Genomic DNA, 111,234 nt, shown 5'->3' on the forward strand with positions numbered 1-111,234 from the left:
CCATTCAGTTTTTCTTTCCCTTTCCATGCCACGCTCAGGTGAGTCTTTCCTTCCAAGCCCTGCCCTATATGCCATTTTCACTGAATATGGCTAAATATCTGAATTAAGACACTGCACTAGGAAATACATTTATTAAAATATTTTCGTTTATTTTTTAACTGGAAAAAAAGCTCACCAGGATTACTCCAGCTTCTCTGATTTCCGATTGAAGTCCTAAAAAAATAGATACAAGACAATAATTTTTGAATGTGAACTAGGGTTTACAATCTTGTAAAGGGGAGGGGAGAAAACAAACAATGAAAACAAAAAATCCACCACCAGCTTTGATAGGAGTTACTCTGTGAAGAAAGCTACATTTAAGCGCAAAGTGCAAGTTCAGCGTCCAAGAAACAAAAAAAAGTATCAGGCATGAAGAAAAGAAAACAAAAAGCATATTTATACAGTTATATCTCTGGAGCTGAGGAACAAACATCAGTATCTTAGAAGCAGTCTGAAATCAACTTAGCATTCTCTGTCACAGCAGTAAGCAACATTCTTACAGAAATGCCCTCCTGTATTACCTTTAGGATAAAAGATTCCACCAAAAGTACTCATTTTAGTTCCAGTAGTTTCCCCTCCTGAACTTCATTAAACCAGTGTTTCATGGTTGCAAAACCATGTCCAATGAACTATGGGAACCATGGGATATTGGCAAAATAACTATCTTTGCTTCTGTAGATCTCCTCTATAATGGGATGGCAGAAGGGGTAATAGAAAGAGCAGTGCTCCTGGGGTGAGAGTGAATTGGCAAGGGCAGCTGTAAGAAAAAAGAGAAACTGTTTCGCTTAGTCAGAAGAGGAGAGAGAAATGGATATTTTGGAAAAGGGGGGGGGGCGGGTTCTCAGAGTACAATTAACCTGTTCTCAATAATTTGGCCTAATTTGTTGATTTAGTCAGAGTCCCCATATTTCTTTGTGATTTAACTTTTCCTGGTCTAAGCCGTGAACAGACCAGACTTATAATAATGAGAATGATAGTGAATTGTTCATTTTATTCTAGGAAATGTAGAATGCCAGGCAAGAGGTAAAAGTAGAAAATAAATGCAGTTAATCCCCAAGCAGCTGAACTAAAGCAACCGTGGTACCTGGGTGGGGCATTCCTGTATCCTCTCCTGTGCATCCTTCCCTGTGAAGCCATAGTTCTGCTCTTATGCTGCCCACGTGCCACCCCAAGACCCTATGACTATGAAAGGCAGGTATCATGATAAACTTGGAGATGCATGTGCTGATCACCTGGCCACAGCAAATGCAATTGATAGCTTGAGGTTTTGCTTCAGTCTTTCCTTGCACAGCGATTCTAATTTGGATCTTTTTCCTTTATACATTGACTGATTTTCACAAAGTTTATGAGCCGTCTAGACTTTGATCAGATTTGGTTGGAATTGACTCAGAAATCGCAACAGGTTCAAAATTTACTGAAGAGGTTTGGCTTACAGTGTAATTTCCTAAACTGTGTTTCCTTAAGAAACTTGCAGTTTTAAAGAAGAGAGAGAAATAAATAATAGATTTTTAAAAAGGGGAAGAAAAAAAGGAAAAAAAAAAAAGAGGAAAAAAAAAAAAAAAAGCCTTTCCTGGCATTAAGAGTTGTCATGTTTCTTTTGGCATTCAGATACAGCCAGATTTCACCCACTTTTTTTGAACTTTTTGAAGGAAAAAATCCTTTCTAACCACTGCAGATTTAGTATTTTAATTTTCCAGATAATTCTTCCCCCCCCCCCCCTTGTGAGTTGACCTAGGGCCACATAGGAACAAAAAAAAAGACAGCTAGAAATAGTGGATGGCAAGGGATAGGTCATTGAGCAGGTGAACTTCGGAAGAAAAAATACCACATTTAGCTTAGGCTGCACAGCATTTATTATATTCTTTCTCTGTTAGCAATGTGATATTTTAATGCTAAATAGTTGTCACAGTTCAGCTCCCAGTATGGATGAAGTAAGAGAAGCATCTAGATACACCATACCATACATTCTGCACATATTTTTATTGGCATAACTGCATCCATCCGTCCATGCTTTAATAAGTGGGGAAGTCCATGAATAGTAATTCTTGATTATTCTTGCTTTATTTGGTGTCCTTTAATTTAGGTTCCCATTGTTTACTCAGGATCACTGGCTGGTTTGGTAGTCTATTTTTGACAAGTCACTGTAGGGAAAGAATACCTCATTCCTCTCCCTAACAATAGTTCTCAGCAAGTTCTGCGATGTAGATGGGTTCAAGAAGGGACACCAATGTCTTTCATCCCTAATTACTAGACAGAAATCTGTAAAGTATCAAAGGCAGGCTGACACTAAATACCTGGGATGGAATATTCATTCCCCTGGATTCCAGGGAAAGGAGGTTCCGAATTGCCTGTAGGGTAGTGAATTCTGCTTGTGTGGTGAGAGACCTACATTAATTTCTATAGGTGGAAATAACTCTTAGTAATAATTAAAATGAGCTGTACAGTGGGAACCTACTCTTTGTAATTTGTAGTTTGGTTTGTGATGTACTACAGGTGTAACATTCTTAATTTTGATAGTACTATATTTAGTGGATCATAGTCAAATCATACATCAAGATATGAAGATAACGATGATGATGATATAATTTACTCTCTATACATGTTATTATTACCAGGAAGAATAATTACTAGCCAAAAAAACAGGTATTGTTCAAATGCCTCGGAGGTCCTGTTTATTTTAATCTTTGGTGTCATAATGATCACATCCTTCACATCTCCATCACATGATGGAGAAAAATGAAAGAAGGCTTTTCTTCATTGCAGCTGAAACTGAAAAAGTCGCCTTGTAGACGTGCATCTACATAAACAGACCACTCCTTGCATTGTGAAATATGCCTTTTTCCCAAAAATCCAAAAACATTTCTGGCTACTGATTAGACCCTCAAACTTCCTGGAGCTCTTGTTTTGACTGACACTAACTCTGTGCATCTGAGCTTACTGTTCTGTAAAAACGGGTATAGCATCTCACAGCAGGCCTGGAATGCCAATTGAACGGATCTTCAGCCTGGCCCCATCATCTGAACAGAGGAAAAAGAATGTATTTTTTTGCTATGTTAGTTGGTGGAATAAAAAAATCCTGAATTGTCTTACTCTGCTGGCTAAATTTCCTAGAAACTTCTTAACTGGCTATAATCTTGTCTTTGCTGCAAAAAGCGTGCTTTATACATGGAGATAGTTAGCTTGGCATCAAATCTTAGAAAAAAGCCTGAGACCTTTCTATACAGTATTTCTCAAGGAAATAACTTTGTAATTTCTCTGTCTTCCATCCTAGATATTTCTAGTGTCACCATGGTATCTAAGCTCATCAAAGAAACTGTATGAGGTTGTCACTAACTTGTGTAAGTGGCTTATCTAGTCAAAAGCAACAATGAGCTGTATGTTCTCAAAGTTATACAAACACCTTCCTTGGGATTAGGGAGCAGGGGCAGATGAACAACAGCAACCGCTGTTCTTCCTGTGTAGGTGAGGACAGTTAATGCCTATAGGCATCTGACCAGAAATTAATGCCTTGATAATCATAATCCTGCTGGTCAGTTTGGTCTTTGTGATCCTTGTCCACGCTTCAGAGGTAAAATGAAAATACTGTTCTTGGCTCTGTGATGTATTTGAGTTATTTTTTCCCTAATTCCTGCTTTGGAGCCCTTAAAACTCTCTGTCTTGTTTCTCTTTCTTCTCTGCTCTGGAATGAAGAATAGCCTTTCTTTTCTTGTAATAATTTGTCTATTCAGCTACTGAGGCTAATGAGGCAGTTTCTAGCCCAGAAGGTGATCTGATTAGTGTAACAATGTTGCTGCTAGTAATTGACAACAGAAACCTACAATCAAGGAAATGCTGGAAAAACAAAGCATAAGCAAAGTGGAGATATTTGATATAGAAAATAGAAGTCTTGGAGCATCAACTGCCTTATTGATATTCATTCCGTTCAGGGATTTACATATCAGATTTAAGGATGGTTGATGTTTTTGCAAGTTGCCATTTTTGCTTATTCAGGCTTTATCCTGTAATTTCCTCTGAACACTTTCTAAAGCATGTTGTATATATTCTGCAGCTAACTTATATACTTCTTTCATCCTTTTGGGTTCCCATCCAAGAATGGGTGGGCTGGAATAGGTGCAAAGCTACAAGAGTGTAATGAGTTCACTTGGGCAACAGTGAAGATGTGTAAAGTTGCACAAAAATCTCTGTGCAAGTAATGTAAAGCAGAGGGTTACCGTAACTAGATATAATGCAAGAAATGGGAGAGGGAGTCAGTTTAAGCTAAATTGAAATAAATCATTACTTTAAACTTACAAACTGAGTTAAATTGATATAGGAACCGATGAGCCTCACGACAAGGGTATCTTGCAATGCCATCTCTACTGCAATGTAAAATTGCTTCACAAATTTTGCTGCCATTTTGTTAATCATCTTCCCAGCAGTGTCCACTTCTTTGGAGTTCTCTGGGCAGAAGACAAGAAGCGTCACGTACACGAAAGATGTATGCAAATCATAGTTTATGCACTTCTGACAATTTGTTACTGAAATACTTTCACTGTCTGATGCTCTGAGATAACTTAATTGAAAAAAACCTGTTCAAATAGGCAGCATAAGAAGGGATTTGTGTTCTGTTCCAGTCTATTTTTTGTTTCGTATAAGTTTGCTGAGAATCAGGAAGAATTATGTTCAGGAGCAAGAATCTAAAGGACACAGACTGAACAAATTCAAGTTCTGGAACAAGAAGTTGCATTAATTGGTACTGATGTCAAAATATTTCAGTAGAAGTCACATGTCTGTTAGTCTCCTCCTGCTGTATTTGCACCACTCAGCTGCATTCCTAGGCATCTGCCTGTTAACAATATAATTTTGTTTTTCTTATGCATCACTCTGAGTCCTCTTTAATGAGCAGTCTGTCTGCAGAAACAAGTAGTTATGGTGAGGTCCAGCCCAGGAGAAGCTTGAGGTATTGACTCATTCTGAAACACTGAGGGAAAGGTTTGCTTGCAGGTATATTTAGACTATATCTACACAAGGACACTAAGCTATGAGAAACCCCTAAAAATTAGGTGGCCATAGTTTTAATGAGGATTTGATTATGGGTGTCTTAGTTTGACATTGTTTTATATTGCATGATGATAAATGTGTTTCAAAGAATGTTTGCCCAGCATGTCTCAGAAAGTCTAGTGTCAGTTTTGAGGTGAGATCCAAAGAGCATTAGAGGGCAGATTGATGCCTCCCTTTCACTGGGAGGGTTCAGATTACTTGTTCAGGTTGTGAGAGGCTTGCTAAATTTTTCCCTCCCAGCTTAATATACAACTGCTACCTCCCATGAATTTTGGAGGGGTATTTTGCATTCTACATTCTCAGGTTCTCAGTCTCTTGTTAGTGACACTTAATTTTGTGAAAACTTCCACCAGATATGCAAGTGGAACCTGCCAGGGAATGGGGGAGAGAAAATCCCACCATTCAAAAAGCTAATGTGACCACCAGGTGAAGAGTATTTCTCTCGTGACTTGTCTCAGTGATCAAGTCTTTTTGACAATCACATCAGCATGTGTTTGACTCAAATACTAATTCACTTTCTTTTCACAAAAAAAATATAAGTTATATGTTAACTACTTTGGAGAGTTCTTGAAAGCCTGAGCTATATGTTAAAGTGAACTACTAGCTCTGTCAACCTAACCAGCTATAACCCTTTTCTTTTACAGATATTTGAAACCTAGGCAATCTGTATTTATAGAGTAGATTTTTTTCCTGATCTCAGCAAGGACAAAATCATGCTTTTATTTTCATTGATCACAGCTATTATTTCAATACTTTCTATTTTGTTTGCCTACTCAGATAAATCAGTGAGTCATATAGTCCCAGTGCTCTCAGTAAACTGATTTCTTGCTTGAAAGTTGTGTCTTTTCTCTCTACTCATGGCTCCATGAAATAATGATCCAACTTTAAGTCTTGTCTCACACGAACTTTCATGCATAAAACAAGAAAATAACTTTCTGAGGAGCTAGTATCCCTCTAGAATTAGCAGCCTACTTCATTTATAGGAATCTCCATCTGTAAGCAACTTACTTCCTCTTTAAATACTGTGCAAACACTAACTTGGACAAAGTTAAGGGGATAGTTACTAGTTGCTGGTATTTAAAATCAAGGGGAACAATACAAAGCAGTACAGTAAGTGCACACTCAGCTACAGTATCACCCAGGGCAGTGTGTGTTATTCTCACAATGATGCTCTGCCCACATCCCACATTTTCTCATCCAAATCATGGCTGGAGGCAGCCACAGATAGCTTAATAAAAGTTCTTCAGTTTAAGCATGGCTGCCATTCCTAGAACCAATTGACACAAGGACTGCTGTGGTAGGACAGGAGTAATCACCTCTTTGGTAACATTTTGTCACATGCTGTGACATGACTAAACTGCTGAAGCTCAGCCTTTTCCCAGTAGGGCACACCTTGCAGGTAATTGTGTTGTCAGTCTGTTCCATGAGACTTGTCAGACCTCTGCAGACTGAGACATGCAGACCTCCTGAAGGAGGACATTTGATGGTCTAAACTTTAAAACTCTATATAAGATGAAGAGGAGCCATGAAAAACTAATTTGACCGTATTTATCATCTTAATTCCACACTTACCTGAGAGGAAAGCTACCTACTAAAGGTGAATGTGATGAATGATCTAAGGTGAATGATCTAAGTTTTCTTAAGGAAGTACACTGCTCAGAATATTAGACAAGCACCTTTTACAGCTTTGATCATGTTAACAATTAGAAAGCAATGCCTAATAAAACTTGATTAGGCCACCTGGTCCTGCTTCTTACAGGAGTGCAACAGAACCATCATTCTTTCAGCAGTTTGCATGTTTTGAGGCCTGAGCTTTTTTATTTTTGGGGGGGGGGCATGAAAGTAGACGTACCTCAAAAAATAGATACTTTACCTTTTTAACTATTTTAAAATAAAATCCTTAGTGGCATTTTCACTTAAATTATTAAATTTAAATAAACCTGAATTTTAATGAGATCTTGAAGATGAAAAATTAACTCCCTTGTCTTTACTAAGATCTCTGCTGACATAACTCTGTCCTGAGGTGCTAGTCCATGACTTCACTCTAGTAGGAAAGGTCTGAGAGTGTTCCCTCTGATTTCTGTGTCTTTGAAGTAGTCCTGAGATGAGTCAAAGTATATACTGCCCAGAAGAATGAGGAAAGGTATACATTACACACACGGAAGGAAGTCCAGTGTCTAGGTTCCTATCTGCAAAGAGGAGGAGTGAAGAAGCAAGCAACCAGCGACTCACTTCTCTCTTGTCCCTGATTTTGGCCAAGTCTTTTTACACAAACGGGAAGCAGCTGGCTACCCACCTAATCTTAATGCTCATAATATTGTACATAGTGTTTTCTACATAGTAGGTTTAATATTTAACACAGAAATCCTGTGTAGAAACTTGCAGAACGGAACTGTCTTTCAGGGAAGATAAGTTTTCATTGGCCTCAGGAGAAGTTGCAAATGCTCAGTTGCTTTGGAAATCAGGCTACTTTCATGGCATCCCGCGCAAATATAAACACCCAGAAGTTTCAAAGTTTATGGCTTCTAGACATTACACTGGTCTGTGTACTTGTCAGGAGAAATACTGCTAGGCATGGACCAAAACTATACAAAACACTGAACATATCCTACTTTCTTCTCATGACAATCTGACAACTGCACAGTACATTTCAAGGCCCAGCTACAGTTTGCATAAAACAAATTATAAACACTTCAGGCAAGCATGACACAATACACTATCAGTGGAAATGTTTGGGGCATATCTGTTCTGAAGCTTTCCACACAAAAACTAATTTTGGGTTCCCAAGTATGGTAGCAACATAAAGTAAGTAAACAGGAGAAAACAAAATTAAAGTAGGCTAAGATAAGAATCAGCACCTAATTTATTTTCTTTAGCAAAATATGGCATCTACCAGAGGTTGGCTGGCTACACTTTAAAATAACCTATTTAAGAAGAGGTAATTAAAACCCCACAAATGCTGGATTATTAGGAGTAAAACAAACTGGGCCTACCCAGGGTTTTAATTCCATGTCTGGCCTGTTAGCAGGAAATTCAGATATTCATACACTGATGTACTAATAATTTTAAAATGTTACTGAGGAAAACATAGTACAGTTTCAAAATGTATATGGAAGAATAAAAAATGTATATTAAAATAGAAAAGTATCTTCCATGCTTTGGGTGTCTTGGTCAATCTATAAAATATGGCCAGGATACCAACTTGGTTTCTGCTCCCCCTGAGTATGTTCCTGACCAATAGTGGCTCTTGGCGAGGTCCAGTCATGGTGCAGAGTGCCAGAGGAAAGATGGAACAGAAGGGGAGAGAGGGCAGAGCAGCACAAGGCACACAGCACAACCTTCCCTCTGTTGGCATGTCAAGCACAGACTAAGAAGCAGAAATGTTCTCTATCAGAATATAAGAGCCAAATTTCTCTGTACAATAAGCAGATCTATGTCATACAGAGTCTCAGTTACAGTGCTGCTTATATGCAAAACTGATCTAACTATTCTGGGATCTCTCATTTGTCATCATTACAGCTGGCTTCCTGCAGTTCCTTAAGGAACATTTTCATCTTTCTGATTAATAAATGCTTTGACTTTTCTACTTGATCTATTATTTTGTCTATCTAACCTATCTAATCTCGGGCTTGTCTCTCTATCAGCATTATTTATATAGCATAAAATTAGCGGTAGTAGCTCACATTCCTTTTGGCAAAAGGAAATATATCTGTCTGGAAAATTGCAAGGTTGCAGCTGGAGCTTGGCTGGTGCAGTACATATACAAACATCAAAGTTCATGCCAACCCTTTAATGTAACTTGTCATACTTTCTTGACAGGTGAGCTGCTGTCACACCTGGCTTATGCAGAACATGAGTTCCAACACAAAAAAAGGCAGTGGAAGTTCTTGTAATGGGCAGTTCCTGTTTATACAGCAGCCATGGAATCAATATGCAGGATGAAGTATTGCATTTTCTCAAGTCATGCACTTTTTGTTTCATCTCAGCAAATCCCATATGGCTGAGGCATTTTTATAAGAATGTGAGCAATTTTGAACTCTGTGGAAAATGCTGAATGCTGTTGGATAAGGGCAGAGAAGGGCAGAAGAGGAGAAATACATTCGTTTGAATGCACTAATATGGAGGGCAATTAAGGAATATGACAATAACGAGCAAGCATTCTGCATCATAATGTATGTTTTGCTTTAAAGAGCAGGTGATGACTCCCTGAAAACAATAATAAGTAACATAATGAAGCCCTGTCTACACGGGCATGTTACTCCAAATATTTCAGATGAGTTGGCTTGACCATATTTGTAATGATTGTTTTAAAGTGGCTGGACTTTCTTTTTTTGCATAAATGAAACCCAGACTCACCAGCCCTCAGCAGCAAGCTGTATCCAGTTTATGAGAAGATTCTGCCCATTTTTTAATATTTTTCCCTCATTGTATAAAGTGATATGGTTTATTTGCTGTCTGGCCCCTGAGTGCTTTCTTCTATTACAAGATCACCTGGATCAAGTATGTTAATCTCTCCTGCTGAATGCTGATGGCTTCCACTGCAATTCCAGTATGTGTGTGTTCCTCCTTTTTTTTGAGGACCACCTCTTTCCTTCCCCAATATTGTCTCATGGGTTATGTGTATCAGCACATCCAGCCCCAGCTTTATGGCACTGCCTCAAATATTATTATTTGTGACTGTTGGTCAACCTGAATGCAAGAGAGGGACATTCCTGAGAAATGGACCAGTGCTGCCATAAAGCAAAATAACAGTGGCATTTCTACGAGAACTGAAGGGATGTGAACAGGACCTGTAGAACTTCCAGCGGGAAAGAATAAGATAAGCTGTGAAAGATTTATCCATGGGAAGTCAACTGCTGAACCCTTCTATTGTAATGGAAGGTCACTTAGCGCAGCTGTCAAATGATGTCACTTCAAATACAGACTGTATAGCTAGTATTTTTTTCAAACCACTGAACTGAAATGCAAAGACTGAGGTTACGAAAAAGCTGTTTGAAATCCAGAAAGGTGGTTAGACTGAAAATGCTGAGGGAAGTATTCCTATCACATTCTATATTATGTCATAACTCTGCAACTGTAAGCCAGGTGGTATCCGGATGCCATCACTGCAGGGGAAAATGAGCTGTATGAACCATGAGCCTCTTTACATCTGTTTAGTGCCACCTTCTCTACTGTGGCCATCGTGGTACTCCACAAACAAGAATCCAATCTTGTCTTCCCACCTTGCACTGCTTGCTATGCATCTGGGTTCACTGCTGCTCTTCCTGCCACTCACATAACATGGCAGCATCCCATGAGTTAAAAGGAGTGCAGATTGCAGGGCAGGCCATATTTATTGCAACAGCAAATGCAGAAAAACAAAAGCAATAGCAAACATACTTTGGCTTGTAATTTGTTCAGCATTCTTTAGCTTCCTTCTGCATTTTATGAGATGAATTACCAAAATTAAACATTTCAAAATGCCGAGATTATAAAACACTTGTAATCAAACCTTTAGCAATATAAAATTCTTGAATTCAGGCCAATTGCTCTACAATCTGTTCCCTTTTAGTGCATATGCTGCTGACCTGCATGTATTACAAGACATCTTAGGGCAAAGGCTGTGCTCCATTTTTATGCACAGGGCAAAGCAGTGCAGCCCGCTTGGTTTCTTATCTGTGTGGTTTCTCTCACTCCTGCAATTGAATATACTTCAGTACCCTTCTATGAAATGCTGTACATCCTTCTGATTTATCCATTGCCTTTTCCTGTAAGACTTTTTCTCAGCTCCTGGAAACATACTTAAAGGTAATGTTGCTACAGAGGTGTACATAAAACTGCAAACTCAAGTCCTGTTACTAGTCAATAGCAGGATAATATCTCCCTCATTAGCCTAGCATCTTCTTTCCTCCTTCCTATTTCAAGACCAGCCCATGATTTCTATAGAAAAGAGATGTAAAGAGAGAGGCTTCTTATTTTTTACATTTCTTATTTTTTACCCCACACTGTGGGGTTACCTGAGAACAGCCGATTCCTAGGAAAGCTCAGACTGGAAAAACAAATGGGAGTGACATTCCAAAATCGATTAAAAAAAATGAAACCTATGACCATTAGCACCGCATTCAATGCAGAAATAACAAATAATTGCAATTTATCTCTGACAACAAAGGCCCCATTATGATGAGGAACTTTAGCCAAACAGATTGCTTAATGAATAAAAAATACGTCAAAAAGGAAAAGGAGGATAGGAAAGAGAAGTTTAAGGATTCTGTGAATGGATTTCGGCTCAGTAGCCAAAAGGCAAAAAAAGAGCTGGAAGGATGTTTATAACAACCTATGTTAACTTGGACATGAGTGTCTAGATTCAGAGGAGTTTAGGACAAAGAAAAAAAAACACCCAGGAGGATTTACTGTAAATTATGAAAAAACCCACAGTCTTCTGAAGAATATTAGGAAGCTATGCCACTACTTCAAGTGCACTCTGAGGTTAACAAATAGTAGGAGCTTCCTGGAGGTCCCCACAACACCCTTCCCAAAACCAGGAGCAATTTCTGCTCTCATTTGCAAAGATAGGTGCACTTAGCAGTTAATGTGTGCTGTGCCAGAGTCATGTTGAATAAAGAAGGTTGTAATGAAAAAAAATGGCTGAAGCATCCCATTGAAGTCGTCATTTTCCCCTTATAATTCAAAAACATAACAAAGATGTATCTCATATCTTTGGCTATAATGCACTAATTCTGTCACCACTCTATTCTTTCATTTAAGACAGAGCAGGATAATTCACTCATCCTGTTTCCCCAAGCAGCATGGAGATCTCATTCTCCTCACGTGGATTTCCAACAAGAGATAGCAAACATCTACCACTCGCAGCAAGTACTGATCAGAGTGTTTGTAAGGCTCCTCCACCTGCCCTTAATTTACCAACAAAGCCCTTCATTATTATTCTACAGTTAGTCAGAACAGTCATGCATTTTCTTTCTCTAGTGCCAAGTAAAAGGCATCATTAGTCAGATAAGCAGAGAGATGTTTGGACCTCCAAGAGTGAGAAAAGGAGTGGACACATCAATAATACCCATTGCAGTCTGCAGAGCAATTCTTATTTCTGTTTCAGTAAATAAAGCTGAATTTCTAAAAAACCTGTTATTAACCCTTGTATACCATTCTGTAATAATATCTGTGAACTTTGCGTAGCGATCCATGAAGCTTTGCAGAAGCCTGAGAAAAATAATTTTTTTCTATTTATGAGATCCAACTTTCAGTCTGAAATATAGGCACATACATTCAGCCTCTGCTACTAGCAGAGCTTGGGGTCATGATATTTATAAAACTGCAAGTATTTTCTCACTACCAGCACAGTGAAATATACATGTGATAAATATTTCTAGCACATATTGATAGACCATTATCAATCCCAGTGAGCAGAAAGTCCACACGTACATGTGCCTCGGTATTATTTCTATGTTGATGAATATTCAGACTGCAGTTGTACAGATGCTTTGCAACTTTTGCCATCCTAAAGTCCCAGCATAATTACTCCCTATCCCAACCAGGCATGGAATTACTGGATCTCCACCTCCTCCTTTTCTGCCAGTATCAGTACACCGCCATCATGTCTTTCTCTAGTCCTTTCTCTGGACCCTCCACTGTTTTCTCCTGACAGGTTGGCAGCCATTTGAAATGGTGGTGGCTTAACACTGGAGGGAGGAATCCTGAAAATAGCTTAGCTTCACATCAAACTGCAGAATCCTAGTAGGTTCCTATATCTGTTCCACAAGACAGTGACTGTGGATCATTGCCCGGGAGAGCAATTTCCCAGTACATGGTGTGAATCAACGCATGACAGCGCGTATGCCACAAATGTCAGGGAACTGGGGATTGAATCACAACACATAAATCATATGAATAGACATTTTTACTCTAGCTAGTACATATTGGCTACTTCCAAGAAAATGTATTGCAAAAGCTTTTCTTTATAAACACGGAAATGATTTCTTAGAAACAGTCTTGCTGAGTTATCAGGCCCATTCAAAGCAAACAAAACCCAAACATTTCCAAAAGTAAATAAGCTGCCAAAATGCAATTAAGTAACCTGATAAAAGCAATTACAATTACTTAAAAATAATAAAATAATGAATTTAAGGGCATCTTAAAATTTTAAAATGGCAACATGATGGCCAAGTGAATTATTCTTACCAGATTAAAGAAGAGGTGGAAGCAGGGCTATGGATAACTTTTGGTAACATCAGCCAAAGCAGTCTTCGGCCATGTAGATTTTTTTCCTACATTAATATTATATGCTGCTGATATCTGTCCATGCAGGTCTCAGCAAAGTGATTTGAACAGATTTTTACTAAGAGAAAAACTCCTTAATTCTGAATGAAAAGAAACCACAGAATTCACTTAATATTAACAGCCTAAATTCTGACTCAAAATTGCAGCTTTTAGTTTTATTATTTTAAACGTCTCTTTCCAAGTCAGAGTACTTGCTTTTATTCAATAGGAAACATTGGTGGGTATTAGGTGTACCAGCAACTAATTACATTACTTATATAAGTTACTTACATAATGGGTACTCCTGGAACCTAATGGTTTATATATCAGTTGATATAAATGTAAAACTAATAAAGTTTTTGAGAAATACATTGTTATATACATACATTCACCTGAATTTGATTAATATATACTAACTAGTTACTTTTACATTAATACATTAGTACATGTTACAGTCTAAGACATATGCAGAGAAACACAGAATTTCTCACTTACATAGGTGTTCACATTCCACTTTATGTTTTGTCCTCTGAATAATGTTGCATTTGAGTTCACATGTGAAGACTACTGCTGAGAACAGCATATCTTTTTATGCAGACTTTGGTCTTCCCTACAGCAAGAAACAGTAAAGTTAATTTATAGAACTTTCCTGTGGGGGATATACACGTATCAGTCTGTAATTTAATATGCATAAGTTAACATTAACTTGTTTTAGGAAGGAGATAAGCTATGTCAACACAAGTTCCACTGTTAGTAGAACAGGCATACTGTACAAAGCTGTACTAGTATAATACTTCAAACTAAGAAACAAAAGTAAAGAAGAAAAAATCCATGCCATTAAATGTAATTGTTGTGCCAGTGCATTCGGTGATGAACACCTCTTTGTCCTATCAATTGCTGAAATAAGTAAAATTCTCAGGTGAATATTGTCATGGCAAAAGCAGTAATAGTTTGCACACTGAAGGAGATAACTGATAATTAAACACTCAGGATGAGGCTGGCTGTCTGGAGAGCTAAGGATGCCAGGGCAGGAAAGCCACAAGAGAGCTATAAAGGCGATGAATAAAACACTATTTGTTAGCTGAGGTGATGAGGTCTTGGCGCAGCATCGGGATCATCGGTAAAAGAGAGGGATATGGGTGCAATTTGAACAAGTCCATGACCCGGGGCGTCTGTGGTATAAAGAGAGGATGGAGGCAATATAGTTTCTCTGAGTTTCTACGAGATAAGAAGTGCGAATAAAGCGAAAGAAGCGAAGGGTGAGGCGGCAGGCGGGGTCCCCGGCGGGGAGCGCGGCTGGCAGCGGCGCCGGGGCGCAGTGCCGCTCTGCCGGCGGCCGAGGCGCTGGACGCGCCGTGAGGCAGGGCTGCCCGAGGCGGCCTTCGGCAAACTCGGCCGGCCCCGCCGAGCCGCCGACAGCCGCGTCAGGGGCTCCCGGGAGAGCACGGCGCACCACGTCCCCTGGCGCTGCAGCCAACAGCCGGCAAAATCCGACGGGGAGCTACACGGGATCTCTTCGACACGGCAAGGGAAAAGAACTCCAGAGCAACACCAATGACAGGGGGAAAAAAAAATCAACCCAGTGCTTGCAAACCGTGCAGTTTAATGTCCAGCAACAGGTGGCTGAAGTTGCAGGGCGTTTACGGACGGAGACTCCCGGGAACAGAGCGGTGGGACGGCCCTACCCGGCGGAGAGCTTCGGATCCCCGGCCTGGCGAAAGAAGACCGTGGTCCGGCTCGGATGGCGTGGCCACCGCCTCCGGCTCCGGCTCCTCCGGCGCTACCGGAGCCGCCGCCACTGCCGCCGCCACTGCCGCCGCCTACAACTCCCTTCATGCCCCGCGCCGTCGCGGCCGCTGCCGTCGCGCCCCGTTTCACCTCCCGCGCCGCTCCCCGCCCACTGCCGGCAGCGCACGCGCAGCGGGGGCGGTGTCTGGGGCAAGTCTCCCCAATGTAAGATGGTGGCTGGGCTGGCAGCGGAGCGCCCCGAGCTCGGAGATCGCCCGTCCCTCGCGTAAAGGTCGTCGGAGCAGCTGCCCGAGCGCCCGACCGGCCGCCGCCGCACGTCCCTCTCCAGGAGCGCCGCTGCGGGTTTCTCCCCTCCGCTTCTCTCTTTCCTCGCCGCCTCTCTCCTTCCCTCCCCACCCTTCTCCTCCTTTTCCCCTCGCCTCCTTTCCCACACGCTCACTCAGTCACCCATTCGCCCGCCCGGCCGCCCCCGCCGCGCCGGGCAGCCTGAGAGGGAGAGCCGCGCACACGCACCGCGGGCCGGGCAGGCAGGAGGAAGGCGGGTGAGTGCGAGCTGAAGGCCGGGCCGGGAAGGAGGGAGGGAAGGAGAGACGAGGAGGAGGCGGGGGGGAGCCGGGCCGCTCTGACTACGAGAGCGCCGAGGCTTCGCTGGGACGGCGCAGGCCGCAGCCCACCCGCCGGTGCAGCCCCGGCGACGGGAGGACGCGCCGGGCCGCTGCCGGGCGCCGGGGGCGCCGGGCCGTGAGGGGAGGGCGCGGGGGAGAGCGGGCAGCTCCTCCTCCCCGGGGGCGCTGGGGAAAGGGCTTCCTCCGTGTCGCTGCCCGGAGGAGGCTGTATTTATTTCCTCCTCGCTCTCCCACCCCCCTCCGGCGCGGGGAAGCCCTTGGGCCGGGCCGGGCCACTGGCCGGGGTGGCGGAGGGACGGTGGCCCCGGAACCGCTCTCATTTGCCAGGGCAGGCCGGCGCGGGCATCGCGGCGTGATTCACTTAGAATTTGCGTGGAAATTTCCTCTCTCCCCTTCTTCCTCTTCCCTGGAGCCTGGCTCCATTTCTTCTTGTGATATGCAGTTTTTTTCCTGAGGGAAAGGCAAACAGATGGTGAATGGCAGCCTCTTAATTTTGGTGTTATTTTGGACAGTCCGTGCAACCTCCTGAGATTTATCAGTCAGTAAAATAACCGGTATGTAACTTTCTGTCTCCTGCTTGCAAAATCCACGAAGCTCTTTTCATTTTGTGCATTAGCAGAAGTAAAATGACAAGGCTGTATATGGGTGCTCATCTGCTTCTAGCTACGGTCCTACAGCTCTACCTGCCAGTTTAAAACTGAGCAGCCGGTACCTTTGTATGTACAGTAAAGGGGAGGGAAAATACACTAGATAATTATGTTAAAATGCTTTATTACCATACAAGAGAGGAGTTAATTGTCCATGGCTTGTATGCTTCTGTCAGTGTGGTAATACCAAGTATGCTGTTCATAGGGGAAACAATTCTCTCCAGAGCATTTAATGTAAGCAAAACCTATCAGCTGGTTAAAGCTGTGGAAATTCTAGACCTGCAGATGTTGGCTTACTCCTGTCCAAAAGTTTTAGAAGTTAGTGTTGGCCAGTCACATGTGTACTGAGCCTGTACGCATTTCTAACTCACTGTGTTTTAATTGTCTGTATTTTGTTTTAGTTTTGAAATGTCTTGACCTGAACATCCCTGGACTTTGACTTCATATTCATGTAAACATGGTGTCTGGCACTAATAGAAAAGCACATATGCTGAAAGATGAATATGTAGAAGAGTGATTTTTTTTCTAGCCCCTTTCACTGCTTAAAAAGGAAAGGCAAAAAATGAAATACAGGCTTATGAAGGGCAGGGAGTAAAACAGCTGTTTGACTTGAGAGAGTGAATTAGTTTTAGATGGCCTATTTGTAGGCCTATTTGATGGCCTATTTGATTATTATTACAAATAAACAACTATACTACTAGTTTCTTAGCATCTCTTTAATAATGTAGTGATCTAACTCATGGTCTAGGATTCAGCTGTGCTGCATCTTAGGCTTTTGGAATTCTGTGATAGGGTTTCTATTCCATAAACAAGATGAACACATGCAAATGTTTAGAAATGCTTGGCAGTTGAACTTGGCTGAATTACAAACTAAGTTCATTTTAGGGGAAAAGATTGTTTTGGGAAGGGAGAATACAGTGATAAAATTAGGTCTTCTTTTGACTTGCATGTTTCTTCAGGTGCCTCTTTGTTAGCTTTTAAAATTAGGAGGGTTGGAGTATTCTAACAGTTTTTCTCTTTGCAGAGAAAAGGTAGTGAGTGTCATTGTCAGGAATAGTGCTCTGCTAGTTTCTTGGTACCTCAGAAAGTTTAAGAATGTCCTTAGAGTGCCCACTAAATAAAAAACTTGGGTTAGAAAGGCTGGTGAGAGAGTATACACAAATATGTGACTTTTTTATTTAATTAAAAATAGTCTGTATGTAGAAATACATGTTTTCCTTCATGGCTGTTGTTCATAGAAATTAGGATGTTCTTTGTGAGTTAAATGGTTTTGAAATAGCTCTGACCGAGATCCTAAGTATGAGCCCTGAAGGCTTAACTCTGGCAACTATTTCTCAAAATCTCATCTGCCTCTTTGAAATAAATGAGATTATTTCAAATAGACCTCTCTGTAAGCACAGGTAACTCTGAAGTTTGCATCTTGGGCCTTGCTTGCTCTGGTAAGATGAGGCTGATCTATAGGCCTTAACACATGCAGAAAGAAAATTACTTGCTCAGCAAGACTGCTAGGGTCAAGGGTTCCTAGACTTTCACACGGTGAATAGTGCCTTAGGTTGTACAAACCACCTCTTGTCCCACTTGCAGTTATGCTGTATTGCTGAGATAACTTCAGTAAGTGCATATGTGAAAGACTGCTTAACTTACCTGGCTTCAGTGTCCTGAATGCTTTGTCTCTTTAAAGATGTTCAAGCTTTCTCTTTTATTTTTTTCCTGTGTATCTTTCTACCTGCTTAGCCCCCTTTTTATTGGATGGTAACAGTGTGAGGAGCTAGAGCTTTATGGATAAATAGAGTCCTCATCCCTCTGGGCCACCCTCTCATTCCTTTCAGAAGGTTGGTTAACATTTGTTAACATTTTAACAACTGTAAACACTTTCCAGACTTGGAAAATTAGGTATAGCAGCAAATGATTTGACATGGCTTGAGCTGCTGCTCAGACCTGCTTCTTCCTGTAAATAAATTGGGAGGGCAGTGCAAGTGTCTAGCAGGAAATATGAATATAACATCTCTAAGTAAAAGCATGTCTGCGATTTTGCATTAGACTGTTAGGATCAGTTCTGTGCATTTTTTTTACTACAGTGGAGTTTTTTCTGTCACACCAGAAACTTTGATGTGCTTGGTTATATCAGCTAGCATTTTTCTTGTATGAGTTTGAAAAATGAATCTTCATAATTTCCTTGTTTCAAAATTATATTCCAGATTATACAAGTTTAGTTAGTATTCAGAATATATGGTTTTGGCATCTGGTTAGCTGTTATTAGACTGGCTGCATCAGCTCAGAGGGAAGGGTTAGTGTTTAAACTAGTGATTTCCACATATTACTAAGATCAAGTAGGTTTTGTGGTGGTATGTTTCCTTTCCTTTCCTTCCTTGGATGTTCTGGGAGCTTGACAACTCCAAGGTACTTCTGGTAGGAATCCATCATCTTTTAAGTGGAGCTTGCAAGTGTTTTCTAAACACATATGTACAAATTAAGATATTTATAAATATCATGCATGTCCTTTAACAACATGAGGCAGCCTGCGTCCAAAGCTATGATGCCAATCACAAGCCAAGGGAATGAAACTTCTCATCCTTTTCTGTGTATCCTGAAAGCTATGTACTGTGTTTTTATTCTGGGGCAGAATATGTTAGTGTTGATTTTATAATGATTAATCTGTTGTCAGTGTATTTTTATTAAGTTATTTAATCTGTTGCTGGCTTTCAAATTGGGGCAAAATAGGTTTGGATCAGCGTAAAGGGTGTTTTTTTTATCTTTTAGTCATTGAGTGTTAAAAATAAAGGTGGGTGTAGAGACCAAGCAAACATTGAACTTGATGGGGAGGGAGCTTGGATCTTTGGTAAGGCTCGTTCTCTTATCAGTGCTGTCTGGTTTTGATCCAGTTGTGTTCTGTTGCAAGGGAAGAAGGGAAAACTTCATCTGTGAGTTGCTTTCTAACATACTGTGGTCCTGGCATCTGTTTCTTCTATTTCACTGTTGTCTTGATAGCAATAGATGCCTAATATGAAGTGGGTTTCAACTGATTACAAAATCTGACATAAAGTTATTGTACTTCTGTGTATCTTGGCTGTAAGATGGAGGGTCTCTTGTTGTAGTGCAGGTTCTTGTAGTCTCTTTCTGCACTTTGAGTATTTTGCTTCTCTCAGCTTAGCAGTCTTTCATTGCTGGAAGGTGATATTGCAGTATTTTGAATTTGATTGCAAGTATCAATTATTAGAACTACAAATTTGGAGTGGTGTTTTTGTGTTGCCAGGGTTTGGTTTTTCTCTTTTCTTTTTTCAAAGAAATTAAGTGAAAGTGCAAAAATGGCAGCACACTTGTGTCTTCACTTCTAATGAGTTCTTCAAATTCGGAACAGAATCACATGAACTTTGTAGGGATGGCCAAAAAAATGTGATAGGCATGTGTACTGTGATTTTCAATTAGTGCTTCATCCCAGGTTTTACTATGGCCCATATTTAGGCCTTTTTTGTGGTTGAGTGCTTATGTTTCAGACTGCTGAAGCCTAATCTTTTCCTTGCTTAACAGAAGAGGCCTTTATTTTTTCCCCAGTGTGGATGTTCTTAAACATTTTCTTCCATATAAGAATCCGTACCCAAAAGTAGCAATGAAAAGGTTAGCAATCTTACTCTTTGTAGGATCAAATACACAGCATAGGAAGACTTACTAACAGTCTTTAAGGTTAATTTGTTTCAGGAACACTGAATTCAACAGATGAGATTTATTTGAAAGCAGGCTTGGTGTTGTATTTTAGTTTAAAGTTTCTTTCACCACTATGGATTTAATGTGGATCCTATTTGAATAGTGTATATTAATTTTAATTGCAAGATACGTGAGCTAAGACACCTCAGGTGTGAAATACTGTATTTGCAGGTAGAATAGTTTTGTTATTTCTAAACTTGTCTCTTATTGCATGTTAGAGTTAGTTACCATCTTAAAAAAACAACCTGAATTTGAGTGCAGGACTGGGAGGAAGTAGTTATATTTGTATGTGCTTTGGAACTGCCTACCTGAGGAAGTTTGTGATAGAAGTTTTGATGAATGTTATGTCCCAGATAGGTGAGCATATGGTGGCTGTTGTTCAGAGTTTGTTTTCTACTACAGCCTAGAATTACAGAAAAAAAGGATAAGGAAGAAGCATGTAGGAATAATCACTAGATATGTGGAGAAAGTATCCAGCTACTTTTTTGTCTTTTTCTGTCTTCTCTCCAGATATGATGAATGAAGATCGGTACGTGTAGCTATAGCTGTGCCTCTCAGTTAAAGACCTAAAGCTCTGTGATCTGTAGATATTACCTTGGGCTGTTGGACATTGCAAAAATAGAAACTATTCCCTGTCTTTGAATAGCTCCTGCTTCATGATGTGACTTTTTTTTTTTTATTGAATGTAATCTAGAATTAGTCTTCAGTATCTCATTCATAAAATGTGTCTGTCCTGAGAGCTCTTAAACTAGCATAAAATAAAAGGTCAAAATTTGCTGGGTCAAAATTAGTGTTTATAGGTCAGCATGCCCAGTAGTTAATTTGAATGCATTTCCTTCAATCAATATGAACTGTAGGGGTCCCTAAACTCCTGAAGTTATGTTAAACACACTAGTCTAAATGAGAGCGGCCCAGTAGCATTAATCCAATTTGTCTAGTGACTTAATCTTACTGCCATTTATCATGTAACTGCTGCTCCTCTGAACAAGCCTTCTTGCATGTGTTTCTGTTGATCATTTAGCATGTTGAATCGCTTTTCCTAAGAAGGTAATCTTCCCTTTTATGAAACTTCATCCTAGGTTAAGGGTCAAGTAATTTATAACTGAGGAACCGTGTCAGAGAAGTTAGTGCTTCCTCCCATCCTTGAAAGCTCCTTTGCTAATCCTTTCATTTAGTAAAGCATATATTTAACATATTCATGTAGTTTCACGGTTACTGGCAAACTGGTTCTGGAACATAGGTGGTAAGTCTGAAACCAGAAGATGATTGCTGGTTTTCCTTTACATAACTGTTAGTGTACATTGAAAATATGGAAGAACAGCTGGGAAGTTTAAGGAAATAGCAGATCTTATATCAGGCTGTCTTCTGCATATGGGTAGTGTTATCATCTGACTGGATTACGTTTCATTTGAATGAAACTACTCATTTATTCTTGAATATTAGTTATAATTGTAAGCATACTTCAAGGTATGTCCATTCTCATGTTTTCACCAGTGTAATGGCTTCCTTCTCTCATTGAGCCATTTTAGAGACATTCATTTCTTAAAACTTTTTGTGCATGGTCTCATTCTGATATAACTTGAGGCTTGTGATTCTCTGGGGGTGGGGCAGGGGCATACCTTGTCTGAAACTATTCCTCTGGTTACTATGGGATAAATACATAGCACAATGAAACTTGGTGAGAGCCATCTGTGTTGTGTGACCATGACTGACAGTCTGAAGAAAACACCATACCTTGGGCAGAAACTGCTTCAGATTGGTTCTGTAATATCTTTTCCTAGGAAACCACCTATTTGCTTTTGTCTAAAAAGTCAGTGTCCAAAAAGAGAACACTATACAGCCATCTTTATAAGGAAGCCTGCAGTGGCACATGGCATTTATTCTTTGAGCATAGTTGTATAGAGTAAAAGTAAAGTGAAGAGTCAGAAAACAGGCAGATTTGGAGTAAATTGCTTATACTGTCTCCACTCATAATTAATACCAGTTACCATGAGTTCTTTGCATGTATGTATTAAACCATTGTCAGAGGTGAAGGAAAATTTGTTTTCAAACATACGTAATTTGGTGTAATGAGGTGAGAGGGAGTCAAGTTCCTTTTGGCATTTGCAGTGCTGTAGTCATCCACTCTTAACAAATGAGCCACTTAGTACCAGCTGCTCTTTCTGCTGTATTCAGTGTGTGCCACCTCTGAAAACAAGGTGAAGGCAACTTCTACAGAGGTGCAGTGTAGCATCTTTTGACTGTACTGTTTTTTCCTGAGACTTGTGATGGACTTAGAAAATACCATAGTATATGAAAGTATAAGGAATGAGATGGAATCAGTGTAATTTTGTGTTTTATTTGGGTTTTTGTTTTGCTTTCTTATTTACGAAATACAAAATAAGATATTGAAGAGCATTTTCTCAAAGCTGACATCGGTATGAATGTTTCTGAGGCATTCTTAATTCCTCATTTTGTATTTTGTTTCTTCTGGTTTTAAAGGAACTTAAATCTATCATCCAGTTCTTTATTCTCTTAAGGCAGTTGTTTGGTTTTCTTAGGGGTTTTGGTTAATTTACATCTCTTATAGGCTTAGGCTTCTCCAAAGGAACTGCATTCAGCTGCTCTTGGTTGGTGAAACCTCAAGTCTATTCCTTAGTATTTAAAAAATCACATCATTTAGAGGATATGTTGGGCAAGTGTATTTGCTGTCAGCTTGAACTTTTGTGCTTTTTATAACATATATTTGTCACCAAAACAGTCTGACAAAATGTTTGGGATTTCATTCAGCACTTCCTATGTACCAAATGACTCCTTAACCTAACCTGCCTGAGTTAATGCAGCTCCAGGTATTGGAGGCAGCAGAAGGAATTTATATAAATCCAGTGCTACGCATCCTGGTTAAATTTGTGCAAGCTGATGCTGTTACTTCTCATTGTTCTCCCTTTTTTTCTTCTAAGAAATTGCTTTTTATGTGTTTGTGTCTAAAATTTGTTTACTACAGCATATTGATTATCTTCAAGCAGTTCCTTATGTTCTGTTGCTCACTGGGATAAAGGTGCTTCCATCAATGCAGGTCTTGATCTTTCTCAACTTGTGTTTTTTAGTAACAAGTATGTATTTCCCTGAAAAGCAGAAGGTGGCAATTGTAGCTTGTGTACCAGATCTGTGGAAATGAGTATTTATGATGTGGGTGAATATTGTAAAAGGAACTACCTTTTTTGGGTTTCTAGCAGGTACATGGAGTATGAGTGATAAGAAGGTTCTTCCACTTTCCAAACTTTTTTGTGCATCTCATTAAATGAATTGTTTGCTTTTTGAAATAAATTTCATTTTTTAAGTTACGGAATGGAAAGTAAAGTAAATTTCTAAGTATTCTCTGTGGAAGCCAAACCGGCTCCAGACTGGGATTGAGTATGACTGTGACATGGTAGATGCTTTTACCATTTCTGTTGACTCAGATGTCAGTACATGGTATTGAACCAGCATCCTGCTCTTGTCTGAAGCAGATGATGTCTTAAGCATAGTATTTTTATTTTCCATACTGAACTTCAAATTGATATCTTTCTTCAGCTAATAGAACTGATAGCTCACTGGATTTATTTGCTCTTGCATTTTAATTAGATGTACCTTTTATATTATCTAACTGATTTATAAATTACTAAAAGAGACACTTTATTGCCTTGAATTGTGTGCTAGAGGATTTCAGATTTTAGAGAAGCTTCATCCTTTGTCATTTTCAGCATGAAACAAGAAATAAGCCATAGGCCTCATTTCCACCTACTTTCAGATAGTGCCACAAATTTGAGCACAGGACGTGTGCTATATTTGGAATTGGCTTTACCTCCCAGATACACATCAAGAAAAAGCTGAAGTGGTTCACTCATTTGTTTTTCCATCAGGCTTTGTAATTACTAGCTACAGGGGCTAATGCTTTACTGACTTTTTTGCTCTTGAAAAGTTTTAAGTTTAGGTACTTCGGTGTAACTGTAGTCTTCTTAAAGTGGAAGTGGGTTTGTATGTGTTAATCTTCTATTGTATCTTTACAGGTCCACTGTGCCTTGTGTATTTACATATTAAGAATTTTATATTGTGTAACAGCAGTGGTCTTGGTAGGGAATTGTTATCACTTGTATTTTTGGAGCTAATATCGTGAATGTAGGCAGTGTTTCTCTATTTTGAACATATTCTCTAGCTACATTATCATCATCTATTGCATTGGGTAAAGTTTGCTACTTAAACGTTTGTAGGATCACAGCCTTGATTTGTAGTATTTTGGTTTTCTGCCTTGAACACCGCCTAAATCTAATTAAGTTCAGATGTATTTCTTTGTTGACTTAGGTTTAAAGTGGAAAGTATAGACAAGTTCATAGAATCACAGAATAGTTTAGTTTGGAAAGGACCTTAAAAGATCATCTTACTCCAGCACTCCTGCTATGGACACCTTGCACTCACCCAGGTTGCTCAAAGCCCTATCCAGCCTGGCCTTGAACACTTCCGGGGATGGTACATCCACAGCATCTTTGGATGTTTTTTGGATGTTTGGATCTTTGGTTCCAGTGCCTCACCACCCTTGTAGTGAAGATTTTCTTCCTAACATCTAACTTAAATCTACCCTCTTTAAGTTCAAAGCTTTTACCCCTTGTCCAGTCACTTCAGTTCCTGTTATACTCCCTCTCCATACTACTTCTAGGCCCCCCGTTAGGCACTGGAAGGCTGCTATCCAGATCTCCCTGGAGCCTTCTCTTCTGCAGGCTGAAAAACCTCAACCTCATGGGAAAGATACTGCAGCCCTCTGCTTATCTGTGGCCCTTGTCTGCACCTGCTGAAGTTTCCTCTTTATTGTACTGGGGACTCCAGTTAGTTATTCAGCTAATACTGTTCTGTTTCCAGTTGTCCAGTGTTCATTTAAACCTGTGGCTTAAACTGACTTGCCTCTCCTGACTTTGTAGCGAGGGGCAAGCATTGTCACCTTTTGCAAAAGTCAAGTCTGCTTTTTTCTACTTGCTGCTAAAGATACTGAGTGTGAATGGCTGAGAGTGAATCTGAGGGCAGAGGCTGATGTCTCACAAGTTTTAGGGTGAGTTTGAAGAGGCTGACCAAATCCTCCTTGTTCCCTGTATTTCTTGGTAGTTTCTCAAGGATTCTGAAGAATGATTTTAAGCCTATGCAAGGGTTTATTTTAATTGTATGGGGTTTTTTTAATAGGCTAGATGAGGAGTGCAGACTTTTTTCTGGCATATTTACTCCCCTTCAGCTGTGAGTGAAATACACAATGTGAGTTCTCCAGAGAAATATGGAACTCTGTGGAGAAGATTGCTTTTTTTTCTGTTAAGGAAACATCACTGCTTCTTCCTGTATCTGTACCCCAGCCTTTTCTTTTGAGAAGTGCTGGAACACATCTCACTTACTAACAAGAGGTGTATAAACCTTTGGAATACATTTCTTCTTCTTCACTCCTTCCCCTGCCTCTGGAATTTCTTGACTGACCAGTCATGCTGTGAATTTTCCAGTGGTTAATAATTCTTGATCTTATTTGCTTTGTCAAAGAGTGTGTGACTTTTTCTGTAGAGCTGTTACTGTCCTTATTGTTATTCTGATAAGTCAGTTTGGAGGATTTGGGGGAAGATTGATACAGGAACTCCTGCTTGTAGTTGTTGGTAGGGTAGCATACTTGCCAGGAATTTGCTCCAGGTTCTGGAATGCTTGTGGTGTCTTTGTTAATGTTTTTACTTTTTTTGTTGTTAGTTTCTGCCTAAACCAACAATTGTTTAGATATCAGCCCTAATAATATACTCTTATTGTCCTCCCTGATATATTCGTGATCTTGGAGGCTTGGTTGTTGGTTTGGTCTTTTCTTTCCCCTTCAGTTCAGGGCATCTTATTTTCTCTGTAAGTATCTGTGTATGTGTATAAATATGAGCTTCATTCAACTGTAGGATTTTTTTTTTTAGAAGTTCATCCATAACTTTTAATTCTAGTTTAGAAACAGGTTTGCGGGTTGAACAGGCGATGCTCTCTTTAGAATTGATGTACATCATAGAGAGAGGTTATAGTGGGCCCAGAAAGGTAGAGTATGACTCGTTGTGGCTTGTACTAGAGCTGATTTTAGTATGAGGTCTTGGTTCCTGCTGTTGTATCTGGGCAAGTGCAGGGATAAAGGTAACAGCTGCTTTGCATCAAAACTTTATATTTGTGTTAGAACACTTTAAATCTAGCAGGTGTGTGTAAGAAGTAACAGTTTGCTAAAATTCTGTCTGCTGTTAGGGAAATGCATCCTTAGGCTCCAGAAAAGACTTTGGAAAGCAGGAGGCAACTAACTAACTCCAACTAATTGTTGGAGTACCTATGGGAATGCATTTGAGAATACTGAGCCAAGCTTGCTAGAGCAGTGTGGAAGGCAGGCAAGAGACAGCAGGCATGCATTAAAATAACTTCATTTAAGATTAACATGTTTCTTTATGGAGTGTTCAGGACAATTATTGGGACAAGTGAAAGAGGTTCTGCAGTCTTCAGCGTTGAATATTTGATGCCCAGCTTGATAAAGCACAGTGTAATATAGACTTATTTTGCTGATTTTAATTCGAGAAGGAGGTTGAATAGAGAACCACAGAGATCTTTCCAGTTGGAATTATTCTGTGAATCTCTAGTAAAAACTGTAACCATCCTCTACTTCATGAGTATAAAATTGTCCGTGTTAGAGCTTGAAACTAAAAATCAGTGATGAGCCTGTAAACTCACATGAGGTTTAACAAGACCAAGTGCAAGGTGCCTGTACCTGGGTCGGGACAACTCTGGGTGTCAGCACTTGCTGAGGGATGCACAGATCAAGAGCAGCCCCGCTGAGAAGGATTTGGGGGTACTGGTGGATGAGGGGCTGGGCATGACCCAGCAATGTGCACTCAGGCCAGAAAGCGAAAGCCAGTTGTATCCTGGGCTGTATCCAAAGCAGTGTGGGCAGCACGGTGAGGGAGGGGATTCTGCCCCTCTGCTCTGGTGAGACCTGTGAGACCCCACCCGCAGTGCTGCACCCAGCTCTGGAGTCCCTAAAGTAAGAAAGACATGGACTGCAAGGGCATGTCCAGAGGAGGCCATCAAAAGATTCAGAGGGGTGAAGCACCTCCTCTCTAAGTGAAGGCTGAAAGAACTTGGATTATTCAGCCCAGGAAAGAGGCAGCTTTGGGGTGACCTGATTGCAGCCTTACGGTACCTGAAGCGAGCCTGGAAAACCTGAATGGAGATGGAGAGGGATGTTTTACAGCATCGTGTAGCAACAATCAAACTGAGAGTAGGTATAGCTTAGATATTAGAAAAAATTCTTTACTGGGAGGGTAGTAAGGCATTGGCACAGGTTGCCCGGGGAAGCTGTGGATGCCCCATCCCTAGAAATACTCAAAGACAGGAGGGATGGAGCTCTGAGCAACTTGATCTATTGCAAAAGGTGTCGCTGCTCATGGCAGGGGTATTGGAACTAGATGATTTTTAAGGTCGCTTCCAATCCAGGCCATTCTGTGATTCTATGCTAATAGGCTTAAAGCAGATAGTGTGGCTTCAGTGGAAATGCAGGAAAGTTTATTTAAACTTAAAAGGTACTCCTTGATGTAAATACTGGAGCTTTTGGATGTAATACAGAATCTCTGAATCTCCTGCACTGACACAGAGTGTTTATCTTTCTAAAGTTCAAGGTGATTGCTTAAAAACTTGGTGATGAAATGCTCAAAAGGGAATGGGAAAATACCAGGCTTACTGGTGATGAGCAGTGGAATGGTGTGCCAAAACTTGAGGAAATGGGTGCTGATGGGATCCTTGTATGTGCTTCAGGAGGTGTTTGGCTACAAGATACCACACCTAAAATGTTTCTACACCAGTGCGGGCAGCATGAGAAACAAGCAAGCCTAGCTCCAAGCTTTGCCCCAGTCCCAGAAGTTTGGTATTGGCATAAGTGAAACTTGGTGGGATGAGTCCTGTGATTGGAGTGCCCTCTTGGAGGGTTGCAGGCTCTTAAGGAGGGGTAGGCAGGGCAGAAGAGGTGTGTGTGTGTGGGGGGGTGAGGGTGGTATTTTTTTAATGGAAGGGATAGAATCTGTGGAATGTGCAGTTGTCAGTGGCACATTCAAGAAGCATTTGGACAATGGTCTCAGGCCCGTGGTGTGACTCTTGAGGAGTTGGACTAGGAGCTGGACTCAGTGATTCTGATGGGTCCCTTCCAACTCAGCTTGTTGTATGATTCTATCTACTTTTCCATACACTGTCCATGGTACTGCAGTTGCAGACATTTCCCTTCCACGGCTGTAGTCAGGCTGAGAGTGTGTTGGACTAAAAGTGATGTAGTACTGAAGTTGGGCTGGATCATATGTATGTGGGGTGATTGTGGGTATTTTTATTCCAGTTTCCCTTGTAAGGTTTTTCTTGTTTGTCCTTCATATTAGGTACTTCTGTCTGAAGTCTCAGGAATAGCAGCAACACTGTATTTAGTTAAATGTTTGCTTACGTAGTTGTGTCTATGTAGAAAGCAGGAGAAACATACTTTACTTCTGTTGGCTAAAAAGCACAATTTTGATAATCCAGAGTAATTTCTCCAATATGTAACTGCAAGTATGATCTAAGACCTTTAGGTAGCTTCAGTGTGATGATCAGCACTATGAATAGAGCCCCTAATGAAAGATAAAATTAAGTGTTGAACATTGTAATGGTGTTTCATATCTTCTGCAGAGTCTCTTGGGAGAGTGAAGGAAGATGTGGTCCTAGCAGTTATCTTCATCTTTGCATTGTACAAATAGATAATGTCCTTTACACTAGTTATTCTAGATTCTGCAGGTATTCTTTCTCAGGCTTGGGAATTTTATTTGAGTAGTTAGAAAAAGTGGTTTTAAACTAATCCATTGTTGTGTTAGAATTGCTCTTAGATGAAGTATGAAGGACATGTAATTTTTCAGCACATTAGGGCTTGTATTTCCTTTAAAAACAAAGCGCTGTGCAGTGATTATCACTCTTTTGACTCTTAAGACTTGTGGGGGTTTAATGGCACTTGCAAAGTAGAAGTAATTAGGGATTGATAAATGAATACACTGTTTGTAAACCTCTATAGAATGCCGTAAAGGAAGTGTTTGAGTGAGCTTTTTGTGTGTTTAGTGCTATTCTTCGGTTCTTTTTATCCTTTTTTTTTTCTTGGAACTGTTGAACATAAAATGGTGTTTTCTGTTGTGAGTTGTTTGTTTCTCTCCTATATAATTTATCAGTGAATTACATCTGTAATAACATTGTCTTTATCTAAAAATGCAGTTGTAACATTTATAACAAGTGTAAGCTTTTTTAAAAGGTGGGGGAAGGCTAATGATATCTGTTCAATTCTACATCATAGTATTTTTATAGATAATTAGTATAAGAAAACTATTCCAAAAGACAAAATGGCTTTTAAAGGTTGATGGAAGTTGAGAAGCAGATCCTATATGTTTTGTGGAGAGCAGTAAATTTTTCAGTTTAAGCCATTCTAAGTTAATATTTTTTCTGTGTGAAGTGCACAGTGATAAGGAATTCTAACTGTACACCACTGCAGTTCTGCCTGAAATACTTGGCATTATTTACATACCTGTATGTAATGAATTTTGCCACCTATACCCCAAATTTGTGTTGATCTGTGAGAAAATAGCATATGTGAGAGTTGTAAACACATTTAAATAGGAAGCAGATGTAGTTGAGATGTTCAGCAATGATAAGGCTGCCTATTACAGACCCTGTGTAATGACTGTATAATAGATACTTGAGGGATTTTTTCATCCCATTTAAACTGATGCAAGATGCTTATTTTACTGCTCAGTTATAATATGCTGAAGGCTCTGGGTTTTTTTTTTTCTTTAACCTCCTCTGAAAAGACTTTACTGTAGTGCAAAACTTACTATATGTATATTCCAAGATTATCCTAAAGATGTCTTTTACCCCCTCACCCCTTCAGTGTAGCTGTTGGCTTTCTCCGCTGTGATGTAGTCAGTTTCAATCTATTTTCTTTCCAAACAACGTTTTTCTTTTGCTGTTCACTTCAACAAGGTAACAAGGTAAATTACTAAAGTAATTGTAATTTTAGGCACACTCTAAGGTCAAGATAAATTTAATGGTGATAAAAAATTTGGGACAGTAGTTTTGTATCAAGTGCTGAATATAAGTTGTAAATAGGACTTTTAGTATATCTGTGAGTAATTACTGAATTTTTAAAGTGTCAGACTTCGTTATCCTGTTCCCCTGTCCAAGATGAGGGCTTCAGAAGTAGCATCTCATTGGGTGCAGAGATAGTACCATGTGTTAGACCAACATACTAGTTCATTATATGTGTTTGTTTAATAAAAGATGCAATCTTAACCTACAAACTCTGTGGCTTTTTTAGAGTAGAATGAATGTGGGTGTGTATGCAAGGCACAAGGGTGTAGCTTCTTCATCTTTGGCAGTCTCAGGACTCTGCAGAGGTGTGCAGTGCTAGGAGGAGGCAAGTTTTCTTTCCCTTCATGTTCGTGCTCAACTTCTCATGTGGCTGTCCTTGATCCGTGTCCTGCTGAAGGAAAATTGCTGTGGGTGCATCCTTTGTTTTGGTACCTCTTGCTCAGGTGTATCAAAGTGACTTGTGACTTCATGTCAAAAACTTTAATTCTGCATAGTCATGTGCTATTTTATATGCTGTCTGTGAATTTAATCTAGAGGGAATATTCTGTGTGCTCTAACATTCTTAGTCCTGTGCATAGCCACATTTTTCAAGGACTTAAAAACCCCTGTGACTATTAATGCCCTTTTAAAAGTGTTCAGAATGATTTTTAGTCTTTCATAGAAACTATTTTTATGTGAAAGTCGAAAAACTAAACTGTGGAGTTTTCATTGAAAGATGATTACTGGAAACGGAGTTCTTTACCTTGAGATTCCTTGTGGAGGAGAAATAATGTAAATTCTGGGTGTGGTTGATTTGGAGCTCTTGCCTTACAGAGAAACCAGCTAACCTGGCAGCTGTTGCAGTCTGTTACCCTAAGGAATTGGGCAGTGGGAAGCATGTCCTTGCCACTGACTGATGTCAGCATGCTTTCCTTCTCCTGGGAGAGGATTTTACTTAGCTATTACTCTATAACTGGATTTCTTCTCTGTACTACTTACTCCACCCAATGAGTGTTTCCTTCCACAAGGTCAGGGAATTGAGTTCCTGATGTTCCAGCAGTAGCAAGAATACTTCATCCCTTTGCAAAGGTTTGCTGTTTGTATCAGAGGTGGGATTTTATCTGACTAACATTCTACTATAAATTTGGGAACAGTGATGTAGCTGAAACCTGCATACGTAACCAGCTATTAATGAACAGAATGGAGACAAAATGGCCGGAGAACACCACAAAACTGAAGGTGCCTCTACTCACCCTGACTATTCATTGACTGTCTGCAGCCATAGTAATGCTTTATAGGCAGTCTGAGCAACAAGCATCTTTCCATGTGTGTTATGTTATCAACATAAACTCTTGATAGCATCTGGTTTACCTATCTGTATGCACACTACTGATCACAAGCCTTTTCTGTTACAGTAAGTAAGGATAAAACACTAACTTCTTCCAAAGACAAGTGTCCAATCGTAAAAAACAGATAAAAATCTGTAATTTTATTAAGTCAGAGGAGCAAAAGATACTGTATGTGGCCTTACAGTCTGTACAGATTATCCTCTCTCCATTACTGTATGGATCTGGCCCTTATGCAGATGGGTTTTAAAAGAACCTGGAATGTGTAAACTGTTCCTTTGCAGGAAGCAGATAACCTGGGTGCCATATCCCTGAATAATAGGATATTCCTCTGCTGTCTCTCCCAAGGCCTCAGAAAAAATGTTGGGAAATATCTTTGTATAACTCAGGGAGTAAATCTAATGCTAAGGAAATCTAATGCTTTTGTTTTGAAAGTGGACCATTCTATTAGGGACGGCAGCAGCCACTCCATTCAGATGTAGGAATGAACAGTAATATGAGGTTTCAGGTTGTTCTTTAAAACACTTATTTACTATTCTGCACCTTGCAGTTGAAGACTAAACCATACTGTAAAGTTTCTATTATACATTCAGAATCACACACAAGCTCACGCAAAAGTAGCAGGGCAATATGACCTAATGTTTTATTTTCTTATTTCTGCACATACATTTCTGATGGAGCATTTGTGTCTTTAAGACTAATTTTGAAAGACCTCTCATCAAATTAGGCTCTGTTCTTAAGTGCTTTCCTAAAGTATATTGCATGTCAGATACTACCAGTGCTCTCTGTCCTGTAGTAAGTAGCCATAGTAAGCATAAATGTAAAAAGCACACATTTGTATTTCATTCTGGTTCATTATTACTTGGCCTCCTGATGCCAAGACTCTAGAAATTCTTGTAGAATGCAACTGCTGGGATGATTTAGGTTTATTTGCATATTAATTTCCCAAATATCTTGATTAGCAGGGGTTTATGGCTGTTTATAACAGCTATATAGATTAGCCATTTTCCCTTTTAAAATTAGATTTGCAAATTATTTTCCTCCAGACTAAGTGTTGGTTGGTTTTTTTTTTTTTTTAGAGAACCAGTTTTTAGGGTATGTGTGCATAATGCTGTAGTTATGTCCAGGACTCAAATATCATAAATCTTACCAAGTAGAATAATAAACAGTAAAGTTTTAATAAAAAGATATTGCCATTGTCAGAAGAGTAATCAGAAATTGTTGAGCTTCGAAAACCAAAGCACCAAAGTAAATTAGAACACATATCAAACGTGGTCATAGCAAGGGAGAACAATGTTGTTATGGCTTTTGTCCTCAGGGGTCTTGTACGCCAATGTGGACACACTGAACAAATCTGCCCTGAGTAGCTGTTGTACCTGGCACAGGTTGCTGGAAGAATAAGGAGAAGTATGGGTGCAGACATCTCTTGGTTCTGATTTGTCTCATTTTAGGAATTACTGATCCTCAATTGATGTGTGTGATTGACTATATGGCTGCTTTTAGTGTTAGGCTTCTTTGGAATCTGTTACTCTTTCAAATTGCTGTTTGGTACTAATGACTTTCTGAATAAAACACCAGGTACTTTTTGTTTTTTTAAAGAAGTCCCTGCAGCTTGTAACTTTATTTCGTACTGGCGTGCTTTGATACATTTTTGTATAGGTCAGGCTCTCTGTAGAAAACGCTAGGGAAGCCTCTGTGAACCTGTAGAGACCTCTCTCATGACCACTCTCCTGAAAGAGAAAGGATTGTTCTGCTGAAAGACTTAGAATGGATTGCAATACTGATCAAGAAATAAAGATGTTCTTTCTGTATTTAATATTCTAGACCTACTACTTTGAGATTTGTCTAGAATTTCTTTTCCTGATGTTTTATCGAGAGAAGACTGACACTTTTGGCACTCTTCAGCCATGAGAACTTTTGGTGATTATCACAGTGCTGGCCATGCAGAGTATGGCACTGTAATAGACCACAATAAACAGAGCTTTTTAGTTGTCTGAGAATAATGTGTAGCCAATAGAGGTGTATGGTCCAAAAAATTCTCTTCCTGACGCTCACATTTCTGGCCCCGAACAAAAAATGCTTGTGCTGTTTCTGATGCAAGACAACTTTCTAGTTGTATTTCTCCCCAGAGTGGGGAAAAAGGGCAGTGACAATCAAGCCAAGGATTTTTCAGAGAAAGCTACAGCTTTTCAGGAAGTCATGATGGCATACTAAGGTTTTTTTTTTCCCCACTTGCTTTTTTTGGTGCTTCCACAATCTTTTAACCATACTTGGTTGGATGGTGTGAAGCCTAAATGTGGTAAGCTATCTATCACAAAGGCAAGGATCTCAACTGCTGTGGAAGGCTGCAACACAAACTCACTCAGCTTGTTTTGTAGAAACGTAAGAAATATTTTACAAGTGCTTTCAGATTTTACTGAGATCTAAACTTTCAGGTTCCTAAGTCTATTTTCATTGGTCTCTAATACAATAAAGGAATGAGTTGTAGATTGTCCAGGAATGGAGCATACTTGCCAATATATTCTGAAAGCTGATCCTGAATGTAAGGGATGTGCCACTTAACAGTGGTACGAGTTTTCTGTTGCAGTCTCAAACATTGATTGTTTCAATAGCAGCCTAATCCATAGATAATACTGTGTTCTTGCAAGTTCTCCTTAGCTCTTGAAATCTTGTGTAGTCCTATTTCAGGGAAAATCTGGGTGTTTTCTTGTGAGGTGGTGTTACTACAGTCATCTCAGCTTTGTTAGCGCCAGCCTCTGAATTCCAGTTTTGCAAGACAGGTTCTGTACGCATAATGTATGATGTCTCCTTTATGTCTAGTGCAATGGTTGAGTATGATGGGCCTTGTTTAGAAATGAGGGATTCTTTTGTAAAATGAACTGTGCAAAGAAGCTTGCAGCTTGGGGCAATATCCCAGACTTTCAAGGTTTAATGTTGCTATTTCACAATATAGGTGCCTTGTGGGAGGACAAGGAAAAGACCTCGCCTTGATTCAAGATACCAATTATCTGGAGGGGCTAACAGTAGCCTTTTCAAACAAAATTCTTGTATATTGACCTCCTTTGTTGTGATTCTTTGATAGTTGTCAGTGGGATTATCTTGTAAATCAAAAGTTTTGGAACACATTGAATTAATTCCTAGAACCATGGCTGTGGGTTGTGATTGGTTTGGAGTTTTTTCTTCCCCAGGAAGTGATTTAGGCTTTTCCTTTGATAAGGCCAGATTTAGGAAGATGAGTAGATGTTTGTGTGCTGGTTGTATGCATGCGTATCTAGGGACTTGCATCTCATTCCTGTTTGTTGGTGTTGTAGGTTTGATCATCACCAGAAAAAGTAAAGAGCAACTTGACTGTGGTACTGACCTCTCTGGGGTGCTTGCCCTTGCCAAGGAGACTTGGGTTTTCTCTGAACCTGCCCAGGGTACATGTGATAATTTGTTTGTGTTTACTGATGCTGGTTGTAGGATGGTCTCTGTATTCCTGCCATCCTCCTCTGGCTTTTTGTCCATTGTGGAGTCATCTTCATGCCTTGGATCCTAGAGATTTGGATAGACTGTTGGGTTCTATGACAGCCTGCTTCCTCTGTTTTATACCTATGAAGGCAGAATAAAATGAGAACAAGTTTATTTTGGCAACTAACTTGAAGGACCACTGGGATGCAGACTCATGTGACTTGGCTTTGATTTGCCTTATCATAAATACGGCGTTAATATAAAGTTTGGCCCTAAATTATTGGCAGAAGTGGGCTCAAACTCTTAATCTGAACAAATAAATGATTAACTAATTTTTTCCCCAGAAACTATCCAAGGCAAAGTAAAATTGCATAGATTGAAACTCTTGATTAGACTGTCCAGCTAAGAGTATTCAAGGAGACAATGATTGAAGATGATCTTTCTCCACCTAGAGGGAATCTTGGCATGATAAGCTTTTCTACCAGGTGATAAATATGGACCCTCCATGGACACTGCTCACACTGGGCTTGTATAGCCTTTCTATGGGTTTGTGGGGTTTTTTTGGTTTTGGGGGGGTTTTTTGTCCCTGCACATTTTACATGTAGCAGTACCTGTAGTTCTTCACAGCTCTGTGTATTTTGATGCTGCTCTTTTCCAGAATTTGTTTCTTTTGCTCTTTAGACTGAAATTGCCCTCTTGGCTGTTGAAAGCCATTTGCTAATGAAAATCAACAGTACCTGTATGAAAAGCATTAGAGGAGGGTCCTTCTAATTCGACAGTTTGAGGCTGTGCAATTTACTGACTGTAGACATGCTGCTTATTTTTTCTTCAGATGTTTAAGATTTCAGTTGTGGTTGGCTGTACAGATTATGTATGAAGTTGCAGTGTATTAGGAGGTGCTTAGATCTAGTTATTTGAGGTACTGCTGTGCTAAGAAGTTTTATTTATAATAACAAGCAAACCAACAAAGAATAGTATGGTCACAAGCACTTGTTCCAGGTGATACTAGCAGTAGGGAGGTTAGTCTCTTCTGTGAATGCTAAAGTTTTGGAGCCGAGTTATAACTGTGTTTTTGGTGTAATGATGTTCAAATAATACTACAGAAACATCTGTCCTCCCAGTTTACGAGTAGATCAAACCAATCGTGGTGTAAGTAATGTCTACCTCAAATTTTTATCAGTTCATAGTGATTAGAAGAGCATGCCTATGGACACTATCTCAGTGGGTAAATGTTTCTCCATTATATCATCTGGTATTGCTGGACACAGAAATGCTTTTTGCTGTAGATTTGCTTATGGTGTCTTTTAAAGTCTTCTAAATGAAAAGCACTGCAATACAACAGTGAATTGTGGGAATGTCAGGTAGTAGCTGTTAGCATGAAAATAAAAGTGATGCAGCTGCAAATCTTTGCATGTTGTGTGAGTGTGGTTACCTGGCTGATTCAGCAGTTTGTAACTGCTGAAATTAGCATCTCATAGATTAATTGATCAGAAACATAATTCATAACATTCAACATAATTTCCTGATGTATTTCTACAAAGAGCTGTGAAATTCCATGGAGTGTGTATCTATTGCTTGACTAACTCTGGTAACCATCTTCAGGACATCTAATGAAGTTATGGTGGGAGAGCTTTTCTCGATTTAAGTTAAACATTAAAATCTTTATACTTTTCTGTGTGCAATACAGGCTCAGCAGGTAAGAACTTGGTTTATCCTCAGTTGCCTGATCAACATGTGTCACTGACAAGACTTTCTGAAAGTAGGCTTGGAAATAAGTTATAAACTTGTAGAGGCAAACCCAGTTAAACTCTTAAGTAAAATGACTTTAAAAATAAATGTGAGATAGAATTTATAGCCCTTTTGCATAAAAAGTTTGTGATGAGATTTGTTCTTCACCTCATTGAAGTTTGTTTCAAAATAGATCACACATTAGTTATGTTTGATTTTATAAATTTTCACTCCTTATTAGTAACAAGTAGAACTTGTATTGAAAAATTATTGGGTAAAGAATGAATGTGCACATATGGAGGGAGACGCTTCTGACAGCTTTTCAGGCCATGGTTATTAACACATTGGAGCTTCTGCAGTAATCAGTGGAGGCAAGAAATCTGAGTTCTAGACTATGGGGTAAATATATTCAAGATCTTTGTAATATTTGGTAATTGGGAATGTCAACTCTTGTCAGCATTCTGTAACTGCTGGTTGTCATTCTCTTTTCCAAACTGTATTTTTCTTGAAATTCAAAATGCAACTTCATTAACTTTGGCTTGATGCTCCTAAAGAGAAAATTCTGGCATTGTTCTTCGTGTGCTGAATCAGGAACACAGTCAGGAGATCTGTTTGATTTTTTTTTTTTTTTTTTTTATCCTTTTCTTTCTTTCTTTTCTGAGTGAGTTGTAGACCACAGCATATTCAAAAAATGTGAGTTACATGAAGAGAAATTACTGCTAAGTTACCTGATTAAAAAAATACTCCAAACTTTTCATCTTGGTTTGACCATATGTAATCAGTCACTAAAAGGCAAAATACTTGATTCAGACTTGGAAATACTTTAAATGGTATAGTTATAAAAAGTTGGTAGTCTCTTAGAAGCTATTATTGCTCTAGCAGCTTTCCTTGAGCTCTGTCTTACATAGAGGAATGACAGCAGCTGACTATTGCTCCTACACCATATCTCTAGATCCAAAATTATAAAGTGTTTAATACTTTTTAAGTAAATAATTTTACTGTCTCTGCTTAATCGTGGCCTTTTCAAGAATGGCTCGTACGATGATTACTGGATGAGGGTTTGATCAGTATGACTACTCTCTTGTGGTCTTCAGTTAAAGCCAAGAGGTCAAGTTAGTAGCCTTCTGCTGATGCTGCTATTCCTAGGGCTGACCTAGGTGTGGAAGCATTGCCTTGAGACAAAAAAGTGTGGCTCCTATTAGCTTGCCATGGGAGCAGTTGCAGTCTTGGAGGAGAGGGATCTCTGGAGTTTCCTCCATTGTTTTTTGACTTCAATTAAAATATGTGGATTTTATTATATACATGTAAGCTGTTTTTCCGCTCTTTTTTTTTTTTTCTTTTTTTTTTTTTTTTTTTCTTTTGAGGTTTTTTAGAAACTCTCAGCAGTGAGACATGCTTCTGGCTAATACTGTATCTGTACTATTCAAACTGTTCTGATTATCACAGTTCATACTTGAAAACACCTGTGAAGGCTTCATTGCTTCATGTCATTCGGTAGGACACTGAGTTGTGAGGAATAAAGCTACAGTCTGGAGAATCAGATGTTGATTTGGATTCTTCCACATAATTTCAGAGTGAAATGAATTTTTTTTTCCTAAGTTAATGTTAGATATAAAGTAAAAACTGCTAGAGGAGGTATTGACATAGGTGCTTCACAGTTTGTAACCAGGGAAACGATGCAGTAATAGATTTTTTTTTTTACTAGTATATGACAGCATTTCCAGTGTAGTACTCTTTGTGGCTTGGCTGTTGACTTGTCAATCAGTGTGTCATACAGCATACTTTATGCCTATCTTCTAATTTCTGGCATCAGGTGCCAGTGAATTTCAGGATGGAACTGTGGGCACTGAGAACTGCATGGACTTTTACGAAGAGTTTTTCTTCTTCTGATCTCAATGCTTTGCATTATTACTTGATTAGCAGAAGCACTCAAGCTGGAATCACTACTCATCCAGAACCTATAGATGAACTGTATAAGGCTTTCTTACTCTATCTTAAACTTGTTTTGGTGCTTTCCCCCCTTCCAACCCAACTTTTGATTTTGTGGACTATGGGAAACATGAGACTTATTACTGTTGTTGCTTAGAAATCAGTAATTAGGCTGATATTATGTTCATGTTTGCTGTTTAAAATGACTTGAAAGTTGCATAATAACTCTGTTGCTCTGTACGGGTCAAGTTAATTGAAAATATTGGACAATTGCATGAGTTGAAGCCTAATAAAAGCATTTCACTTGAGAAGGCTTGAGGAAACAAATAAACATTAAGTACTCTTTACCTGGTTTTTGAAGGTTATTTTAAATAAAATTTTAACATGTACATAAAAAATTTTGAGAATTACTTAAATTTTCTTCTGTCTTAGATTTTCTGGCATCATAGTTTGCTTTCCTGATTTCAAAGATGATATGAAAGGGAACTGAGAAGTAGTTACTAACTCCGGCTTGATCTTCCATACCCTAGATCTGAAGTGTATTCAGCTGTGTTATTGTAATGTGAGGGGTCGTGGGTAGGGAGACAGAAATCATGACTCGAGTCCTCTTGATCATGAGACAAACAGCAGCATTTTACTGTTCAAAACTCGCTTATCTAGGGAGTTGAAAACTGCTGGCTCTAGACACTGATTTGTCTGAGTCTTAGCCCTGCCCAGCTCCTTGAGCAGTGATATGTCTGCTCTCTGGACTGGCTGTGACTGGCTGAGGTGTCTGCTGGAGCTCTCTTCTTCACCTAGGGACTTCAGGAACAAGCCAGGTCAGCCGGACTGGACTTGTTATGACCAGATTTATTTTGTCTAGCTAAAGACTAGCTGTGACGTGTTAGTAAGCTTCAGAGTGAATAATTTTTAGTTTTATTCATGTCTCATTAATAAGAAAAAAAAGGTTATCTTATACATTGATTTATACTCTTTCTAGTCAAGAAAAGCATCTCAAACAGTCTGTGAAATCATGAACAATGTTCAAGGGGGCTCTTGACTAGAGACAAGGCGTGTGGGGTGGTCAAACCCTCCACTTATGCATAAACAGAAAATTTACTACTTGGTGTGTGTCTTGTGTGAGAGTTTTTTTGATAATACTAGTATATGGCTACTGCACTTCCCTGGTTTGTTATCACTTAATGTTGTTGTGACAACTTGGCAATTCATAAGGAGAGTTGAAGAATTTGGAAGACTCCTGATATACTTAGCAGGTTGAGAAAAGAAGTCATAAGCGGTGATCATGCTGATTTGGGTTTTATAGCTAATTTTCTACAAGCCATTTTGGTAATTCTTAGTGGCTAAAGGAATATATGTGTCTTTATAATGCATGGTGCTACAAATAAGAGTGCATATCTCTTCGGTGTAATCAGCTTCTATGCCCCTTTTCTCTGCTGCTTGCCCCCTGCTCTTAAGGAGCTCTAACTTTCCAAGTATTATTTCCAAGATAATTTCAGAAGTGTGTGTATTTGCTACTGGATATTACTCTCCCAAGAGCAAAAGTGCTGCCTGTTAACAATTAAAGATCTTAGAATTTTTGTAAAAAATCCCAAGAAGAATTTAATGTTTCTTGTGCTTTTGCTGTGATGATAAGTTAGTTTCTTTAATTATGCTTTGTTTGGTATTGTTTCTGTTGGTGCTTCATATTTCATATGTTAGGGCAATAAGAGATAATTATTCTGCTATAGAGAGAGGCAGTTTTCTAATAGATACTTAAATCTCTGGAGATCTGTTTGCAGGACGTTTAACTGAATATTCTTTTTCCTTTATTTGGATTACATAAATATCCAGGAATTAATAAGAAAACTGCTTACAGGTTTTTTGCACTGGACAGTAGAACTGATATAGTTTTAGAGAGTACAGCTGGATAGACAGGCTAGGACTTCTAAAGATGCTGCAGTGGTCTTGTTCATGCTGCACTGTAAAAATGTAAATCAGGAGTTTTTTTAATAATGTAAAAGCTGGGCTGTCCTTGAATGCAAGTTAAAAAAAAAAATCATATGCTTCATTCTGAGCATACTGTATTGATGGTGTTGTGTGCCAGATTGTTCTTCAGTGATGGTATGCCTTTCAGATCAGACCAGTTGGGATATTAAGTCTGTGCAAACTAATGCAGCTAGAGCAACAGGTCAAAAGTAAATCCTTCTGGAAAATTATCCAGAAGGTGATGGCTGCAGGCAGAGTTATGCAAATGGGTTATATTCAAATGAGTCTTACAGCCTCAAGTGGTCTGATTTTTCTTCCTATGTGTGTAAGAATTTCTGGGTCATTGCTCCTTAAAGGATGTGGAGCTCTTCAGACCTGAGCTGTTCTTTCTAATTGGATCTGAGAATATATGCCATTATTATTAAGTGTGCAGTCTAATACAAGCTAACATAAGAAACTTTTATTATAGAATTGCTCATTCTCACCTCGTGTGTGAAGAAAGAAATGGACTGATAAAAACTCTGATACTTGGAAGCCTGGAACAAATGCTGGTGTTTTTCATCTTTTGGGTGAAGGCATCCTACAGAAATGTGAATAGCCTGAGTGGCACCAGGAGATCAAATGAAAATATATAGTGGTGCTGCAAGTACAAAAAGAAATTGGGGTGTGCAGAAAGTGGGGAAAAAAGGAATTGCAGGACTGAATGTGAATGAATGTGGGCAATTAATTTTTTACGAGCAGGGAAAAATATTATGATTTTAATTTCACTGAGTGAGATGACCTACATGCTGGGATAGTGTTGTCTTGTATAGTTATGTCCAGACCTTTATGAGCTTGTGGATGAATTCATCAAAATCTAATTTGGTCTTTTTTCTTTCTGATTAAAATATAACGTCTTGATTCTGTTCATGATTGTAAGAAAGTAAGTTATCTGAGTAAACAGTATTTTATTTGGCATTCATGTGTCACTGACAGCATGTAGCCCTTTATGCAGTGTTCTGGGTGCTGTAACAATAAACCAATGATGATCAATTCTTGGTTCAGTTTAAATGAGACAAAATGATCTTTTTGTGGTCCATAACTACCTTCTCTTTGCCACTTAACTGTCTCAAAATAGTTTGTGTTCATATTGGGTTTATAAAGAATGGTTAGTTCCCTTTCCATTTAGCAGGTGTCATCTGACTGTTTTTATTAGCTGCTGTCCTGATTTAGGGCAGATTTGTGAGAAAACTTCCAAAGAGGTCCCTCTAGAAAGCAGGTTCAAGAGGCCCCTCCCCCACTGCTATTATTATTGAATAATATTCAGTTGTTTTATGCTCGTGAATACTTGTTTAATATACAGTTTTTTCTACTTTTCTCCAAGGAAATATTTTCCTGAACCAATAGGGAGAGAGGCTACTTGAACCTACTTTCTAGAGGGACCTCTTTGGAAGTTTCCTCACAAATTTGCCCTAAACCAGGACAAATACAATTTTTTGAAGGCGTTAGCCAAAGAATTCATCTGAGACGCTTCTATCTGAGTTTGGCATTGTTGCTGAATATGCTGCTTGAGCAGTTGCTACCTCTAGATGCTTGTTGCTGTGTTTTCACAATACTTGAGCAAGCTTCTGTGTGGCTGCGTGATGAAGGAGATGGAGGATTGATTTAGTTAAGTATGACCATGCAGAGATAGTTATGTTTTGCTCTTTTGGTTCAAGTGATGGTACAACTGATTACAGAATTCAAAGTCTGAGACCAGGAGGGTGAGCTCCCTAGGCACCTGTAGGTAGATATAAAGCAGAGGAGTGTCTAGAGGCTTCAGTTTTGACCTCTGAGCTAAATAACGTGGGGATAATCCTAGCCAGCCTAACAGTGTTTTTAGAAATATTGAGATTACCGCCTGATCCCTGGTCATACTTTCCAAACATTTGGGACTTTGTCAACGTCTTTACTTTTCTTAGATGTTGTTTGTACTGTGATTAAAAGGTAGTTGCAGATCACAGACAGAGTAATAAATATCCCAGAAAGAACACGTGGGGAAAAATGGACTTTGTAATTACTGGGCATGATTTTACAATCACTAGTACATTTTGTTTTAAATATTCAGCACAGTCAGGAAATAGAAGTAGGAAGTGAACTTTTCATTGGTCTCAGATGAAAATTAACTTGGATGAATTCAGGAGCCTGCTTGCTTGCTACTGAAGTGTCTTTGTTCCTAGTCTGTAACAGAGCCATAAAACTCAGAAAAGCATATCCCCTTTTCATATCCCTGAAAATTTCAGCTGTCTCATATGTCAGTGTTGCTAACCAGGTGATGGTAAAATATTACTGTACTTTGGTGTGAGTGAACGGCTGGTGGGAGAAAGGAACCCTTCTTCAGCAGAGCTCAAAAAAATGACAGGCAAATACAGGGTGGCATATCAAAGAAAAGGAAAATTCTGTGGCAGTTTCACAGATTTCTTCTGAATTGTGTGGATGGTTTCATGAAAACATCTAGTCTTGTGTCTGTTACAAAAACTTGGGATGTGCATTCGTGAACTTTCTGGAGTATGGGTTATCAAGTAACTCACCAAATCTCCCTCAATTCTGTGTGTTTAGATCAGTAAAAATGGGCTTTTCTTTGTAGAGTGCCTAAGAAAGGTTTCAGTGTAAGGCTTCAAATGGTCACTGCAATGCAATGAAGTGATAGCCTTCCTTACCTGCAGTCTGAAGAAGGTGGGTGTTGTTTTCTTTTCAGCAGTCACTAGTGGGAGCAGGTAGTCTTGAATGTGCCTCAGCCACTGTTGCCCCCCATGCTGGCCAGGAAGAGAGCGCTGTGCTGACAGAGCTGCAGATTCTCCCCTATTCAAGGAAGGGATAACCCATTATACCTGCTGTCTGTAGTCTGCTTGTCTTTCTCCCTCGGGCTTGTATGCGGATCAACACAGAGGTGAAGTGTAGAAACGGAAGTGATCCTTCAGCAGAGAGGAGGCAGGGGTCTTGGCTGGGGGAGCTGCCTTCCCAGTGGCATTCTACAGGCAAGCATCTACATACACTGAGGTTTTGAGACTTCACATGGCTGATGAGTTTCAAGAGATACAAGGCCATGAAAAAAAAACAAGGGTTTATGTTTGCATAAGTTTAATGAGTCCTTCTAAAGGTTCAGTGTATAGACTCCGACCTGTTTCACTTCAAGTGTCAGGTATGTTTGAACTTTGAGTGAAACATTAGCTAACACGTGTCTGGATTTTTTCATTCAAGTGGCCTTAAGTCTCCAAATACCTTCTGGGATGTGAGTCTTTACTGAGGTTTTTCATTACTAGATTTTGAGAACTTTTGTCTGTGACACCTGTATTTTCTTAAAGCAAGTAGCAAGGCTGAATTCAGTCCATTGTGTGAGAAGAAGAATATGTCTATATTCCTTGGAGCTAGCTGCCCTCCTGCAGGAGAACTTAAACTTTGAAGGGTTGTGTTTACTAAAATGAACTGCTAGCAAATGGAGATGATCTAGTTCTGCTTTGGAGAGATGAGGATTGTGTGCCAAGTCTCAAACTGTTGAGGAAAAAGAATGTCTAACAAGCTAATTTATCCCCTGCCGCCTCCCCTCCTTTTTTTTATGACTCCTTTTAAAATTAAATAGGGAAGACAAATTGCTGGAATTTGAACTTGCTCACTTCAAATGCAAAAGGGAAAGGAAACAAGCATCTGCATCCTAAATGGACTGAAATCACTTGCTGTATTAGAAATTAAGTTGTGTTTAGGTGAGTACCCTCAAATAGTAGGATCACTTTTTTCTCAACTGCAAAATCCAGAGGATTTTATCAGGAATAACAATTGTTTGGTGAAGCTGATTAGACACAGCTGTCATCTGCTAAGTAAGCACTTAAAAAAATGTCTTTTTTTGCCATTCTGTATGTGTTTGGGACAAAGCACACAACTTAATATTTCTGTAGTTTGGGTATTACCTTTTGCAAAATCACTACACCTAAAGCATGCTGCTGGACATTGTCCACTTCTGCTCCATCCCTGTGTGAATGTTTTGACATAGTATCCTGCAAACGGGATGTGGAACTGTTGGAGCCATGTTTAATTCAGTTATTGGAGTTTTGGAAATGTACGTACAAATTCTAGCTGCTTGTAAAGCATCTGTACATGTGAACAATCTTCCTCCTTTTCTACTCCTGAGACGCAATTTAAATTAATCTCTTTGAACTTGATCCCAAAGACCAAATACTCTGGATTAAGCGCAACATGTGCCTTTTGGGTTTTGCTACTGCTGCAGTACTTTTCCCATGCTGTTAATCTGGAATTGTCAGGAATAGTCTTAGAGCTAAGTAGTTACTCTGTGTTTCTTGGTAGTGCATGAACTATATGCAGAATGCATTTTTGATGCCTTACTATGTGTGTTATTCCAGTTTTGAAAAAAAACAAGCACTGTTCTGATGCAGATTTCAGACACAAATCCTGGTATATCAACCTTTCTGAAATGGAGACACACTTCAGTGGAGAATCTCTAAATGGGGTGCTTGAATGGTCTGTGGCCAAGTCAATAAATATTTCCTCAGCTTCAAGAAACATGGCACACAGCTGCTCCTTGCTACTTGTAAAATAACGGGCCATTTGCTGACTGAAACAAGCTATTGACATTATTGTTAGCAGCTGCTGAACTCTTAGTGTTAACTTAAAGGGCTCATAAATGTTAATTATGTTGCAGTTTTGTTACAGCTCATCTGCATGTCCCAGAGGCACTAGCTAATATGTCATGCTTTTTTTCCACATGAAAAAATATGATGATTTTTCTTAGTGGAGATTCCAAATAATAACTTCCTAAGTAACTTCAGTAATTTTCCTGTAGCAGTGAAAAGTTCTTCAAAACTGCTCTTTTAACTACGGTTTCACTAGTACTAGTGTAGCTTTACTTAAACGTGTTTCAGTAGGCTCAGAGTTGCTGAGCATGTGGTGGAATGAGTATGCAGTAGAAGGCAGTATGCTGGGTGCTTACTGACCTGTTGGGAGATCTGTCACAAAGTTAAATCCAAACCGAACAAAACCTATTGAGTTTATTCCATGCTTTGGTTTAAAGTCACTTTGATATTGTTATGGTTTTGCTGCTATACAAGTGTGAAAAGTTTACATGGAAATGTTTACAGGCTGCTGAAAAAATGTGTGTTATCTGCATAAGAGCCACCTGAACAGTGTTTTAGGGCCTTTTAACAGTAGTCCCTCCCACTCTTCAGCCAGTGGGGATGTGTTCTTAAAAACAAAGCTCCCGAGCAAACTAATCCTTTTTTTTCCCTTCAGGTCAGATTCTGCTACTGTTTTTTGTAGAAAACACTGGTCAACTTCCAAAACTTGGTTTTGAGACTATCAAAATGATTGTGAATATAGCATGAATGAAAGCATAGATAACTAAATAAAAGCTGCTGTATTGTCATTGAAGTTTAACTCTTTGATTTTAGTCATTGTGACTGTCAGAAAGAGAACAGTGTTGTTGCTAGTGCATACTATATAGACAAGTTATGCTTATAGCATCTAAAAGTTTTTCTCCCGTCCTGACTTTTTTGTGGTCATCCAGCGGAACTTTTCCCCTCAAGAGCAGTGGTATATGTTTACCAGAACTACACTTTGTGCTTGCTCCTTACCAAACTAGTTGGAATTGCAGGTAGTCTGGGCCTCCGGTGTCAGCCTGTGATTACAGGTTAACCTGGTGACAATGCAGCCATTCCCATACAAAGCTATATGCTCTCTGCAGTGTATTTGGATGGTGGTTTATTGTATGCATATGTTTTTTCAGGGTTTTTCCTTGCTAATTGTAGAGGAATTTCTGTCCCTAAAGTGGTGTGCAGACAGGGACAAGTATTGCAGACTGGTGCTAAATGGATCTGATCCTGTATGGTGGGGGAATTCCAACTGGAATCTCTTGGTCTTTTTAAGGTAGACTTCATGCAAGGAAGTACAGTATGGGGGAAGGGAGATGAAAATGCGACCAGTCGTTTGGTTTTTCTTTTTTTGGGGGGGCAGTGAAAGTATCAAATCAGTGCTATGTAAGGCCAATGTCAGACCATAGTGAATTCTGTGAGCAAAGGTTTGATCTCACAACATTCAGTCATCTTATATCCAGGGACAGAATTAAATGTCACTCTTCTTCAGATAGATGGTTGTGAGAATTGGTTTCTGGATTTGCTCCTAAAAGCCTGGAGAAATATTGGATAGTACACAATCTAGTAGCTCCTGGTTGGAAATGAAACAGAAAAACTTTTGGGGAAAGTAGAGGAGGACTCCAGATTCTGTGTATGGTTCAATTATAATTTAATTGCTGATGTTTTGGGAAAAACATGATTGCAAAAAGAATTCTGGATTTAAAAAAAAAAACAACTTTAGAGTTCACTTATTTCTAAAGAAGTGGTGCTAGAAGCTCTAGTTCACTAGAGCTAATATGGCTATCCAATTATCAGTTCTGGTCACATCTTTTTTAGTATTTTTCAATGGATTTTTAGTTTTTGTTCATTTTTTCCTTTTATTTTTCTTCCAAAGGTCCACCTAAAAAAATCTACTGTTGCCCTTAATTTCTGCCCTATGTGCGTGTCTCATGGAGCAGATGGAGACAGCTTGTTGAGATTAGATACAATTTCACATCTCCAGGGTGGTACTTAGAAGAAATAAGAAAGAAGAAAAGGCCCAAATTAATTATCTGAGTGGTGACTCCAGGTGTCTTGTTTTGAGTCTGAAAGTAAATTTCCTGTGCTGCAAACTGAGAATAGAAGCGTACTCAAATGACTGAATGGCAGGAAATTAAGAAAATGGTGATTTGGATATTAGCCTTCTTCAAAATTCTGTTCCAGAAATACCTTCTTGTGGCTGCACTCTGAATTACAGCTTGCGTTTTTTTCAGTTACATGGCATGTATTTTGGCTTTGCTGTGAATTGGGTGCTGAAAAGCATAACTGACTTGGATGAAAGCTTGACACATGTAGAAAGATGCGTACCTGGAAAATCATGGCTAATGAAAAATCATGGCTGATCTCAGATCAGTCTCTGGACCAAAACAATGAGGTAGACAAAAGAAACAAGTTCTCCTGAGTAAGAAGCTTTCCTTGTTTCTGTTTGTTAATTCTGTAACATACTCAAAAGTCTGAATGGGTGACCTAAACGTTACTGCAAATCTCATTGTTCTAAGTCTCTGAGGGAAGGAATAAATCGATCTTAAACATTAAGTCCTGCATTCAAGGATTTGACTTTGGATTTGTAAAGGATTTCCAGAAAGCAATAGTTAAAGGATGTTAACATACACAGCATACAACAGTGTATGGTGTACACTGATTGCCTTGCAATCTACACCTTGAAAGCCGAACAGGCTAGTGAACTGCCAGAGTGCTTGTCTGTCCAGGTGGGCAGGGTGCATCACCAGTACCAACTTTCGTATTATTTGTGAGGCTCATAAGTAGGAAAAAAACAATCAACTGATTTGGCAGAAACTCGTGCTTTAGTAGGTAACTTCTGTGGGAGAAGAAAAGTGATGAAAACCTGAAATGTTTAAAAAGTACAAAAGAAGAGTTGTCAACAGTTTTAATAATATTTTCTCCTGTTTTTTTTTTTCCCTCTTTGCAGATCTTCAAGTGCTGACCTTCTTGGTCTATTAAGTTATTATAAACTTTTGCTGCTCTGCGAACATATAAAGATGTCTCGCAGCCCTGACGCTAAGGAAGACCCTGTGGAATGCCCTCTTTGCATGGAGCCCCTGGAAATTGATGACATCAATTTCTTCCCTTGCACCTGTGGCTACCAAATCTGTCGTTTCTGTTGGCATCGTATTCGCACTGATGAGAATGGACTTTGTCCTGCTTGCAGAAAGGTAAATCCCTGGAACAGCGGCTTGTCTTGCATATTGCACAAGGCTCTTGCATTGTGTTGGTACCAAAGGCATCCTTTTTCCTTGAAGGAAACAATCATCTAGTCATGGCCTAGGTCAAGGGTGAGGTGTTGGATCTTTGAAATTCTGTCTGCATATGTATTGAAGGTGTTACAAAGCAGCTGGCCTTGGTTTAATAAATTCAGAAGTGGATTGATAGGGGAAGCTGTGGATCAGAACCAAAGCATACTGATGCTGAGAGAAGTGCCAAAAATTAAAATCTTTTGAGTTGGGGTGCTCATGCATTAACAAAGTCTTTTTAGGAAAAACAGTGAGATTCCAGCATCAGGGGTTTGCTGAGAAATAATATTCAGCTAAACTGACAGAGCTGACTGAGAGGCAAGTTTATAAAGCATCTGCTTGTTCTGTTTGTGGCACTGGAGCTTTTCGTCCATATTTTAGTGGGTACTAAAGGTGTAAAGCTTTAGGAAAAATATCCAGTGGTGTTAAACCTTGAAGCATTTCAGAGATCGAGACTGTCTGTTTGTTTAGTATTCTGATCTTTTTGCCAAATGCTTAAAGGTAGTACTTGATATCTCCCTGTGTTGTGATGTCTGGCTGATTTGGTTGGCCACAGCTGAAAACCTCAGCTTCACTAAGTTGCCTGTTACTTCCTTTGAATTACTTTTTCTCCTTCTAGTGTTTGGCTTAAACTCATTATTTCTTTGTCTTCAGTGTTTAATAAAGTTCTTTTTCAGTATCTTCCTGGCTTTAATGACTTCCCTTGACTGTAACTTTCTTGCCTGGCCTTTCTCTTCTTGTAGTTGCAATTGCTTATGTCTTCTTGTTCTCCTACTATTTAATCATGATCCTCTCCCTAGTTTATTCCTCTCTTGTCTTCCTGTCTCATGTTACAGCTTTCTTTTCAGACCCCAAGTAATCTTACTTGGTCTCATTATCTTTATTCACTGCCACAGTATTTTATAAGCATTTCCAGTCATATTTTCTTTGGGCTTTGGCTGCACTAGAGCTGTTACTGTTCACCTGTGTTTGGATGCCTCTGCAAGCTGGAAGGCTCTCCCACAGCAACGTGTTTGTTTAAAAATTCTGCAAATTTGCTGCAGTATTTGAGCTCCATGTTCTACAAGGAAGATCCATATGTCATCAGCCAAATTATTCTCCACTTGGGATACCTGCTGTAGACAACACATGCTGTACAGTAATTTCCCATAGTAAAGAAAATTTCTACTCTTCTGATAGAACATGAGATTTCTGGGATTTCCTTGTCTCTGTAAGTCGCTTCGTTTTCCTGGATTTGTTACACTACTTTTCACCTGTTTGTTATTTGAAGTTTGTGAAATATATTTGAAGAATCACAGAAGCAGTGTGCTATTCACTGTCTTTGGGTATCTGAATTCTTTGAAATACGCTGAACTCTTAAATGTGGAATACTCTGCCCCATGATTGGATGTGCAAACATTTTGCCTAATTGGATACAGTTTGCTCAGAAAAACTGTTTCATGAGGAAACTTCAAATAAGTGCTACAATTAGAATGAAACATATGGACCATTCCTGGAGAGAAAGGAGACATCTTCTTTCATAAACAGATTATGTCGATACTTTCTTCATCCATGAACTGTAAGATATTCTTGAGTGGATTTGGAACCGTATGGCTGGATTGTAAGAGGTTGGCATAAAGAGGGCTGGCTGAGGAGGACATTTCTTCTGTGGCATAGACAAAGACATTGTGATGCAGAGACCACACCAGATCTTGGGAATGAATCATCTTGAGCTACAGAGTTGCAGCATTAAATAAATGAAGAAGCCATTATTTGAACTGTGCTGGACAGAAGGAAACAGGTATGTGTATTTGTGTTCAGTGTGTCTAAGTAGTCCCCATAGTCAGGCTTCTGGGGAAAGATTGGAGCATTTTTCTGTTCATAACTACTACGGCGTACGTTGATTGTGGCCACTTAAAATGCTGAAGAATAGACCATGGCAAAGCAGCAAAATTTTAGCAGGAGAGTTTATAGTAGGTACAATGGTTTCAACAAGTATGCTGTGTTTTTATAATGAGTATACCAGTGCAGGATACTTACTGTGAAATGGACTGTGGATAAACATATATTAAAACAAGGATGAATATGTTATTGACACTTACATAATAGAAATCTGCTATTTGTGCCAATGTTACTGAATGCAGTATGACTTGCCCAGTAACTTGAGCACCAATCTGTGGAGGGAAGCAGTGAACAAGTTCCCCGTTCAGGGGTTTTGGTTCAAGTGTTTGAGGGAGATTTTGGAGAAGTCTGTAATAAAATAGTTGGATAAATGCTACAGTGGCACCTGTGCCATTAGATCTTTACTGTGCATTGCATAAATTCCTGCATTATCTTCCTAAGCGTCTTTAATTCACTTCCAACTGAAAAGATGTTAGCTTGTGGTTTCTTTTACTCGGGAGAGAGTACTTCTACATGTTTGAACTGTTATATAGCTTAACATCTGCACATGCAGAATAGTTCATGTGGTTGCAGTCTGCCTAAAGTTTCCTCCTGTGAATAAGAGTAGTAGACAAACATTTCCTTCAGTAAGGTGCTAGTGTGAATTAAACTTAAATTCTGGTTGGTACTTCTTAGTATTAACATATTAAAAGCTTTCTAAACTTCGTTTGAATCTTCTGAAATAGACTCAGAAAATAGTTTATTTCTAGAGAAATAGAAATTGTTTCTATTAATTAACTGCAAAAAAGTCTATTAAAAAAGATTGAACTGTCTTGCTTTGGATATCTGATGCCTTTCTGAATTGTAGTGTAGCCAAATGTAAGATAGTAAGCAAGGCTTCCTTTTTTTTCCAGTCAATTGATTTCTTAACTGTGAGTGAAGTAGCTGCTAACTAGTCAAATTAGAATGAAAATACGCTGTCTTCAGAAGAGATTTCGGTAGTCGAAAGCTGGTTTGTAGGTCAGCAGACTTGCTGGTTGATTGTAAAGCCAGTGATTTTTATTTTTGCAGTGGTATTTCTAGTTTACTTTCTGTGAAATTCAGCAGTCCAAGTCCTGTTTGTCGTGTGAATAATACTGACCATCTCAGTTGCTGAATTGGAATATGCCACTCACAGTCCTTTCTGCGCTTTTTAAGTCCAGCAACAAAAAAGCGTAGCTTGTTCATGGTACTTAATTGCTTTGCTCTTCCACCAAATAATATAACTTGGTACACAGTTGTTCCTGTTGTGTGGCTTTGGTTTTTTCTCCAGTTCTTTGACTGAGCAACCTTTATTTCTCCTAGCACCTTGTGTTAGAGATGGAGTGAGATGGTTTACTGCTAGATGTATGATCAAGAAATTAACATGCTTTAAGCATGTTTTTGTCCATGTTTCTTCTACTACTTCTGTGTAAAAGGAACACTTAGTCTTAATGCACAGTCTTCAAATATCAGTGTTTCCTCCTAGGCTTTTAATCCCACAACTGAATAGTTTGGTGCAACAAATCTACTCAAATGAGTAGAAATCAATCTCCCAAATGAGTAGTTTGGTGCAAAAAGTGATACTTTGAAATAGATAAGAAATTACATTTTTTTTTTTTTTTTTTTAATGTAAGTATATTGGTGTATAATGTGCATAAACCTTACTGACTTACTTTGTATTTCTTGTTTCAGGATCTACTTGGTAGCAAGACAACAAGTGGGAGATGTTGGTGCAGCCATTGTGTGGAAGGAATGTGACCCATCTGAGAATGACAAAAGCAAAGTCATAATAAACTGTGATAAATCACAGCTCAGCTTTCAACTATTGGGAAATGGGGAAAAAAGTCTGAAAGAAAACAAACCTTAAATAACAAGACAAAATTAGTCAGGAAGACTGAGAATTCAAGGGTCATCTCTGATTAGAGAAAGACTTCAAAAGAGAAATTCAAACTTTTGCTCAAGTTCTTGAAGGGACTACTTTGCACTTAGTGTAAAAAAAAATCTGGTCATATTCCATGATGGCACACCTGTTTGGGGAACCTCAGTGTTTTTTTTCTGAAAAGCTCTGGTATAGCTTAAATGAAAGGTGTCAGCCAAACTTAGTGAATAAGTGATGTTGATATCTCCTAATGTCTTGCATCTGAAAATACGTCAATGCTGATAACACTTGTGGTAGCTACTTTGTTTGGGTTTCGAATCCTTTATCAGCCAAGGCATTAGAGATAGTATATTAAGCAAGTACATTATTTAAAAAACAGTAAGATGTGGGCATGTAAGTACCATTTCCACTTTAGTTGTTGCAAGACCTGAGAGCTTCTGATATGTATAGTCCTCTATCTACTTCTGATTTGTAGGGTTAGACAGCGTAAACAACGTACCAAGTGGTGCTGTGAGGTACACCAGCTGTCAATCCACCAATCCACCTTGCTTGGCTTTCAGAGACTTGTTCCAGCAGTCTTCAGTGCATGCACCTGCTTGTAGTTGAAATATCATCCAAGTTCATGAACTTCAGCACTGTGGGAAGCAATGACTCTGAAGATGAAATAATTTATTTTCCTAACTGTGGACTGATTTTGAAAGGAAATTTGAAAGGAAAATTATTTGAAAGGAAAATTATTTCTAGTACTATTCTTTTAGAATTAGTTTCTGAAATGTTGATGCTGGCCTTATTTGCCTTCTGCCCTCTTTACATGTGCAATATCTCCTAATTTGTTACTCCACACACAATACATTGATAGGAAAATCATCTACCCCTCAGTTGTGTTTGATTTATTCTTGGGATTCAGGAGATGTGTGCACATTCATTTACAGATCCTGCAAGTCAAGATATCAAACTAGTTCTAGTCCTTGGGAGCATTATAAGCATGTCATGTGAGTGATACACATGCAAAACGTCTATTTCATGCAGCTCTACAGTATCTAGTGCGAACTTTGGAAGATTCTGTTGCTCAAACAAGTGTGGTTATCCATGGTGGCAAACCAATTACTGCTGCTACTTAATGATTGTAATTCCTATTCAGCTAGCCTCAGGCTTTCTACTGAGATTGAGACATTTCTGTCCCTGATTCCAAAGCTGCTGCCTAGTTCTGTTCCTGCTAGGAGCTTTTATGCTTCCCTGAAGAAATACAAACTACTATTTGGACATGCAAATGTTCTGTTCAGGGTTAGGCTTGAGCTACCCAATATATTTCCTGCTTCATGTTCAGGACCTCCATCAGCAAATACCTGTATAGAGAAGAAATATCCTGTCTGACTTGCTACTTACTTGAGAATATGCTCTGAACGTAGCTGTACTTGGCAAGAAAGAAGCTGATGAATTTTGGCATTGTTTGCTGTAGTTTCCTTGGACCTTCAGGAACCTTACTGAACCTACTGAAAACCATTAATGTATTTCTCACATAGTACCAGAGAGCAGCACTCCTGCAAGTTTTGCCATGCATAGTATGGAATGTGGAGTAGGAATTAATTGTTGAAAGAATGGATTGTGGATATCACTTCATGTAGGGCAAGGCATATTTTTGAAACTGTATCTGTTATACTGGTGCACTTTTCTTCCCATTCCTGCCTGAACTCAATGATAACTGAGCTAACTCACTCTTTGCCCTGAGTAACCTTTCTTTCCTGTAAAAACACAACATTTTTATTCTTTAGTTTACACGATTGACTAATACCAATTTTCAGAAGCTCATTATGTTTAAAGCTATTCTGCGTCTCAGAAGTCCTCATGTGTAGATGTGTTAAAACACAAGATAATAATTTGCTATAGCAAATCTCAGATAACTGTACTAGTTGGTCATTGGTATTTATCCATTACATTCTGAAATCTATATAACATTTTCAGTGTTAACTCTGAGTAACATCTGTTTGAGAAATGTTTTGATTTTGAATGTTCTTCAAGGATAACTTGAATCCTTATTGTGTTTTCATGTTAAAGACACCTTTTTCTACTGCTAAAGTATGTTACACGTTTGAATTCCTTTGTGATACTACACATGTTCCAGAGGGCTTGGTGTTTGACTGTGAGATGCCATCTGCTCAAGTTACCTGTAGCATATTCTCAGAAGATACCTCACGTGTAGCATAAAGATGCTGAACTTTAAACTGAAAAATGGATCTAGATTTGTTTGGGGATGTGCTCAGCAGACTGTCGGGTCTGAGCACCTGGTGGCTCTTTGAGTAACATCATGCAAGTAGGAGGAAGATACTCCTAGCATCTTCCTAGGTTTTACTCTTAGCATACTCATCTGCTGTAGATTTTTCTCAGTTTATTTAGTATGACAACTAGTTTTGCACTTTTGTCATTAACACAGGACAGTCAGGAAAAAGTTAAATTCATTTTTATTGGACTTGCACACTGAAACCTTTGGTTATGGTAATACAAGCAAAGACCTTAGTTCAACATACTGGTGAGCTTGAGCTTAGCTTCTTTGTCTTAATTCACATCTCCTGTACTCTTCTTATTTTGTACTTCTTGGTGTTTAAAGAATCTTCTTTTTGTTTGGTATCTGTTTTATGTAGTTGTTTTTGTGCTTGGCATTGCTTTCTGTGTCCTGTGTGACTTTCTGACTTTTCAGTCTGAAAAAAGCTGGAAAAGATAAGGAATGTGGAACTGCTTTGAGGAGTAATCTGGGCAGATGACAGTGCACTGTAGTCTGCAAGACACAGCTAAAATAATGCCTTTATAGCATGAATAGAGCAGTCTTTCTAGGTAGCCCTGAGGATACTTGTACTTCTCTTGTATACTTTTGAGATTAAAATATAATTATGTTATATCTGTGTTTGAGGAGTTACCTGTAGGAGGGAGCGACCAAATTTCAAACTGGTACATAAGCATGGCAAGAATACTGTTAAATCAGCATGCATTAATTGTATTGAAATCTGTCTCTTCACTTGAAATTAGCCTTGTAAAGTTTTAGTATAATGGTGTTACTGTCTTGAACTTAGTAGACCACCAAAACTACATTTGTATTTTGATTTCTTATCTCAGTCTTAAGTATGTTTAAGTACCCAGATCTGTATCAGACAATAAATATAAAGTGCATGCTTTCATCCTGCTTACAGTATGCTCTTGTTAGTGAAATTATAACAGGATGTGTTGGCTATCATGTTGCAGCTGCTTGTAATGTTACCAAATTGACTAGGCAGCTGGTTTAGAATGTGGTTGTTGCCCAAATCAGTATTATGTCTTTAAATAGAAGAATTCCATGGAAATATGCAAGATACTTACCTTTCCCAAAGGACTAAATATGCTTCTATAATGTGGGTGGCCATAATTTTCAGATCAGTATAATAAATAAATTTTTGCAATTAAGCATGGTGATTAATAGTTTTCAAAAGTGTTGCTTCTTATATGGGTTGGTTTTAATGCTGTTTGTTATGTTTAGCCATATCCAGAAGATCCAGCAGTGTACAAACCACTCTCCCAGGAAGAGCTGCAGAGGATAAAAAATGAAAAGAAACAGAAACAAAATGAGAGGAAACAGAAGATATCAGAGAATCGCAAACATTTGGCCAGTGTACGGGTTGTACAGAAGAACCTTGTCTTCGTGGTAGGGCTATCTCAGCGCCTAGCAGATCCAGAGGTGAGCAGTTCACACTTGCAGATCTTGCTCTTTACTTGCTGCCATGAAACATTGGAATACCCTTGTGTCTCCCTGAAGGGCACAAAATGAAGCAGTGTTGAAAAGGTTCACTGCCATGAGTGAGGCCCTCTCGTCCTAGGAGAACTTAGCTTCTTCCTCCATAAGAATCTCAATAAGTGTCTCTGTTTTAGAGAGTAGAGCTTCTCTGCAATTTCTTTTTATTTGGGAGAAAGGAAGTTGCTCTTTTTTTAATAATGGGAGTTTAGTTTTAAGCTAAAAATTAGCATAAGAACTTGTCAGGTACTCATTTTCCTAGGTTAGATCTGCTGGCACTATACAGCTATGCCATGAATCACCAATTCTAAAATGGGAGCTTGGTTGGATTGCAAAGAACTGGTATACAGTATCACACAAACCTGTAGAGACAGAAAAAAAAAGCCAACAATTAGAAGTATATACTAGGAAGAACCATAAGGATTATGTCCTTAAGAAGTTGTGGGGGAGAAGTTAATAAGAGGAAGACCCTGTAAAAAGTTGGCTTACTGCTCTGTATCATCAAAAATAAGGTTTTCATTTGAGAAAGCTGATTATGTTTAAAATCCTGTATTTACCTCAGTCATCAGTCATCGCTGCAGGGGGCCAGTGGAGTAAGTGCTAATGCATAAAACTATCTTGAATTACATGTGCAGGAAATGTACTGCAGGATAAGACAGATATCTTCAAAATTATGGTGGCAGATTAAATTCACTTTATCAGACTAAATTATCTGGAGAAGTCTCAAACAGAAGTGGCTATTTCTGAGGTCTCAGAGTATGGTCTGTATTTTGGTAGGTTGGTAAAGAACAAATGTAAAAAGCGGCTTTTAGTGAAGGAGAAAAAAGGAAGGATAAGAAAGAAGGGAAGAGAAAAAATCGAGTTGAAACTGATCTGGTGTATAACTCTTCAATATGTACTAAAATATAGCAGCAAGTATTTGCAAGCAGCTGTCAGCACTGGCTTGGGGCTATTTATCATTGAAAAATGCAATATGAATTTATTATTGAAATTTACTTTCTTTGACCAGATGGAGGATTTGTAATTAAGAGAAATAGTAGTAAATACAGTTGATCCTTTTTTTTTAAACCGCTGATAATTTTACACTGAATATTTGAATAACTAGGAATGGGTTTATTTGGGGGATGGGGATGTGCTGTACTAGGTGTATTGGTGGCAGTATTCTCAATGACATACCAGAAAATAATGTGTACTTACTGAATGTTGCATATAGCATAAGGTGACTTGATGTTCAAGAACCCTAGCCTGAGAGAGTTGAACTAAAAAACTATACAATTTATTCAAGTTTTCTACTTCAGCAGGTGAAAAACTCCTTCATAAATTGAGATTATTTGGTGGGAGTTTGGCTGCTATGTGCTGTTTCTGGAAATACATCTGTGGATTATAAAAATCATAATAAGTACAGGTGGATCCTCTTCTGTTGACATGCTCTTAGAACTGTGAAAGCTGTGCTGTCATATTGTACCAGGACTATAATCCACAATATGCTTGGGTAAAGGGAAAGTTTCTTTAGGATTGTCAATCTCTTCTGGAATGATGCCTGGAGAGTGGGTGTAGTATGTTTCAAGAGGGTGTAGACCAAGTGAAGAGCAGTCAGAAGAGGCCAAGGAACGACTGGTTGTCTATACAATGTACTGTGTAGTTCTTTGGGATGTCCAAGTGTGGTGCTGTTAGTTCCTGAAGATATTGATGCTCGCTTGGGAATGGAGAAGGGTAGTTTAGTTCTTGAATCAGTACAGTGTAACTGCACTATCCAGTGCTAATATGAAGATGGAGCAGAGGAAACAACTCTTCCTTTATAAACTCTCAGGTTATTATCTAGATCAGAAATGCCCTTATTTTCTCTAGCTTCAGTCCGAGTAGTCAGTACTTTTGCACCTTCTTCTATCACAGAAATGGAAGAAAAAGGCCTTTGGTATAAATGTGTCAAATATGTTGCCAGTTTCATTGGCACACAGGTAAGGGTTATTCAGCAGGGTTGCTTAATATGCTGGTGGTGTTCTTGCTTTGCACAGGGTCCCCTAAATGATGTGTTAGTACTTACTGATTCCAGGAAGGGCAAGATGACTATTTTTTTCCTTTACAGATGTGATAGTCACTCATTCATTTCAACATGATGTTGATTCTGACATGTTTTTTCATGTCCCTGAAAATGTTTCTTTATTGTCTTTGTTTACTTAGTCTGATTTTTGGAAAACTCGAGATTATCTTGAGCTAATTGGTTTACTTCCTTTTTCTTTGGAGTGTGTGGCATGGCAGTCAGGATTCAGCATTTTGTACTTAGTAATTAATACAGCTGAATGCAAGTTTAACGTGTATTGTTATTTGGAAATGAGAATTAATGTGATTTTATTTTTTAAATCAAATTATAAAACAGATACATACAGGAACGTTTTACGCTAAATAGGATATATTTTGCTAGGGTGGGATTTACCCAGAAAGAATTATTTAAAATACAGCATGAAATGTGGGATATTTGTCATTAAAGTTCTGCAGTGACAACATACTTTGTATTGCAGGTAACCCTGCTTTTATGTGGGAAAACAAGTCTTAATCTTTGTGCTCTTCTTTTAGAAGAGACCTGGTTTTTATTAGTAAAGGTTTTAGCTGCACCGTTTCACCAAGAATAAGTACATTTCTGTATTAATTATAAGTATACCATTTGGACTTTCTTTTCTTCTAGGTTTTGAAACGGCCAGAATATTTTGGGAAGTTTGGTAAAATACACAAAGTTGTCATTAATAACAGCACATCATATGCAGGCTCACAGGTAAGTCAGAGGTCTTTGTAATTTTTAAATTTTAATTCCTTTAGAGAATACATGTGTGCAGAGTGAATCTAGGGCTCCGTGTTTCTGTTTAAGCAATAGGTAAGAAAAAAGGTCTTGCAAGAATCAAATTGCTATTAAGTTACTGAGGCGTTTTCCAACCAGGCTCTCAAAGTTGGATGCAAAATACAACATAGAAAGATTGAAAACTGGGAGGCAGGATGAGAAACTTTAAAGAAGAAGCAATATGGCACTTGGTCATTAGTCTGTGTTTTGGCAATAAAATGCCTTTAAGTATTTTTAGAACATTCATGCAACATACTGATACATTTAGTCTTTTCTTCTTTCTTTATGCATCACATAAGAGTTTTTATGGCTTCTGCCTTTTTTTTAGTCCGTTTCTTGTTAAAAGCATCAAACCCTGAATATACCAGTTTATGAAGTGGGTGGCTTAAAACATGACTTGACAATCAGACCTGTCTGGGGAAAGAAAAACAAGTAAATAGAGTGTTTTTTCTTCCTAGGGTCCAAGTGCCAGCGCGTATGTAACCTACATCCGGTCAGAAGATGCCCTCAGAGCCATACAGTGTGTCAATAATGTGGTGGTAGACGGCAGAACACTTAAGGTGGTAATAGTTTTATGTTCTTGTGTATATGTTCTAGAACCCTAATATCAGGGATTGGTATACAATTTTATTTGTATGGGTATGCTTGTATTGCTGAACAAGATTGTCCAGTGCATTGGCTTTTGACTTTTCTTCTGGTATTAATCGCAAAATGGAAGTTCAGTGAGCATCCAGAGGCAGTGTTTTGGTGGGTTAGCAGGTAACTTCTTAAAACCAAGTTTGGTACAAAGATGTTTACCTCCTCCCCAAGCTCACAGTGGCTTTTTTGTTGCATAGAATAATAGTACAATGTGAAAACCCACTGTTTGCTTTCACAGAACATTTCTGTAGTCAGTACATGCCTCTCAAAAGCTCCCTAGGAAATCCTTTTGCTGTATGTGTAAACAGGTGTTCAGGCTGATTTGGCCAAATTGGTAGCTATAGAAAATCTAATTACTATTAATTTCCTGACCCTGCTACTTGCCTCCTTATGATTATGCAAATATTTATTAGGGTCTTACTTTCAGCATTGGTATAGATTGGATGAAAACAAAAATGCATACTAATTGTATTATCCTCAAGAATATATCGATTTCTTACAAATGGACTTTTTATTCTACCTGCATCAAAAATGCATTATAACGGAATTTCAAATCTTGAGGTAATTTTTTAAAAATATAACTTTTTTTTGGTATTATATGGCTAAAGGCATTCTTAACCTCCAATACTTAATTTTTTTCCTTCAGGCATCATTAGGTACAACAAAATACTGCAGTTATTTTCTAAAAAATATGCAGTGTCCAAAACCAGACTGCATGTATCTACATGAACTAGGCGATGAAGCAGCCAGTTTCACAAAAGAAGAAATGCAAGTAAGTGTAGTGAACGGGAAACACTTGAAATGTGGCATGTATGTCTTACTGACTATGATTTAGTTTAATATATGTACTGTTTGCTGAATGTTATAGCACTGATGAATTTTGAAATCTAAAAGGTGATTAACCACTTGGTTAATTATTGCACAGAACAGTTAGTTCAATTTTTTTTCATTGCATGCTGTTTTTAAAGTCTGAGAAGTCTGGTGAGTATTCATGAGACAAAAAGATGAAGAGAAACTCTTTGCCAAGAATTCAAATAACCTGAGCTAACTATCCCTTTTTTTCCTACTAAAGTAAGGTAGTGTCATTTTAGATCTCTGTGAACAAAGTTAGTGCAGATCTGGGTTTTACTGTAAAATTGGTGTGTTTGGACAATTATCATGAATTGACTCTTGTGCTGTGACTGACCAGGCTGCCTGAATCCCAATAACCCTTCTAGTCTGTGAAGCGTTTAGAAACCATTCCCAAATAAAACGTTGAGGGTCACTACAATAGCATATAAAAAATGATGTGGGGATTTTTTTTTACTATCTCAACATCAAAATGCCTATTGTCTAGGGTAGGGAACCAAGTAAATGGATAGCTTTACTGCCTAAAATGTGTTGTACTCTGAGGTCTTGTGGTCTGCCTCTGTCCTTCTATATGAGATGTGGTAAAGCTTTTAAATTCATGTATGCCAGCCTTGCATCCATGCTGCAGTTTTTGCGTGTGGTCTCTCCATGAAGTGGAGGGTCCCCACTCTTAGTGCCAGCACAAATGTTGTTCTAGTAGAATTTTTTGATTTGTTAGGCTGATTTAAGCCAGAGAATAAAGAAGAATGTCCATATCTATTAAATACTTGCCACAAACTATTTCTGAGGATTTCAGCAGATAATTGCAATAGAAGGAGAAATTAAAAGACAAGTTGCAAAGCAGACCACCTTCCCTGTTTGTTTCTTTGTATTTCTCCCACCACCTAGATCTGTTACATATGCATGTTTGAGGCTGTGTTCCTGTCTAGTCTTTTTTAGTTTTTTATAGACCTGTCAGCAGTGAATTTATTTAATCCATTTTGAACCTGTTGATATTGCCAACCTTTTAACTTTTTGTGGCAGCAAGCCCCAGAAATTCACTAGCTGTTTTGCAAAGTGCTTTATTTTGCCAGTGTTAAGCTGCTAACTAATTTAGTTTTGTCAGGTGTCCCTTAATCTTAGCTTAGTAGTGCTTGCTGAAAGCAAAACCCCTTACTCACCTTATTCGTTGCCTTTGTGATGTGGCAAAACTTGATCTAGTCTCTCCCAGCTTTCTCTCCAAGTTATAGTTTCTGGTCTTTTAAACTTGTTTTTAATGTACTTTGTCAGGATTTAATTTTCATATATGAGTTTCTTCAGAAGTCTTGAGTGGATTTTATATCATCTTGGTGACTTACATGAATCTTCTTTCCCTGTTCCTTGTTATATTGCTTAAATTTTCTTTGAATTTCATATTGCTCTCTTAAAAGTAATTGGAAATTACACACCTGTTAAGTACATTGTTCTTTTGGTGTGCCAGCTTTTTGGTTAGTGTCAGTGAATTTCCAGATCCATTTAATGAGATTGAATGTTGTTGCAGACTTTGTGTCTTTAAAAAATTCTCAATGGATGAATTTGTATTCTAGGTTAAATCGTTAATAAGTCTAATTATTGTGGCAAACTAAAAATAATTGGTAGAACTCCAGGAAGTCTCAGAAAGTGAAGTTGGGAATTTTAGGTGGTTTGGAGATGCCAAGTTTGGCCTCTGGGTTGTCTGTTATATATAAAACACAATTACTGCAGGCTCCTATATAGGATTTTAAACTTGTTTCTTTCTTGCATTTATGTGGCAAGTAAATGAACTTAAGACTGACGCCTGATGTACCTGGCCATGATATTCAGTTTTTAGTCACTGAAGCAAGTTGAGAGATCCAGAGAGCTTTCTTCTTACTCAGCTGCCTAATGTTTGTAAATTGCTAATTTTGCAAATCTGTGCATCAAACTAATTGCTAAAGGCATAGTTGGATGGTGAAAGAAGCATTTCCAGGATGCAGAATATCTCAAGGTTTGCATTTAGGTGAGCCATACTGTAGAACCACACTTTCTCCTACTATAGGTAGCAGTTTGGATGTAGACACTGACTAATTGGGTAAGATGATGCATACACCAAAGGTTTCAATCATTCTTGAGAGGTCTACAAGTTGACTACATAAGGACATATTCAGAATCAAACAGTAATGGAGAACTGGAAAATCAGGTAGCAGAAGAACAGAGGCATTGATAGGGTTTGACCTGAGGTATTCCAGTGAGATACAGTTGGCCTTTTACAGGGATCTATAAGGGAATGTACTTTGTCAACAGTACTTTTTTTTTTTTTTTTTTTTTGGGGGGGGTGGGGGGGGTGGGGGGGTGGTTGTTGTTCTTGTCTATTCATGCTTAATTATTTAAAAAAAAAAAGGTTAAAAGGTTATATTTTTCTCTTAGGTTGTAAAATTTTTTCCAGGAATATGTCCACATTGCCTGTGTACTAATTCCATTCTTGTTACAACAAAATATTAAGGAATTAATGTAAAAAAGAGTTATATTTTATATGTACAGGTAGTGTGAGAGCTTCTAAATCAATACTGAAGATGTGATAGATTATAACTTTGGTGTTTCAGACTTAAGATTCGGAAGACCTGATCATAAATCTTGGCACATATTTCCTTTGGTAGAGGACATGTTCTAGTATCTGGAAACTGTAAAGAAAAGCTATTGACAACTTCAAATTTACTGTTTTATTATGTATCTTGATTCAACTCATAACAATACTTAACTTGCAAGTCATGATTCTTAGGTTGGAGTGTCATAACAATATGCAAAAACTATGAATGCTCATCTTAAATTTCAGATGTTATTTTAAATGTTGGGGGTAGGAGTAGATCTTGCTGGTTTTGTTTTATATATTAAGCCACACAATGTTATCTCCAAGCTGGACTGAAAAGTCCTATCTTCCTTCACTTGCCAGATTCTAGTACTCTGGAGTTGAATTGGACTTCCACAATTTCTGAAAACAAGAAATTGTTCTCAATTGATTCAACTAGCTGAAAGAATATTTCATTTTTTCAGTAATTTAAAATAATTATTTATCAGTTATTGCTTAGAATATACTGCTTGTCATGTCATACACCTCAGCTATTTTATTAAGTGAATATAAAATTACCTTCATTTTGGAAGAACATTGTTTAAAAGGAACTCTTTATTCCTTCCTATCTTCTGAAAGGCTTAGTATGTTTCAAATATGAAATGCAGGACTGCCTACAAGATGTTGCTGTTTGTGATTTCTATGGTATATTTGTGATGCTCTTGATTAGAACTTGAGGAGCAAATTCTAATAAGGATGTAGATGCTTTTCTGCTTTAGAAGTTTCAACAAATTATAATTAGGTAGGTACTCCAAGTGATTTCTAGGCAAGTTTTAGAGCCATTGAGATCACATTTGTGCTGATAGTGAGAAGCACTGTTTTGAGTTTGGTAGGAGTTTTAACTGATAAGTTTTAAGGCTAAAGCTTTGGGACATATTATATATATGGGCATATTACATACATTAAAAATGTATAACTATAAATATATGTATTAAACCAGTATTCATTCATTGAGAGTTTCTCTTTACGTAGGCGGGTAAGCACCAGGAATATGAACAGAAACTACTGCAAGAATTATACAAACTAAACCCCAACTTTCTCCAATTATCTACGGGTACAGTTGACAAGAACAAGAACAAAGTGACAGCACTGCAGAGGTATGATGCGTAAGTACTGATGCTGAACTGCCTGGTTATTCTTTCTGGTTATTCCAAAGTAAACTTTCATTCCTGTCTGATCCTCCAAATTGCCTACTGTTTTTAGTACCTATTATATGATAAAATCTGATGGGTTTTCTCTGTGGAGAGATGTATTGTTTGGGAGTGATATTCTCCAATTTAGTGTTCCTTCTGAAGCCACTCCACATTCCTCCTCTGTAGCAGGCAGGAGAGGAGAATTTGAGGCACAGAAGGTAAAGATCAGAACAATTTACTGGAAACAACAGTGAGATAAGAGAACAAACTGTAACAGCAACTCTACAAATGACAGAGGGTACAAGAAAGAGTCAAATGATTCACAGGTGATTGCTCACGCCATGGAAGCCCCCAGCTGTACTGACCACTTCATCTGCTAGGCTGTGCTGACCCATAAGAGAGCCGTCCCCAGAAAATGACTTAAGGTGGTATAGAATTGATGCCTCCTTGTCCTAGCCGTGCCCCTTCCTGGCTACTGCAAAAATTAACCCAGTCCTGGCCAGAACCAGCACATGTGCACTGCTTTGCTCTAAAACAGAGTGTGTGTCTTAGGAAAGAAACGTGTGTCTGCATTTGGATCAGTAGTTCAGAACAAGGTATTCTGAAAGAATACCTTGTATTTTATATTTGCAAAACTGAATGTGTTTGTTAAAGACCAGATGTCTACCTTTTTGGTATGATGTCATTATAAATGCAGTCTGTATTTTTAAAACTAAGATACCTTATAACCTTAATATGTTCTTTTACATCATGATTTAGAGTGCAATCCATATATTTTTACTATGTCATAATTGCAGATATCACTTACTATGGCTTGCTAAATTAATATTCTGTTGAAGTAGTTTGTTCAGTAAGTTGTGAAAAGATTTCCATGTGAGTATATAGTCACATAAAGATAAATGAAAGTCTGAGGTTACTAGTCCTTAACTATTAATTCAAATGTCATATTTATGGTAAAGAAATAAAAACTGTTGGCAATTTCTTCCACTCCTTTTTGTAGGAGTTTGATAAAGGAGATGGGCAGAGGGGAATGTGAAAGTTAGATTGCACTTCATATGTACCGTGGCCTTTTATTCAGGGTTTGTGTTGTGTGCCAGTTCGTGCACTACTGAATTTTTCGGACAGTAGTTTGCCAGTGGCAGCATCACTGCACAGCTGTCTAAACAAGAAAGTGGGTACTGTATCTAAAATATTATTAATTCATCTTGAATGAGCAGAATACAATTCTGAGTACTGGTATTGCAGCTGGTATACTGGGAGTGTTTTATTTAATTTCTGGAGGTAGTTTCGTATGCACTTTGACTGTGAGTGGTCAGGGCTTCCAGAGGAATCTTTTTTCTTAAGGACAGAGCTGCTTCATATTTCTCAGGCACTGGTTCAATATTGACTTCAAAGATAAAGTGCAAGCAAGCAAAACAAATACACCACTTCTTGAATTTGGGTATTGATTATTTTATGTTTGAAATCTGAACTGATTTTAATTTGGGGCCTAATGAGACCTGAGCAAAACAAATTATACCAGTGTGGAAAGAATGCACTCTGAAACTGCAGCAAACTTTTAAGCCTTTAGGAAGCAATTAGGAATTGGAGCTTGGCTAGTTTGTGGTGCTAACATTTAGCACTTATGGAAAAAAATGGCATGTTACTCTAAAGGCAGCAAATGGTAATTTTTGGAAGTAATTTCTCTTGTCAGTTGAACAGCATAATCACATCTCTGTTCTTTGCTAATGCCTAGGTACCACCTTTAGGGTTGCAAAGTGCATTTCTTGCAGCTGGGATTTTGACAAGTTTCATCAAGACCCATCTCATCAGTACAAAATGTGGCTTTTGCACTGGTGAATGCACATTGTTCTTTTACAGTTTCTAGCCAACTGGCTTCTTGCAGGACTGTTGTTGTAGGATTCATTGATATGTTATTCGTATTTCTAGGAGTTTGTCACAGCCTCTGTCAACTCTGAAGTGGTTCTTGTGTTTCTGGGTGCTGAATTTCTGTTTCATAACAGAAGCTGAGTTCTAAGCAGTAGATGCTTAATTAGAAATATCCAGTAGTAGAGAACAGTTTGTTAAACTCTTAAGTGTTTTTCTACAACTGTTTTAATTTGAAAGGTCCTGCTTTGCAGACCTTTTCTTCCTGGTGAAGACAACTGTTAAAATCCCCTAGGGCCACTTTGTGTACCGTCTTGTGGTATGTTGCTTGATAGTCATGGTGACTATGTTCTCTTAGAATTGGAGATATATTCCACATTTAAAACAGATCAGGCTTTTTTTATTTTCTTGATGGCATTTTTCTGAAGAACTGAAATGAAAGTTTCCTTATGCTGCAAGAAGAACCAATTATGAAGCATGTGCTGATCTTTTAGAGAACAGCCCTTCAGAGACATGCAGCCTGAACTTAACTAAAACAAAACAAAAAAACACCTGCATGCACAAAACCCTCCACCTCAAAATATAAATCAATTTGTTTATGTTGGATTTCTTTCTCCTTGGATGCAAAACTTACTTTTAGCTGGCATTTTAAAGTTAGTATAGAGATGGCTTTGCACTTTAGCGGACATAAATTTGGATATTTAAAATAAATCTCTTAATGGATTGACATTTTTGATATATCTAGGTTTCAGTTCATTTTTATGCAAGTGAGACTATTCAATGATAGATACTCTGCTGCTGCTGTCACTTCATTTCCTGATGTTCCATATCTGATCAATTCACTAGCTCTGACTTAGTCCAAATGTGTGCAAAGCCAAGATGAGATCTGTAAATCAGGTCAAGGTAGTCATCTGTGTACAGATTGTGTAGATAGTTGAGGAAAGATGGATACAGGATAGCAAATCTTAAAGTACCAACATTTGAGGGGAGCTACAACTACTAATTTTATCTGAATTGAAGTAGGAAACGTTTGTGTTGCTATAAGCAGTTCATGAAATTTCCAAATTCTGACTGCAAAATTAGTAAATTGACTTAAAGATGTAGAGAAAACGTTGGACTATGTAATAACAGCATACTAACATAGAGGACTATAAGGAAGGACATATATGTTAATTTTTTTTTTTTTTTTTTTTTTTTTTGTGAAAGCTACTTCCTTACAAAGACCAAAACTTGAACACTAAAATCAGCTCCTAATAGAAGCAAATGAAAAGCTACAGATAACATAGGAGAACTTGAGAACACAAAAGCAGATCTTTTACAATAAGACTGCAGGGTTAGCAGACAACACTGTGTTTGAATCCATTTGGTTATAGACTATAATCCACTTTGCTTGAATTTGTACAGGATGTAACTATTTACAGCAAAAATTTGGAATTTGAGTCCTCTCTTGAACTCTTTTCAGTTCTAATGTGCACTCTAAAATGAAATTTAGTATTACTTTATAAAAAGGAAATAATTATGGCATTAAACTAGAAATGAAGGGTCCAGTAACTTGAACAGTGTGTTTGGCTGGTCTCATGGTCTGTTAGTAAAGCTGTGGATTCCTGTGTAGGTGTAAAACATAAAACTTCATCTGTTGTGGCCAGGCTTGATAGGACTTGGAATATAAAACATGTATTAAAGAAAGAATGACTGTGCTCATGACTTACAGAACTTAAAAATAGTTATGGGCTAAAGCAAGTGATTCTAAATGAGGTATGAAGAGGTCTGGACACTTGAACTGTTGATGGCATTTTTCATTTTTATTTACATTTTTTTCTTCTCCCTCAAACGGGCGAGTTTGCACTTTAGGATTGGCAAAGCAGCTATCTATTCAGGAAACAAAACAGAATTCCCTCTGGTTTTCTCTCTACCTATCCCACTAATTATTTTTTTAAGTCATCGCCATTTAAAATCTGAAAAGTAGTATCCAGATAAATCTATTGTTATGGATTGTCTGGCACAAGGATTTATTTTCCCAGTGTTTACAATTTTTAAAACACTTTCTTCATAACTTGAACTCTTCTATTTTATTTTTTTTTTCACTCTTGCCTTTTTCCAGACCCAACAGTAATAACAAAGATGCCTGGCCATCATTACAGAGTTCAAGTAAATCAGCCAACGGTTTAACAATGGAACACAGGAAAACGCCTCCTATATTAGAAAATGGCACAGACCCAGAACACATGACTCCAGATGGTGCAGACTCAGATTTCGGGTAATTGTGCTGCCTTTTATACTTCAGATAGCTTGCTTTCTCTCTCACTGATTGGTGTGGAGGGAATGATTCTTCAGTCTCTCTGGTTGGAGAGCTGGATACAAATCCTGATCAGGTCACAAAAAGCTGGGCTCAGTGTAGCCCATATTAAAAAGACTGATCAGCAGATTGTGCAGGAGAACCCTAACATGAAGTTAATAAGTGACAGTACAGGTAATGTCTGAGGGGAACAGAATAACCAGGGGATCAAGAACTTTTATAGCTGCACAGTCTCAGTCAGAGCTGAGCACTTCCTTTTTTCCTATACAGAAGCTTCCACAAAAGTAACACACTATTTGCTGTACATCAGGAGGCTTGTCACTTAGAAAAACTTCAGTAGAAGCAAGTTAAATGTTAGGGCTAAAATACCTGTCATTTCCTCCAGTGATGTGTTCCAGAAGCAACACAGAGGTAAGGGTTCCCCCATTATCACTCTGAGGGACAACAGGGCAGCAGATTCAACTGAGGTCTTAGTGTAAGTACTTCAGAGGAAGTAATTCATCTGTTTACAATAATGTCTTATTGCCAGCCAACACTTTTTCTTTTTTGATGCCCTTCTTGAGTAGAACTGGTGTCCTCTTCCACCTTATGCATCACTTACAGTTACAGTCCTTGTAGTCATGCTGGTTTGTTCTTCATGGACCTCTTTAGATAATAAATGTTAGGCTCATTCAGAGGTTGGATGGGAAAAAGCAAAGTAAACCCTAATATCTCACGTGTTGGTGCTGCTGATTAGGTAATCAGTCTTAATTTTAAATCAATTTCAAACCAATGCATTAAAATGGAGAGTCATGTTGAAACTGGTACCTTGTCAGGCTAAATAGTCCTGCTGAGGAGTGATCAGAGAGCCTGTGAATTGCATCTCAGTAGTAATGTGAAATCCTTTTTTTTTTTTTTTTTTTTCTGAAAAGAATGTATTTAATGTAAATAAAAATATTGTAGTCAATAGATAATGAGCTTTATTCATGCCTGAGGGCTGGAAGTCTGTCTTGCAAATAAAGGTGCCTTAGGCAGGTTCAAGTATAATAACCGTTTTCATCATTTAGATTGTCAGTAAAAGTTGTCTTACTCATAGCTTTTTAAATTGCAGTTTTGTGACTATTAGCTCTGTAGGAAAAGAATTTGACTGAAGAGCTGATATTCCAATCAGAATTGATCATTGAATGAAGAGTCTACAGCAAACTTCTGTGCTATAGGTATTTGGAGATTACTAGCCAGAAGCAGTGTGTTTCAAATGGAAGAGCTTTATTCATGCTGTTGGATCACTTAAGTAGAGAGTATTTGTAAATCTTCACTGGAGTAATGCAGTGATTTTTCTTCTGAAGTAATAAATATTTCAGCTTAATTTATCTGTTTGAGATACTGACTCAATCAGTGCTCTTTTTTCACAAAAATGTATTGATGATTACTCTTACAGTTTCTTTTAGAATGCAGAAGTAATTCCACTGGGTTTTGATTAGTCATTTTAGGGTGAGGGGAAAAATTGCAAGTTGAAGAAATCTTACGAATTGTTGACCTTACTTTATGGCTGTATGCAGTAATCAAACTTTGCAGCAGCAAGGGCTGTTTGAATACTTGGTATATCTAGAATCTGAAGTCTGCACCCAGTTAAAAGAAATTCTACACATATTTTTTCAATATCATGACTAATTTGACTTGTATCACATTGTGATTTCTTAGTGGAACTAAAATTCGTGTTCCTTCTTCTGGTGCTTGTTTGTAGAATCTGTGTTTTGGCCTGTGCAGCTTGATGCTTGTGCATATTTTCTTAGGGGTAGATGAAAATGAGAGTACCTTGAAGTTGCAAACTAAAGATTTTAGTGTGAGCTTAAATAATATCATTTCATTAGTGTGGTATTTAGCATGATTGAGGCAACTCAGAGATCCCCACAGGAATCTTGATATGGGCCATTTCAGCCAAGTCACAATATTTTGCAGTGAATGGCTTTCTGAGGTGGTTTTCTGCTGTATCTTACTTATATTATCCTTATTTTTGACAGTTTTTTATGCTGTGTTTTCTTTTCCCCCTTCTGTCATCTCAAACCTCGTTTTTTTTAACTTGGGACTAATGTCTGCTAGTTAAAATCTTAAAGGCTGGTGGGAAGCTTAACTTGCCGCCAAGACTAAGTCATTAATTTAATATTTTATCTCTCCCAGATTTATTTAGTATTTGCATGGAAACTGAAAACCTGTGTGTTTGGAAAATAGATCTTTTCAAGTTTCTTTACAATAGTATTGTAGATGGAACTGACTGTTACAAAATATTGTCATAGTATAGAGTTCTGGCATTTTGTGTGGCGTAGAGTTGCTATGAACATGTTCAAAACTTTTCTTTTGTTCCTTAAGGCGGTCAGCAAGCAGAATGGAGAGTGGTGAAAAGTATTACAGTCTATGACAAATGATTGGAATGCTTATGACTAAAAAAAACAATCTCATAAAAAATAAGTGGACTTTCTTAATTCCTACTTTTTAATTTTTGTCTTTATTTTAAGGCTTTTCTTCCACTACAAAAGCAAATGTTGATTTTTTGTGTTGAATACTTGAGTCTCTTACTGTCTCTTTCCCTTCCACTTTTGCAGCCCTATCGATAAACCTTCAGATTCCCTCAGTATAGGAAATGGTGACAGCTCTCAGCAGGTAAGACGCAAAGATAAGTGCTCTGAAAGTAACAAGTGGGTTTCAGGATTTAGTGCAGTTACAGTTGGAGAAGCAAGTATTTTCAGAAGTGTATTGTAAGGGTATTGGAATAGGCCGTCCCAGGAGGTGATGGAGTCTCTGTCTCTGGAGGTGTTTAAGAAAAGACTGGATGTGACACTTAGTGCCTAGTGTCAACTAGTGGTCTAGTTGACAAGGTGGTGTTCAGTCATAAGTTGGACTCAATTATTTCAAAGGGTGTTTTTCCACGCTCCATGATTCTGTGATAATTTTAAACAAAATTTTAAAATGCTGTTGCTAAATTGATTTTTTGTTTGATCTTGTGCTGAGCTATATATTAACAAACCTAATTGTGGTCACAAGTTTTGAGGAAACTTGTCTGACTTAGTGGAGAATAGTGTATATATAAACTCATGTCCTAATTTTTCTCTTTCTCTCTTGCTTGTAGATAACAAACAGTGACACACCTTCACCACCACCTGGTTTAACAAAACCCAATCCAGTTATACCCATCAGTTCATCTAATCACAGTGCACGGTCTCCTTTTGAAGGGGCTGTAACAGAATCACAGTCACTCTTCTCTGACAACTTCCGGCACCCTAACCCCATCCCTAGTGGGCTTCCTCCATTCCCCAGCTCTCCACAGACTTCGAGTGACTGGCCCACAGCACCAGAACCACAGAGCCTCTTCACATCAGGTACATCCACGCATAACATGGCTGGGTATTGCTTGCTTTTGCAGTTGCTTAAAACTTGTATGGAGTTGTAAAGAGCTTAAAACTCTTTAGAATCTAAAATTCTAGAACTTATTCCAAACTGTGTTTCCCTCCCTTACAAATGGTTACAATTTGTCACTTAACTGCAGATGAATTGCACTGACCTAAGGGTTTCTTCTCAGAGAGCTTTCATGCTGCATGGCTCAATTATCAGTGCTTATTTTAGTTTTTCTTAGCAACATGCATAGGATGTGGCATGTATGCTTTAATATTTAGAGTTACAGGTTTTTATTGAGAGTGGGGAAAATACATGGTGTCAGTATCTATTGGTGTGATAATTTGTAGTTTTAACATCAGAAGCTGTCCTGTAGAATTCAGAATTTTCTTAGTATCCTGCATAGTTATCTGAAGGTGTCTGATCTTTCTCTTTCTGAGCTGAGATTCTATAAATTCAAACAAGTTGTTTTTTTAAATTTCATCAGCTGAAAGACACCTGCATTTTCATACATTCATACATAGGAAAGGTCCTATGAAATTCCTTGTCATATGCACGAAACATCATTTTAGTTGTAGTTATATGGTCTTGGGAATGGTTAACAGTATTTAAGGGCTCACAGATTATAAGTGTGAGGGAGTTGTTAGAAAACTAAATGAAACAATATCAATAAAAATTGAATGTAAGTAATATGTTATGATATAGTTGATTTACTTAGTGATGAGCAATCTTTTGATGTTTATCTTGCTTCTGGATATCCTAATATTGTTTGTAAACAATATTGCCAAGGAAATTCCTTTCTGCTAAGGCACTTGATGCACCAATTTTGTGAGGATTAAGTAGCAGTGAGATTTCCAGGTAATAGAGATCATAGTTAATATTAAGTGTATGGTTGCTGTTTAAATAAGAATGCAAAAGACATGTTCTTGTTGGTCTAGCAACTCTTCATCATTGTGGATTTTAGAGTGAAAATAAACGTGTAGATTTCTGCTCTGAGAGGATACTGAACCTAATTAAAGTGGCAGACCAAGTCCTTGCCAGCAGAGGGAGTTAATGTTGCGAGTGATGCTACCCTGTACTTAGCTTGCTTGGCCACGATTTTGAGGAAGAATAATGTGAAGTTAGATCAGCATTCACTGAACCTGAATAACAAACATGAATAGAAGTAGTAACTGAAAATGAAGACAAATTCTGATAACTTTTTTTTGCAATGCTGCCTCAAAATATTTAACAATATCTTGTAATGCAGTTCCCTTTTTTTTATTTTATCCTTGTGTCTCCTCAAGAGTTTGGCTTGTTTCTCTTCATAATGGTAGACAGTAGGGGATTTTTTGTGGGTTTTGTTTGTTGGTTTTGGTTTTGAAGTGCTGTTCTGAAGTTCTTTGTTTTGAAAGGGAACATCCTGCTTATCTTTTTTGCACAGCATTAATAGTGAAAGCAAAATATTGAACTGAGTAATGACGTTATTTAAACTCTACTTGTTCACACTTCCATAAAGTAATAGGAGGTAAATAAGGTTCTAAGCAAGTGGTCATTAGTGTCTTTCTGTTCGGGACTATTCCTGAAAATACTTTCTGGATAAGGCTTCTCTGTAGTTCAAGAACAGAGCAGCTGTGCAGTAAAAATGTTATTTGCTAGTTCTAGCACTTCACCTTTAGTACAAGTCTATGACAGTTTGATCTGAAAACTACATTCTAAGCTGATGAATAAGATGTCTTTGGGGAATGTATAAAGTAGTATTATATGAAAGATAGAAGACCATAGTCAGATACACAGGATGAAGTTTTTATATGGAAAAGTGATTTCTACTTCTTGTTCTAAATCCTGTTCCTTTCTTCTCCAACAGAAACTATACCAGTATCCTCCTCCACAGACTGGCAAGCAGCTTTTGGGTTTGGTTCCTCCAAACAGCAAGAGGACGACTTAGGGTTTGATCCCTTTGACATCACCCGCAAAGCCTTAGCAGACCTGATTGAGAAGGAACTGTCAGTCCAAGACCAACCTTCCCTTTCGCCCACATCTCTTCAGAACCCTACACCACACACTACAACTGCCAAAGGGCCAGGTTCTGGATTCCTGCATCCTGCTGCACCCACAAATGCCAACTCTGTTAGTAGCACCTTTCCAGTCATGCCACAGAGGTTTCCACAGTTTCAACAGCATCGAGCAGTTTACAACTCCTTCAGTTTTCCGAGCCAAGCAGCTCGCTATCCTTGGATGGCCTTCCCACGCAATAGCATCATGCACTTGAACCACACAGCAAATCCCACCTCAAACAGTAATTTCTTGGACTTGAATCTCCCACCACAACACAGCACAGGTCTGGGAGGGATCCCTATATCAGGTAGGTGAATAGGGACGGCAGCGACTATGACTTAATTCATGCTCTCAGCTTCTCTGAGTCAGAACAGGAAAAGGAAATAGCCAGCAATAAGCAGTAGACTTACCTCTTGACTGTAATACTGGGTTATGAACAGAGGGAGGAATATTGTTTTAAATAGATCCTTTGTATTAAAAGAAAAGTAACTGGATATTTAGCCTTGTAAATATTGAGCTTTATAAGGAAGGTGGAGTATTATGTGCCCGCATAATTTTGTGCCAAAACGGAATGGTATTTTGGTTCTTCAGTCTCGCCAGACTGGCTTTACTTAAGAATAGGCCCTGGAAGTGCACTGTGACTTTCACGTTGGCATGCAGGTGTTGACCAGAGTTCTTAAAGTCATGCAAAAAATTGTAATGATGGTAATTTGTGCCAAATGTCTTGGCTGGGTTGTTCTCTCTTGCGCGTAACCAAATGGCTGCACAACAAAACATTCAGTGCTGTTCATTTCTGTACTTCAGATGGCTTTAGTATTATGCTAATCTTCACTGAATGGATACTTGCAATATGTGTAAGAGGATTCATCCTGGTTCTAAGGCTTGTGATGTTGAAAAAAAATAAATGTGCAGTCATGCCAGTTTAGGCTGCCCTGAGTGGATTAATAGGCTCTTGCATCAAACATTACAACTAAGGAGCTAATTGTAACAATAATTGTCTTGATTAGAAATTCACTTCTGGGGTTTGAAGTCCATCCATACTTCCAATTTAGCTTGTCCCAAACAAATTATCTTTCTGGTAATGGGAAAAAAAATTATTGTATTGTAAAATGAACTGCAGGTCAGAAGCTCTTGGTAGCCTTGTGATGGAGAAAACTGCTCCTTGAGGTGTTGCCAGCATTATTTTCTTTTCATGGTTTTAGAAGTACTAGCTTTACTATGAGAAAGTGACCTAGGAAAAGTCAGTGCTTTTTTGATGCTCTAGTACAAGAACTAATTTTGGCTGTTAACTTTGCTGTACTTTGTCCTCTTTGAAGGCTTGTTGCAGCTGCCATACTGCTGTAGGGTCTTTAGGCTGATTCAAGTATAAACATGGTCCGTACTACAAATGCAAGCAGTTAAAAACTCTTTATTACCAGCAAGTGGCAACGTTTTAAGCCTGAAATGACTGATCCTGGTTGCACAAAATAAAAGTTGTTTCTGGCATGGAGTAACAAAGTACAGCATCCACAGCTGCATAGTTGCTCCCTTTCCTCTCAACTACCTAGAACTTTCAGAAAAACAACAGGGCATCACTTTCCAGCTCTGCCACTCGATTGTAAAAGCTTCTCTTTTGAGGGGTCAATAACAAGACTATCTTATGGCCTGGGGTACCAGAAAAATCTTGTAGTATTGAAAAGGATCTGTTCATAGTACAGGTTGACTCTAGGTTTGCAAAACTATTGCATTGTTTTAATTTTAGTTACCAGCTTGAAAGTGGAACTTTTTGTGGTTTTAGAAGACTTGTGGATCTTTTTTTCAGCTTCTGTAGAGCAGATTGTGTGGTATTGGTTGGTGCGCAACCCAGGCCACGTACTTAGCCTGTATGTTTTAAGGTAACAGGATTGATACTTAAGTATATCCTTTTTTTGTATGCAATTGCTACAACGAATTAATCTAAAATATTTTTGGCAAATAGTGTGCTAAAACCAAAATAAACATCTGCTGTAGTAACCATGGAAAGTTCCTTTGCGTTGCTTTTAATCTCTTGTAGAAAACGTCGCTAGTTGACTGGCTGACAATTAGATAGCAGGTGCTGCAGTGCAAATACTTCTCAGCTGATGTACATCAGCTTTGATATATCTTGAGAAAAGAGTAATTTGCACAAGGACAGATTACTCCTTTTTCTTTTGCTGCTGCCAGAAATCATCTGAACTCTCAGTTTTGGTTTAGTTTGCTAGATTATGAGTTTGTATTATTTATATTTTAGTGCTCTAACTGCTTCAGAAATACTAATAATTTGAAAGTCAGGAAATGACCTCATAGCACTTTTCTTGTATGCTAATTAAATAGTTTGCAATTAGTTTCCAATTTATTAGCCTTTTTTTTTTTTTTTAAATCTGCATCTCGAGTATAGGTCTCAATGAATTCCTTTTATATTCTGTTTGAAAAAAATAATTCCTGTTCTTTGTATGCTTTTAATCTCAGTAGTAGGTATTTAATTACAGAGTTTTCCTAGTTTCCTCATGTAATTTGCAAATACATCTGTCTGGTGAGGTTGGGGAAAGAAAGTGGTGTCCAAGTACAGAGCACTCACATGTAAGAGACTTTATTTACCGTAGTGTATATACCACTACGTACCTAGCTGACCTGCTGGGAAGGCAGTGCATATCATAACAGCTGTTTAGCAGTATGGAACAGTTGGTTGTAATACACCTGAAGCTCCTTTTTCTTGGCTCTCTTATTAATCCACGTTAGGATGTTTTAGTAAATGTTACTAACTTGGCTGGTTCAGATGTAGCAGGAAAAGAAACCAAGTGCCAGTGAAACGTCACATTCTGCCTTGTAGCAGAAACCCTCTACTGCTGTCATGCTCTACTGCATGTTTCTTAAGGTCTTTAATCACAGTTTTTTACAGGATTATAAATTCCTGAAGTAGCTAATACTGGATCAGTAACTGGTAACAAAAAAGCAGGTTGAGGACAGGCACATTAGTCTGTGTCTGCCTCCTCTATTTAATCAACCCTTTTGAAGCTTTTTATTTATGTCAAAACAAGCAGATCTAATAGCTTTTATAAATTCGTGTGTTAGTATTTTCTAGGCTTTCTAAATTCAAGTTGGTTTCTCTAGGTGTATTTGTGGTATCAAAGCTTGTATTAAGAAAATGGTATCTTCTAAACTGCTGCTGTTTCTGCTTTAGGCATTATTATTCACATGAATTTGAAATGCCTGGGTGTGACATGTTAAATGTAATTTGCTGAAATTGTCTTTTGTTTATTTGAGAATCAGAGCTGTGCTGTATTCATAAGCTCACAGCTTCAGGCAGAGCTGTTCTGTGATCTGTACCCAATTTAAATGGAGGGACACAGGCACTACAACATTTCTTCTTTTTGTAAATTAAGCTCTCACTTAAAAATAATTTTTATGTGGAATTTGGTTGCTTATTTCTTTATTTCTCAAAGGAAGTAGTACTTATTATCTAATTCTGCAATTTCCAGTGAAATGACACAATTGACTTCTTAGATTTATTATGTATGTACTTGAAATGTGTCATATTCATCAGACATATATTTGTCCCCAACCCATATTTTGATGAACTTTTTGATTGATTCCCAAAGTAACTTTTTTCCCTTTCCCCCACTGTATCGTTTTTCAAGCTGTGGCAGATGTTTAATGTTGTCATTTTCAGGGATAATTAAGGTTATTGCTGCTCTCTGGAGTGGAGTTGATTAGGTCATTTACTGTGAAATTATAACTGTGTAACTGTGCTTCTGGAGAAAAGTTCAGTGACTTCTTCGTGGACACTGTGATTGTTGCTACAAGCAATCTTACCCTAGATTGTATGCAAGCTATTGTAAGAATATCGGCCAGCATCTATGCTTTGTTCTGCAGATAATGTCAAGGGAAAGATTGATTTACTGACAGTAGTGTGGTGAGAGTGTGCCTTTATTTTTATTTTACTATAGGATAACAGGAAACTCTTTGTAATTTGATAGCTAGTACGCTATCATCTTTGCTACCCTACTGCCTGGTGGTGTGTTCAAAAATAATAGGTATAATGTGGGATCATAGAATAAGGCAGGGTTCAGTTTATCAGTGTGTTTGAGACAGATGCTTACAAATGAAATGTATGCGTATTAATTGGAAAATAGAAATATATAGTTTTATTTCTTGAATTTACTGAGTGTTTGGTAGTCGGTGATTTTCTTACATATAAGTACAGTAAAAAACTCAGAGTTAAAAGTATTAGGAGAAAGTTGAAAATGGTTAGTCTGCTTTCCCCATCAGTTCTATGCAAGATGAAGTACTTGATATTTGGAAACACTGGCTATTACTTCATTTATTGATTTCATAATTACTATAAATGTAAAACTTGATTGTAAGCTCTCTGTAGTCCATAATGAGGTAGTTCAAATTCTTCCAAGACTACTCCTACACAATAATATGTATATATTCTTCCCAAAAAAATTGTTGAAACCATGAGTTGGAAGGGACCCACAAGGATCATCAAGTCCAATTTTTGACTCTGCACAGGGCAGCCTAAAAATTAAGTCATATGTCTTAAAGCATTGTCCAAATGCTTTGAGAGTTGAACAGAGACAATTTATGTATATCATGCATACATTAAAAATCTAAATAGAGGAAAGAGTCAAGTAGATATGATACACAGTTATGAAGCATGAAGAATTAAACCCCGTTTAGGATGGGGAAGAAATGTTTTATTCATTGTTTTTGAAGATAACCATTGTAAAGGTCGTCAAGATATTTTAACCATGCAACAGACTGATACCAAAGCTGCCACAGGTTTCTGTGAGCTGTTCCTGATATTTCCAGAACGTGGGCGGTTGAATGTAATCAGTCTGTGTAATAGAATATAATGAAGAATCAAGATTTCCTTCTCTTAAGACCTTTTAGTATGATGTTGTAGCTTATATCTATTGACTGTTTGCGTCCTTATTGATGATATTATGTATATTTAAAGATGAGACAATGAATGGGTAGACAGCTCTATTAATTTTGGGTGTCTCCCAGACGTGTCTGTGCTAGTGCTGTTGCATTCCTTATCCAGACATGGATTAGCATGTGTTTTCCTGTCATGGCTGCATTTAGATTTTTGTGAAGGAGTAGCAGGTAGCAGAAAGAACAAAGCAATGAGAGCTTTATTAAGAAGGTCCAACATCTTCACACTTATTTTAAATACTGATCTCTTCCAGTTCTGCACAATTTATGGTGTTGGATCTTCTGCTGCTTTAAATTTTCTGGCCTCTATGCCCCCAGCCATTGAACTTGTCTTGAACATCAAACGTTTTCTTGCCTAATGCTACCTTTTGGGCAAGATTTTAGTAAAACAAGGGAAGATCTCTGTATGCTGGCTGTGATCATATTTTTTAAAGACTATTTACAGCACAAAAAAGGATGATATATCAGAATAAGTGTTAATATGTTTTCCCTTTAACATTAAGATTCCTTGTCTGACTTGCTATTTTTCCATAACATAATTGCATTTCCATTTGAGACAAATTTTTTTGTTTGGTCTTTTTTTTTTTTTTTTTTTTTTTTTTCCCTCCCTGGGTTGTTTCTGTCTCCTGAAAACAAACACATATCCCATGCTTTATTTATACAATCTTGGAAGGAAACAGAATTTGTGGCATGGCAGCTGACATTTTCCTGTAGTCTCAGGATAATAATTTGATATGGGATTTTGGGTGTGTTCTGCTACTGCACCTTTTTAAAAGACGGTTTGGGCCATGTAGTAGTATGGCTGTTGAGGTCAACATGCTGTAAAAATTCTCCAATTGCTGTGTAAAAAAGGCATTTCATCTCATATCCAGCAACAAGAATGTGACTTAAACAGTGGTGCCTCACATACCTTTATTTGAATGCCATGGTCGAACATTTTCCTTCCTTTTTCTCTTGACCTGACAGTATATGAAAGTTTTGATGCCTGTTTTAAGTATTGGTTTCCTTACTCTAAACAGTGAGAGGCATTAGTAAATTATTTTCTGTCCTTATTTTTTAAAGAAGACTACTTGCATTCTTGGTGGTCTTCCTTGATATTTGACCTTCCAACAGCAGCTGGGCAGAAAGCATGGCAGCTGAATGACATCTTTTCTGTTCCCCCTGGTTAGATCTATGCCTGCTGAAGTCTTTCTCTGATTAGGTATAAATACTGGAAATAGGAAATCTAGTGAATATCTTGGTGTATACAACTAATAGTTGTAGGTGCCACGTATTACATTTCCAAAGGCTTGTATCTTTTCCGGAGTGCAGAGCGGCTGCTCTCAGAAGTGAATGTGTTGCCCTGATAAGAGGGTCACTCCTCATTTGAAACTGCTTTGAAATTTTAAAATGAAAAGTACCTTTTTTTAACAACCCTCAGCTGTCTCCATTATTGCTTCTACTGATTCTTGTTATCCTCAATAAGGATGACTGTTGGTACAGCCTTTGCCATTGAATATTTTGTTCTTCTCATCAGTCCTTTTCCTCACAGCACCGCATTTTTTCCATGGATGTTCTAGTCCTCAATCCTTCCTCTTCAAGGAGATGCTTTGTGTCTGTGTGTATCCCCACCTTGAAATTAATTCTCATTTGTTTTCCATCATAACTGATTTTCTATTTCACTGGTGAAGAAGTGTTCGGCACAATATGGAATTAATCCATTTGAAAATCAAGTTTTGGCTTGTTCATTTCTGTTTCTCTGGAGGAGTTTAGTGGGTTTTTTAATGCATCCAGTTTAAACTGTATTAAATGGAAGTGGATTTTGGATTACTTTCCAAAATATGAAATCAATGTCAAGATTGAAATCCACCATGGATATTCCTTTTCTTAGCTCTTGTGTCTTGTCACTTAACTCCCATACACTTCCTACATTTACTACAAAGGCTTGGCTTCCTTGGTGTAATCTTGTTATGATCTCTGAAATAACTTCATCCACAGCACCTGTCCTTTAAGTCCTGCTACTTCTTCATCTGTTTCAAAATCTCATCTTGTACACCCATGCTTCCTTCCAGTGTCTTTTCAGTGCGAATACTGCAACTGTTTTCTAAATCTTGTTGGATTTTTTTCCTATAATTATATAGGTGATAAATATATAGCCTGTTTCAAATAAGGCTCGATACATAAATATGTCTCCATCTCTCTAGTTTGGTTTTAAGATCTTACGATTTTTTTTTTAAATCTTTGATTGCAAGTTTTTTAGGCATGACAGTGAAAGACAGGTGTCCTGCTTTTTTGGGTAGCAAAATGCCTGTTTTTAAATGTGTAAATTTATTTTGGAAGAAGAATATGTATGCAACAAAGGAAAAAGTGGAAGAAAATCCTCCAACTTGGCTGCAATGTATCAGAGAAGTGACTAATCACATTAACTCTACTACATTTGAAATGATCATGAAGTTGGCTGAAATAGGTGGCCTGAGTAGCTGACCCACTCTGCATTCTGGGCTGTTAGTCCTGACAGCTTTTTTAGTAACCTTTCCATAAACAGGAAGAAACAAGCACAGAGGAGGTTTTTCACATCAAATTTCATGACTGACTGTGGTCTGTAGTAGTGTCACCATGAGCTTCAGCTACACTAAATGTGGCTTTTGCCTTGGTTTTTAAGGATGGGAGACTGCATTTATTGTTAACAGAACTTCTTTAGGACTGGTTCATCAAACTGAGAAAGATTGTTTCCTTTCACAGGTAATTGATAGGATCTTGGGATGGCCCTGCAATTGTGTAAGAGGCAGTTCTGTTTTCTTACTATAGTGGTCTCCTTCCTCCAGCAGGTAGATGCTTAGCATTGGGATGCTGTGTTTTCTTAGTGACTTTTTTTTGAAGTCGCTTAATATTCAGTAGGTCACTGGCATGAGTTTAAAAGGTTGCAACTGTTTAGTGATGTTAAAAACACGGAATTTTCCTTTTAAAGCCTGGAGTCTTTAAAAGGAAAGTGAGTGCACTTGGTACTGCCACGTCAGTCTGTTAACAAAAGCTGTGCCTTGGCGTGGACCTGAATACTGGCTCATTCTAAGTCCATTTAACCAAGTACCAATAATGACTGGTGCATTTCAGCCAAACATACAAATATTCAAAGGCTTTCTGCATAAACTTTTATTAGTGCTCCAGCTTGAAAAATAACTGAGAGCAAACATCTTTTTAAAATTTGTATTGAGGAAGGAGCATAAATGAATCCTGAAGAATAGCAGCAACTGAAAGAGCAGGTTTGCAAATAGTGTTTCTCTCCCAGTACTGCCAAATCACATTTTTTGGGGGGGAAGGGGGGGGGGGGGGGCAGAAATTTCCAAATTTCCATCCCTTGCTATCTCTTGGTTTCTTCTACACAGCCTCATTTGAACTTCATCTTGTCCTCAGAAGAATAATTTTTTAAAAATCTATTTAAAAATAGGTCGCTTCTATTAGAAGACAACATCTAGTAATCAGAATGAATTCATGTCATGGAAGGTGAAAACTTTGCTTTCTTGTAGTTTATCTAATTTCCCCACAGAATTACTGAAATAATCTACAAATATATATAAGCCTTAATTGTCTGCAGATGTGGGAAGATTAAAAATTAGTTTATCATTTGCCAGAGTATGCTTTTATTGTGGCAATGCTGGTCTCAAAGCCTGAAATCCGAGGGTTGTTTGATTGGTTGGAAATTCCTGTAATCCAGAATCTCTATAACAAGATAGGCTCTTGCTAATTGTTACTATAGGTTGGAAGATCTAAATTCTTTTTTATTTTCCAATTTCTAGTTAATGCATTGCCCATAGGGCAAAATTCAATTATTTTGTTTGTATTTATGCGTGTATCTATCCAAGTTCATTTGTATATGCGGGCTTTTCGTTTGAAGTCAAAGTTTGTTCTGTTGAGAGGGTAACCTGGTGAGACTGAACCCTGATGCATGATGTGAGAGGAAGTAGTTTAGGTTAAAATAAACTTTATTTCTCAGATGAATGGAATTGCATGCTTTCTGAGCTTTTAAATCAAACTGTTCTGTGTGGAGGATTCAAGTATCTATTTCATTTGTTTCAGTATCTTAAGTCTTTGTACACTTAGTTTAGATTTATGGTAATATTAAAGAGTATCATCACCAAAACCTATTTCTTATGGAGCCAGTAATAAAAATTAGTGGGATTCTCTAGTAACATTTTCTAGGAAGCCAAGCTTTTTCAAAGCAACTTGGAATCTCAGTTTGAAATTTGCTTATAGATTAAAATTGGGTCACTGGCTGCTATAATTATGTTTTGGTCTCTTGAGCTGTGGTAAGTGTAAATGAATCACAAGAACTCCATAGAATGCTCCAGTAAAACTGCTTTTCTCAAGCCTAATAAAATTGTGACACTGTACATGTAAGCAAATATGAGTCTTACTGTCCCCATACTAATGTTGTAGAAGGGATTTCCCCTGAAAATGAATTACATTTTTTGACTCAACACTTATTTAGTCACAGAAAGCTTAAAAGTTTTACTGTCAGATCATCATCAAAAATGAAGTTCATTTAGAAAATGTTATTTTTCCTCTTTAAGTGTATATTTTAGAATAATATATTCTACTTCACAGTTTGGCTAACTGGCAAGTTAAATTGCATGTGGATTTATTTGACATTGAAGAATAGTGTGGCTTCTGTTTACATGGCTGTCTTTTAATTTGAGTGGAATTACTATAACCGTGGAAGTCAATATGGAATAGAGATAAAATGTGCTTTATTTGCAGTGTTTTAAAGCTGAGGGTAGACTGGTGTCTCTTTCGACCAAAGCAATTTTTCTCTCTGTATGTACATGAATTGTTTGTATGTGTGCATCTTTTGTTTCCCCAGCTCTTAGAGCTCATGACTTTTAAACTCTCATTTGAAATTCACACTGTGAAATGACACTTAAAAAGCTGGGGTTTGTGAATTGTCAGTTTGTTTCCCATGTATAGACAATGTTTGTGAGGCTTTTAAAAGTTCACTGCAAGCAGCTTTACCTTCTAGTGCCCTTGTCACTTGATGTCTCCCTAATATGATAAAGTGGCTACTTGTATTCCTGATGGGCAGCACTGCTGTTTAAATGTGGACAATTTCTATCTTCCCTAATCTGCCAATAAGATTCTTAGGCCTCCATGAATGGATGTAACTTCATTGTTTGGTTTAAGCATTGTAGAATTACTAGGAATTACAGATATAGAGAGTCAATGAAGCTGAGAGAGAAATCCTTTAGATTTTAGAAATTTAAAGTTTAAATGGGATTTTATTCATGGTTAAAAAAATTTCATGACCAAACAAGCTTATTACTCATACTAAAGTGAAACAGATATAGTTCTTATAATAACTGTTTTGTTGATTTTTAAGTATATAACCTTTGGATGAAAAGCTTTTGAGTTTATGTAATGTGATGGTCATAATTTCTTTTTTGGATGTGACAAATTGTCCTTTCCTTCTCGTTCTCCCTCAAAAGGAAGTACCGACAACTGTTTTCAAAACAGAAATACCAATAGTTGAAAACAGTTTTGAGATCAAAACAGAGAAGTGCCAGTGACTTCTCAGAACAGGGCAACAGGCTTTTTTCAGGGAAAGCACGTACGATCTGTGCTATGTGTGAACATGGTAGCACAAGGCAGAGACTGGGGCCAGAGATGCTACTTGAAAGAGCGTGCTTCTCTGGTAGCCCCATTTGTTTCTGATTGAATTGAAAGACTCTTGGTGAACTCCTGGTAGTCTTTCCTGTTCTTGTTTTTTTTTCTCATTTTTCTTGACTTCAAAATTTATTGTACAGCGTCCTTGAAGATTTCACAACGGCCTTTTTACAGGCAGGTTGTTGAAATAGCTATTCTATTACTGAATACACCTTGAGAGTCTATTTGCTTCTTTTTTTGCCGCTCTTTGCAGTCAGATATGTGGCATTGGCTAGAAGTTTATTTTTCTCTCATATGATGATTTTCCTCTGATTTATTTTGCTTATTTGAAGCTTTTCTGTAGTTGACACACTGGTGTGTTGTAGTTGACACAATGTTGTGTTTTTGAAAAACCCATAATGATGGGTTTTTCAAAACCAAATAAATAATTGCAACCCTAAGTTTTGCAGGACTGTTTGGTTTTCAGTGGGACTAAAATATTTAAGACTTGGCATAAAGGTATTTGATGTCTTTACTTAATTAGCATGAAAATAGGCTTTTTTAATGGCTTGGAATATAAGTTTGGTAGAGCAAAGAAATACACTTGCTTTGTACTTAATGTAACAGTCTTGTGATCTTTCCTATGGTTGTATTTACTTAACATGTACTGGATGTAATTACTTAACATGTAATTTTACTCTAGATTTTACCATAAGCTTGTATCAGAATTGGGGCAATGATTTGAAATGGTCTAGTCACTGTGGAATATTTATTTTAGTAGGCTTGTCTCACACCAAGAAAACTGGAAGTTCTGCTATCCCATCAATAAAAAGATTGAGTGTGTCAGTGTCACCAAAGTGACACAGCCAAATTTGAAACACCTCTGGGTCTTTATTGCAGTGTCATTGTCAGAATTTTGGAAGTCACAGAACAGCTCGTATCAGTGCAGCAGACACTTGTGCAATCATCTTCGAAAGTACTGCTTATGTGCAACAGAACAGTATTCTGGCTCAGCCATTAATCCTCTTCATGGCCTCTCCCCAAATACACACTGCTTTTCCTGATTTGAAGAAATAGCATTAAGGTATTGCAGGTAGAGAATGAAATAAACTACTTGACTGACTGGTAGGATGTGATAATGGGGCAATGATTTTATATAGAAATTCATTAAATGACTAGTTTTATACAAATTAATGTTCAGGCTTCTCAGATATATTCTTTTTCTTACATTAGCTTCAAATATTTTTGTTTAGATTGGATGGACAAGTTGGATTTGTGATTAAGCTTTTCTTTCTTTCTTTTTCTTGTTTTAAGACAGTGGTTGACTTTGCAAATCTTACATACAAGTGCTTTTATTTCACATTGACATACCACCTCAGACACAGGAAGGTTTCAGTGCTAGAACTGTGGGATCTGTTCACCCCTGTAAATACAAGTTTCCATTTGACCAGACAGGTTTATGAAATGTATATCAAGGGAAGACCAGAGTTCAGGGTGTGTGTTTGAGAATGTTTTTCATGTGAATAGTGGTGCTTCCAGTGATGGTTCACCAGGTTATTCTCTTTTGGGAAACAAAGGTAGGGCATGAGGGGAGGAGTCTCATATTTACCTTGGTATATAAAATACTTCCTTTGCAGTCATCTGGGTGCTACCTTGTTTTCTTTTGTGTTTTCCCACTATCAGTGGGTATGTTGCTTTAAGCCTTTTAAGATTAGCCTATGGAAGGAGACAGCATTTTCACTCCTTGAGAGAGGGAAAATGTTATATTGGTTCTCACACTCCTAGGTGGTAATGTCCAACTGAGAAGTCTGCTAATAGTCAGAAAATTACTCCTTCCAACAGTTAACTTTAGAAGCAGGGGAAGGTAATAGGCAAATGCCATTTTTAATAGCTTTGTATAACTGAGACCTAGCTTTTTCTCATTTTTAACTGTGATCCAGGCTTCATCACGAAGCATAGACTTATTTTAACACGAGGAACAAACTAGCTGAGGGTATGAGTAATGAATTCTGAAGAAATTTCCTTCAGTTGGTAGAAGTAACTTTTGTCTCTGGGGTGAATTTGTATTTTCACTTAGGCTGTTTAAAACTTAACAGACTCCAGCAAAGAGATGTGATGCTTGGGTTTTCTGTGTCAGGGGACAATGTTTTTGGCCGAGCTTGCCTTGCAGCCTCACAAACACACCTGTTTGGGAAAGACAATAAATTTTTTGTAATTCTCTATTTTGTCTCTTTTATCCTTAGGAGCACTAGATTTTATTAAGCTAACTTTCTTATAGCTAGCAAACAATATTGTTTTGATAGCTACTGAATCCTTTTGTGCCTTTCATCTCTTGACTTCTGTGAATCCAGGTAGATTTTATTCAGACAGTTGAGGTAAAGAGCAGTTTCCCTCACTTTCTTATTTCCTTGTTTTGTGTTAGAGAGGATACACAGCAGTGGTACACTATGCCTGCCTCAGTGTCTCCTCACCAGAAAGTGCCAGCCTTTTCCATTCCATGAGAGTCTTCTGTCTAAACACTACATTTCTTGACCCTTAGGTGTGCTGTATTATGTCTTTTTTAAATAGATAATAACATGACAAAACCATATATATTTTCTTGGCCCAAGGAGGCCTATTGCCCTGTGATATTAGTTCTCCCATCCTTCCTTATGATGTCCTGCAGGTTTTGTCTTGGTCTTCCTCAGTGACATGTTGCAGGTAGTTTACAGCACGTTAATTTTCTTACACAAGAGTTCTGAGGGCATGTTGGGGGTTAGTAAAGTCAGTGACTGAGACCTTTGCAGATCCCTAGCTCACAGGTATTGAGATAAGTATGTTTGTGCATGCATGGACCCAGTAAGCATTTTTGTGTGCTTTTTGTGTTGCAGTAGAAGCAAATAAGTAAACAGAGCTGTGTTTCTTTGCACATGCTTTTTTGAAGCGTCAGGAAAAAAAAGTGGGAGCCAATGGTGTACAATACAGAATTTGTTGCAGTTATTTCTGTGATTGTGAGCTGGCTACTTTTGTTCCAGAAGCTTAATTTTCAACTTGTCTCAAATGAGCTTACGGATGTTTAAGAAGGCTGTGAATCACTATCTCTTGAGGACATTTTCTACTAATACTTTCTAAAATTTGATTTCTTATTTTAATCTCAGGATTGTAGATTTTGATGAAAAACTGTACAGCACCAATTCTTAAAGTCATTTACTTTGGGCATAGTATTGAAAATTAAAGGCTGTGGAAGTACAGGATTTCAAGTAGTTTTTTTGTTTGGTTTGGGGGCTTTTTTCCCCACTGTAGTTACAAAAAGTAATTGCTTGAGACAGCACTTTTTCTGAACATTCAGCTTTACAAAAACTGCCAGGTTGGGTTTTGACAGCAATTGAGACTGCTTTCTTTACTCTCCAGCATAACATTGTGAGTTAGTGATATGCTCTGATTTTTCAGGAAGATTTAATCTGTTCTGTTGTTGATGAAGTAGCAGTATTGTGAAAGTATCTCTTGATAACAATACTGAGTGAGATCAAGGTCTTTTCTTCAGTCAGCGTAGGCAGAGATGTTTTATAAAAAAGGTTATATTCTAGATATTTGTCAAAAGACAACCATGTGCCAACATACTGCCTAACACTTCCTTTCCAAATATAACTGACCACAAGCTAATAAAGTATGACTTCCTGTATTGGATGAGAAATACTGGAATGCTTTGAGATACTTTAAATGAGAGATGGATCATAGAACCAGATAGTCTGTTCTAAGTAGTATGGTGTAACATTTGTGTTGAGGGATCATTTGCTGTAGTGCTAATGGCCACATTATCCTGTTGTCCTTTATCAGTGTGTCTTGAAACTTGACTGCTTTGGTGTCCTGCTGGTTTGCTTCTTACCAGAATTTTGAGGATATTGCTGTGTTGGAAATTATTCTGAAAGGTCTTTAAAGAATTTTCACTACTATTCTTGAACTGCAAGTGGAAAATTGACTTCCTCCAACTTCATTACCATTTCCTTCGGAAGAACATCGATAGGGTTGTGAATGAGCAAGCTATAACAAAAGGAGAGACATCTATGATTTTCCTCAGCCTCCCTGGTTTCTCACGTTCCATTTCTATTGCAAAGCCCTACCTAGCCTTTCTTTATTTTGATAATACATCAAACAAAACAACCCTTTTGAGCCTGCCGTCCATCAGTAAAGCAGCCAGAGAGGTATTCTCATCAAGTACTTGGTAGATTTTGCCCTGTTAGTAACAGAGGGAGAGCCACTGTGTCCTTGATTATTTGAGTCTCTGAATCAGAATGGGGAAATACATATTGGGGGAGGAGTTATATCTTTCTCCCATTCCCTCACACTTTGTTTAAAACCTGCCAGCCCCTCAGAGTAATTCGTCAGTTATAAAAACACTGACCCTAGGTTTTGAACAGGGAAAGTATTAAATGCTTAGCTTAAAGAGTAAAAGCAAAATCCCATACCCCACCAAAGAAGGACATCTGTTTCTAACTTCAGCTTTTTATTTTTTTATCTTTCATTTTTTTTGTTGGTAAATCTCCCAGACAACAGCAGTTCTGTAGAGAGTTTAAATATGAAGGAATGGCAGGACGGGCTAAGGGCACTTCTACCGAACATTAACATCAACTTTGGTGGACTGCCCAATGCTTCTTCCCCCTCCAACGCCAACCACAGTGTACCAACGTCCAACACTGCCACCACCGACAGCCTGAATTGGGACAGCCCTGGCAGCTGGATGGACCCCGCAATCATTACAGGTAACCGTTTCTCACTCCTTCAGCTCCACTGGAAAACCATCAGATGGGTATTTGGCACAAACTGATCTACATCTGAGAAAAAAAAAAAAAAAAAAAATAAAGTCAGTATGCGGTGGTCTCTTCCAGCTTCCATCCACAAAACCTCAAGGGTCCAGGAATTTTTGTGGAACCTCTAGGTATAACAGAGCATCACTTAGGCCTTTGCAATGCATGCCCGGGGCCTTTGCAGGCAGTCAGGTGGATCCGTGCTTTCCTATAGGGTCAATCTATAAGGTGTCCCTTCTGCTGGATGGCATGTCCGGTATGTGCGTCGCTGGTCCTGAGGCACTGAAGGCAATCACTGGACTTTGTTATTTAAAAAGGGACGTACTCCACTTGTTTATAAAGCTCTCTTTTATAAGGCTGTCTGGTTGTGTTCCCCTGTTAGAGAGGCTGAAGCATGATTCAAGTAGGCATAGTAAAAGGTGAAGCATGTAGTGTACTGGCAGCTTGGTGTGGTAAGGTCACGTTGACAGGGATGCAGTTCTTGAGCAGAATGTTTGATAGAAAAATGTGTTTTATGAAGAAGTGCTCTGAGGGTGAACTTTCTCCTATCTCAATTTAATGTTAAATGTTTTTGCGGGCAGGGTAATTTTACGTAATAATGTAAAATGCATTTTCTGTACAAACTAATAATGTTTTTTCATTGTTGCTTTTTGCTAGGTTAAATTGACCTCCTTCATGGTCAGTTTATGCTTCTCCTCTGACTTCCTGTATCCCTGTTTTTTTCTTCTTTTCTTAGGTATCCCAGCCTCCACAGGAAACAGTTTAGACACTCTTCAAGATGACAATCCACCACATTGGCTAAAATCTCTTCAGGCCCTCACAGAGGTGGATGGCCCCAGTGCAGCGCCATCACAGACGCACCACAGTAACCCCTTCGGCACACAGATCCCTCTGCACAGAGCCAGTTGGAATCCCTACTCTCCTTCAAACCCCACCAGTTTCCATTCCCCACCTCCAGGCTTCCAGACAGCCTTCAGACCCCCCAGTAAAACCCCCACAGATCTACTACAGAGCTCAGCGCTGGATCGTCACTAGGAAAGGAGGAAAAAGGAAAAAGGAAAAATAAGACCTAAAACGTTAGAAATGCAGGAAGTGTCCCACCCTGACTCCTCCCCATGCCCACCTACTGTTCCCTGTCATATCTTTCTTTCTGAAGAATCCAGTTCCTGATCAAACTTCCCCCCAAATGCAATGCCATCACAGGGTCATGACCATTTTTTTTTAAGTTTCTGCAAAACCAGTGTTTGAATACACTGTTTGAAATACTTTCTAACCATTCTAAGAAAAAAAAAAAAGAGAGAGAGAGGGAAATCAAAATGCAGTCTCAATGCTTAAGGAGAATATTACTGTCTTACGTCTTTTGCACATGAGTATTTCTGCGTAGTAGAAAAGTGTCAATCTGCAGTAGGGGAAAAAGTGCAATGCAGAATCAAATGCAAGAACATAAAAAGGTATTTAATTTAAATGAAGTTACTGAACATGTGGAGCAAGCAGTGGCCCAGCATTTATTTTGCATTCAGTGTGGCACTACACAGGGAAATTGCTATGTTGGGGTTGGTTGGTTTTTTTTGGGGGTTTTTTTGAGCAGGGATTTTATTGCATCAGTCAGAGTTTGACATGACGTGTGTTGAGAGACAAAACACTTAAGAGTTATGAGTAACTGGCATGTTGCTAAAGAGTGGTTTAAAGAGGGGAGAATAATATTTTTTTTCTTTAATTTTGGCTTTAGATTTCAAGTAAACTTTAATGTTTTAAAAGTATTCACAGATTTAATACCTAGCATATACGTAATATAAGCAGCTGAAACACGAGTGATATTTACTTCAGCCTTTCTGTCTCCTCTGTCAGTCTCTCTTTTTTTTTTTTTTTTTTTCTTTTTTTTTTTTTTTTTTTTTTTTTTTTTTTAAAGATTCACCTGATTAGGGCACTCTGGGATAGCACTGCATTGGGGCCACATGATCACCATCAGGAGCAACCTCTGACCTCCTCTGCCTGCAGCTTTTACTTAACCCTGTAGTTTCTGGACATTTGTGCAGTATTGAAAAGACAGGAAAAAGAAACAGATAAATAAACATGGTTATAACCTGACGCTAAAACTAAAACCAAGGAAATGTACCTCTTTCTTCAGAATTAAAACTAAAATCTTAAATAAAAAAGAAAACTTGATGATGACTTCATGTTTGCTTTTTTTTTTAATTACTGGATCTGGTAAAAAGTGTATGCCATTGCATGATTGGGGTTTTCTTATTCATCTAAACCAGAACTACCTTGTCATTGGAAATACTGCTATGTATGGTAACTTCTGTATTGAAGGGTGGAAAAAGCATAACACTTTAAATCTTTTAAAGGGTTCTATTGTCTTTACTCATGGTAATAGCTAGAGGCAGTCAGTCTCTGTCTGTTATTGGTTGTTCCTTTTAAATCTGAAGCGTGAAAATCTTGTTTTTATTTTTTTCTGAATTAAATGCCATGGCACTTCGGGTAGATAGCATGCAATAATATGCCTGAAGATACAGCAGAGAATTTATGACTCCCTGTGTTTGTCAGCAGCCTTGCATAAAGGTGTAAAATACTGTCACTGCACAACAGGGGATGAAGAGCTCTTAATGGACAGAAGGCCTCCAGTAAGCTTTTCAACTTGCAAGCAGACATTTAAAACCTGTAACCTTGTGGTTGGGCTGCTGATTGATGTAGCTTACAAGGGTGGTAGAGAGCCTGTAACTAAAGATGCCGGTACAGAAGGATTTCTCACCTGATGTGAGCTGCATAGTTCAGGCTGGCAGCCTTCTGAAAATGTTTGCTGCTGGCAGGGACAAGGAAGGGAATTTCCACTGATGAACTGTGAAGACCTAAATGGAGATGGGGTGGGGTGAGAAACAAATCCTGCATCAGTCACTGGACAGAGGAGTCAAGCCTTGAATCTGCACAAAGTGTTTCAAAATACCCTGTTATGCAAAACATCGCTTGGTGACTATGTGCTTTTGCTCTTCTCTCACCTGCGTTGCCATTTTAGTCCTGTGTTTATTACTGTGTTTGTTATGGGCCTGTATGTGCAGTTTCTAAACTGGAAGCATTGCTGCAGATGTGTCATGTTACTGCCCTGGTTACTTGGGGGAATGTGCACACCCCTTGATGCCAGTGCTCCCCAAAAAGAAACTATGTTTTTGTCACCCACCTATCTCCTGTGAGTGGAAAGAGAAGTGCTGCGGGCTGGAATGGCTCATCTGTGGCAGTGCTTACTGGTGCCCCTGAACTGGGGGTGCAGCCCAGCAGGAACTGTCTGCTCGAGGTCCTGGTGAAGATGTTAATGATCTTTGGTTTGGGAGTTTTTGTGTCTCCTTCCACAGTTGTTACATGTTTTTCCACCTTTAACATTTTGTTTTAGAGGGGTGCCCTTCCTGATCCTGAAAATTAGCAAGGCTTCCAAAGTGGCTCCAACTGCTTTTTATGTACCACAGCAATTCCTGGAGCTGCTGCCCTCTTCAGTTTTTTACTTGTCCCTTTGTTGCATTTTAGGAGGTGCTGTGGCAACCCTGTGCCCATGGTCTTCTGCCACTGGAAACCAGGCTGTAGCTGTTTGGGAGACGCTTACTCCCTACTGCCATGCAGCAGCTTGTGTGGTTAGCCTACCAACAAACCCTTAGCCTTCAGAAAAAGGTTTGCAACTACAATGACTTTTTCTCCTTATGGTGCTGCTTTCCCAAGAAAGATTTCTTGGTGGGTAACATTGTCATTACAACAGTAAAGTGTATTAGTGATCAGACTGCTGTGTGTTGGGTGCAGCTTTTGTCACAATAGCCTAGTTTTGTGTACTGTCTGACGTGGATTCTGCATCCCCCTCAGTTGGGAACCAACCTGGTGTTACATTCCCTTCAACTGTGTGGAGCTCACCCATTTTATTTCTCCTGAAGTTTTGGGTTTATTGATGGAGGGGGGAGGAAGGTGGATTTTTGTTTGTTTTGTTGGGGGTTTGGTTTTGGTGTGGTGGTTTGGGGGTTTTTTGGTGGTTTTGTTTTGTTGTTGGGGTTTTTTTGGTGGTGTTGTTTTGGGGTTGGTTTTGGGTTTTGTGTGTATGTGGTTTTGGGGGGGTTTTTAAATTAATTGATGGACTTTTCCTATGGCAAGAAATTCTGTACAGGTCCATTTATTGAAAAGTGAACATCCATTTGATTGCCTTAGTTCATGGTCCGTTGTTTCTTATATTGTAAGGATACTTGCAGCTCTTCCATGCATTGAGCAAAGAAGAGTGCTTGACTGAAAGGCTAGTGACCCAAGACTAGCAACACATTTGGTACATAATGTCTGGTGAAGATAAAGGATGGGCCAGACTGCTATTCCAAAATTATTATGAGGACGTGTTGAGGGAAGGAGGGGGATTGTTGGCCATGAATGTGTTGGTATAAGAAGCTGTGTGGCATTTTCAACAAATTTACAGTTCAGGTGTAATAATTTGAGGATGACCAGTGCTGGATTGATAGTAAGAGTTCCTGGCCTATGGCTTTCCACCCACTCCCCCCGCATCTTTTTAATATCGAACAAGAGAATGATGTTTTTCTAGATTACAACAAGGAGTAAAAAGTCACCTTCTGACTGAGGTGAAGAGCCATTTCATGAATTCTTTTCCTTTAATAACTTCCATTGCTTAGTTGGAAATCAAGTGTCAGCAGATATGTGGCATTGTAAATGCGGTGTCTTAACAGAGCTGTTTTAATCACACTTAAAATAGAAAAAAAAAATTAAAGGGAGAAAGCAAAAAGGAAAAAAGTTAAAATGTTAAAAAGAAAAAAAAGTTTTAAAAGTATTAATGAGGGCCACTTGCAACTGGCATGTGCTCAGCATGTGCTGGGTTCCTGTACAGTTCAGTTTTCCTCCTGCTGTGAAAGCTTTTGGCACTGCCCTGGACTCCCTGTGCCTGCCACCAGGAGTCAGGGCTCAGCCAGTACCAGGTTTGGACCCAGCCTGATGACTTGAGCAGCAGCAGTTACTGGGAATGAGGGAAAGTCTGGTTATCTGCTGTGCTGATCTCAGGGGAATTCACCCCCTGGCACCCCGTGCCTTCTGCAGCTCCTGAGACGCTGTTGCAGCGCTGCTGCTGGAGCAGGCATTTCAGCGGTGCTGACCACAACCGGCTGGGTCAGGCCGGACCCTCCTTGTCACTGTTTGGGGATTTCCTGAACTCAACTTTTTTCTTCTTTGCTATCATAGACTCTGGTACTGATACTGTTGTCCAGTAAGGTTTTTTTCCCCCTGAGATGCTCATTTAATCATAAACACTGAAATTTTTGGATTTTAGGGAAAATGGGAAATGGTTTTGGGTTTGCGCTTTTGTTTGCTCTATTTTAGTTTGGAGTTTTTTATATCTTGGTAGATCTGGTCGTGCTGCTGTGGAGATTTCTGACTTTTTTTCTTCTGGTAGGAGGGGAAGGGTCATGCATCAGTTTCCATCCTTATGCTTGCAAGGGAGTTTAGAAAAATACAAGTGAAAAGCTTGTAATGCCTGGATGTTTATTGTTCATCTCTCTCCTCAGAACATGTGGAAGTTGCCTTAGTTGCAAAGGAGCTTGGCACTGGTGTTGGTCTCTAGCACACATAAATCCAGTGCATGGCTGGTGTTGCATTGCCTGGCACTGATCTCCTCTGGGGGAAAGTTGTTATACTGGAATAAAAACTCACTGCTCAGAACTGACGTGTGTTAAGAAACTGAGAGGTGGCAAGGCAGAGTGCTTGAAGGGTTGAGGGACTGGGGTCGTCACTGGCCCTACTTGAGGGGCTTGTAGGTACTTGTTATTTCTTGAGGGGGATGACCTCTCCTCCAGTCCAGCTGTCAGTGACGTGAGTTTTCAGTGTGGCCAGAGTATGTATTGGGAGGTGGTGTTTGGCATGAATCTGTGCTTTGAGTGGTTGTTGCTTTACGTCCCTAGCAGTGTGTGGCTGCATGGCCAGCTGTGGATGTGCTTTCCACTTCACTGGTGTATGGTGATCTGTGCAAGCTGAATGCAGATGCAGGAACTGTAAGAGCTTGTGCTCCTTGCTCTTTGCTCAAATTTCAGCATCTTTTTTTCCTTCTTTGGGATGTTCAACGGATAGTCATGCCTAAGGATTCTTAGCTTTTTCATATATTTGTAGCTTTGTAGATTTTTATATACAGTTCTATGGTTTGTAGTAGTTTTCCTTTTCCTTTCTCACATTTTAGAATAATAACCTAAACCTTTCTAACGCATTCTTGGAGTTCTGTTTAGTCTTAATCTTAAAAAAAGGGAGTTTCTCACAAGGACATCTTCTTTTCCACCAGAACTTGAGACATAACAAGAAATAGGGCAAAGAAGGCCCTGGACTAACTCCAGGGGGTTGACCTAAAGGTGGGTTACTGGGGCAGCTGATCTCCTATTGGATGTGCCTGCTAGATATACCAAGTAATTAACCCTATAAAAATCGTAGAAATACTTTATCACAGGTGCATATATAGCCGTATCTGAAAGCTTTTGTGTACCTGAAAGCTCTTGTTAAAGAATTGCTTTTTATCTTACCATTCTTAATATTGTTTGGAAAGTTTTTGTCTTTTGATTCCAGGCAGCTATAGGAAGGAGCTCTTGAGTTCTCTTCTCTTAATAGTTGAGACCATAAACAGAGCTTCTAAACAGTAAAAAGGTGAAGCATCATCATAGCTTTGGGTTGCAGTGTAAGAAAAGGTATAGGCTCAGAATGCTGTAATCTACATGTAAAAGTACTGTGAGTGAGGGAGATGTTCATCTTCCCTACTTTTTGGGCTTTGCCTTTGCCCTAGACATACTGCTGTTATGTTTCTGTGGCAAATTGAAGGCTCTTGAGATGGAAATGGCCATACAAAGTTGTTGCCATAGAAGTTCAGGGAACTAGAGTCACTTACGGGACTCCAAATGGCTGCATTGTGAAGGTTTGAGGTGAGTTGGGTTACCTGACAGCTGCACATTTGTTACTGGCTTTGCTGATGAAAAGTACTGGTCATGGGGGGGTCTGATGCAGTGACTAAGATGTGGAAGTCACTTGAACAGAGGTGGTGTCACTGCAGAGGAAAACAGTACAGAAAAGTCCTTTAAATCTAAAATCTATGGGAGTGGTCTGCCTGACATCTGATGGTCAGGAGGTTCCATCTCTTGCAACACAGATGAGTCTTTCAGTGGGATACAGGCATCATATAGTTTCTGTTGTTGTCTCCTGTGAAATATTGCTCGATTGCTATTTCTTTTTCCCAGTTCTCAGACTTAAGAAATTGACAAATAATGCGTGTGTTTGAGATGCATGGAGAGAGAATGAGACCTGCTCAGCCCTTTCCTCTTCCTAACAGCACTTTAGATGTTACTCTAAGAAAGCTTGTACTGCCAGAAGGTGCCATTCTTTTCAAGCTCACAATGAGTATCTTTGTAGAATTTCATGGCTTTAGCATTTGGATGTTACAGGTCCCAGCATTAATCTTGGCCAGAACTCCAGAGAGTCTGAGACCTCTTCTGCCAGTGCTAAACAGTCACCGAGGGCTGGTACACCAACCTTCACTGGAGAATTTAAAATTGTGACCAAAACTTCTTTAGCTCTTTCAAGATAAGCATGCAGGCTGAAGTTACAGTGTGGAGTCTGAAGCTTAAAATCCTGTTTAAGAAAAGAACCAGCTGAAGGTGCTTTGTTAAGATACTCAGCAGAAAGCTACTGCTTGTGAGGTTTGCCTGGGACAGAATGGGCAATGAGCTGGCCTTGCAGCTATCTCCATCCCATTTCAGATGGTTTCCTTCAGTTCCAAGGTCCATCTCTCTGCAGCATATTAAATGTATGTAATTAAAAAAAAAAAAAATAAAGGTGATATATGTAGTTCAGTGGATGCCTCCTCCAACAGGAATGTCTGAGTAATGTGACAAGAATGCATGGGATTATGTCTAAGAGGTTTGCTTCTTCCAGTTTACAAATTACTTGAAGCTTCTATATAGTTGCCTTCTTCCTCCCTCCTCATTTGGTAAATAAATGCAAACTGTTCTTCTTGTTGCCTCACTGATGATGCCTTCCTGAGCTGAAGCTGAGTGTGGCTCTTCACACTTTAACTCAGCTCTTTGCTGCCCTGCACCAAGGAACTGAGGCAACAACTAAAGGGTAGGTAGGGAAACTTGTAATAGAGCTGACCTTCTTGCCCTTAATCTATATTTCTTCTCTTGGGACTCCTGCTACTTGAGATGACTTTTGAGGCAGACCTCGCCATGTGCTCTTCCTTGATGGAGAAATTTGGCTAAGACAATGTTTTGGGATCAAATAGTTTTGTTAGGAAGCTGAGCTTTGTATACATGCAGAAAAAAAAGTCAGGAAAATGTTACTCCAGGGAAAGTTCAATTTTGTCAAGTAATTAATTTTTAAAATATGAATTATATAAAACTCTTGTTTCAAGTTGACCGTTTTCTATGTATGAAAAATTACTGTATTCATTTTTTATTGAAAATGCTAACTTTTTTGTCATGACACTTCAAAATCAGCAACTTTCTGGACATGTTTGGCAAAAGATTTTTATATCTGAAATGTGCATTTTTTCAGTTTGTAGTGAAAGCAGGTGTCAATCTCTAATATTATGTAGCAAAAAAAAAGAATCACTTTTGGTTTTAAAGCCTCACTCAGATCCAAGGAAGAACAAACTGAGTCCAAAATATATATTTTTGAACAAGAATCTCTTTGGAGAGAGAGAAGATTGTAGTGACATTTTTTGGATCCATTAAAACAACAAGGGAGAGGAACAGAGGAAGAAATGGATTGGAAAAGTCTCATTCCCATCCTATTCAATTTTTCTTTCAAACAGCTTACCTTGAAGCACGATTATTCCCCTCCCTGTGCATTAGACTTGGCTGGAAAAAGAGGGAGGAGAAGGTAAGGTTTAGGATGTGAACTGAAGGGAAGTTGTTTTCCCTGTCCATTCTAAGGCATCAGTTGCCTTAAGAGAATGAAAGATGTTTCTTCCTTGTCATGCAGTTGCTGGTAAGTGGCCACTGTCAACATCATAATTTTCCAGGAGTCTGTAGAAGTTTTACCGCCTGCTTCCAGACTTCCCACAGCTTAGTCATGTGAAAAAAATACGACATAGGAGGGGAAATTGGGATAGATGACTTTATTATTATTATTAGAAATAGAAAAAAACAGTGTCCATAGCCGTCATTCCGGGGGAAAGTGGCAGTGGTATCAACATCTACTATCAAACCTTGTTTTATCACAAGGAAGTGCTACCTTGCATCCTTTTAAGGCTTCTTTCCTTGAAATGTGATGCAAATGTTGACAGATATTAAGTCAGCAGAATAAAACTGCCAGCCTTTGTAGCAGGATTGTTTCAGTATCGCAGTTTGGATCCTTGAGCAAACAGGGTATGCTGGGGGTGCTCATTCTTACTCCCAGCCCCATGCATGCAACAGTTCTTGGGGCTGCCAGCCCCTCCTCTGACTACCACCACAGTGCTCCCGAGATACCAACAGCATCTCTGTGCAGACCTGATGCTGCGGTACTCGACGAGCCCTGTATGCCCAGAGTGCCTCAGGCGTGCTGTGGAAGCATAGGTCTGTCCTGGAGTGCCAAGGGGCTGAGGTGTCCTGAAGCTGCCTGGCCAGGCTCTGCATATGCTGCCTGGAACATGCCCCTGGACTTCCACCCAGGAAATGCTGGACAGAAATATGGGGTCATTGCTTTCTGAATGTAATTGATGGGCACTTAGCTCTTCGAGTCTTGCTATGGGTCCTGATACATGTGATTTGAATTTCTAATGCTGGAGAGAAGGCGTGAAAAACCTCCAAGTTTCAGAGTTTGGGTTGGGTTTTTTTGGTGGTGGTTTTTTTTTTGGAAGAGGGTTTTTTGTTTGTTTGTTTATTTTCAGAAGTGCGAGGTTCTTTGTATTAAAGATAAATTCATGTTTCCCCCTTGACTAGCTAGCTTTGTGCTCTTGTCAATACATCTTCCAAGTCTAAGATCGTGCGTATAGAAGTGGGAGGATATGGTGAGTTCTGAATGCCAACTAAAAACCCCTTTAAGTCTCCATCTAAATTCAAGTGCAATTAATTGTAAATGCTTCCAGATATCTAATCTCATTCTTTGTTCCTGATTAACTGTCTGTTTTCACTTTTAGCCTTTAAAAGAGCCCTAAACAGAAAATCAGAGTCATGTTCAAAACCTAGAAGTCTACATATAGACTTTGAGTTAAGCTGGGACTGCTCAGACTTGGCTTTATGCTTTGTGCAAAAATGATCAATTAAGAAGTTTATAACCCAGAAACTCCGGTTTGAAATGTGCAGTGCTGGACGGGGGAGGGAAATAAAAGAATTATATAAAAAAATGTCTTTCAGCGTAAAGTGTCAGATTTTCTCCATTTGAAAACCCAGGTGCAGTAACTGGCTTTTCTGAAATTCTTTCCTGAGCTCAAGGAGTTGATAGCGTCCAAAGAAAAGAAAAAAAAAAAAAAAATAAGAAGGACTGTGAAATGGCAGTTTAAATTCTCAAAGCGGCTTTCCAAACTTGCTGAAGGCCGTGTGTTCCCCCAGGCCCCTGTAGCAGAGGGGCGGCAGGTCGCTGTGGCGGGGTGCCGGCGGCAGGCGGCCGGGCGGGCCGCACAGCAGCAGCGGCCGGCCCTGCGCCTCGGAGCGCCATCTCTCCGCGGGCAGCTTGGGCTGCTGCGCTGGGCTGCTGGAAAGGCAAAGGCGACAGAGCGTGGTAAGGGGGCCGCAGGCCATGCTGAGGCAGGGCAACGGGGAGCCCTGGGCCTCTGGCTTCCCTCCGCCTTGAAACAGAGCGGGTGCGAGGGTTTCACTGCTGTTAGGTGCGAGGTGGGGAGCACGTAAGAAAGCGAAGCAGGGGATTGACTGCCCAAGCGATGCGAGCCGCTTTACACTGGCTGCTCCTGCCTCCGGGCAGTCTGGGGGCAGCTCTTGTCCCCGTGTGAGGGGCTTGGAAGGGCAGGGGCAGGGGGAAGTGCTGAGCTGTACCTTTGGAAAGCCATGTTGTTGCAGCCTGCGAATGCTCCTGGGAACACAGAGCTAGAGACGGCCGAGAGGTGGTAATCGCGCCGGTGGTAGTGTTTGAGTCTTCCAAAAGCACTCCTGCCCCTCTCGGGGGTGGAGGGGTCACGCTTCCGTCCTCGGACTTTCCTTCTATGCTGCTGCTGCCTGCAGGGTGGTGAGAGAGAGATGCCGGTGCAGATGCTTTCTTCATGCTTTGTGGTCTGGCTTTTATTTAATCACACCCCTGGAAGGATTGGCATGTTTGTATCCTAAGGCAACGCTGTCGCCCAATGATTTTTACCCCCTTCCTCTGTTCCCAGAGGAAAGGACTGATGCTCTTTCAGCCCTGGGATGAGGCATCTATAGCCTTTCTGGGCAACTTGTTCCACCCTTTTACCATCCTCATTATAAAACCCATATTCCTTATATTCAACCTTAGCCAACTGTCTTTCACTTTGAAGTAATTGCCCCTTGTCCTATCATAATAGGCTCTGTTAAAAAGCTTGTACCCCTCTTTCTTGTATGGTCCCGTCAAGTACTGGAAGATACTGCTCTAAGATCTTCCTAGAGCCTTCTCTGCAGCCTGAATGCCAACTCTGACAGCCTTTCTCTTAGGAAAAGTGCTCCAGCCCTCTGATCATCTTTGTGGCCTCCTCTGGGCCTCAAACAGGTCCATGTCTTTCTTACTTTAGGGACTCCAGAGCTGGGTGCAGCACTGCGGGTGGGGTCTCACAGGTCTCACCAGAGCAGAGGGGCAGAATCCCCTCCCTCACCGTGCTGCCCACACTGCTTTGGATACAGCCCAGGATACAACTGGCTTTCGCTTTCTGGGCTGAGTGCACATTGCTGGGTCATGCCCAGCCCCTCATCCACCAGTACCCCCAAATCCTTCTCAGCGGGGCTGCTCTTGATCTGTGCATCCCTCAGCAAGTGCTGACACCCAGAGTTGCCCCGACCCAGGTACAGGCACCTTGCACTTGGTCTTGTTAAGCCTCATGAGGTTTCCATGGTCTTACTTCTTGAGCTGGTCTGGGTCCCTCTGTATGGCGTCCCATTCCTCACGAGTGTAACAAGAGCCCCCTCTGCAATCAGCAGCAGTATCCCCACTGATGGAAACCCCTTCCACAGTCAAGCATACCTTGGCTTTGGAGCAGTGGTTTAACTTTTTATGCTTGATAGTTCTAGATGTGTGAGCAAGAGGGTCGTGAAAGGGCACAGGTGGGTAACAAGTGTCCCAAGCGGGCGCAGCCCGTGTCTCAGCAGATGGCAGCAGCGACACTCCTTCAGCTCCCGCAGCTGCTCCTCGCTCCAGCCAAACCCACCCCGCCGCTCCCACAGCCCCTCCATACTCACCCCCCGCGGCTCTTCCTCGCCCTGTCCCTCCAGCAGCACACGGCGAAGGAGACGGACAGGGCCAGGATGACGGCTCCGCTCAGCAGCGAGGCGGCCACCGCGATGCGGGACCCGGGGCCCGAGGGCTGCGGGGCGGCTGCGGGCAAGGAGTGGAGGCGGTGAGCGGGGCCGGGAAAAGAAACCCCTCCCCACTTAATCCCGGCCCCGTTCCCTTTGCAGGTAACCCCAAAGTGGCGTTCCAGAGAATATTTATTAATAACCATTATAAAAGCTACTGGTGAACGTGGGTGATGCCATGCCAACTCAATACACCAGAAAGTTAATGGGAAAAAAACCGTATTAACACGTCATGTTTTCTTCAGATAACTAATATAAAATAATCACACGGGGCAGAAAATACAAAGCATTTGATGTCTCTTGCATAAAGCATAAGGGGAGAAGAAATTAAGCCTTAAAAATAGAAAGGAAAAACAATTAAACAGGAAAAACAGAAAAAAAATTTAAAATGTAATCAAGGTTAAAAGGGGAAAAAAGTTTAAAAGGGAGAAAAGTTAAAAATAAGAAAAAGTTGAAAAATGTAAAAAAGAAAAAGTGTAAACCTGTGAAAGAAAACAGAAAAAAAAAGGGGGGGAAAGTTAAAATGTTAAAAGGGAAAAAAAAGTTTAAAAGTATTAATGAGGGCCACTTGCACTTGGCACGTGCTCAGCATGTGCTGGATTCCTGTACAGTTCAGTTTTCCTCCTGCTGTGAAAGCTTTTGGCACTGCCCTGGACTCCCTGTGCCTGCCACCAGGAGTCAGGGCTCAGCCAGTACCAGGTTTGGACCCAGCCTGATGACTTGAGCAGCAGCAGTTACTGGGAATGAGGGAAAGTCTGGTTATCTGCTGTGCTGATCTCAGGGGAATTCACCCCCTGGCACCCCGTGCCTTCTGCAGCTCCTGAAACGCTGTTGCAGCGCTGCTGCTGGAGCAGGCATTTCAGCGGTGCTGACCACAACCGGCTGTGTCAGGCCGGACTCTCCTTGTCCCGGTTCAGGGTGTCGGGGTCACCCCGCCTCCTGCTGCCCCGGCTGCCTCGGGCAGAGTGAGAGGCCCCCGTGCGAGGGCTGGTGGCCGCACCTCCGCAGCCGAGTTCGCGCTGTCCCCGCGGCCCCCTGCGCTCAGGGGGCTGAGGGCTCCTTACCCTGGCACTCCGGTGGGGGGTGACTCCACGATGAAGTGCTTTCCTGGCGGAGGCAGGCGATCCTCTCGCTGCCCACTAGCTGGTATCCCTCTTGGCACCAGTACACGAGCACCGAGCCCAAGGAGACGCCTGAGCCTCTGTCCACGTAGTAGAATCCATAGCGTGGTGGGGGGAGAGCTGTGCATGGCACTGGGGGAGAAGGGGACGTGTTAAGCGTAGGTGGTAACAAAGGCCCCACCTAGTGATGCTCTCAAAAGGGCTGCCAGGCCCCTGTGTCACTCCTGCAGGACCTGCAAGTTTCTGGGATTTTTTGTCGGTTTTGGGGTTTTTTTGTATGTGGTTTGTTCTTGTTGGTGTTTTTGTTTTTTTTTTTTTTTTTTTTTTTTTTTTGCATAGTCCAAAGGAAGTTAGAAAGTCTAGTATCATCTGGAAAACAAGTTTTTCAGTTGCAGCCTCTCCAGGATGTGCAGCTACTGAACAGCAGAAGTGAGACTGGAAAGGTGCAGGCTGGAGAGAGTATGCAGAGAGTAATTTTTAGGGGGGAAAGGAAGAACATGTTTTTTAATAACACAATGTTCTGGGAGAATATTGTTGGTTGGAACTAAAAACAAAGAAATACTACTCCCTGCGGAAGAGAGAGGCTTTTTTTCATCCTAGCCTTTAATTTTTTAACTAGTTTGTAACCCACAGCTATTCAGAGCTATTTAGTTACCCTGCTTGGACCATCTCCCCTGCAATGTACTGGTATCTAGGGAGAGCCAAAAGTGATGTAAGCTCCAAAAAGAATGACCATGTGCTTGCCAACCCTCCCCACCCATGTATTCTACCACAAGGCCAAGAAAATGTGGTAACAGATATCATGGGTATCAATATCCTAAATGAAAGGAAAATGCTCTGATCAGCTCTAATTTAACCAAGCTTAAAACCTGCAGGCAGAAATGTGCTTTCTCTAGCTTAGAGGTAACTTCTGTGGGGAAATCCAAGTGGAATAGTAAAGCTAATGTGAGAGAGAAGCATGGTTTCCCTCTGCTTTGACTGAGATGGTGTAGGCTTCTAGTCCAGTGCAGCGGCTAAGAAACAAATCAGGTTGAGTAAAATCAGACTTTTTCTAATTCCAGCAGTGCTGTTAACAGGTAATACAGATGTCTATATGAGTTAATTCAGCGGTGCCAGGGAGGCTGCTGAATGCCTGGACTGTATCTCATATGATTACATTGTCCAGCACTGATTGTCATGATCTTTGCCAATAGTCGCCATGATTTGGAGTATGACATGGGCTCTCTGAGCTGCTGCCAGCCCCAGGTGGGTGGTCACCCCACAGCAGACATGAGATTGTCTCACTCATTGGGGAATGGTGCGCGCTTTGCCCTGGAAAGTGGATTAAAGAAACAATAATCACCCTCAGCAGTTGGAGATTATATGTGTTTTTTTAAAAAAAACATCTCCATTTCTTCCCAAGGCTCCCAGCTCAGCCTCTAGGGATGTGTTCAGTGCACCCATGCCCTGAGCAGACAGCTGGTCCATCACGATACGCATAGATGTTAACAAGGAGGAGGACTTTACTCTCAAAGGAAAACATCAACTGTCGACTTTCTTCCCTGCGCTTCCTGACGGCTTCTGATGTGACACATCTTTCCCATATCACAGAAGCCGCTGTGGCCACCACACAAAGCCTTGTGGCCCCCATGCATGCCCTGGAGTGCCGAGAGAAGCACCATGATGCCTTCAGCACCGTGTCCCTGCGCCCTTTCCCCTGTGTGCCTGCACCGTGGGGCCCGAGGCAGCCCGCGGAGGAGAGGCGGGAGATGGCTCTTTGATCGATCATCATTTCAGTACCTGAGAGGTTGCTCCGCACGTCGGTCCCGTTGGCGGCGTCTCTGGGCAGCCCTTTTCTGACGTGTCCTGAAACCAGTGAGGCGGTCCCGGGCCCAGCAGCATCACTCCAGGCAAAGCTCAGGCAGCTCCAGGGCAGCAGGCAAAGGACGATGCATTTCCCGAACCTTTGTCCCTTCATGGTTTGGGAAAACCCAGCACCTTTGGGTGCCTGGCCGCCCGGAGTGCCTGCGGTTTCCCTTTGCGCCTGAGCAGGAATCAGCTGGGCTCTTAGTGCATTAAGCCCTGAGCAGCAAAGCTAGCAGCCGCTCTTCCCCCGGGGCTTGCCTCTCCTCCGCGTCGGCACAAGCCCTGTGTCCCTGCTCCTAGCACTGCCAGCTCTGCTCTGGCCACTCGGTCCAGAGCCCCCCAGAGAAAGAAAACAGGTGTGGGAAAGGGAGTGAGAAAGAGCAGACCTGTAGGATCCATCCTTTACAGTCCCTGTCTGCAGAGACTGGCTGTTAACATCTCTCCGTGTGCTGGAACTGCACATCAGGAACCCTCCTCCTCCTCCTCCTCTACCTGCCAAAATCCATGCTCGAGCTCACTGCTGAGACTCTTAAGCTGCAGACCCTCCTGTGCTTGTCTCTTCCTTCCTGCCAGAACCTAGGGCTGATTTTCTGTCAGCAGCAGTGGAGAGGAATATGAGCCATGGGAATCAAAAGGGTTTCATAGTAGCAATCCCGCTGGCTTTGCCACTATGGGAACTGCAGAGAAATCTGGTTTTCCTTTTCCTTTTGTCTGCTTGGCATCTTGCTGCCTGTCATTTCAGGCTCTGATGTTTTATAGCTGGGGAGGCTGCAGTAGCAACCAGCTCTTGCCTCCTAGAATGTATGTTGCTCTTAAGTACTCCTACCTGCCTGGTCATTTGTGTACACCCATGAAGAGAAAAGATGCTCCGTGTTGCCTGAGTGCTCGGGAGCCAGATGTTTTGGAGCAGGCAATGTCTTTGTGCCAAGGCACTCCCCAGCAGCCAGTACATCAGCTGTGTGACCAGCAGGACTTTGGGGTGACTTTTTGGAGTATCTGCTATGGCTCTCTTCTCCCCTCCTTGCATCCCCTGGCCCTGTGGATCTCCTTTACCTCTCCTGTACTGCATCCTTGCCTGTCCTGGGATGAGGATGGAGGGACAGGGATGCTGCAGGGATTCGAGGACGTTATTCACTAATAGCATAGGCACAAATACAGTTTTGCATGGAGATGCGTCAGTTTTTGTTAATTTTTCTTTTTATATTTGTGGCCTTTAGCTGTAGCCAATGTGCATGGATGCCTATGGCTACCCCAGTGGGTTCTGAGGTGGGGAATAATGTTCCTTGGATGTGTGAGCAGCTTCTATTTCTAAACCCCAACAGTGGTCTTACCATCTTAGCGTGAGTTACTGTAGGGCATAAAGGAGAAATAAAAATGTCAGACAGGATCAAGATCTTGTCACATCCTATCCCAGGACAGGGATGCAGATGAGGGTGTCTGCAGCATGGAAGGGAATTGTGGGGCCAGGCAGTGGCTGGACCTTCCTTGCCTTCCTCCCCAGTAGTTGGACCTGCTCTTGCTCCCACTTAGGGTAGTTCAGCAGTACTCTTGCCCACCTTGCACTTGCAGAGAGGTTTCTTGTCACCTCCATGGGACTTTGGATGTGGGAACACCTTGATTCTGCTCTGTTTGTCCATCCATCTCTCAGTCCTTTATTTGTTTTGGCTGGCCTGGTACTTCGGGGCTTCTCTCCAAGGGACTTACTTGATTTCTCAGAAAAATCTGTTTCAACCTCCCATGACTCATAATGATCTTGCTCAGAAACTACTTTCATTTCTTCACTTTTCCGATTAATCCTTCTTAAACAGTGACCTTTCCTTGGCTCTCTCTGGAGAGCAGACAAAGGAGGTATGTTCCTCCCTGTCTCAGTGAATATTGCTGGTTTCTTAGGAGTTTTTGTTTTTTATATATTTTCTTTTCTCCGTCTGACTGCAGGGATTTTGCTGTTTGCTCATGCAATAACAGTAAAAGTTTTGAGGCAGGCTGGACTGTGTGACTGTGTAACATGGCAGAAGAGCCTGCCTTGGGGCATGCCCTGGGTGCAAACCCCATTATCTACTGGCAGCCAGGAGCTGGAGCACAGGCAGCCCCCTGAGCTCTGGGAATACAGCTGTCTGCACAGGACCAAGCCTCAAGTGGTCCCTCTATTGAGCCTGACCTTGGAATCAGTGCACCTTCTCCTACTGCGGCTTTCGAGCTGGTTCCTCTGCTTCCAATGGCTGGAGGACAGTGGGAAGAGCCTAAGGCTGTGCCCCTTCCTGCTTCTGGATGTGTCCCGATGCGAAGTAGCTGTGGGCATGCCAAAAGCATGGCCTTCAGCACAGGGTCGGCAGCAGTAAGTCTTGTCACACATGCCAGGGAACAAACAGGCTCAGCAAAACCCTTGTGACACAATAACCACACTTGTGCTCAAAATGCTGAGTAGATGACATGGATTAACCCTTTGCTAATGCTCTTAAGAGCTACCCTGTGGCTGAGGGAGATAAAGGGGCTTATTATTGCAAAATCAATATCCTGCTGGAGTGAGATTTCAATGCTGTTCCCAGTTCCTGCTTTCCAGAGGCAGACATCTGCATCACGCAGGAGAGCAGGGCACCAGGCTATTCCTGCAGGGAGTGACCCTAGGCTCAGGAGAGGAGCATGTCCATGCCCCAGGTCAGCAAGTCTTTTCTTTGTGAGGAAGGCTAGGAGGAAGGAGGAGATAGTGGGAAATCTGTCATGGCCACAAGGCTGCAGTTCTCCTATTTCCAGTCTTAGCTGGGGTTGCCCACCTTTGCAGTATATCCCCTGTGGGTGATCTTGTTCAACGGCTGCTTCTCCATCACAGCAAGGCAACACTCAGCTGATGTTTTCAAAGCTGGCTCAAGTGTCTCTTGTGTTTGCACTCAGAACTCCCTGCTGGCTGATGGAGATGCACCGAGGGGTAAAGCTTTCCTGAGCCACAGTGGCATTTCCCCCTACCTTCTCTTGTGCCCCTTTGAACCTTTTCAATCTTCCCTCTGCAAAAGAGTCCCTCTCCTGCACTCTCACTAGTGAATTCTGAACTACAGGGAGGTTCTGGGTGCCTAGAGAAATTGTGAATGCTCTGTCCCAGGAAGTGTTCAAGGCCAGGTTGCATGGGATTTGAAGCAGCATGGTCTAGTGAAAGGTGTCTGTGTCCATGGCAGGGGCTTGGAACTAGGTGACACTTAAGGTCCCTTCCAACTCAAACTACTCTATAATTCAGTGAACACACAGATACTAATTTCAAGTCAGTGACCATGAGTAATCGTCTTTGCTTGCAGAAGGTTTTGCAGACAGAAGGATATAGAGGTGTTTTGTAACTAAATTAGTAATTGCAAGTCACTTGCTTAGTTCTCTGCCAGTCCATCCTTCATGCAAACCAACTAGGGCTGGAGCTGTGGAAGAACAAACTGTTCTCCAGAAAGATGATTGCAGTATTTGGCATTTTGTTGGGTTTTTTTTGCACAAAGTCTCCATGATATGCCTCTTCAATACTGCACTGCTTTTATTTCATAGCCCTGAGTCCCCTTTAAACTTTCATTCAATCCCAGTAGCTGAGATTCAGTGCCACAGGTTTTTGAGAGCACTGTGGATGAACCTGCCCTCTCAGCAAGGGGCTTGGCACAACTCGGCAAATTTGCATCTTCCTGGGTTACATGTGCACAGCCCTACATGGAGGGATGCCTCTCATTCAACTTTAGACATCTTCATCTGTGCCAATCACTGTTGGTTGGAAAGAATGTGATGCTAATAACACCAAGGCTGTGGGTTCAATCCCTGTATGGGCCATTTACTTAAGAGTGGGACTGTATGATGCTTGTGAGTCCCTTCTATTCCTTCACAGAATATTCAGATTCACAGAATATCCCTTCACAGAATATTCTGTGAATCTGTCTCAATTGGCACTCCAATTTTAAGGTGCGCTGGAAGTTTTGGAGGTACCCACTGAAGGCAAAGGGAGCTCCTGTATCAGTGCTTGAATTGCAGAGGCATAAAGTCAGTTATGCCCCCCACAGGGGTATAAACTGAGCCAGCCTTTTACTATCATGAGCAGCTGGCCAGGTCACTTGACTGACAGCAAGTGATATGCCAGACACGTAAGTCTAAAGGCAATCTCTGTTATTTTTTTATTTTGTTTTCTTTCCTAAAATATTATGAATAACCTGAAAAGGTGTGAACTTGCTGATTTGTACTTAAAGGTCTTGTGTGTATTGAGTAGACTGTTGTCAATAGCCAGTAGTTTACAACATTGCTGTTCAAACATGCATTTTTGCTAATTGAATAATTCCTTGTTCTGAAAATCTCACAATTTAGTAATTTATTGATAAACCTGTTATATATACTTAAATATGAACATAAATGTGCATGTATACATTATGTATACAAATATTTGCATATACACAGAGACTTCCTACTTTTCTTGCTTATTTCCAAAGGCAGGATGTTTCAGGCTGGGGCATTTCACACGGACCCCATAAATTTTTACTTTGACACACACATTGTACTATTTCATAGCCTTCATCTGGATTCTAGATTATTAACCTTGTGTTGGCCAGAGGTTGGTATTGTTAAACTCTTCATTCCTAATAGGCTTACTCTGAAGTTCAGGCTATTGGCTATGTAGGACTTACTTCTTGTGTTTTTATTAAAATCTACAATCTCTTGGAACTCTAAAAAGTCCTTTTTTTTTTTTTTTTTGCACTGCAGGAAAACCAGGCAAACTGTTTTTTGCCCAGCTTTTTTTGAGGAAAAGGACTGTTGATGTTATTATTATTTTGTTCTTCTCATCCTGTTCACTTAATACTGTTTGTGTGGGCAGTTTCACATGCTAGACTAGGTGACTGTCTCGTTTTGGAAAGACAGGTGTCTTCCAGGGAAAGCCAGAACCTCCCTTGGAATGGAGAATGTAAACCTCCTCCCTCCAAATTATTATAATTTTGAAATTAAGAGGCTTTCAGGCAAAGATATGGAAATAGGAATAAGTTCTTTACTGAGAATATTAAAAATAAAAATGTAGTCGTACAAAAAAAGCAAACAAATAAAAAACACTGACAGAGTCAGAATACAATCCTGTTGGTCAGGGTGGTGGGAACAGTCCAATTAAGTCCTCCTAGAGTGACAGATGTGGTTCTGTTGGAGCAGAGGTGATCCTGTAGAAGGGTGTAGTTTTCCTCTGAAGGTCCAGTGGTGGTGAGATGGGTCTGATCATCCTCTGGGAATCCAGTGGAAAAAGGCTGTCTTGCTGTTCTGAATCTCAGGTTTTATCCAGGTAGGAATGCTTGGCTCCTCCCTCTGGGTGGAGCATCTCACTCAATAGGATGATGTAATTTTATCAGTCATGCAGTGAGCCTCAATGGCCCATTAACAGAAGATATGCCCCGGAGGGAGGATGGGTCATGGCAGAGATAAAGAAACACTGCTCCACTTGGTTTTAACAGCTGGCCCATTAACAGAAGACACCCGCCCCCTCCACCCTGGCGTTATGAGGAATGGGTCCTAGAAGAGTGAAAGAAAACACCTCCCCAGCCAGTTTCAGCAGATGGCAATAGAATACATACTTTTGGCTACATCTTGCATTGCAACCTAAGACAGTGACACAGGTGTTGTTATGCACCCATGCCTTTTGGATGTTACACAAGTTTATACAAAATGTTTAAGAAGACCTGGCTACTGAATGCCTGAGTCTCATCTGAAAACACAGTTATGGCAGGACTGAGGAGTCATTGAACAGATGCTGGGCTGAAATTTGGAGGTAGGAGACTTTTTTTATAAAAATAAAAATTTACTGGGAAGGTAGACCCAGAGGAATATTGTGCCATTCTAGTCTAGAACTAGATGATCTTTAAGGTCCCTTCTCTAAGGTCCCTTCCAACCTAGCCCCTTCTGAGGCTATGATTCTATGATCTTCCAGGTTTCTTCTAACACAAACCATCCTATGATTCAATGATTTTGATGTCTTAGAATTTATCTATTCAACAGGTTGTAACTTCACTAATAGTATTTAGGGCAATGTCCTATCCTGTAATGCAGTCCTGGTCTCAAGAGAAGATCTGAGAATACCAAGGCTCTACAGAAGGAATAGGGACTGGAGTTTATTTCAGTTCCACTGCATCTTTCATAGAAACCAGGAGATATTGCCAATGGCTGGTCACTAAGTGTAGGTGATAACATGCCTCTCCTAAAGAGTTCTTTGCAACTGGTGTGGGAAACTCACTGCCTTAGAAAGCCATTAAATAAATAGAATTTAATTTAAATATGGATGAGGTGGGGTCTCTAGAATGCTTTGATGGAGCATTAACACTATTTGCTACTTGCTAAGAAAAGGGTAACTATGCTTTCGGCCATCTGATGGTAGCGAGCCCGTGGTAGTGAGCTAGGATCTTTAGCTGTATGGGGATAATCAGATGACCTGAAGTCACCTTTTTTCAGTATTATGTTTTCTATACCTCTTTGGTGTCATGTTCTGGTGACTTGTGTGAAGGAGAAGCTGCTGCCCGAGTGTTCCAGGAGTCACACCCACACCCACATGCACTTCCCCCAGGAAGACTGTAATAAGAGACCAAAATCCCTTCCCAGCAAGCAGCTCCATGAGCCAGTGGGTATCCATTTCCTCATTCACACACATGATCTCAGGTGCACTTCCTCCTCATTCGGGCTCAACCATAGGTTTCCTACAACAGTCTCGGGCATCAGAATTTATAAAAATAAAGAATTTAATACAGCAGTACAGCAGCATGCCAGCTGGTGCTGAATGCCTTCAGAGAGGGACCATGAACAAAGAAATCCCCAGGCAAGTATATGCTTAAGATTACACAGCTGCACTTCATGTGCTCTTAATGCACTTTTTTAGTCCAATGGTGATTTTTGGTCT

At 39.6% G+C, this 111,234-nt stretch overlaps 2 protein-coding genes across 8 annotated transcripts; one reads left to right on the forward strand and one right to left on the reverse strand.

Annotated features, from left to right (window-relative positions):
* Positions 1-15,226: 15,226 nt before the first annotated feature.
* Positions 15,227-91,114, forward strand: CNOT4 (CCR4-NOT transcription complex subunit 4). 7 transcript variants are annotated; one of them, XM_066319373.1, is made up of 13 exons: positions 15,227-15,620; positions 48,148-48,391; positions 55,735-55,932; positions 58,670-58,756; positions 59,278-59,379; positions 60,105-60,230; positions 63,882-64,015; positions 68,010-68,165; positions 70,784-70,841; positions 71,308-71,557; positions 73,417-73,914; positions 88,685-88,897; positions 89,679-91,114. In XM_066319373.1, exons 2-13 carry the CDS (start codon positions 48,218-48,220, stop codon positions 89,975-89,977), a joined length of 2,295 nt encoding a protein of 764 aa, XP_066175470.1. In that variant the 5' UTR covers positions 15,227-15,620; positions 48,148-48,217; the 3' UTR covers positions 89,978-91,114. The 7 variants fall into 7 exon arrangements, with proteins under 7 accessions (XP_066175470.1, XP_066175469.1, XP_066175473.1 ...); XM_066319372.1 differs by having other exon boundaries at positions 15,487-15,620; positions 63,882-64,006; XM_066319376.1 differs by lacking the exon at positions 88,685-88,897 and having other exon boundaries at positions 15,487-15,620.
* An 8,309-nt stretch (positions 91,115-99,423) lies between these two features.
* Positions 99,424-104,472, reverse strand: LOC136361948 (sushi domain-containing protein 3-like). Its single transcript, XM_066320230.1, is given in 5 exon segments — positions 99,424-99,610; positions 99,910-100,082; positions 101,274-101,413; positions 102,459-102,647; positions 104,295-104,472. Coding segments are annotated over 5 exon segments (867 nt in total).
* Positions 104,473-111,234: the final 6,762 nt, after the last annotated feature.

The sequence above is a fragment of the Sylvia atricapilla genome, chromosome 5 (assembly GCF_009819655.1).
Source record: "Sylvia atricapilla isolate bSylAtr1 chromosome 5, bSylAtr1.pri, whole genome shotgun sequence".
NCBI lineage: Eukaryota > Metazoa > Chordata > Aves > Passeriformes > Sylviidae > Sylvia > Sylvia atricapilla.

What these genes read in the sequence shown, in the direction of transcription:
- CNOT4 (XM_066319373.1), top strand. Translation starts at nt 48,218, where the DNA reads ATGTCTCGCAGCCCTGACGCTAAGGAAGACCCTGTGGAATGCCCTCTT. An exon ending in TTTGTCCTGCTTGCAGAAAG is followed by an intron (nt 48,392 to 55,734) that starts GTAAATCCCTGG and finishes TGTTATGTTTAG; the next exon opens with CCATATCCAGAAGATCCAGC. An exon ending in GCACTGCAGAGGTATGATGC is followed by an intron (nt 64,016 to 68,009) that starts GTAAGTACTGAT and finishes GCCTTTTTCCAG; the next exon opens with ACCCAACAGTAATAACAAAG.